The sequence below is a fragment of the Lynx canadensis genome, chromosome A1, assembly GCF_007474595.2.
Source record: "Lynx canadensis isolate LIC74 chromosome A1, mLynCan4.pri.v2, whole genome shotgun sequence".
Taxonomy (NCBI): Eukaryota; Metazoa; Chordata; class Mammalia; order Carnivora; family Felidae; genus Lynx; species Lynx canadensis.
In genome coordinates, this window is record NC_044303.2 from 226,164,219 (window position 1) to 226,308,397 (window position 144,179).

At 43.7% G+C, this 144,179-nt stretch overlaps 1 protein-coding gene across 1 annotated transcript; it reads right to left on the minus strand.

The window, feature by feature from the left end:
- Nucleotides 1-27,857: 27,857 nt before the first annotated feature.
- Nucleotides 27,858-83,833, minus strand: BASP1 (brain abundant membrane attached signal protein 1). Its single transcript, XM_030332207.1, has 2 exons — nucleotides 83,645-83,833; nucleotides 27,858-29,445 (listed from the first exon to the last, which is right to left on the minus strand). Exon 2 carries the CDS (start codon nucleotides 29,434-29,436, stop codon nucleotides 28,771-28,773), a length of 666 nt encoding a protein of 221 aa, XP_030188067.1. The 5' UTR covers nucleotides 29,437-29,445; nucleotides 83,645-83,833; the 3' UTR covers nucleotides 27,858-28,770.
- Between the last annotated feature and the right edge of the window lie 60,346 nt (nucleotides 83,834-144,179).

The window sequence follows — 144,179 nt, forward strand, 5'->3', positions numbered from 1 at the left end:
GCAGCAGGTAGATCTGTTCCCTCAGTCCAGGGAAAGATTTCATTAAAAACAGCTTGCATTGTATAAACGTAAATGAATAGCACTTCCTTCAGAGTTGATTTGCGTTAGCACGGAAGCATGAAATAAAATATTCATGGTGCCTTTTGTGCAGGCAACACGCATGAGCTTTTAATCAAACACGCTGTAGGACAGGGAACCCCTGAGTTCAAACACGGATCATTGGGCCCTACTCCGGAATTTCTGAGCCCAAAGGACTGGGATGAATCTGACCATACGCATTTCTCACTTGGAGAATTTCAAGTTTAGATCATTTTTACATGTCACAAAATAGTATTCACATTTTTTAACCATCTAAAAATATAAAAACCATTCTTTGCCCACCAGCCATGCAATATTAGGCAACAGACCAAACGTGGCCCATGCAAGGACCATAGTTTGCAGACTTTTGACTTAGAGCATTGATTTTCAGACTTGAATACTATCAAAATCACCTGGGGGAGCTGAAAATACTTCATCTAATAGGAGAATTGGCACAAAACCCAGTAGGTAAAAACGACACAAGCAACCAAGTCTTCCACGTTAATTGATTTAAAGTCCTCCTGGGAATTGGTTTCTCTCAGAGGTAACCTGACGCCTTTCCTAAGGAACTACCCCAATTCTGACTGTTTCACACCAGTACGTGCACCGCCTTCAAATGGCAATGTCAACCTCGAGTGCTGCTGGTCGCCAGTCGGCTTCTCATTCCCCACCTCAACTCAACTGCCACAGCTGTTTGCTAGGAATTCTCCTGCCTTTCCATCTACAAGGTTCTTAAAAAACACAATTAGAACAAACACGACTCCTTGAAGGTGGGTTTGTTTTGCTTTGGTGAGGTTTGGGGCGGGTTGTCTTACAGTCTCCTGTTTCCTGAGCCATCCTGATTTCTGCTCGGTGTCATTCAGGTGACAATATTTGCTACTCTGGGATCTTTCAGTGGTGCTTCTGGAAGTTTGGTTTCAGAAGTCACATAGGTGACAAAACATTGGATCCCTACCCCGTCCTTATATGTGCCGTTCAGTCTCTGACTCAGTTTCTAGGGGTAAGCATCGTCTTGTCAACCTCCCAAATAGATGTGGTGAAGTCTTCTGGATCAGTCCAATTCATCAGTTCATTGTTAGGGTATATTCAACCCAGCCAGCTGGTATCCTTATTGCCTTTACGACTCGGTGATATGCAAAATGCTTCTTAGTTAAATATTTTACCTTAGACTATTTCAGATTTATCACTAGTCCAAGGCCCCTGTTACAATCCGTCAGCAACATCTTGCGTGTCTGTGCAACTAAATAAACACGTACTTTATGCTAATACAGGGTCAACTTAATGGACTGCCACCCATCAGCCATCTGTGCTGGATTGCCATCATTCTTCCTGACATCCATGAATTACAACTCAGCCAAGGGTTCTAGCAATAAATCCAAGAGGTGATTTTTCCATATTTTATTGCCCATAAATTTTATGAAAAAGAAAATTGAGGCCTGGAGAATTTAACTAATTAGCACAATGGAACCATAGTTGCAAGAATTACAACCCAGTTCTGCTTATTTGATTAAAGTAAAGATCCAGATCAAATATTCAGCCAGAGTCCCCCCACCCCCACCCCGAACAGGGAGGAGTGGAAATATATTATAGACTTGGAAAGAGGGGGAAAAATTATACATATATGCATGTATCTGTATACACATGTATATAGATATACATATTTATGTATATATATAATGTAGTATAATATATTTCATATTTAATTATAAATAGTATGAACCAAAATATAAGAAAAGAAAAAATTGAAATGTGGTAAAAAATAATCATGCATATTTCAAGGAATACAGGAAAAGGAAAGAAATTACATTCTGTATGAGAATGCGGCAGAAATGTTCCCTAAAAGGAGGAAAAACTAAGAGTAAGAAATTAGCCATATATTGGTCACATTTACACAATGACCTTTAGACTTTTAAAAATTCAACCCCATTTTTTGTTTTCACCGCAAGACGGTATGTGTCCCAGAGTACGTACTCGATAAATGTTTGTTGAATTAAATTTAAATTAGTTTGGCAACATAATTTCTTTTTCATAGTGCTCCGAAGGAAAAATCATTAAATGGATTTTTTTTTTAATCCTGCCTTTCATAAACATCTCTATAGTGCTGTCCCAGTTGAGGATTTTTCTGTTTTGCTTCTTGTCCTCGCTAACTCCCTTCTCTGCTCTCATATTAAAATTCCAAGGTAGAGAGACCTGTCAAGTCCCTACTATCAAATCTCAAAGAATTCAGCAAACAGGCTAAGTGTCGAAGCTAACTGGTTTCTTTAAGGAGTCAGCTGAACCCTAACTTTGGCTGTCCTTGTTCCATGTTAACTACCGCAGGCAGAGAGAACAGAATTTTTGTGTGGGTTTCAATTCTCTGTTTGTGTTTGTCTAGAGTTTGCAAATACCTTTCACGTTATTATAAAGAAGAGAAGTTTGGGGAGGACTTTAGAACTCCAGTTGGAAATCAATGTAATCAGATCTTTCGCTGCTAGTAGGCTTCAAGATTCATTTAAGATCCTATCAACCTTTAGAATTGTTTCTAATGCAGTCTTCAATTTCCATGAAGAGTTTACATCAGTAAAGTCCAACTGCATAAACTCGCCACTTTTCCAAATAAAGGTTGTGGTCTCAAAAGGCTTAGAATATATCTTAGAATTCATACTCGCCTACAATTCATAAAATTATACTGAGCAACAGAATTTCACATTTGCAAAAGATTTCCTTTATCCTTCTTATTCTTTAGACGTGTCACATGATCAGGTTAGGGGGAGGGTAGCTAACCAGATAACTTTCCCATCTAGGGTGATTTCCCATTTATTTAAATGCGTAGCACTCTTTTCCTTTGCTACACATATGTGCATTATAATTAAAGCTTAGGATGGGTCGGAAAGGCCATCTGGTCCCACCTTCTAAATTTTCTGATGAGAAAACTGAGGCCTAGAGAGATTGAAATCCTCTCCTGAGGGAAGGAAAATTCGAGCCAGAATTAGAAACAAAATCTAATGACCCCCAGATGATTCTTCCCTCCACTATAACGTCATATCATTTTTCTGCACCGTCTTTTAACTTCTTGTTTACCTGTGTCTCATCTTGCCAACTGGACTGTCTTTAGTTTAGTTCCTACACTATTCAGTCAGCATCATCCCTGTTCAAGGCATTGTCCTAGATGTGGAAGAAGATAAATTACACCTGCCCTTCCCGTCCCCACCCCCCCCCCAACTGTTATTCTCCTATGGTGATTAACAATGAAGAAAATCAGGACTGGATACTGATGTTTGTTCATTCACCAAAAGGGTATTGAACACCGGCCCTTACCAGGCACCGTTTTAGGTACAACGGTGAATTGAAATAATCAATTTCCTGCTCTCGTAGCGATTATATTTAATTGGGAGGAGAGGCAGAAAAATGAACAAATAAATATATCATTGGTGAAAAGTGCTATAAAGACAAACACGGGAAAAGGAACAAAAAATAACGGGGACACCGTTACAGATGGGCCGGAAAGGTCTTGCTAATAAAGTGACCTTTGAACCAAGACCTGAACTAAGTGAGACCAGCTCAGCTGCTGGGCCATTTCCACTGGGCCCATTCAGACGTGCTGCAAGTTGGGAATGAAAAAGTGTGAGTATAGGATTCTAGAAAATGAGACCCCTTTGATTTGGTGCTAGGTTCGGTCTTTTTAAATTACTGTTGCTGAGATGAGATTCACATAACACAGAACGAGCTATGAAACGTGTACGCTTGGTATTTAGTACACTTGACCGGTGTGCACTTGACCGGGGTTTAGTACATTCACGATGTTGTGCCACCACGCCCCCCCATCTCTGAAACACTGTCATCTCCCCGGAAGGAAACCCCGTACTTGGTAGCCGTCACTCTCCATTTCTACCAGCCCCCGGTAACCACCGACCTGCTTTGTGTTTCTATAAATGTGATCTATGCTGGGTATTTCATACAAATGGAATCATGTAGCATGTGAAACCTTGTGTTTTGGGCTTCTTTCACTTAGCATGCTATCCAAGTTCATCCGCGTTGGGACTGTGTTCGTTCCTAGCACGTCATTTGTTTCATGGCTGAATAATATTCCGCTGCTTGTATAAAGCCCTTTTGGTGGATTCAACCCTAGGTCACCATTGGGCTGTTGCCACCTTTGACAGTTGTGAGGAACACTTCTGTGAAAATCGGTGTAAACAGGTGTTTGAGGACCTGTTTTCAAATTTCTTCTTTTTAATCTCCCTTCTTCATCCATTCCTGAAGCCATTCCTGAGCAAAGTCATGCTCAGAACTTTGAAAAATGTTTACAATGAATGACTCCGCAGTGATAAAAGGCTAAATATATTTTGACCCCCTCAGTGACGGCCCGGCACAGAAGAAACCCTCTCAATAAATAGCAGTTGTGGGGCGCCTGGGTGGCTCAGTCGGTTGAGCGTCCGACTTCGGCTCAGGTCACGATCTCGCGCTCCGTGAGTTCGAGCCCCGCGTCGGGCTCTGTGCTGACAGCTCAGAGCCTGGAGCCCGCTTCCGATTCTGTGTCTCCCTCTCTCTGCCCCTTCCCCACTCAGGCTCGGTCTCTCTCTGTCAAAAATAAATAAAAACCTCAGAAAAAAATAAATAGCAGTAGTTATTATTATTATTATTATTATTATTAATAAAAACAACACAGTGCTAAATAGCACAGGGTTGAATGTAAACTCCGTAGAGAATTATTCCAATCTGGGCAGGGGTGAGTTGGGGAGGAGATCTAACCTGCCCCTACAACTCTTCATCCACCTCAGACACTTCCCAGTGATTGGAGAAATCGGCTGGAATTTTTCTCAGCATTCACGTAGTTTATCTGCCATCCTATGAAATATTCCCAAGTCGCCAGGGGACTTGCTCTGGGTTTTGCCCTGAAGTTACACAAACTCTGTGGTGAAAAGCAAATGGAATGAGGTGGTTGTGTTTCTCCTTGTGTAACTTGGCTTCCACTGAATCTCTGATTTATTTACTTAACACAGAACTGCTGACATCATTGCCTGAAACAATATCAAGCAGGTCTGATCCCAACTCGTTTGCACCCAAAGTCAACACTATTTACATGAATTGTGACAACAAAAATTCCATTTTTATCCAGAGCCAAATTACCTGCTCAAATAATCACTCGAAGATCATTTGAAGTCTTTGGATTTTCAAGATGCGCTGAGCTGGAATTTAGGAGACCTTGAGATATCCCTAGTCTTTCTGCGACTTGTTTTGTGACTTCAAAGGATACACCACTGGCAAAACTCTGCTGCCCCATCACATTAAGGTTATTTTCTCTGACCCTGTGTATCTCATTAAAAGTTGCAAGACTTACCCTGTATTTGCGTTTACTGAATCTGGTCACTTCGGTCAAAATGGTTGTGCGTTGTACAAGTGACCGCTTAACTAAGACCATATTTCAACTTCTGATATCAGTTCTGCCTTCTTGTTTTAAATCTCAGCTAAAGGATCCCCTTCATGTGTTACAACATTAATCAGGTGGGTGAAAGCGTTTCCATAACTAGGCTAACTGCCATTTGCAGTTCACGGCCAATGCTAATTTAACGTCCTCGTGGAAGTGACAGTTTTAAGAAAGACGTGTCTTCCTTCAGCAAACAAAACAGTTCTCTTCACAATAAACGAGATCCTGTTCACATATTTGCACTTAGGGCTCCTTCACCGACAGAATCAAATTCTGGTTTTAGTCGCTGTGTCGTCGTCCCCCTTCTCAATGCATCAGATTACAAAGGGAAGCTTTCTGAAAATTCTCCACAAGTGTTGAAAAAGAAGGACAGCGACAAGGGGCCTCTGCTCGCTCGGAGCCGAGGGGCCCCAGTGAGTTAGCATCACAGCTTAGGCCAAACTCCAAACAAAATAAATACCATTATAAGTGAAATTTACCTACAGGAAACACATTTCCCAACCTTGAGAATTTGTTGCCATTGACTCAGTAAACTGTACCCTGCGGACCAGCAGAAGGTCTCCGAGACACCGAGTCCCTGATGCTACCATTTTCACCTTCCAACTAGAAGGTCTTCAGGAGCCAGGATTTGTACCTCTGGTGCCCGGCGATTGTTGTTGTGTTTCTGAATAAATATGGAAACGAGTAGGGGCTCGCTTCACGCTGGCTGCTGAGCAAATAACGCTCAATAAATTTCCCTTCCTGGAACTTGAAAACTCAAGGAACGAGCAGTGACGGTATTGTCGACACCATCAGAAGTATTTTAATCCTTTGTTTGCAATTATTGAAAAGGTTATTCTGGAAAACAAACGAACAAACAATAATTTTGTACGAAAGCGCCATTTTCATTTAGGCTCCGGAAGCGGTGTCTATGGTCAAAAAGGTTGGCGGTGCCTCGAGAGGGGAACAGTAAATAAATGATACACGGTGTTCTCTAAAAACAGTCCGACATGGGGGGCGCCTGGGTGGCTCAGTCGGTTGAGCGTCCGACTTCGGCTCAGGTCATGATCTTGCCGTTTGTGAGTTCGAGCCCCGCATCGGGCTCTGTGCTGATGGCTCAGAGCCTGGAGCCTGCTTCCGATTCTGTGTCTCCCTCTCTCTCTGCCCCTTCCCTGCTCATGCTCTGTCTCTCTCTGTCTCAAAAATAAATAAAAACATTAAGAAAAAAAAATTTTTTTAATTAAAAAAAAAAAAACAAAACAGTTCGACATGCCCTGAGAAAGCATGACTTCCAGAACATACTGTTAAGTGTAAACTAAGTGTAATGAGTATCAGCCTGCACAGTATTAAGCCGTGTCCCCCGGGGTGTGGACATCTCAAGCAAGGGAGGAAGGTTTGTATTGTCACAGCTACGCCTCACTGGAATCCACGGTGGATTGTCTGCCCCACCCTCCAGCCCAGCGAGGGAACAGGGCTGTGAACATCTCGATGGAGTCCTCCAGGAGCAGTTGTCTGCGAGATTCTGGGCCTTGTCCCCGTGATGACAACTTCTACATGGGAGGATCCCCCAAAGAGTATGTTCTTCCAGGGAACAGTTTACTCCAGGTAGATCCCTAGAGTCATAACAAAAGAGGACTCCTCTGCGACAAGACCTAGCTGCAGACAAACAGCTCAGAGTTTTCAGACTAAGCAGAGAAAAATTCCGGGTACAAGGGCGCCCGGGTGGCTCAGTCGGTTAAGCGACAGACTGTTGATTTCGGCTCAGGTCATGATGTCACAGTTCGTGAGCTTGAGGCCCCGGTTAAGCGACAGACTGTTGATTTCGGCTCAGGTCATGATGTCACAGTTCGTGAGCTTGAGGCCCCGCGTCGGGCTTTGTACTGACAGCGTGGAGCCTGCTTGGGATTCTCTTTCTCTCTCTCTCTCAAAGTAAATAAATAAATTTGATTTGTTAAAAAAAAAAAACAAAACCAAAAGTAAGTGTGCAACAGACTTCAGAGAAACCCAGGAGCAGTGGCAGAAGTGAGGGCCACAGAAGTGGGGGGGGGGGTCTCAGAAGCCGGATCTTAGTATTTAAGAAGCGGCTGTGCCAGTGGGGATGTCAGCGCAGTGGCTCAAGCCACCAACTGGCTGCTCAGCTAAGATCTCAGCAAATTTGCCACAGGGCAATGGTGGGTTCTTTGAAATACCCGGAGCTGCAAGGCTGGTGTAGATGTGGAGATTGAAGCCTGAGAGGAGTCCGAGGAGATGCCACGAGGCTTTGTCTGCAGCGAGCAAGAGCCTCCCTGGGGACGACCAGGGACTGGCCAGGTGCCAGGCAATGGGACTCTTTGCTGCCCACAGTCACGGAGGTGATGGGAGTCTTCAGGATCACCCGGGGGGTGGATATCTGAGGAATGAGGTGTTTGGGTTTCCTCCTCTTCCCTCAACTAGATTTGGCACAAAGCAACATGAAGGTGATGAAGGCTTCCAGAATAAAATCAGCCTGAGAACGGCATTGCCCAAGGCTACATTGGGGGAACTCGAAGGATGTATCAGAGAGGATAAAGGGCATTATTAGCAACAAGCTGACTATGTGACCATCCCAGTGTTTATCGAAGGCAAGAACTTGGCAAGGGGATTCATGTGAGAGACCGAGAGATTCATGTTTACTGACAGAAACTGTTGCTAGAACAAATAAACATATCAAGAAATTTCTCATGACTGATACAATCCATTCTTTCCCATTTCCATGATTTGATGAAAGTGCATGATGGTTGTACTATACATGTGACCATAATTACATTTTATTTCATCTGAATTCTATTCCTACCATCCTAAATTTGCCCCAGGCCACCCTTTAGTAGTTTAGAGAGGTTTAGGACCACTCAAGAATATTCACTAGAGCTTTCTTTTGTTCTGTGATGAATTCAAGCTTTTAAGAATAAATTATATATAAGTTTTCTTTCCCTTAATATGCCATTTATAACTAAAGAGTATATATAATCCATTTGGGAAATATATTGCTATCCAGACTTATATTATTTTAATATACTAGTATTATATAATCTATTATATTATATTATTATATATTATATATATTTATATGTTATATTGTACATATAATGTTAATGTATGTATACATTATACATATACATATAATATACATATAATGTATATAATATATAATGTACATATAATGTATATAATATACATATACATATAATGTATACATATATGTTATGTTATACATATAATATGTATAACTTATACATATTATATATGTATAGTATACTATACTATAGTATAATAGTATAATATAATATAGTATAGTATTCCTATATAATATATAGAAATATATTGCTGTCAATGTAGAAATATATTGTTTTAATATACTATTCTAATATATAATATAATATAACAAACTATTATAATATGCAATACTATTATATTAATAATATAGTATATTACATATACTGTGTAATATTATGCTATATTATATTATGTATATTATTATAACATATTACATTACATGACACTATATTATATTATGTATATTATTATAACATATTATATTATATTATATTATATTATAATGTTAAAATTGTACTCTAGTTTGAGGTGGTGTCTTAATACACATCTTCGTCCTTAATACATATCTTACTAGATGCAGGTCGGGCACGGGGGAGACCCAGAGATAGAGTGGATTTCAAAAATCAATAAGGTTGACATGATAGACTCAAATCTATGGGTGAGATTGGTCCCACAAACTGTTACATTTATCCCACACATTTCTAAATATTACATTAAGTGACACGTAACATTTCAGAAAGCTCCCATAAAAACCCAAAATGAGAGCTTCTTTTGAGAAAAATTCTGGAAACTCTGAGCCCACGTTCTCTCACGGCAACCATCGACATGAGCTGAGGAGCAGACGACCCTCGAACAATTTGCCAGTCTCCACTTGGCCCTACACAGCTCTACAGACCCCTGAGTTTGCAACCTCCAGGTTCCCCATTCCTGAGTTTGGAATCTCTGGGCTAGAGGACAAAGCAGCGTTAGGGAGCAAGGAAAGGTGAGGGACAGGGCAGCAGCCATGTTGGGGGGGGGGGGGCATTGAGAATGAGAGTCAAAAGTTCTGTATACCATACACAAACGTTGTGTGAGCACATGATTGCACAGTTTAGTATGACACGAGAATGTTCTGCCCAGTGTAAAAGACTGGTTGGGGCTTTGCCCTGACATCTGTAGACGTAAAGAACAAAAAAAGAGGGGAGGTAGGCACTCCTCATAACAACATAACCAAGGAAAACATCAAGTGTCTTGTGTGTAAAATGAAAAGAAACTGACCCATGAATGACCTTGAGCATAATTTAAGCTTTTCTGTATGATTTGGTCATCTTTATGCGCCTCGGACGCTGCGTACCGTAGTGTAGGATGCTTTCACATGTTCTTGAGAAATATTGGCAGAGATGTTTTAGAGTCACTTTTAATTCTTCTGCTTTTATCACTTCAATATACTTCTTTTACTTTTTTTATGGAGGTACAATTGACAGGCAACATTATGTTAGTTTCAGGCGTACAACATAATGACTCAACATTTGTCTATGTTGTGAAGTGATCACCACAAGACGACTAGTTAACATCTGTCACCAGACATAACTACAGAATTTTTTTCTTGTGATGATAACTGGCATATTTTTTAAATTTTTTTACATTTTTTTTTTGAGAGAGAGAGAGTGCGCATGTGAGTGGGGGAGGGGAAGAGAGAGAAAGAGAATCTCAAGCAGGTTCCACACTCAGCACAAAGCCCTACATAGGGCTCAATCCCACGAACCCTGAGATCATGACCTCAGCCGAAATCAAGAGTCAGATGCTTTACCAACTGAGCCACCCAGGTGCCCCATACCTATATTTAATTGGGGAAAGAAAAGGAGTTCCCAACACCCGTGGTGCCAAGGGGGCACCAAAACAAACCAAAACAAAACGCAAACTGTCACTGCTGGTAATGTGCATAAGCGTGGCCACCGAAGAGCTTCACTTTGTCACTGTTTATGATTTTAGCTCCAAATATCTACTCACACGGGATGTTTCCCCCAGTTTACGAGTGATCCAAGATACACGTATTTTTCTCAATAGCTAGAGAATTTATAATAAAAGCAACTTCGGAAGGTCCAATCTCATCTCCATTCTTAGTTCTATCCTGGTGTTACGGAAAAAATGTAAGTTGGTTCTTCCAGAAACGACCATTAATATAGCAATAATTCTCACACTCTGTGATCTCAGGAGAACAGAAAGTGATGGTAACAAAGTCACTCTTCTTACACTGCACTGATGTCAACCGCCCCTTTCATACGGTCACTGATGCTACATGATTAGTGCCCATTTCTTTAGCGTGTCCACCTACCTCTCTGCACCTATACACCTGTAACATACATACACAGACATGCTCACCGCTGTCGGTCACGTGTTTGCCCACATGTAAACTGAATCTAAATTCGAAGTCAGACTCTGCAATGCCCCAGCCCAATTTTTCTTTTCTTTTTCTATCCCTAATAGATGAGACGTATCAACTTCACCCTGATCTGAACTCATTATCTATAAACAACAGCCCCTCCCAAACCACATTCATACTTCTCTAGGAACGCTGCCCTTTTAGAGGTCTGATTAACTAGACAAACAGGAACTCCGGCCGTATTTCCAACATGAAAAATAGCCGTTTGTTTGAAATTATGTGCTTTTTCCTTCCTAGTGAAAACTGGATATAACTTATGATGACCAAGGCATAATCCCTCAAGGCAATAACTGAGAAACGTTTTTCTTATTCTGAAAAACCTCACCCTGAAATTTCTTCTTTTGAAAAATCTAGCCATCTTGAACACAGATATGCATGCAGAAGTAAGCCAGGCATTATTGTGGAAAAATCCGGATTATTAAATCAGAAAGTGTCCCCGACTTTGTATTCATGGAGCCAGCTGCTTGCTGAGGACTCACCACGCGTGTTTCTGCCCAGTAGTCATTGCTTCGCCCTTGCAATAATGCACACAAGAGAAAAAAATCACTCTCGAATAAAATGGCAATCAGTCAAGGACAAGTAAGGCTTTAAGACAGATTTGAACTAAAGACACTACACATAAATCCACAAAAAGCCAACAATATCGAAATATGTGGATGCTGTCAAACACCCGTTTGAGACTGAGATTTCTCTTCAATAATAATAATAATAATAAATAGCGGGTATGGAAGCAGCAATTACGAAGGACCTGGCACTATTAACCCCATTAATCCCCACAGGAACCTCCCAGGGCAGATGCTATTACCATCCCCATTTTACAGATGAGGTCAAGGGTAAGTAACTCAACCAGGATTATGAACAGTCAGCGTCAGAACCGCACCTCGAACCCGACAAGTGAAACCCCGGGGTCTGTCACCCGCCCCCTGCACATCTGCTTTCACAAGCAAGAGAAATAAATCTTGTCTTTTCACCCGATGGCATGGCTTTTTGGAAGGACTTGGCAATATTAAACTATGGGAGGCATGTAGTACCTTTTTTTTTTTTTTTTTTTTTTTTAATTTTTTTTTCAACGTTTATTTATTTTTGGGACAGAGAGAGACAGAGCATGAACGGGGGAGGGACAGAGAGAGAGGGAGACACAGAATCGGAAACAGGCTCCAGGCTCCGAGCCATCAGCCCAGAGCCCGACGCGGGGCTCGAACTCCCGGACCGCGAGATCGTGACCTGGCTGAAGTCGGACGCTTAACCGACTGCGCCACCCAGGCGCCCCTGTAGTACCTTTCTTAAAAACACTTCCGGTCTTATGTCCCTGGCTTTAGGTTTTGTGTTCAGGCAAGCTTTCCTCCTCTGGTATGTAAGCGCGTGAGCTGAGTATCTAGGACAGGCCTTATCATCAGGCAAAAAGGACAGTCTTCCCCTCGGTGGGATGCGGGAGGTCCACTTTCCAAAAATATCCCTCCCGGCTACTGATCACACTGCCTAAAACTGCATCCCCAGAAAACGTGTGGAAATGGCCACACAGCGACAGTGTAATGTGAGCGTGTCTTCAACGTATTTTCTTCCATCCCAGTGATTCTGTAGCCAAGGGCATCGGGGGGATGATGGGACGCCGTTGCGGCAGTGACAGGTCATGGGTGGTGTTTCAATCGCCACCCCCTCCCCCCCTGGTAAGGGGGGAATTTCCATCTCAGAGTGATGCAGGGGGCCAAGCGCATGACGCACAGCACTGAACAGATGACATCCACGGTATTAGTCGCGCATGCACGCAGCCCCGGGGAAGGAGGGCATCTCCCACGCAGGGCACACAGGAGTTGCTCCTGGGAGCAGAGTGAACACGCAGAGGCTGTGCGAGGCTGGTTTTGTAGTAACAAGGGGGTGAGGTGGCTCTCCCTCCTCCCCCTGTAACAGGATGTGATGGGCTTATTTGAATATATCCGTGGACTGGCGGGGAACAGAAGCCTGCCACGCGGAGACAAGCAGGGCCACGATAATGGCACTGACTGTCCCGTGCGCCTTGTACACGGGAACGGAGAGGGGAGGGAGGGAAACATGTTGTCGGGCCCTTCCAGACACTCCCAATTTCCCCCAGATGTGGAGGCAACACATAATACCGGCCTTGATTTTAAACCTTACACCCCAGATGGACAAGTAGGGAGGGCGATGGAAGAAGGAGGAGAAAAAGTGGAGAGTTTAGGGCCTTGAAATGGCAAGACCAGGTGATTTGAAGAGTGGACTGGAGGCAAACCTTAGGGAAGACCTCTCAATGGCTTTCCATTTGGACAGTGAAATTAAGCTTCCGTTTTAAACAAATATTTCCCGGTAGAAATACATAAATCAGTGAGCAAATTTGAGGAAAACACGGAGTCAACAAGCCCAGGTGTCCTATGAACGCAGCAAAATTATGACGTTTATATGTGAGTGACTGAAAGAGCACTTTGAATTTTTTTTTTTTTTTTCAACGTTTCTTTATTTTTGGGACAGAGAGAGACAGAGCATGAACGGGGGAGGGGCAGAGAGAGAGGGAGACACAGAATCGGAGACAGGCTCCAGGCTCCGAGCCGTCAGCCCAGAGCCCGACGCGGGGCTCGAACCCCCGGACCGCGAGATCGTGACCTGGCTGAAGTCGGACGCTTAACCGACTGCGCCACCCAGGCGCCCCTGAAAGAGCACTTTGAATCAGAGACGTTTTCAATCCATGTGTGTATGCAAACATATACATTTATTGCGTCCGTGTATATCCTGATCAATCTCAAATCTCCTGAAGCCCGACAGGATAGCCTTTTTTTAAAAAAACTGAAAATACCTTAAAATGTCTGTTCTTTATTTTTTGTGGGCTACGCTGTTAATTCACAAAGATAGTACCAAGATCAAATCTCTGTTTCACAAAAGAATGCTTTTCCCTGAGAATTAGCATAGTAGATGATCGAACATATTCACTCTACGGTCGCGTCTAGAAATGTAACAGTGTGGGAAAATAATAGGCTTTATGCCTCACGGTAAGGGGGAGTCTGTGGCTCAGGAGTCTGAGGCCCCGTCCAGAGATTAAAGAGCTCTTCCCCCAAAACTTTCTGTAACCCCTTCCTCTCGAGATTTCGGCCCCTCGTTCTTCTATTGGGTGACACCATCATCACACGATTAGAAACACCCAGATAATCCCGCCTTGGCGCCCACATTTCGTCTCAGGACTTTGTCGGGTAAAGCCAGGTGTACGGTGGTGAAAAGGTTAGTCTGGATCAAGGGGGCCCAGCAACAGGCTCGCCCCTTACTGTGAGGAACGCCCAGACTCTTGCCAAAGATAGAGCCGAGACTGGCAGCAAAACCCAGCGTTCAGAGGATTTGGCAAATTTCAACCAGTCTAGACAAGTAGGCAGTGTTAAGATGTACAGGACGGAATAAAAATAACAGGGACGTCTCTATAGGTACGAGGGGCAGGCGAATCTAGATGACCAGCGAAATTCAGAAATTCTACAGACAGCCTCTGCAGAGATTTTTAGGAAGCTGGTGTCGGCTGCTGGCTGAGGTCGTGCCCCTGGCACTGGCCTCAACCACGGGACTCCCAGTCTGCGAGAGGACCGCCGAGATCTAGGTAGAGTCTCGGTTCTGGAGGAGCACGGCTTGAGAGGGCATAGGTTCTGGAATGTGCTGCTGATCCTCTACCCCAGTGGGTCCGTGGGGGAGCTCGGCCTCAGGACCAAGGCCACAGAGCAATTATTAACCTCAGTGTTGAGCTAAGGCTTCCTAAGCCCCCAGAGGGGACTGAGGTCGCGAAATGGCCCCCTAGCCTGGAGGCAAATACCAGGCTTAGCGTGGAAGTGAAGCAATACTGTTGAACATTTCGCAATTTAAGCCTAGAAATCATTCAGATATAGACAACGAAGCACAAAGCCTAGGAATATTTTTTTTTAAGTATCAGACTGGAAGAAATCAGATACACGCCTATGACATATATTTGCAGAGATAGACACTCTCCAACTGGAGAGAATAACGCTAATTATTTGAAGTCCTGTAAGACCTCGCTACTCAATGTGTGGAGCAAAGGCCAGCAGCATGGACGTCTCTTGGAATCTTTTTAGAAAATGCAGGGGCGCCTGGGTGGCGCAGTCGGTTAGGCGGCCGACTTCAGCCAGGTCACGATCTCGCGGTCCGGGAGTTCGAGCCCCGCGTCGGGCTCTGGGCCGACGGCTCGGAGCCCGGAGCCTGCTTCCGATTCTGTGTCTCCCTCTCTCTCTGCCCCTCCCCCGTTCATGCTCTGTCTCTCTCTGTCCCCAAAAATAAATAAACGTTGAAAAAAAAAAAAAATTAAAAAAAAAAAAAAAAAAAAAAGACAATGCAGTGCCTTTGCCCCGGTCCAGACCTACTGAATCACAGAATCCGCAATTTAACAAGAGCTCCAGGCAAATCATTCGCATATGAGGTTTGGGAAACATTCTGAGATATATACTAATGTGTTCCTCTTTTCAGTATCCGATAACGAAAATTTAGGGGCACCTGGATGGCTTGGTCAGTTGAGTGTCTGACTCTTGATTTCAGCTCAGGTCATGATACCAGCGTTGTGGGATCAAGCCCCCAGTTGGGCTCTGCACTGAGCCCGAAGCCTGCTTAAGATTTCTCTCTCTCCCTCTACCCCCCCTTGCTTTCACGAATGCACATGCCCTCTCTCCCTCTAAAATGAACTAAAAACAAATAATAATGATGAACATTTAGAAAATTACATTTCGTAGGCAGAAAATTCTCCATCAGAGTTACTGCAAGTTATCCTTAAATATACTTCTTCATTGGTGAAGTTAAATATGCTAAGAAACCACGTCCTATCTCCACCCTCCACCTCTACCATTTCAAAAAGGCAAAAAGTGTTTTATACTCAGCAAACCTATTATCAGAGACCCAAGGAATGGTACATGTTGCAAGAGTGCACGTGTTCCCACATGTTCAGGAAACCCCCAGAAGGTCTGGGCGGAAGTTGAAAGCTTGAGCATCTACGGCAAATGCGTATATGGCCGCGTGTTTTGCTACATAAGTCACAAAGTTTATTTATTATTTATTATTTCTTTATTGTGAGAGAGAGAGAGAGAGAGAGAGAAAGCACGAGCAGGGGAGGGGCAGAGAGGGATGGAGAGAGAGAATCCCAAGCAGACTCTGTGCTGTCAGTGCAGAGCCTGACACAGGGCTCAATCTCATGAACCGCGAGCTCGTGACCTGAGTCGAAATCAAGAGTCAGATGCTTAACCAACTGAACCACCCAGGCACTCCAAAGATCTTTGATTTCTGACCTTGTCTACTGACTGAGAGCTCAGGTGGGTTATCAGCTTCTTCCTCATTTGATCTGCTAGTTCTCAGTTGGGATGCTCTTTTCTGGCCCCTGTCAGTTTTCGGGCGTCTGCCCTATCTACAACTGTGGCCTCAGGACCCTGGCCTTCCCACATCCTCAGCGATAACGCAAGACTCTCTTCTAACACTTCCATAAATTCAAATGGTCTCCAGGAACAAGGCAGATATAAAAAAGGAGCTCAGGGGTGACTGGGTGGCGCAGTCGGTTAAGCGTCCGACTTCAGCCAGGTCACGATCTCGCGGTCCGGGAGTTCGAGCCCCGCGTCGGGCTCTGGGCTGATGGCTCGGAGCCTGGAGCCTGTTTCCGATTCTGTGTCTCCCTCTCTCTCTGCCCCTCCCCCGTTCATGCTCTGTCTCTCTCTGTCCCAAAAATAAATAAACGTTGAAAAAAGGAACTCAATTTCAAATTACCGTTAGGCTCCACTCACCAAAACTGTGACTCATGAGCAACATTTTGGCCTCCTCTTGCCTTTGAAAGTGGTGATGGGTTAGAGCCGGCATGAAATCTCTCCTGAGCATGAATTTGCTCTTGCTTTAGAGAATCAGGAGATGGAAAAAATTGGAAGAATTTGATTCGAGTACCAGGAGGCCCTTGTATGAGTGAACCTGAGCTATGGAGTATGGATGGTTAGGCAGCCAACAAAGTGGTGGGCTTTAAAAAAAAAGTAACCAAGATTTCATCTAGCAACTGAAAGTTGTAGACCACTGATCTAGGCGTTTCCTTGAAGACCGCTATTATAAGACAGTATCAATCAAGCTAAGTAACATGACCAGCCAGAATTTTTCCTTAAAACCAGATGCCAGGTTAAATGAAGAAACTACCAACACGGGTGTTTTGTTGCATGAAATAATCTACGTACTTTACAACCGTATACAGGTTGTTTTCACCGTATTAAAAAATTTGATCATTGAACACGCTGGAGTAGAATAGCAGGATTTTTTAGAATGCAACATAAGTGAAGCATCTTTTGGTATGACTTAGGTAAATGAAGAATAGTAAGGATTTGTGTTCTAATTATGTCTAATTATGTCTAATTATGTCTAATTATCGACATATAATGGAGACATAGGTATTTGCTCAGGTATAGCATGCTAGTGCCTGCTATAACTGATGGCAATTATGAACACATTTTTTTCCATTAAGGAAAAAAAGATAACACGGTTCATGAAAAGAAGATCTCTAAGAGAATCATGTGTGTTTCCACTGGAAGTTTACTAAATCACTATGCACATCATATAAAAAAAAAGATAATATTTATGTTACTTTAGGGGCTTTGCCAGAATAAGCTTACTCTCTACTTAATAACTTTAAGGTATTAACTTTAACTTAATAACGTTAACGGACTGATTGTAGACTTGGTATGTAAATTCCTAGTGCCTTGTTTTAACAAATGATAAAGCTATCCAATAATTATTAGTTGTCTTTAGAGAGACCTAGAGAATTAGGTAAGAAAACACCAGCTCCTCTAACCAGCCTATAGCAGCTCACTCAACAACCTCCTATGGGACCTTCAGGAAAAGGCTGAAACTCAGATTCTGAAACAGATGTCAAATTTCCAGAACTCACGAAGAAACCAACAATCAATTACTTGGTCCAAAGAATATTAAGCAAATAAAGGCCTTTCTTTTTGCTTTTGTTTTCTCCAAATTTAAACGGAAAGCCAGTATTTTTGGCGAGATCGCTCTGAGGACATCGGTTCAATTACTCCCCGATCCCATGTGAAGACTATTGGGGATCCGCTGGAATCTGTTCAGAGATAGGGAGCTTAGTGATTCAATTCCACTGAGCATCTCCATAAAATAATAATGCTTGGCTTGAATCTGTGATTCGCAGATGTTTTTCATTTATGATATTTGAATTAGGACAAGCATTTACATCCTTCCTTTTCCAAATGCGATTTACATTTTAAATTCGTTAATAAGATAATAAATTACATTGCTACCAAATACAGTGTTGGCCATATTAATTGAGAGACTCAAAACTGGCCAGGCATGACACCGTTTCAGTGGTTCCAGGACGATCTTCCCTAGTAATACTATCCTGCCCACCCAAAGTCACCTGACTCTCCCCCTAATAACTATTTCTCCTCTGCCTGACCATTTATCTGAAATGGGACAATTGAGAGTCATTTTTACTTAAAAACTTCGTCTCATTTTAAAAGGCAAATAGGTCTGAGAGAGGACGTTCGAAGTCATATCATGTAAATCATTTACATCTCGACAAATATTCTTAAGATGCTTACTAAGTGTGAGGCAACATTCAAAGCGCTAGAGACAAGGAAAGGGGAAGGAATGTCCCTGCCCTCAAGTTACTCAGTCTAGTGGGGAAGAATCACATGCCCGTGAGTCAATGTAATGTAAGTTGATGTTGGCTATGAAGGAGCTGTCTGCCAGAAACAAAGGGACCTCATGAGTTGTTACACTCCAGTCTTCTTGAGTCAGAAATGCTTCAGAATGACTGACAGCTGGAGAATAAGTAGAAACCTACAGACACTGAGTGATAGGGGGTGGTGAAGGCAAGAAACACACGGAGGCAGGGACTGCGAAGGAACAGAAATCTAGGCACATTTAAGGACAGAACGGTGAAAACAGGTGAATTTAAAGAAGTCCAGTAAACCTGGAGTTTTGGGAACATTTTGAGAAATAGGAAGAGACATAATGGCACATTTTCTTTGATCCCTTAGTAGGTTCCAGGTCCTGTGCTTTAGATCCGTTATGTCACTTGATCTCGGTGACAACCCCATGAGTTAGGTGACGTTATTATTCCCATTTTACAGATAAGGAGGATATAGCACTAAGAAGTTAAGTAGCTTGCCCAAGGTCGCTGTGCTCATAAAGTCTCAGAGACAAGCTTCAAACCTGGGGGTCTGCCAGCATCTTCTAAATGTAGGTTGCAAGAGAGGGAGGGTCGAGAAGCATAAAGCCATCGGAGGTCTTCAGAGAGATTGCAGGTGATCAGAAGAGTGTGCCGAGCCCAGGTGCAAAGAAGTTCACCCACCTGTGCTTTATTTGAAGTCTAACCTACAAGGTCGAGTCAAAGTGAGGGATAACTTAGAGCAAATGAAGCGCTCCCTCCTTTCTGCTCATTTGGGCAGCATCTACTTCCAAAAAGGCACCACCCAGAGCTATTCAGGAGCAGAGTTAATCGCCTCCCTACCCATGGCTTGGAAGGACTTCACCCCACGTCTTATGAAACAAAACCTATGGCCATTAGGGCCAGAACTCACTGTCCTCAAAGGGAATGATAGAGCCTAATCACTATCTCACATCTCCGGTCATCAGTCAACACCCAACTGTCAGCTATCATGGGCCCTCTCTTGCTTCAACACCATCACTCTCAGAATGCATTCTGCTTCCTTGCCCCAGACTTTGCTTGCCTTCCCCCACCCACCTCCCAAGCTCTGCCGTTACACGCCCTGGAATCACAGCATCATAGCAAGAAGGTTCCTTTTTACTCTCACCCCTCGTCTTGGGGCACCCCTTCCATGTCCTTGCCTTAACTGAAGCATCTGAGCACATGATATGGTGTATCCACAGAATGAATGTGAAGACCAAAGCAGACTTAATCCATAACAGATGCTTTTGCTTCCAAAGATAAATTGATCATAAAAATCAGGGGAAGGGGAAGGACGAAATTGCCCCAGTCGTGACTGTCCCTTGTTCCAGAGGGAAATGCAAATCCTCGTGGTACGCCCATTCAATGAGCACTTACGTACTAGGCACGGCACTAAACATGACCTTCAACTCTCACCACAAGCCCCTGAGACAGGAATATTCTCTGGGTCTCGGATGACCATTCCGAGACTCCAAAAAGTTAAAGTTGTCCCCAGGTCACAGAGCCACCTGAGTATAGGGTTGGGACTCCAATGACTTCACCTGCCATGACTTCGTGCTACATTTTGCTGCGTAGTTTAGGTAGGACCATCAGGCCAGAGCTTAAGACCCTAGCCTTTTTAAGGAATAGAAGTATATCACGGATGTTCATGGAGTACATCACGAGCCAGTTTTTTCTAGGTCTTATTGAAAATAGTCACACCAACTCCATTGTTGTTTATTATTTCCTTTTTTTTTTTTTTTTCCCAAGGAGGCAAGTAAGCCTCACTATGTCAAGGGCGTTACTCAAGATGAGAGTATAATCCACAAACCCCAGACTTTTTTTTTTTTTTTAATTTTTTTTAACGTTTTATTTATTTTTGAGACAGAGAGAGACAGAGCATGAACGGGGGAGGGGCAGAGAGAGAGGGAGACACAGAATCGGAAGCAGGCTCCAGGCTCCGAGCCATCAGCCCAGAGCCCGACGCGGGGCTCGAACTCCCGGACCGCGAGATCGTGACCTGGCTGAAGTCGGACGCTTAACCGACTGAGCCACCCAGGCGCCCCCACAAACTCCAGACTTTAACCCAGTGTCTTTACAATCGTGTGACAATTACACTATCAAAGCGAAGCCCCAAAGAAGGGCTTTACAAAACTCTCCCTGTCCTTCCACCTTCCATCAGAACTGCTGAATCAAAGTCATGGCTGGCGGCCTGGGATGTTTGTATTTCAACATCCAAGAAGATATTACGTAGCCAGGTTGTATGGCATTTAGGAGCCACAGCCCCGCCCTCCCGGTCGGAGTTTCTGGTGGTGAGACATTCAAGATGCTCTTTTAATAAGCATTCTGGGGCGCCTGGGTGGCGCAGTCGGTTAAGCGTCCGACTTCAGCCAGGTCACGATCTCGCGGTCCGGGAGTTCGAGCCCCGCGTCGGGCTCTGGGCTGATGGCTCAGAGCCTGGAGCCTGTTTCCGATTCTGTGTCTCCCTCTCTCTCTGCCCCTCCCCCGTTCATGCTCTGTCTCTCTCTGTCCCAAAAATAAATAAACGTTGAAAAAAAAAAATTTAATAAGCATTCTACATCAAAAACTATTTCGAATTATCTTGGATCCTGAACATAGCTTCCTATCCTTCCCGGATCCAGATAAATGGAGGTGGGGAGGAGGCGAGTAAAAGACAGGTAAGTTCCAAGTAAACTATCTGTCTTCCTGAACACATGAATAAGAAGGGTTATGCAGAGTCGGAAGGAAGTGTATTTAAGAACTACACACTTAAAGGAAGGTGGAGGGGGACAAAATGGGTGAAGGGGAGTAAGAGGTACAGGCTTCCCGTTTGGGAATGAATGAAGCACAAAAGAGAACTACACATTTAAGATGTACGTAATTTTTATAGTTCTGGTCCAGTATGAGCATTTACGTCAAGGGAAGGAAATAAGGAGGGAAAGAGGCAGGGAAGGAGCGAGGGAGGGAAGACGGGGACATCATCACTTTAGAATTTAATTAGCTGGGCAAAAAAAAAAAAAAGGTAGAAACCTTGACGGGAAAGACAAAATGCGGAGGAAACAGAATAAGGAAGAGAGGACACAAAAGAGACAAAGTCATAATGAGGTTCGGACTAGCATCTGAAATGTAACCAGCTCTTTTTCTGATGTATTCTAATTAGCTTGTCTTCGACTTGCGTTATTTGGGGTTTTGTTGCTTTTACGGGTGTGTGTTTTATTTTGAAGGCACAGGCTTTGCTCTGAATGTCAAGGCAATTTCAGCTCCTGCAGGAGAAGGCAGCTGAATAGGTAGCAAGCAAAATATAGTCTCCATTATACTCAGCTGAAAAAAAAAAAAAAAAAGGAAAAGAAAAAGAAAGAAAGAAAAAGAACCCTCCGGGGAATTTGCATACTAGTCAGACTTTGGTGGCTGCAGTGGGTGGTTCCGGCTGAGAGGCAGCTCTATTCTTAGATGTCTGAGCAAGAGGATGGAACTCGGTCACTGCTGCTATAGGACCTTTAGTTAGTTCCTTTAATGGGGTACACCTGTCAGGTCAAATTTCCCCAAATTGCGTAAAAGACGATTGTAATCAGATATGTCATCCTGTTTTTTTATGGTGAATCTCAAAACAGGGCTGTTTCTGTCGGTAAGGTACTAAAGCTGTGGCCTTTCCCTTTCCTTAATGAGTGTGTTTTTTTTTTTTTAAGGAGGAAGAATTTTTTTTTTTTATTTTCCTCCCCATTCTTTTTGCCAATAAAAGTTTATTACAAGTGAATATATTTTCCTCAAGGTAAAAAAAAATAAATAAATAAATAAATAAATAAGATGCCTTTTTCCTTTCAGTAACAACATGATGGGGCTGGCTTTCCGGTTGTGTGACCCTTAAATACAATCTAAGCAACATGAAGGATTAATTTATTCTGTCCTAAGGCAAGTCTTTGGTGCCTACTCCAGCACATTTTGTACTTCGATACATTTGTAGCTTAAAAGCCCCAAAGAGGGGCGCCTGGGTGGCCCAGGCGGTTGAGCATCCGACTTCGGCTCAGGTCATGATCTCACGGTCCGTGAGTTCGAGCCCCGCGTCGGGCTCTGTGCTGACAGCTCGGAGCCTGGAGCCTGCTTCAGCTTCTGTGTCTCCTTCTCTCTCTCTGCCCCTCCCCCGCTCATGCTCTGTCTCTCAAAAATAAATAAATGTTAAAAAAATTAAAAAAAAAAAAAAAAAACAGCCCAAAAGACAGTGAGGCTTCCAATAATAAGCCTTTCCTACCAGGGATGGGAGCTCAGTCTTTAAAAATTTTTTTTAAAAATTTATCAGAATATTTATGTAAGTGTTATAAAATAGATTTCTTTAGTTTTAAATTCTTTTAATGTTTATTTATTTATTTTCGAGAGACACAGAGCACAAGTGGGGGAGGGACAGAGAGAGAGGGGGACAGAATCCAAAGCAGGCTCCAGGCTCTGAGCTGGCAGCACAGAGCCCAACACAGGGTTCGAACCCATGAACTCTGAGATCATGACTTGAGCCGAAATCAGATGCTTAACTGACTGAGCCACCCAGGCTCCCCAAAAATAGATTTCTTTTTTATGTTTTCATTTACGTTTCCACACCCACGGCTTCAGGAAAGCCTGCAGCCTAACACGCTTTGCTTTCATTATCTGGAACTCTGACTCAGAATTAGGAAAAGATGAGAAGTTCCCCAAACAGCACTTTTATTGAGGCCCCTTTACCCACACTCTCTTAAATCCTGGGCCATCTAAGCAAAAACATATGTGAAGAGAGCAAATGAGCACATTCTCTAAATGATTCTAAATGGGTGCCCAAGGCTTCATCGTTTTGTCATTTGACAATTGAACACGTTGAATTAGCTCCTGGGGGAGCTAAAACAAAAGACTTGGATCCATTATATGAGGCCCAATTAATTTATAAATGAGTGATATTAAAAGCGAACTTTCTGGACTCAGAGAGCAGCTCAGGAGAAACATAAAACCGCCCTTTACAGGGAGAAAAATGAGGAACACGTGTGATATTTGGACCTTAAAAAATCTGAAGGTCAAGTGTCCATGAGATGGAGATAGATGATATTGGTGTTTGATGGATTGTTTCAGTGTGCACAGTCACACTGAGTGTTCTTTTTAAAGATTCTAGTTGTTTTTCGAAAAGATACTCTGGGAATTTACTTAAGTATGTATATGAACAGAAGAATACAGATGGAGAAAGAAAATTACTCTTCATAAAATGAGGACTGAGAAAGACTCAGAAATGTATGAAAACAATGGTTTCAGAAGGTGGCTCAGTTGGTTGAAGGTCAGACTCAGGCTCAGGTCTTGATCTCCGGGTCCGTGAGTTCGAGCCCCGCGTCGGGCTCTGGGCTGACGGCTCAGAGCCTGGGGCCCGCTTCGGATTCTGTGTCTGCCTCTCTCTCTGCCCCTCCCCAACTCATGCTCTGTCTCTCTCTGTCTTTCAAAAATAAATAAAGGTTAAAAAAATTTAAAAATACATAAAAAATAAAACAATGGTTTCTGGGACTTTGAGATTTCATACATTATTAAGAAAAATCTCTATCATTAAGAGGGCATGAAACATACAGGCTCTGGGTAAGGAATAGTTTTTGTTGTTATTGTTGTTTTTAAACCAAAGGCATGTGTCTTCACGAAAAACTCCCTGCGTGGCCCTTTTCACTTTTCCATTAGCAGAGAGGGTAAAAGATAAAAATAAATCAATAATAATAATAACACCCTGGCTAAATAGCAGTGCCTGAACTAAATGCTTAAAATATTTACTTGGCAGACCAAAAACAGTGTCAGCCATAAATGAAGCAAATCTTGTCTCCTTTTATGAGGATGCATATAAGAGCTCATGTGACTAACATCACAACTGGTTAGTGATAGCATTTTTTGGTATATTCTTAAAATTATCTTCTGAGCATTCAGCTTTCAATATTGAGGAAATTAGTTACAAAGTAACGATCAAAATTACCCCACGGTTACTCTCAAAAAGCAGAATAGAAATCAAAAGAATGAAGATTAACCTCATCAATTTTGAGACAAGTTCGTCACCAAAATAGTAAATTTTACAAACAGCAAATTTTTCCCCATAAAATCTGAGTCCCCACTTGACTCAAACCGGCTGTGTGCCACAGCCTTCTATCTGTAAAGGAGTGTCCCAAAGCCAACTCTGACAGTGGACATTAAGCGGTACGTTGGGTGAATCCTTCAAGGAAGATAGGGTGTTTCATTATGCCTTGATGTTTCATGTGATGAAGATTAAGGATTTCGGATGCCCTATGAAAACAAACTTTGTGTAGCTGCTGGCACTTCCCAACTTACCCAGTTCAGGCAGCTGAATGTCTAGATCTTGCCAGCACCCAAGTTGACCACCAATTCCCTGTTGTACGCTAGACCCTGGGTCTTGACCCCACTGAAAGATAGGGGACTGTCCAAGAATGGGGAATGGTGTTCCTGTATCATGACCATGTGTGACCTCTGCCTCAATGGGCAGTCCCAGGCTGAAGACGGTCTTCTAGGGCTGAGGCCAGGTAGGGCCACCCCGGGATGCCTGGGCTCCCCAGCTCTTGGGATTTGGCTCCGTTCCCATCCTGCAGAGTCAGTGTCAGCTACTAAATAGGACCTTCCGGGTGGAGGGACATAGCTGGTAACCTCGGACTAGTTCATTTTGGTTCCTGTGTTTCCTCTTTGCAGTATGCACATAGGTCCCCAACAGGTATTAGACCCTGGAACCCTTCGTTCTTCAGAGGAGATGCTGTACTCACGGGAGCTAGCGGGCCAAGTAGGTGGTGAGGTCCGAACAGTGCTGACTTGACTGCGAAGCACAGCCTGGGTATTGCATTCCCTTCATTTTATATTGTTCACGAGGAGGGAACAATCTAGGTTAATCCGAATTTAACATGGATTGCCCAATTGTTCCCTTCCTGGCTGGGCCAAATACTCCCACACATACGACACTTTCTGCTGAATATCTGATTTCAGACTACATCTTAGGTTTTCTTAAGAATGGTAAAATTTGATGTCCTGAGCCATAGTTAGGTTAAAAGTCGGATTTAAATATTTTGGTGAGCACATTCATGATGGTCTTTAATTGCCTGAACACAGTTTGAGTAGAGTCAGAAAAGAGGAAAAAAAAATGCATACTTGGTTCAGATTTTAATTCTTCTATACGTTACCAACACATCTAAGTGTAAGAAAACTGAGAAAAAATGTCTTAGTTTCACTTATCCCTGAACAGTGATTTATTGTAATAAACACTAATTCAGGAGGCTGATTTGATTATTCTAATCACCAAAAAACCTAGCGAATTTTTTAATTAAAAAAGGGGATGAAGAGACAGTGAATATATATAACATATTGCTTCCACCGATGACATTTATCTGTAAGAAATGCACAGTATTTAATATTAGTAACCGTATAAATGTCCCCCAAGGTTCACTGAATCTGTGATCTCCCCACCACCCCCTACCAACCTGTCCCCAAGCTATTTTATATATGCCCGGACACCTTGTAACAACCTGGGCATTCCTCTGCTTTTTTTCCTACCTAAAAGAGTTGCTTGGTGGTTAAGGTGTTTACGTCTTTCTTGTATGCTGTGCTCTCAAGCATTAAGAATTCAAATTCATTTCACTATAGAAACAAGAACCAAAAGTCCCCAAAGGCGATCATAGGCATGAATTGAACCCAAGAGGTATAATATTTGCCCAGTATTCGGTTTCACCATTTCTTCTTCCAGAATTATCCTCTGACAACATCTTAGGTGTGGTACACACGACAGATCACTCAGAAGTTAACTGGGGCCAATTTCTTTAACCCGCAGGGACAGCACCAGGTTCGTCTGTATCTGCTGTATCCCTTAAGTCTCTTTGAGAATTAATAATCCCAGTGTACTGGCCCTTCACAAGTCCCATAGAAATTTTTCTATGGTAGGGTGTGAAATCATATTTGTAACTCTGATTAATTACCACCCAATGCCACTCCTTGCCAAAACCTGTTGTTTAACTGATTCAATCATGAGAAATCTTTTTGTGGCTAGGGTTAAGTTCATTTTTAAGGGTTTTACATCTGAGATTTAGCTTCTAGAATCCAGTTGGAAAAGACCCAAATTACTACCAAGAGATTCAAGAGACAATTCCTTATTTTGTGTTACAGATGGATGAGCACACTCTAAAAGTCACTGCTTCTGCCAGTTCTCCAAGCCTTTCCCCATCTACAGAATATATGGAATCAGAGCAAGCTTTGGGGGAGAAATCAAGGATGAAGTTGACGTCACATACGTTGGCGGGTATCTATCCATCCTATAACATTATTACCAGGCATATACACAAATTACTAAATATTTCCGAAGTGACAAGGGTCTTTCCTTAGAGATCATAAAGACTTCACCCTCTTGTAGGTAACACAGGGAGACCTGGAGGTTAAGAGACTGAAAAGTCATACAAGACATTAGTGGCAAAACCAACAGAGGAATCCGGTCACCATGAACTCCTGTTCCACACTTGGCTTTCACAGAGCTGCTATCTCACTGCCTCCTCACAGCCCTTGGGTCCTCTGTCCAGGCTTTGTCATGAATATGATAAGTAAAGGGCTAAAACAATATGATCATCAGTGTTTTCACAACGTACATAATATATGATATTTTTCCATAGGATCTTCTAATTCTCTTTCCCAGCCTTCAAGATCAACTCTGCTTACTGCTTCTTGTTTTATTCAAAAATACTTGTTCTGGGGGCAGTTGGGTGGCTCTGTCAGTTGACTGTCCATCCCTTGATTTGGGCTCAGGTCACGATCTCATGGTTTGTGGGATGGAGCCCCGAGTCGTGCTCTGCGCTGACAGCGTGGAGTCTGCTTGGGATTCTGTCTCTCCCTCCCTCTCCGCCCCTCCCCTGTTCACGCTCTGTCTCTCAAAATAAATAAACTTTATATATATATATATATATATATATATATTGATAAATAAACTTAATAAACTATATATATATATATATATATATATATATATATATATACCTTTGTTCTAAGTAAATTAATAACACCCCATGTTATAAGGTATATATCCAGAGTCACTTTTTAGTTTAGCCTCTCCAAGATAATTTAGTGACACTGATCCACCAGCTAATTTTTTAAACAGATAATGTTCGCCAAAGTGAGAACATACCGCTTTATACTTCTACCCAAATACCTCCAGGAAAATGCCCAAGAGAGCGCTCTCTTCTCTACTGAGGTAATAACCAAGGAGGAAGGGGCCATAAAAGAAAACCAACAGTCCTCATTACTTCTTTTTAATTGTTTAACTTTATTACTGTTGCACCATTTATACAATTACATATAATTTCAATGCATCCATTGTACATTTTTTTTGTGTTTTTTTTTTTATTTTTATTTTTTTTTTCCATTTTCCAATGAGCGGTGTGTTGGTGCCTGTGACACAGAATGGAAGAGAAACCAGAACTGCAATGAACGCAGACTTTTTTTTTTTTTTTTTTTTCATTTCCACTGACCAATAAACAGAACTACAGGTGCACCCAACCACGGACATGCATTAACTCGTCATGAGAAATCTAGGGAGGCTAAGTAGGATGAGAGAATGTTTGTTACTCCCAAAAATACCTGGGGAGGAAGAATGGAGTCTTGGCATCGAGATACTTGTGGACAGGCTAAGAGGGCTGTCTGAAAGTTGGCATTCATCCACAACATTAAAAAAATATCAAAATAAGAAAAGCTGTAAATTAAAAAGAAAAACACAGAAAATACTGCTTTCCGAAAGATCTGATTGCCTTGGCCTAGGCCCTGTGGGCAGAATCAAACGCATCACTCCCAACCCCCTTGCAGAAGACAAGATACTCGGATCTTAGCGGCGGAGTGCCTGTGACAGCAGTTCAGGTACAAAAATTGTACTGTACTTTCAGACATTGATCTTTAAAATCCAGGACTGATTGGTAAAGTTGACTGAAGGTATATTAGATATTTCCCCACAAAAATACTATTTGGATTCTCCCCACCCCCTCCCTCCCTCGATGGGACAACATCCTTTTTTTTTTTTTTCTTTAATCTTGGGCAATACATATCATTACTTCGGATTTGAAACGAGTTAGTATAGGAGAGAGAGAGAGACAGAGAGAGAGAGAGAGACACAGAGAGAGAGAGACAGGCGGTGGAAGCAGACTCGGTTTCCATAGGCTGTCCTTGTTATTCCTTGACTGCTACGGTTTGCTCGGAGCTGGCGGGCGCCTCGGCCGCCTTGACCTCGTCCGCGGGGGCTGCGGGGGCCTGGGCCTTGGCCGTGGAACTGGGTGCTTCCGTGGCTGCGGGGCTCTCCTTGGACGACGGCGCAGCCTCGGTGCTGCTGGGTTTTGAGTCTGAAGCCGGGGCCCCGTCACTTTTCGTCTCCTGCGCGGCAGGAGCTGCGGGAGCCTCAGTCTTGGTGGGTTCCCCGGCCTCCTTGCCCTTGTCGTCGGCCTTGGCCTCCGCGGGCGCCTCGGGCTCCGCGGCCTTGGGGGCGTCGCCGGCCGCGGCCGCGGGCTCGGGCTCGGCGGCCTTAGGGGGCTCGGGCTTGCCCTCGGCCGCCGCCTCCGTCTGCTCGGGCTCCGCCTTCGGGGCGTCTTCCTTGGCCGCGGCCGTGTCTTTGTCGCCTTCCTTGTCTTCGGGCTTGCCGGCCGCGTCCTGGCCATCCTTGTCCGGCTTCTCCTCCTTGCCCTCCTTCACCTCTGTGGTCTCGGCGGCCGCCTGGGCCTCGTTCTCCTTCGGGGTTCCCTCCTCTTCGGTGCCAGCACCCTCGGCCTTCTTGTCTTTGTCCTTGGCCTTCTCATCATTCACATTGTACCCCTTCTTCTTCTTGCTCAGCTTGCCTCCCATCTTGGAGTTCTGTAACACAGCACAACAGGACACAACACAGAAGCGTTACTGGTGGCTCCGGAGGGAACGGCTTTGCCCACCTCTCCACCCCTGACCTGGCAGGCTGAAATCCTAACCCCGTGCCGAGACGATGGCACTAGGAGGTGGTGCCTCTGGGAAGCGATTACGACCCGAAGGTGGGGCCCTCGCGGGTGGGACTGCAGACGGGACCCCCACGTGGCTCCCCAGCCTTTTGCCCACGTGAGGAGCAGCCAGGGGACCGATCACGACCAGTCAGAAGCGGGCTTTCCCTTCAACCCACCTGCCTGCACCCCCACCTGGGACTTCCCAGCCTGCACAACTCTGAGAAAGAACCTTCTATTTACGAGCCACCGGGTCTGACTGTTTAGCAGACAGCATGGACCAAGATGCTTCTCAGTAGGAAAACTAAAAGAAGCTTCCGTTTACAAAGGAAACAGCTCCGGACGCTACTGAACTGTGCACTTTATTCCTTCTTAAGTTTATTTATTTATTTTGAGAGAGACAGTGAGAGCGTGAACAGTGGAGGGGCAGAGAGAGAGGGAGAGGGAAAATCCCTCGCCGTCAGGGCAGAGCCCAGCCCCGTCTGGAGCTCACCCACGAACCATGAGATCGTGACCTGAGCCAGATGAAAAGTCCCACACTTAACCGCCTGACCCCCCCCCCCCCCGCCGCAAGCGCCCCAGAACTGTACCCTTTAAGACAGGTTACTGCAGTCAATTTCATATTTTGCCACAGTTAAAAATGACAAAAAAGTGAATCTGAAAAAGAGCCCATTTAGAGAGCATCTGGTTGCAGCAAGTAGAGGAAATAATAAACTGAGATCAAAGAATACGTGATGAAACGCTAAGCGTGTCCATCGAAAAGAGAAGGGGCGCAGTATTTGTTTCTTGTCTGCTTTCCGACGCCCAACGCAAACACTAGTGAACGTTTGTGTACAAAATGGCAGAGGCGGCCAATTTATCTTATTTTAATTTCTTTCTAACGTGTATTCATCATTGAGAGACAGAGAGACACAGAATCGGAAGCAGGCTCCAGGCTCTGAGCTGGCAGCACAGAGCCGGACCTGGGGCTCGACCTCCAGCTCACAAACCGGGAGATCGTGACCTGAGCCGAAGTCGGACCCTTAACCGACTGAACCACCCGGGCGCCCCCAGAGGCAGCCATTTTAGATCCATAGTGCAGCCCAGAAGAGGCTCCATAATCTTAAAATACTTGCCAGAGAAATGGCACAGCTGTAATCAAGCACAAATGACAAATTCCTAGAAAAGAATCTCAAACTACCAACTCTTCTCCAACTTAGCTATTCAGCTATATGCTCATATCGGCACACACATCTCCAAAGACAAGCAGCATGTGGCCTTTCTGGTTATAGAGCCAGACCGGTTAAAGGAAAACTACCACCCAAGAAATGAAAAGCCTACCTAGTGTCTCTAATTATATTTACTTTGTCAGTTGTTCCAGACTTGTATTCATTGCTTTTCCAGGTATTTTTGGCTTACGTACTTCCACAGCAATATGAAAATGGCCTTCATTATCAATTATCATAATCAATAACCTGATTAGAATTCCAACTAACTCAATGGTCATTAACAGGCTTTTTCACTCTGAGTGAAGTCCCCAACTTCCTAGAGGCTTTTGATTCTGGCCTCAGAAACTGTGATTGTATTTGAACCCTCAATTTTTCTTCCGTAGTACGAAAGCAAATCCAAATAAATAATAAATTATAAATTTATAAATAATAAATTCAGTCTAGAACCATTGCCAGAAATAAGCGGGCATGCTATGTTTTCCAAGTGCATGTTTATGCCATCATGTATCAGTGGGAACCCACTGACCTGTTGCTCTTTAGAGGAAATTTGGTTGCTTTTCCTTCATGAAGCATGGAGCAGATTGAATGTCCATGTATTCTTCAGTCCTCACCATTAAGGAAAGTCCAGGAGAGAGAAGGCCTTGCCCTGGGCACCGGCGGAGGCAGAATTAGAACGTTCTTGTTGCCCAGTCACTTTTTTTTTTTTTTTTTTTTTTGTCATTAATGTCATCCATTTAGAACAGAAAATTTTATTCCTTACACTTCTTGGAATCGTAATTCATGACCATGAAATAATCTACATTTATCTTATTTAAAAGCAGGGTGTTGGGTAGGAGAGTGCTATGCTTTGGTCAAAATTCGTCTCTGCTCGTTTCCACTCTATATGTGAATTCCCTGTCTGGAATGCATTTAATGGCTGAAGGAGGAAAACAGCAATAAGCTGAAAGATGACTAAAATAATGTTCCTAGTCTGAAGGAAGGCCTTTATTATGTTATGAAAGAAAGAATCTATCTTATGTAGCTTTAAAAAAAAAAAAAAGAATGGCTTTTGGTCATGATCCACTTCGGATATCCAATGGACTCTATTCGACTTAATTTTTGGTTATTTCTCCCTCAGAAGTGGGGGCAAACATATAGGGTAAAAATACAATTAAACCCACTCTAATCTCCTAAACAACCACAAAGCAATAAGCGAAAACATAAAGAGATAAGTTGGACCAGTGTCTTAAGTTGTCGTTTACAACTCTTTCATTGAGTTCTCAATTAGCCAGTATGCGGGAATGTCAAAATAATTTCAGCTCTGCTATTTCAAGATATATTCTGGTTCATGAGGTTAGAGCTAAGAAACAGAAAACCTGACAGGCCTGCCTTTTCTATATATTCTCCAATTCTATCATAGAAACCTATACGCCAATTTAGAAGTCACGGAATAGAAGACGAAGTGTAAATGTGGTGTGCATTCCGCCCATACCATAGGGGTGCCTCTTTTTGACATACACAGCATGAAATTCTATATAGCTATCCCCAGAGGCTTAAAGCTATGTTGGTCTACAAACCTAAAATCTGTGTTACTAAAATTGGTTTTCTGAAACACAGGGCCACTTTCTATTCTTTAAACCCAGCTGTGATTCATTTCTGGGCAGGAAATGAATGTACATAATCAAGTTGTAAGAAAGTCTCCAACCCTATTTGTTTTTTCAAACACAAAGTTAATAAATGCCCCTACATTTGGCTAATTTTCTTACATTAGTTATAGTGGGGTATCAGAGGGAGGCTTCTAGAATCCACCAGAACCCTGGAAAAGCAGGGAAGTCTGGTTATTTCCCAAGACCACAGGGGTGAAAACCTTGCACATACCGAGGGGTAAATTAAAATTACAATTTAAAATCTAACGGTTTCCTGCGTGTCGAGCACAATCCTAATCCTAAACACATTACGAGATTATTTTATTTAACCTTCTCAATAGTACCACAATGTAGTAAGTATCCCGTTAGCATCCTCTTACCCATATGGAAATTCTAACTAACGGAGGTCATGGGGCAGGACTAGAAGAAAAAGCCAAATCCAGCATGTAAGGTGAGAAGGTACCATCCAAGAGGTCAGAGGGAAGTTCATGAGCAAGCTTCCCACAGGACAGAGCTCATCTCAGGAATGTTACCCACCCTGGGTCACAAGGTTGGTGCCGACGTGGGGTGACTCAGAACTCAAGATGTTGTCAAGATAATGATGAAATTCTGAACTTCAGATACCCTCTGCCCATAAACTTTTCATCACCCCATTTGTCAGTGGGGCTTTGTATCAGTATCCTTAAAAAAATAAGGAGAGCAGTGGGTATGCGTTTTAATTACTTCTCTCATAGTTTTACTTCTAATTTTGAGAGAAATTAGTTGGTGTAGCAAGTTGTGAGTTGAAACATCTAAGTTAAAAAAAAAAAAAGCAGTTAAAATCAAAAATCAGCAGCAAATAATCCCCCCTGGAAATGATTTAAACCTCAATCTGAGCTACAGTGAAGGCTAAGCCTACCTTCGAATTTCTCCACATCTGGAACATTCACTAGCCGTTAAAAACTCAGACCAACGCTGATGCACTGAACTGACCTCATAGTGTGGATACAATAACCAGACACTTAAGTTGATCTCTTACCAGAGTTGTCCTTTAAAATTACAAGACCAATTCGATGTCACCGGGGCCAAAACTACACAGTAACGGCTTCAACGTGGCATAGAAAATAACTAGCGGTCAACAACAACCGAAGAGACTGCACTGTGTTAAATCTGGAAAATCCTGTACCAGAATTATTTCACGGAGTGCCCGAGTGTTGCATCATGGGTGACTCCTAAGATGTTGCTAATGAATCCCAACTCCTCAGCACACCTGCCCTGAATCCTTGCAAGTCACTTAACCTCATTGTCCTTCCATTTCCTCTACAGAAAAAAAAAAAAAAAAAAAAAAAAGTCAACCTTAGGGGAATTTCGTGCGAAGCATCGGTATAACGTTTGACATTTCATGGGCCTGCAAGAAACGTTAAATTCCCCTCCCCGTCATTTAATTTTGCGATTCCTAGCTAGGTCTGTGCTTGTAAACCCCACGAGAACAGTAGAACACGGGCTCCACACACACAGGCACAGTAATCAAAAGACGATTTAACAATATTTTGAAATGTCACCAAGAAGATTTTCGCTATGTGAGTTTCAAGCTTGCTCTTGCCGACCGGGTGGATGCGGAAAAGAAGTTGGTACACCTATCTGTTTTCATCATGTTGCTGAGAGTAAATTCGTCTACTCTTTGGATGTGAATGTTCTATGCACCTAAGATTCTCAAGAGGTTACAGGTCTTTTTAAAAAGATCAACAGTCTGTGATAGCAAGAAATTATTTTCTAGACAGAAGTAAAAATTATAGACCGGTCACCAAATCTAATGACTCCTAATTTGAGCTGGGTACCAGAGCGACCACGGAAGAAATATTATTTCATCTTCCTACCATCTCTTCATCATTTGTTCCAAGGAAACAAGGGGAAATTCCGTTTCAGTCATCGGGATGAAGGCAGAACCCAAATTCTGCAGTTAAAATTCATTTATTGCCTATAATACACGTGGAAGGCCAAAAACTTGATCGACGCCTTAGCGCAGCTAATAAGCTAAACAAATTGCTTAGGAGGGAAGGTCACACTGTCAAATGCCCCCTTTTTTCCCAGCATTCTGTGGAGGACTTTTTTTCTTTTACCAAGTACCAACGCGTTCATACTTTTAAGGTCCGAACATGGTGTTTTAAATCTCCCACAGCTGTCCTGTGGCTTACTCCCCTAATAAAAGCAAACCTCTCTCTAGTTAATTAATCCCACGTGGCTATAAATAAATATTCCAGAGAATTCGAGTTCTGCTTGTTGGTGAAAAGAGGAGAGAAAGGGTCACTCTAGCACGGTTTGCTGATCAAAGCGACTGACACGTTTCTTTGTTGGCAGCTAATGACTTTTCCTAATAAATGACCGTGTATACTCATGAACTTTCATGAAAATTCCAAAGGTGTGTTTCTCTAACGTCTTCAAGCGGATGAAGGCACGTGAAAGAACAACTCCCTAGCTAGGCAGGCAAGGTAAGATGATGGGTTCAGGCCTCAGAAATAGGTACATGAAGTAAAGTAATAAACGGCCTAAAAATTAGATTTTAATTCTTTCTCCAAACATCCTGTTGAATCTTGAAGCTGACAAGCCTTTTTTTTATATAAAACAAAATCCTGCTTACAAGCTCATGTTCAGCTATGAAGCTGAAGACTATACGTATCTATAAAGAAATGTGACCCCATATATCGCCACTATAGCAAACCTTAAAAAAATGACTCTGACTCTTGACAGCTTAAATTTCACATAAAAAAAAATTGTTTGGGGGATTAAGGGCAAGAAATAATTTGAAAGGTTATGTTGTAGTCAACATACTCTAATAGAGATGATCTCCCCTACAAGGTTCTCCCAAGTCTTTGTTCCTTTCACTCCAGAGAGCCTATCAAGGAACATGGAAGATGCTTCTTAGCCATTCAAATCACCTAAGTCATGTTTATTTTGTACACACAACCCTCAGGGGACACCGGGTCAAAATCACCTCTGTACAGAGCTGAATTATCACTTAATTTCATTATGTAACAATTCTTACAAACGCTAATATGATCAGCGCATCCAGAACTTTCCTGATGGGCACTTACATTTTTTTCTTACCTTAAAACAAACCAATCCACCATCAGCACAGCCTCCTAGCCTCCTGAATTAAAATCTGGTCTTTCATTTTGAGACAATGAAGGCAGAAGGGCCGAGGACAAAATGTCACTTAGAAAAAGGTTAAGTAAATTATAAATCTTTTAAGACACGTCAAAAACAAGCCCCCTCGCACTCAGTATGAAAGTTTGCTAAAAATGGCAAGCATGCAGAGTGCTGGTCCCAGCTGTCAATAATTTGCTTAAGAGTCTGAGCAAATCACCTTCCCCTCTGGGTCTCAAATTTCCTATTCAGTAAAATGAAGATATTTAAAGTTCGTGCTCTTGGTGGGGAAGGTGGAAATGTGTGCATATATTTTATGAAGGCTTATGACACTAACAAAATGCTATGTGTGTGAAAAATGGGTTACGATCAGTGCTATGGTCGGAATGTTTGTGTCCTCCCCAAAATTCGTAAGGTGAAAGCTCATCTCTGAGGTGACAGTATTAGGAAGCAGGACCTTTGGGAGGTCCTGGGCATGGAGCCTTCATGAATGGGATAGGTGCCCTTATAAGAGACCCCACAGAGCGCTTCAGCCCCTCCCACCACATGAGGACAGAGGAAGAAGTCGGCACTAGGCCCCAGAGCCCAATTATGCTACACCCTGACCTTGGAATTTTATTGCCTCTAGCACCGTGAGAAATAAATTCCTGTTGTTTATAAGTCACCCAGTCTATGATACTTTCTTATAGCAGCTTGAACAGATGAAAGCCATCAGTAAAGCTCTATATTCCTGCTAATTATTATCATAAAAACTTACACACCATCTTGCACCCTGAAGATTGACATCCAGTTGGTTTCCTGCTATAGTTGGATTTCTTTGTAGATATAATTAATGTACGATAAATGTTCAGTACCTTCAACACACGTGAAACTTGTTAAAAGTTAGAAATAAAAACTTACAAAACAACATCCAAGTATTGACCAAAAAACATTTTCTGAGGTTTTCAATTACACTTAGGATATGTTTTCAGAATAGTGCGTCAGCTCCGTAAGTAATGAGTGGGGGCAGAACTGAACCCTGAAAACACTTCAGATGAAGACGTAACTGTCAGAAAAATTACGCTTCGTTAGTTTTGCTCATGCAGAACTATTTCATCGCGTTGTGTTTATAGAAGACGCTCAGTTGTTTCCCTTGACCTACTTTTGATGGGTCATCTACCAACCCTTGGTGGTCCTGCTGGCCAAGACGTGCCCTATGCCAAACTCTAAGAAGAAGCACTTTCTAGAAACAATCAAACGCTAACCATCTCCCCTTTTATGCAATGCTAAAAATATTTTAAAACTATCTTTTCAATAGAATTTAAGTCAATCTATGGAAGATCCATCACAGACCCCTGAAGCTAACATGACTTGCAGTTGAGTGTTGGTTGAGGAAAACCATGTGGTAAGACTTCTTAGGTTCAATTTGCTAGAACAATATATCCACCTAAAACTCAAAAGCAAAAGTCAGTGACTTAAATAGAACAATAGTGACATAAAAGGATTACTAAGCCTCAGAAGCCAAATTAAAACAATTTCCTTGTCCCATCCTATATCCTGTGAGAATCATTTAAATATATAAGTCAAGGGCTCCTGGCTGGCTCAGTTGGTAGAGCATGGACTCTTGATCTCAGGGTCTTGAGTTCAAGTCCCATGATGGGTATAGAGTTTGCTTAAATAAATTATATATATATATTATATACATATATATATTATATACATATATTATATATATGTGATACATATGTGATATATATATGTGATATAATATATATACATATATTATATATGTGATAATAATATATTACGTATATTAAATTTATATAAATATACATATATATATTTAAATTCAGTTAGTTATGGAAGACTATTTAAGTAACCAGTTTCCTGCATATAAAAAAAAGCATTTATAAAACAGAAACTTGCACCAGGTGGAAATTATTCTCTTGCCACCACCATGGGAAAAAAAGTAACTTGAATTTTATGGAAAAGGGTAGAATTCTTGAGACAGAATAAATATTAAGATAGTCCAGTACCACAAAAGTGGTCTGAATATTGCTAAAGTTGAAGGTTGTAGCTGAGGACTCATTCTCTTTTCCTTCAGACTTGAGAAGTCTGAACACACAAACACTTACAATCACTTACACCACTTACTTTGGGTAGAACCATTTTTGTTTTGTGTTTGAGCACAGAAATATGGGATATTTCTTTCAAGGAAAAAAAAATTCAATTTGTTTATAAAGGTCTGTATTTTTTCTGAATTTTCTTATGTGTTCAGAACCTCATTAAACAGTTTTATCTAAGAAATCTCTCATGAATTGTTTTTTTTATTTTTTTAATGTTTTTATTATTATTATTATTATTTTTTGAGACAGAGAGAGACAGAGCATGCGCAGGGGAGGGGCAGAGCGAGAGGGAGACAGAGAATCAGAAGCAGGCTCCAGGCTCTGAGCTGTCAGCACGGAGCCTGACACGGGGCTCGAACTCACGGACTGTGAGATCATGACCTGAGCCGAAGTCGGACGCTTAACCGACTGAGCCACCCAGGCACCCCAGGTGTTGTTTTGTTTTGTTTTGTTTTGTTAATCAAGCAGGAATTCATTTCTACATTTACTGTCAGGGACAAATTACACAAAACAAAATTAGGACGCATCAACTTTTTACAAAGCTACAGAAAGCAACATTTTACAAGACTTTGTGGCGAGTTTGTAAGTTGAGAAAGAGTTCAGGCCAGTTACAGGTTTTAAATGCCAACTTTGCTTTGGGAGGTCATGGTCAGCACGAGGTCATGGTGACTTGAAAACAGTAAGGGCAAAGATTCACTATGTTCACATAAAAGAGAGAGCAAGGGCAAGAGTGAGGAGAACGAGATCAATGAGAGGAAGTTTCTTATAATCAAGTCTCTCCACCCTCGCTCTACCACTTCTTCTGAAAATCTACTCCTCCATCGGATCCAATCTTTATCTGCATCTTTTTTACTCATGGAAACTGCAGCCAGCTTTTCTAGCAAGATGCCTTCCGGGCACCCAAGAATGAGAGTATCTAGCAGTGTAAGGTTTCTACTTGGACTCCACGGTGAGTGGCATTTTGAATCAGGGAGCCCATGAAAATAGTTTCTCTGTTCTCCAGTGCTCAGAAAGGGGCTCAGTTTGGGTGCGTGGAGCCCTTGAGCTGACTTGCTGCTCAGTCCTCTCCATAGACAGAAGACATTCTCCCTCTTCTAGAACTGAGGCTCTCAAATCCTCTGGCTCCTACCACACAAAAACACAAGCCCTGACCCCCTGCCTCTGGTTTTAGTAAAAAAAAAAAACAAAAACAAAAAACAAAAAACTAGCAATGTTTTAAAACATAGGAAGGCACAGCCCTAGTTACCTGGATAGAATCTAATCGATATTTTCGCCATTATGGAAGTTGTTCCTATAGTAACCGTAGGGTTTCTGGGAGCTCTCATTTACCCTTTCCTTTCTTCAGACCCTGAAATAAAACACTTACTAAAGAGTCTGGTTGGGTGCAGATGAGAGAGGAAAGGAGAAATGTTGGATCAAAAGGGGTTCTGAGTAAGAGAAGCAAACAAGCACTGTCATGACCGACTTTGAGATTTCAGTCCTTTGAGGCCACCGATTTTCGCTCGTCCCCCACTCCCTCCAAATAGCTTTCAAGAACCCGTCTGTATCTTGGTAGCGAGCCAAATTACTGGCAATTAAGTATTAGTATTTATCTTAGCCCACGTATTGAATTTTAGATGTCTCGATTTGCACAGGGCCACCCCTTACAATTGTCGAATCTTCGTTTCAGTAATCCTCGGTTGGTCAGTATCCATTAGTGTCGCCCCAGTCTTTGGAACAAAACTGCAAGCCCCAGTTACAGCAGTGTGGCTCTTCAGAAAATGCAGCCTTGCATAATGACATAGTTTCCAGGCATTCGCTACCCCCAAACCCCGGGGGATTACATGCACTGTATTCTCTCTCCAATCACTACATACTCCACAATGTCACACACTTGCATTTCTTACTAATATGTTCACGTTTTTGTCACTACGTCAGTGAACACCACCACAAGTCTGTGACAAGGAAAATCACTGGTATACTTAACTGGTATATACAACCAGACCACACCAAACCAAAAAAAAAAAAAAAGACTAATATAGAATTTCTCCCATATGATCTAAAAGTTACTATATTTACAACTTCACATGCTATTCCTATTTATGTCTTCTTTCTCTGTGCTAATAATATCTAGGCACCTCCTATACAGGACGTACAAAGGTCCCATCCATTGCCAAGATTTTTATTCTGAAAACGCAAATCTGGATTAATTAACCATTTCATCTCCAACCAGGAGAACCGAGTTTTTAAGGATGACATCAACCAGATTACAATGAGGATGACTCCACGCACGTAGCAAAACGCAACATGAATGAATATGCCACGGCAGGTGTCACAGGCTGGGGCGTTATTCCCGATTTGATTGCTGCTTCATGACATGATCAAGACCAACTAGAGTCTCCTTTTGATTCTGTTTCCATTTCAGAATCAGAAGAAAATACATCTGCTTCACACAAATGCTGAGAACGAATCAGTGCTTCCTGACACGGCTAAATGTGTGGCCAGAGTATATTAACTGTACTCTTGAACAAGTAATTATCACTCTGAATTCAGGGCTGCAAAGCTCCCACAGGTTTATAAGCAAAGCAATCCATGATTGATTTTAAGGTAACCTGCAAAGTTAGAACTCATGAATTGTATCTGCAGACAAACTCTTCACCAGACCAACTGGGTTTATAATTACTGTGGCCTAAAAAAATACCCAAGTTCCTGGTTAGCTGAAGCAAATATTAGGGTAAGAGAAAAGGGGGCGAAATTACCTTTAAGAAAGAATTTACAAGAGCACCGGGGTGGCTTAGTCGGTTAAGCATCAAGACTCCATGATTTCAGCTCAGGTCATGATCTCCCTGTTCCAGAAGGGGCCTCACACTGGGGCAGAGCCTGCTTGGGATTCTCTCTCTCTCCCTCCCTCCCCACTGCTCATGTGTGTGTGCGCGCACGCTCTCTCTCTCTCTCTCTCTCTCAAAATAAATAAATAAACATTAAAGAAAAAGAATTTATAAAAGAATGAAGAAACAGGACATATTCAAAAACTATATTCAATAAGAACAGATATGCCCCAATATGCAGTGGGGCGCCTGGGTGGCTCAGTTGGTTGAGCATCCGACTTTGGCTCAGGTCATGATCTCCCAGTTCATAGGTTCAAGCCTCGCATGGGGCTCTCTGCTGTCAGCACAGGGCCCGCGTCGGATCTTCTGTCCCCGCCTCTCTCTGCCCCTCCCCTGCTCACACTTTCTCTCTCAAAAATAAATAAAACATTAACAACAACAACAAAAAAAAACTTACAAAAGAATCCAACATGCAGAGTGGCCTCGAGAACTTCAAATGTTCAGAAATTATTCTAGAAGAGACTTAATCTTCATAAGAAAAGAATTGTTTTGAGGTGGGTTCAAGTAGGAGCCATGCACAGAGACAAGTGAACCAAAAAACCTCCTCTCGTCTAGCAGGAGAGAGATGACATACAGAGACAATTAAAATGAGAGTAAGCTGAGTAAGCTAAGTGTTACAAGAGGGTGAAAAACCATACTTTTCCCAGAAGAGATAACCTTTAGTTGGAGTAAGGGCATCAGGAAAGTTTGATAGAGGAGATGGGGTCTGAGATAGTAGAAATATCAAAAGTATTTATACACATAGTACTTACTCTTACTGTATATTGACTCATTAACTGTCTCATCAATCCTATGGAGAAAGAATTATTATTACTACCCCCACTTTGCCCTGAGGAAACCAAGGCATGTTGTGGGTCAATAGCTCACCTAAGATCGTAGAACTATTCCTCTGGAGGTGTTGGTGTGAACCCAAGCACGCTGGCACTTACATGAGGTCTCGACCATCATGATAACCTCCCCGGACAGATAGCTACACTATCTATAGATGAAGACAGGAAAGCAGAAAGTCCAGTTAAGATTGTAAGAAAACCCTCTTGACATTGAGGAGATAGGTGAGGATGTATTTACCTGGAGGGAGGGATGATGGAATATAAATCTATAAGGCTGTCTAATAGAATGTTTGTATTCAAATGGCAGAAAGTAGAAAAGCAGCTCTTAGAGGAGTCGCAAAGGGGAAAAAAGTATATGTCTCAGAAGGCAAAGGAAGAGAGGGTTTCAGGAAGCAGTTTGGCGGGTCTGCGTACTGCTGCAAAAAGGCCAAGAGGGAAATTGTGTGACTCGATCTGGGGATAAGTTGCCCACTACTGACTCTGGAGTGACTCGGGTGGAGGAATGAAGATATAGGTCTCTCGGGAAGGGCTCACAGAGCGCAAGAGGAGCCAGGAGAGATATCCACAATGGTCAACAGAAAAGAGCGTTGCTACAGTAAAGGCAAAAGCCAAGACAAGAACTTGGAATGTTGTCAAGACAGAGTTTCTAAGGGTTTGGAAGAAGAGAAGATACATATGGGAAGAGAGGAAGAGACAAAGAAGGAAGAAAGAAATGAAAGGAGAAACAGGAAGGAGAAATCACTGATTATTCAAGGTTCCGGAAGACTCACTCAGAAAGTAAGTCAAAATTGGGCTCGGTAAAGCTTACTTACTATACAGATGGGGAGGGAGAGAAAGGAGTGAGGGCAAGTCCAAGGCCAGTGGAGTGCCCAGACTCAGCATCCACATCCCTCTCTTTCAAGTGAACAGGGTCAACTCCAACTTATTCCGGAACAAAGATTCACTAGGATCTCAACAGGATCTCTCTGCAGGGCAGGTTAACTCATAAGCATTTGAAATAGTTGTTTACCTTTTAGTATTCCAGGTCTTTATTTTTCTAGTTATTTACCGTATCACTTAGCTTCTTTCATATTACAACACTTAGGATTTCTCAAGCACACAGAGAAAAAAGGACAACCATTTCCTCAATTAAAGTGTTAAAGGATGAATACAGTGACCAATAAACCTGGAGAGGTCTTATCGGGAAACAATTTGATGTGCCCAAGTTAAAGCAAATAGGTTCATCACATTATATATAAAAGGCTTGGAAATAAGGGAAGGCACATTTGGTCTCTAGACCCTTATTCTCAATGTAAATATAAAAAGGGCATTCAATCTTAAGAACTACTTTGCTACACTTACTCTTTCCTGATCATGCAATCTGGTCTTGATCTTTAATAAGCCATCCATCTGTCTCATCCTTGCTTAGCCCTTTTATATTCTGTTGTATTGTGCAGGGAGCTTTAACAGTAACACAGATCTAGTCTTACTGGAGCATTGACCTAAAGCCCTTCTTCAAATTTCTTCAACACGTATCTGAAACCTCAAGAACAAAGGTTTTGTTCTACGGTTGTGAATCCACGATGGGTGCTCCATAAACATGGCAGGCTTACTCCACACTGAGAAATGCAATTTTCAAATTATAAACGTATAAAATGAAAGAACCAGGAGTATAAATTTGGTTACATAAGCTCAGCTGTTACACAGCAGTAGAAATAAGTATGCTAAATTACAACCGAAATCCCCATTCCATTAAATGAGACATGGCCAAGTTCCAGAGATCATCCACGGTGGCGAATCTACAGCATTAGGGCCCATCACGTAATTAAAGAGGAGAACGCACAAATCACTGCGAGACTTTTGAAGTTACTAAATGCATATTGTAGAAACCAATTTTTCAAAGTATATCTCCAGTTGGCTCTACAACTTTTAACCATACAACTGAATTTATGTGCTGCTATAAATATGACAGAGGACATTACGCATGGCTTTGAATAGGAGGTTGACCGAATGCAGACCTTATGCAGAGGGTTTTTTTTTTCCCCTCCCGTTTAAAACATCCTGCCACACGCAGCAGACCATCAGAAAACATGTATTATTCATTCTCATCAATAGCCTAATATGCTTTCTTTCAGAGTCTGCTGTGCATTTGCATCATTATTTATGTGCACTTAAGGAGTGGTCCTTTCAAGAGTCTTGGCTGCAACATTCTAACATTTGACTCCATATGAATCACCTGTTCTTTTCGCCAATAAAGCTAGTAAGTGAACCACAACCAACCCACGAAAGGCAAGCTAAGATCACTCCTGAACCACTCCTCCCGTCCACTACCGACCTGGGAAACTAATATGTCCTATGACTGCCACTAACTGAAAGCTCTCAAGACAGAATTAAACAAAGCCCAGGGAAAAACAAAACAGAACAGAACAAAACAAAACAACAACTTCCAGAAGCTGAGATATTCTGGGGGCTTACTGGTCAACTAGACAGATCATCCTAGGCTTGGAGCCGTAACAGATGCGCTCAATGTAGTCCCCTGGACAAAGTCTGACTAGTAGCCAGGGAGAAGGGAGGAGACCCGGCGGTGCAGGGAAAAACCACAGTTTTATTTCCAGTGTTTTCTATATCTAATCACGAAGGGCTGGTTCACACGTTTTATGACCACTTAAAATTGCCACATATTGACATTTTAATGTACCTTTTTGTTCTGACACCAATAGTAAATGTAGTGGTATTTCCAGTCCTGCTGCTATTTCATAGTTTAATCATTTTCAAAGAAAACCATTATATATATTTTGAGAGAGTGTGTGTGTGCCCGCACGTGAGCGGGGCAGAGAGGGAGACACAGAATCTGAAGCAGGCTTCAGGCTCCCAGCTGTCAGCACAGAGCCCGACATGGAGCTTGAACTCACGAGCCACAAGATCGCGACCTGAGCCAAAATGGGATGCTCAACCAACGAAGCCAGGCAGGCGCCCCTACAGGTCCTTGATTTTTAAGCAAAGAATTTGCCCTTTTTTCCCCCCCTTGGTGCTATGCTTAGCGCAAAACAAAGAAGCGTTTAGGAAACATGGGCTGAATTAAGGAAGAATACATTGAATCCACAGGCAAACAGTAAAAGCTGTCTCTTTTCAAGAGGCTACTGCAATGGTGAGCTTAAATAACACAAGGTCACCTCTAATGTCACTCGTAATGCGGCCCCCTACTCTTACAAGTGGAGTAGATCTCTCAAGATTTCCCATCCAAGCATTCCCTCTCCACACTTGCCTTCTTCAAGTTTGAGTCTCCTGGCCACTTAATGAGCCATTGAATAATAAGAAAACATTGAAAGTCTGAGTCCCAGAGTGCTGTGAGATTGCAAAACATAACTGAGGGGTATTTGTTCCCAACCGGGAACTCCGAAAGCAAGACTACGTCTTTTATCTCCACACCCGCTATGGTAAAAATTCAATCCATATCTCCTCGCGGAATGAATGAATAGGAACGATTTCTAGTTGAAGCAAATGGAATTCAGTACCAACTTGCCCCTCATGTCGACGTCATTCAAAATCTTTTTATTTGGTGAAATTTAAAAACAACATGTCAAATAAAAGTAGTGAAATTTGAGAACAGCGGAATCACGCCAGGACCTTGTTAATGATGCAGACCAAGGGGTCTTTTTCCATATTCACTTTAGCGTGGGTCCTAAGAATCGTATTTCTTAAGAAGCTAACGTGGTAGAAGTGAAGCCAGTGGCTCAGGGGACACTCACTGAGGAGTTTGCGGCCACACGGGAGTCGGCTAATGGTTTTGCCTCATCTATAAAAACTGAAACACGAAAATTCCAAAGACCAGTATGATTATTGGTAGCCATGAAGCAGAAAACGGGCATAGAAGAACACCTAGCTGGGTCTAACCCCGAGGTAAGGGGGGACAGAACAGGGTGGCGTCAGCCCCAATAAAATCTCGTCACCTACGGGGCCATCTTTGAGTTCTCTTTGCTGTCAGAATCACAAATACATTAGCATTATCGCGACTTCTCTCCCTCCCAGAACCTCTCCAGCAGCCATATCCCCCCCCCCACCTCCCTACCCCCCTGCTCTCCCCCCTAGCCCCATCACTAGTGCCACCGTTTAGCCACAGAAGGGGCACCACGCGAGCAGTCTGCAGAGAAGAGGAAGGTTCCAGACCGAAGAGCAGTGTTATCAGCTGCAGAGAAGCCCCCTGCCCCCTGCACCTACATCAGGCCTTAGGCGGTCCTTTGTTACTGCAGCAACTTTTCACACTGGGGGGACACACAGTAGGGCTCTGTAAACTCCCTTCTTACAGAACCAAAGCTTCAATTGTTGCTCTGGGTTTACAGCTCTCCCTGAGACAATATGCTTTTCCGGGAGCATCCATTTTATAGAATTAGACAACAGATTTTCCTCTTCTACTTCAAATGGAGCTTTGACGGCTGGCCAGTGAGTTTTGAGCCCCCATCCAATACACCCTGTGGGGAGAAAGCACTTGGGCAATGGGGTCAGCAGGCCAAGTTCGGCTGTGTGAACTTGGGCGGGGAAGTTCACCTCAGCAAACTCGGTCTCACCTACAAAAGAAAAAAAAGTGGGGGGGGGGTGGGTAGGAGCGAGGTTGTTAATAGCATTAACTGCAGTACTGGCACGAGAGAGCAAAGTTCAGCTCATGACACACAGTAGGTATTCAGGAAATTTTCATTCACCTTTCTTTACCTCGTGAAAGAGAACACCACAGGCCCAAAATGGAGTCATGTATGCTAGGCCACGTCACCAAACCAGGGCTCAAGACCTAACCTACCTGCAGCTTCCACCTCCCCTTAGAAATGGAGGCTTACCCGGGCCGGTAAGGAATTTTCTCATCCGTGCTAATGAAGTAATCTGTCACATGGGCCCCCTCTATGCCCCTAAGGAAGATGAAGTCATCCACAGAATAGGAGCCCTTCTCTGCCCACTAAAGGAAGAGGACCTTGCCTGAAACAATCCTTTCTTTTCTTTTGCTAGTGACATCCTTGCCCTACCGGCCTTCCTACAAAAACCTTCCATTTTGTACAATTCCTGGGAGCTCCCCTCTACTGGCTAGATGGGACACTGCCTGATTCACAAATGGGTTGATAAAGCCAATTAGATCTCTAAACTTTACTCGATTAGATTTGTGTTTAACAACCTGAAACCTTTTCTCAGCCCTGTTAGGTAATTGGTGGTGACCTTGAATTTCAAGATTAGGTAAAATAGAGGGGGAATAAATCACTGTGTTCAAAACAGGCAAACAAATGGAAATTGATTCAGTTATGATCAAAAACAATCATTTTCCTTCACATTTAAATCCTAGACTAAAGCCTGCAATACTCATCATATAATGAGTAGGTTTTAAGAGCAAGTGAATGTTACTAAATGTGCAAAATCTTACAATGATAAGAACAGACGCCTCGTGTTGAGAAAAGATGAATGCCAACAGGGAACACCAAATGACTAAGGGAGCCCAGTACGTACGGGAGAAGGTGCCAGAAAAAAAAAAAAAAAATCAAACGGGAGAATGTGTCTTAAAATGTGCTTGAAAGCAACTTTGGGAAAGAGTATTTTCCAACTACATATCCACCTCCCTTGTTTTAGGTAGATCGGGAGGTTGTGGCAAAGGGCCATGCATAATACTCAGTTTTGCCCATCTTACCTGTTTGGAGTTCAGTAAAAGTTTTAAAATGGAAATATCAATAGTCCCTTTTCCTAGGAATATTTTATTTTCCATGTATAAAATAATACATTCAAACACAGAGTACAAGAAAGAGTTACCAGAAATCTTTCCTTGCTGTTAGTATAAAATTCAGGCAAGAAGTCGGCCATTTCTCTGTTTTGTTTTTTTTTTTTCTATAGGCTTAGAAAAAGCAAGTTAAGAAAATAGATTACCCAAATCCGTGATCCAAGTTTTCTTGGAATCAGGGAGCCACCAGGGAACAAGACATTGGATTCCAAACCACACGAATATCATCACACTTGGGACTCGCCTGCTGACCAAGTGCTAAATATCAACCCAGCACGTGAACTTAAAACCAAGCACCTATTTAATGCCTCAGCAGTGTCTCTCTTGAGGGGTTCAAGCCATGCAAAACTCACCCCACTCTCCTTAGAAAAGGAACTAACACCATTAATTGCACATGATCGCGTGAACTGGAATCAACAATGTTCTGTTCAACTTGGGTTTCAATCTCATTATGGCTGACGTGGAGAACAAAGGTAAAAGAAATGTAGAACAATTAAACTTCCTTACAACTTGCAACTTACAGCCCATTGACAAGGACTTGGGACCGGCAGAGTGACCTTCCTGCAGGAACTCAGGTGCCTCGAGGTTACCACTTGGTAAGGGCAAAGGGCAACCTTAGCTTGACATGAGCCTGACCTCCAGGATCCTGTACGGTTTCTTTAACATAATCCCATTTGGAAGCTTCCTTTATCTCTAACCCCTCAAGATATATGATGGCAACTGGCCCACTGATACACATCTGAAGTGTCTCATGACTAAAGTTTTACTAGGCAATAGTAAGTGACTCCTCAAGGTCCTGGAACAAATCCCCTAGAGACCTAAACTATCCCTAACCCCTTCCTTCCCAGCTTAAAAGTGTATAATCAGTCACTCCTCACAACTTTTTCCGCCCACGGGTCCTGTCCCCATGCTTTAACATCACCTTTGTGGCACTGAAGACATCTCAAGAATTCTTTCCTGTTTGCTCCCAGACCCCCAACATTTCACATCAATGGTCACTACTAGAGATTTACGTTAAACAAGCCACTTTTTAATTCTCCGAGGCTTGGTCATTTTGTTTGTGCTCTTAAGTGACTATCACTGTATCTCTTAGGTCTATAATTTTTGGTCTTTGCACAGATGTACAATAATCATGTGTGGATTGGATTAGATTGTATTGAGGACTCAAATCCACTTCCACGTTTCTTTTGGAAACGCCACAAATGTCCAGGCACTGTCCCTGGTTGCCTCGGAACTCCCATCCATAGGTCCGTCAAAGTCTAGACCCCAGGAAGATTACACCTTGTCAATTGGTCAAAGGCAGCAAGCAGATAAATAGTAGCTCGGGGGGGGGGGGGGGCTGGATTCTGACAGTGTGGCTTAGGCAATTTTAACAAGTACACTACAATAAAAAGTCAATTATTTGGCAAGAGTTAGAGGAGAAAATACATAGTCAGTGGCCCACATCTTTCCTAATGAGTCTTTCTAGGCTCTCCTAGGGATGTCTTTCAAAGTTCTGGTGCACCATCTGAGATGCAGAACAGGGCGGGTTGTTAAGGCAAGGGTGGGAAGTCAGGCTGCTGTCAGACAACTGATGATTCACTCAGTCTGACACAATTCCTTCTGATGAACAGACCAAGGATCCTATCTACACTCAACCCAAGTCTCCCATGTGGGTGTCTGGAGTTCCCCGTCTATAAGCCTACTCTCTTCTGGAGGACGGTGCTAAACAGAATGCACCATTGGCAGTGTGAGTCTTAAGCAATCTTTAGTTTTGACAGATGTGTTTGAGGAGAGGTGTAATGTCTTAATGAGAAAGTCAAAGGCACACATATTGTCCACTTCAAACAGAAGGTGGGGATGATAGAGAAGACGTATTTAACGTGACAAAATCGACCCGATTTCACAAGCTGGCAAAACTCAGCCTCGGTCAAGATTCTGAGAGTTCCACTACTCCTTCCTGTCACCAACCTTGCAGCCCCACAACTTCTGAACCTGTAACACAGAGGGCAGCGGGTTACAAGTCACATTTCCTGACTGACACAAGGCATGGGCGTGGGGTGAGGGATTAGAAAACACAGAGCAGCCTTGCACTGCCACGGTAAGTCACCAGGTTCCAGGTGACTGTTAGGTATAAGGAGAATACAGAAGAAACGCTGGGAAGGGAATATTCACCTCTGACTCACGAGTCGGTTTCAATGGAGAAAATCCCAGCAGACTTACAAAAGTATTAAGTGGGCAGATTAGTTTACTATGTCAAGAACGCGAGACCAAAAATTGATTCAGTTGAATCACAGGGAAAGAGAATCTTTGTTAGGATGGCTTCCCCTAGCCCTGGTGACCGGACACTTGTCCCTCACATCTCTGGACCTGCAACGTTCTTCTGTAAAACAAAGGGACTGAGCCAATTCGTCTCTAACACGTGAGACGTCTAAGACACTAATTCGGTAAATACCAAGAGAGAAAAAATTTTCGTGTCCAGAATTACCGATGTGTTTAGAGCAATGGGTCCAAATAAATAAACGTGTAAGTAGGAGCACTGCAGGTTACAATAAATTACTATGTACAACTTAAAAAAAAAAAAAATCAAAGCTATGCCGTCAGTCAGTTGGAAGAGAGTGAATTAAAATTTCCTAAGACCACCCATAAAAGAGGGGGGGCACCCATTAAAATAAAGGCCAGTTGTCAGAACACCGTTACTTTTTTTTAATGTCAACTGATGGACCGGTCAACGTGGCATATATGAAACAAAGACATCCGGCATAGATGGTGTGTTAAGCTTCATCCTCTCCACTTTTATATTGGAACTCTCATCTAATTTAAGCCTAAAATGTCTTAGGAATCAGTACCAGGCACGCCATATAGGAGAAAGTCATGATTCTGGATCACGTGACTCACACTCTGTGACAACTCGAATGTGGGATTTGCAATTCTTCATCAAATGAAACTCGGAGAAATAATTGTAGTTCTTCAAAACTGTCACTGAGCTCTTCACTATTCACTGAAGATTCATGGCAATGAACGCCCATTGAATTGAATGTTTTTATCAAATTACTTCATTTAACTGATTCACACAGATTTATTCCACTTGTAATGTAACTCTGAAAAGTAGACTATGCTGAGATCCAAACCATCCTCTATGGCAGGCACGACGGACTCTTTATTTAGAATTAGCGGAACTTGACTGTGATGTGTGATTACAGCGGACTCTCGGGATTCCCCAAACCCAGCCTTTCCGCTCCTCCAGTCACCGCAACTTTAGGAGAACTTTCGCACAAGGAGAAAATATTTTCTTTCCTATAAGTCATGAAGAGAGCCAAAGGTCAAACAGATACATAATAGCACTCAAAGGCAATGAGCGTGCAGGTGCTCAAGGTGTATCCTGAACCACGCAATGCCTGCGATGAAAAGGAACACACAAAAGGTGAATTACAATTATCTTAGCAAACATTTGCTCTGTCTCTTACAAATCAATGAGAACCAACAGCTAGAAAGAACAGAGAATCTGCTTATGACTCTCCTACAAATTAATTACGCTCACTGGTCATAATCGGCACTTATTTGCACACAAAATACTAAAGTCCTCTTGGTGTGTTCTTCTAGAAGAGATTGCCCTTAAAATCATCTAGTTGAAATTACTAAAAACTCTCCACTGCAGGACAAATACAGATTTGAACAGATTGTAAAACCACCAACAAGCCAATTCCACCTTACAAAGCTTTTTCCATGATAGCTGTGTACGTCGGCATTATACAAAGAAAAAAACACTAGATGAAGCAACTAAGTTGAAGGATTTTTCTGTTCCTTGAAGACTCCTGAGGTGGTCTTCTTACCGCCCGGGAGTAAAATGCATGCAAATCTGCCAACAGTGTGAGGACCCACGACTCCTCTCATCTACAGATTCCAGTCTATACCAGTGTGGCTATCAGGATACACCCTGATGGTGATCAGAGCAACTCAGAAGTCTGTTTGGTGGTCAAGGTCCTCTGTGACTTAGGGGTTGACGTGGAAGCGACAGATGACATTGAGACATTTGGAAGGACCTTGGTAACTCAGAATCCCATCAAGACTACACACAGGAAAATAAAATAGAGAACAAAACGGGGACTCCAATTTCACCCTTTTCATTTGTCCTCTCAGAACGGTCATCACACTTAGAAAAGATCGTTCTAGAGATAAGGTCAAGTTTAAGAACAAAATCAGCTACGTATTTTTCGAGTTCTGGAAACAAAGGGGAATAATTCACTACTTTCACAATTTTGTCAGATGATTTTACTTGCGGGCTTAAAAGCGGAAATTCTAGGGGCGCCTGGGTGGCTCAGTCGGTTAAGCGTCCCACTTCGGCTCAGGTCATGATCTCATGGCTCGTGAGTTCGAGCCCCGCGTCGGGCTCTGTGCTGACAGCTCAGAGCCTGGAGCCTGTTTCAGATTCTGTGTCTCCCTCTCTCTCTGACCCTCCCCCGTTCATGCTCGCTCTCTCTCTGTCTCAAAAATAAATAAACGTTAAAAAAAAAAATTTTTTAAAAAAAGGAGAAATTCTAAAATTCACCTTTCTTCTAGAGCAGGGGCCAGCAAATGGGGCCACCCCCTTGCTTTTTCAAATAAAGTTTCATTAGAACACAGCCATGCCCATGGAGGAGGGCACTTGTTGGGATGAGCACTGGGTGTTGTATAGAAGTCAATTTGGCAATAAATTATATTAAAGAAAGAAAGATAAAAATAAAGAGACCTTCCATTTCTCACACATGACAAAAAGAAGAGTAGGAAATAAGGTGTTGGAAGCCGATGGTGTCAGATCTAAAGAGGACCCTTTAATGCTCATGCTATCGCCATGCTGGACGGGTTAGGGACTTCTGACTAGTCGCTTAGTCTTGAAGGGCCAAAGTCTTCTAATTTTCAAAATAAAGATGGTATATCCTCATCTGGCGGCCGCATCCGGCGGTTTTTTGTTTGGTTATTTTTGTTCGTTCATTTTAAAAATGCCAATGATCTACTTCGCATGGATAACATTAAGACAAACTATAAAGTTATATAGAATAAAGTTATATATATGTATACATAAATGGCTATTTTCAACACGAAAAACAAACAAACACAGCCATGCCCATTCATTGTCGCACCCCCTCTGTTTTCAGGCGGCAAAAGCAGACTTGAGTAGTGGTGACAGAAATCACACAGCCGGCAGAGCCTAAAATGTTTGCTCTCTGGTCCCTTGAGGAAAAGTTGGCAGATTCCGGTCTAATCTAGTCTTAGATGAACATATTTAGCCAGTGCGAACAAGATAGTCCTTTTTTTTTTTTTTTAATTTTTAAATTTTGTTTTTAATTTTTCAGAAATTAAAAAAAAAATTTTTTTTAATTCTTTGAGAGCAAAGGGACTTGGGTTGTTAGCAACAGCACAGCTCTTACCAAGTCAAAATCTCCTGACAAGTCAACTTCTCAGGAGTCAGGGTACTGAGGCACAAAATCCAGAGCAGAACCAATAAATGCGCTTGGTTTCCAAGCCAGGGATCTAATCCCTTTCTGCCCCATGGCATGGAGTGAACTGCCGAGCCTCGGCAAGCCTGCTTTTCATAAGCGTAAAATGGGGATAATAACACCTTGATGTGAGAAAAGATTTATTCAGAGGATCTTTTAATGATGAAATGAGACAACAAGGACCTCAGTGCTTTTCTTGAGCTGGTGGCATAGTCTTGTGTGCCCTTCAGATTATATCACACCTAGCCTTTTCTGAAGTTAAAATGTTCATCTTTGTGATGCGTCCATTATATCAAACAACAGTCCAATGGTAAAAATGAAGCTAAAATAAAAACACACCTATTGCTTCCCTCTAATTTCCCACACACCTTTCTCACCTTTAAGCCTCAACCTAAGTTTCTCTCTTCTGTCCGTGACTTCCTTCAAATGTTCACGGAGGCATCACCTTTAGTCCTCGTCAACTCAGCTGTCTTGCTTTTCCTGAGAGATTCACCCACGTGCACAGTCTCAAGAGCCTTCTGGAATGCTAAGGTTCCTTTGTCTAGTGTCTACAGCTTACCGACTATTATTTCCTGAGCTACAGACTCGAGCACGCTGTGGTATACCACTGACCCAACACGGACATCCCTTGAGTACTTCAAACTCAAGATTTCCCCAAGTGAGCTCCTTACCACCTTTCCCACCTACCTGAATCTACTCTTTTTCTGTGTTCCCATCCAAGAGACTAAAACCATCCACCCACCCCCACTGCCACGGCAGAAATATGGGGGTTTTGTGGACCAACGCACACGACCACTATCACAACCCCTCTGGTATCCAATTACTTGTGTCCTTCTCCTATGTAAAATAAGTTCAACTCCTCTACTAAGTGCTGGCAAACAAAATATGATCTAAAAAGTGTTGTACGTGCTTCTGAAGAAAGAGAGCTTGGCATTCCGGCCGCCATTTTGAACCACGAGGGCACAAATCAACACTGAGAATGGCAGCTGAAAGACAGGACCCTGGTATCTTGAAAACACCACCGAACTACCACATCAGCCCTGGAGCCCATCGTTGGAATTTTATGTAAAAGAAAATTAAACTTCTCTCTCATTTAAGCCATTATAATTTTAAATTTTCTGTTCTATCTATGCAAAAAAAAAAAAAAAATCTAATTCTAAGAGTAAATTTCTCAAACCCATTCCTTAAGTGCCAAAAATTCAGGTTAAAAATATCTCAACACATTTGGCAATAAATTATTCATAAGACTCCCTCCTCCCCATGACCATCTCTTAAACACATACATTTCTTAACAATTAGTGGTCAGAGTCTGGAATCACCCGAAAATAGCAAGCCTGCTCAATGAATTCACTGTGGAAAATAAATAGTAACAAAAATTAGGTTGATTCTTAATACTTACTGTAAAGTCAGTGCAGCTAAAAACAGACAAGTGAATCAAAAATACATCTCCTATAAAATACAAAGTTTCTATACAGAACAAAGTGACTTTTTATAGTCAAGTGGAACAAAAACCATCACATGGAAATTGGTGTATTTTAGTATGGATGGACCAAAGCACACCAGCAAGGGTCTTAGCAATAAGTAAAAGTAAAAGAGAACCCTAAAAAAACACATGCAAATGAGAAGCCTTAGGGATGGTCCAAAAAGAAAAAAAAAAAAAAAAAAGAGAGAGAGAGCTCAAGTTGTGGGTTTCAGAAAAATTAAGGAAATAGGAAGGCACAAAGCCGGCAAAGAGACAGACATGTTAGCATGGGGGAAAAAAAGAGCCATTTATAGAAAACATGAGAAAGTCTACCCTGAAGGTTTAAAAAGGTGAAGCAGCTGTGTGTCAAGTGATTTTTAAGTAGGGGTTAAAAAAAATGCTGGTGGGGGATGGGGAGGTGGGGGACAGCGAGGGGCGCCTGGGTGGCTCAGTCAGTTAAGCGTCCGGACTCTTGATTTGGGCTCAGGTCGTGATCTCACGGTTGTGGGATTGAGCCCACACCTGACTCCCAGCTCTTCTGGCTCCCAGCTCGGAGCCTGCTTAGGATTCCCTCTCTGGCCCTCCCCCCCAACTCTCATTCTCAAAACAAAGAAAGAAACACAAAAGAAAATGCTGGCAACTGCCTTACCACTGACCGAACAGGACTGAAAAGGTCTCATGGATCTAGTGACTGAATTTGGCTTTTCAAATTCCAGGCCGATTAATCACATCTATCTAGACTTTGGCCAGTGCCGCAGCTCAGGGGGGGAGCAACCATGCAAAAGACCCCCAACACCGCAACCCAAGGAGATTAAAACTCCGACTTTCGGCCAGGCACACAGTCAGAGAGGAGCTTCTTACCTTTGGATTTGCTTCCGGCTAGAAAACCAGGCTTTGCCAGAGGGACGGCCGTGCCTCACCCAGGTCAGACCCACCCACCAGGAGGTTAGGCAATGCAAGGCCAGCGACGAGGACAGGCCCTGCGGACGTGGGACAAAGGTGTCAGCTCTCAAAGGCCCTGTAAAGTCTGCAAGGTTGAGATCTCAAGGAAAGAAAAATAAAGCCTCCAAAATTCAAAAAGTCCTCCAGAGTTTAACGAATAAGTACGTAACTATTGCTATAAACCGAATGCTGATGCACCCCACCAAATTCCTATGTTGGAACCGAACCCTCAGTATGACAGTGTGCAGGGGCAGGGCCTTTGTGAGGTACGTGGGTGTTGGGTCATGCGGGGGAAGCCTTGATGAAGGGAATCAGTGCTCTTTGCCAACAGGCCCCAGAGAGTCCCCCCCCCCCCCACCGTGGGAGACGATGGTAAGAACACAGTCCCCTACCAACCAGGAAGAGGGCTCTCACCAGACACCCCATCTGTTGGTACCTTGATCCTGGACTTCCCCAGCGTCAAGCTGAGTGAAATTAATATTTAGTGTTTAAGCCACTCACTCTAGGGTATTTTGTTAGGGCTGCCTGAACAGGCAAAGACAAATGTTCACAGTAATAGTTACGCCATCAAGCCTCCACAGATCGACACACACAGATTTATAGTTAATGCAAAGCGTATTTAATTTGAGGGGTGAACATGTTTAAAGTTTCATACGATGTGGTATAGGCCCTCCGTAATTAAGAGATGCTGGGACTTGTGCAATGGTGGTGTGTGATTAGAAAAAAAGGTAATCGAGGAGCCCTAACACCGTACATAAAAGCACTTTGAAAGCTATAAACAAAAGCACAATTGCAACGCGGCGTGTATTTTTATCAAGACGGGAGGGTGTTGAGCCATCCAGTGCCCCCTTGTTTAATGGTAGGCAACCATAAACACGCTCGTTGTAGGAAGCCATGCCGTACTATGGGCTGGAAGTAGCTCACGTCCCACAGTGGAAAACACATTGCCTCCTTCCTTCTGAGTTTGAAAGGACACCTCAGTGACAGAGCTTGGTCAACGTCTCAGCTTGGTTTTATTCATCCTCAAGTGTACGCAATGAGAATGTTCAGCCAGAGAATAAACATCGCACTGTCCGTGCGGTAACGATCACACAAACACCACCATATCCCACGGTCACATTCAACTGCCTCCGGAGCAGATATTGTTTAACGATTCCGCTTACGTGACCCTTCCCCCCATGTAGATTCACACCGCGGGAGGCCTCTATAGAATTAATGCCACAGATGCACCGAAGTTCAACGCTTTGTCGCCTTATCACACACAGCAACAGCACATGATAAAAAAAAAATAATAATAACAATAAGCTTTTAATTTAAGTATGGTATGGCTGGGGTGCCTGGGTGATTCAGGCGGTTGGGCATCCAACTCTTGATTTTGGCTCAGGTCATGACCTCACAGTCATGAGATCGAGCCCCCAGTTGGGCTCTGCACTGAGTGTGGACCCTGCCTGGGATTTTCTCTCTCTCTCTCTCTCTCCCTCTGCACTCCCCCCATCCCCACTTGCACACACACTCTCTCTCAAAAGAAATAGGTAAGTAAAATATGGCATCCTTGTTTTCACTTCAACGGATTCAGTTCACAACAGAGGCTGCTCTCATAGGCACAATCATCGGTCATTGTCTCCAGGTAACAAACATGAGATCCGAACGTGGTCTTTTCATCCCACGAGTTTTCAAACAGTGGCTAAATTTGTGTGTGTCTCAGAGAGACTGTTGCATATATAGCTGAGGTGACAATTCTAGCCCTAGGACTGCACACAACCATCTAAAAGATATTTACCAGAATATTATTTTTATTTATTTTTAGTGAGTTCAACATCCAAGGTGGCGTTTAAACTCATGACCCCAAGATCAAGACTCATGTGCTCTACTGACTGAGCCAGCCAGGCGCCCCATATTTACCAGAATATCAACCAGCATGAAACCATCCGTTCACTCCCCCAGGTCTGGAATGTCTCAGATCGGTTTGAACAGAAATAATCACAAGCAACTGAGAACAAGACACAGACAGACCCATGACCCCGGGGTACTAGCCAGCCCATGCCTAAGAAAGCTCCACGGTGGCCCAGATGCAGAGATTCACAATTTCTCTGATCACTAATGCCCTTGCCCCAGGAAACAGTGGGGCACTGTTAAAGAGACCACAAAAATGCTAAATATTTTCCAAATCCTCTGCAGCACATTTATCCCTTGATTCTTTTAACACAAAGTCTACCAATTCTTTTAAGTTAAATCTGGGACATATGACGTGTCAGAGGATTTAGACAGCCATTCTCACATACTCCGTTCCTGCCGCTGTCTTATACGGAAAGAGATACAATTTCTTAAAATTGGCTGAGGAGTTATTCCACCAAAGGCCAGCTTAAGTGCTGGGCCAGGAACTTTAGAGGCCACATCAAAGTTGATTCCCAACCACAGGTACCCTTTGAAGAAGGAACACTCCAGATAAGAGTTACAACTGACAAACCAAAGTATATGGAACACACATCCAGTGGGCAGTCCGGTATTCAACGGACTTCTTCCATCGTTGAATTGAAGACACAGTAACATTTAGGTTTTTTAATCCTCTGCACCAAATAAAAACATTATCGTCACTCAGCCATATGTACGAAGTCAGGATCCACATCTTTTTAGAGTGCCAGTGGACTCTATTCAGTCCGAGGGGCTCTGGGTCAAACAAAGCCTCTCAGATTCATGTTCAGAACTTTAATCCGAGGAAAAACCCAACACTCACTGAAATGACTTTCATAAGGTGATACAAGACGACTGATAGAAGATTAGGTGCTTCTCCTCAACGGTCACAGCCAGAGTTCAGATCTCCAGAGATCCAGACGGAGCAAGAATGCAATGTTGAAAAAGATCTCTCATGGAAGGGTTTGTAAAGCAAATTGGGGAAATGGCCAATTGGGGAATGAGGCCCCTCTTTCTCACTGGCCCCCTACTGCCATCACGGGGGCTCAGTTTTCATCCTAGTTTTCAGGGTTGTCGTGGCCCCTGTGATCTAGAATTTCCAGCTTCCCAAAGGTCTTTTATGGGGAGGGCTCTATTCTTGTCAACACAATGGAGAACGTCCTCTGAAGAGCTGAAGCCAATTTTCAAAGCTGGGACAAGTTGTGGCCATCATTTCTGGCTGAAAGACCCTCTCCAAATACCTTTGAGTACAATGGGACTCTACTATGAAGCCATCTCCAAGAATTCTAGAAAGATTTTAGAAAACCTGTATCCCCTTCCTTTTTTAGACTCTTCCTGACATTTATTTCTCTATCCACACATTTCACTGATACAATTCAACCTATCCTAATTCACTACACTTCCCAGTTTTACGTTTTGACTCTACGAAAGCAAATACACAAGCTTGAGCATCATACGCCCATCACTCTGAATCCTGACGCTTCCAAATAATCCATCCTGATGCTGGCTGAGCTACCCTACACAATTAATTTCTCTCCTTTTTTTCCTTCCCTCGCCCTTTTCTTCATTTTTGTCTTTCCCACCCCAGCAAGTTTTCTCTGTGTTTTTCTAATAGTAAAGACTGAGGAGATTCTCTACGTAGAGAGAGAAAGAAAAAGAAAAAAGTGATGTAACTTTCTGTGCAGTGCCTAGTAATTTCTAGAAGCCTATAAAATTACAGTTTTTTTATCATTAATCTCAGAATTTCAGACATTAAATCGCTGAGGTGAGAATGTTTACCAAAACAATGGAATTACTCATAGAGGCAAAGTGGTATTTATAGATTTGTATAGATGTATACACAAAACATCATATATCTAGCATTTAGATGTAACACTTATGCAATGTCTCTTAACAATGAGAATAGAATAGGGAGGCCAGACGGTATTAATGGAAAAACTCCAGGGAGAAGAAATAGCAGCAACAATGACAAAAGACACTTTATCTTCAAAGTGACAGCAAAACACAATGTTTTGAAAACTAACGTTTAACTGTAAAATAACTTTAGCATTTTTTAAATATTAAATGTGAAAAAACCTTAACAAAATGTATCTGATAGCCACCACAGGGGAAAATGTCTTATTTCAACATTGGCACTTAAGTATGTTTGAAAAAACCGTAATTAAGGTACCTTCAATGTACTTCAGCGCAAAAATATATTCAATGACGCATTTCCACTAAGCTGTACTTAGGTTAAAATCTCACCTTAGGATCTGACGGTGCATTCGATCGTAGTGTCTGTGTGGGTAACTCGGAGTCCTTCTACCTTGACCTCCCACCTCCCTAAAATAGGGGTTGAAGAGGCAAGTCCCAGGATTCAATGTCAGACCCCCGCATGGCAAGAGTTACTAACTACAACACAGGTCCCCAGGTATTCGTGGATAATGTACTCCCAAGCGAGAATGTGTTCTCCCAACATGATGACACTCTTACATTTTATTCACATTGGAAGCTCAGGACAATTTTCACCTATACACACAAAGCAAACAGTAGCGACAACTCTACCAAATGCGGTCTGAAGTTAAAGCAGATGACTCATAAGCATAAATCCAATGATATATTATCATGAATTAAATTACTAGTTAAACACACACACACACACACACACACGATGATGGACCAACCTTTCACCTAATTATTCTGTCCTGCAGACCCTGGGAATGTGTAATGTACATATTCTCAATCTTTTTTAATGTTGATTTATTTTTGAGAGAGAGAGAGAGAGACAGAGAGACAGAGAGACAGAGTGTGAGTGGGGGAGGGGCAGAAAGAGAGGGAGACACAGAACCGCAAGCAGGCTCCAGGCTCCGAGCTGTCAGCACAGAGCCTGACGCGGGGCTCGAACCCACAAGCTGTGAGATCATGACCTGAGCCGAAGTTGGACGCTTAACTGACTGAGTCACCCAGGCGCCCCAGTAATGTACATATTCTTATCAAGAAGGCATATATTGGCAATATTTAACATGTAGATTCCCACAGAATAGGAAGCGATATTCTACTATTTGACAACCTAAAATATCAATTAGAAATCTTGAACCCTGTTTTCACAGTTTATGGTGTCAATATATATTTGCAAAGAACGAACTCTAGCTGATTTCACATCGTCCCCAGCACATACTGCACTGGAGAATAGGTTTCTGATGAGCGTTTTGGCAAGAGCTCTACTGCTTGGTTTTGGGTTGGCGGTAGATGACTATTCCTTGAAGAGATACAAGGTGCAGGACGCTGGAAACAGAGCCGGGCACAGAACGCCTGGGGGCTGGTAGCACAAAGCTGCCATAAGGCAATAAGGGAGATAGTTAAGAGTTACAGAGTCACAAGCAAAATAATTACAATTTGTCAAAAACGCTCTAAGGAAATGAAGATCTAGATAAGACAGGGAAGGGAATGATGGAAAAGACCACCCCTTCCTTCTTTTTTCTTTTTTTTAGTTTTTTAAAATATAATTTATTGTCAAATTGGCCTCCATACCACACCAGGGCTCATCCCAACAAGTGCCCTCCTCCCTGCCCACACTCACTTTCCCCTCTCCCTCACCCCCATCTGCCCTTACTTAGTTTGTTCTCAGTCCTTAGGAGTCTCTTAGGGTTTGCCTCCCTCCTTCTCTGTAACTTTTTATTTTATTTTCTATTTTTTAAAATTTACAGCCAAATTAGTTAGCATCTAGTGCAACGACGATTTCAGGAGCAGATTCCTTAGTGCCCCTCACCCATTTAGCCCATCCCCCCCTCCCCCAACCCCTCCAGCAACCCTCAGTTTGTTCTCCATATTTAAGAGTCTCTTCTGTTTTGTCCCCCTCCCTGGTTTTATATTATTTTTGCTTCCCTTCCCTTATGTTCATCTGTTTTGTCTCTCAAAGTCCTCATAGGAGTGAAGTCATGATTTTTGTCTTTCTCTGACTGACGAATTTCGCTCAGCATCATACCCTCCCAGTTCCGTCCACGTAGTTGCAAATGGCAAGATTTCATTCTTTTTGATTGCCGAGTAACGCTCCGTTGTATACATATACCACATCTTCTTTATCCATTCATCCATCCGTGGACATCTGGGCTCTTTCCATACTTTGGCTACTGTTGATCGTGCCGCTGTAAACATGGGGGTGCACGTGTCCCTTCGAAACAGCACACCCGGGTCCCGTGGATAAATGCCTGGTGGTGCCATTGCTGGGTCATAGGGTAGTTCCAGTTTTAGTTTTTTGAGACACCTCCATCCGGTTTTCCAGAGCGGCTGCACCAGCTCGCATTCCCACCACCCCTTCCTTCTTCGGGTGTGTTCCCTGCCCGGCTGATCCTTACAATAACGAGAAGCAGACCTCCTTCATGTCGAATTAGACACAAAAGGAATGGAAGCTAAGAAGGTTGGAGGAACTGGATCCAGCCAATGTGGACATAAATAAGGTGTGAAACGAGGATTTAAGTCCAGGTGCGTCTATCATGACACCCTTTCACGATGCAGTCACAGGGACCAGGGGAGGGGGTGCCTGGGACACCAGCGGCCCGCAGGGGGTTCACAGGCACGGCGACGGCTGCTCCACTTCCGGGATAAACCTACGCGAGCCTCGGAATCTAGCTCATTGCCACCGACGGCAGCTAACGTACAGCACTTACTTAAAGGAGTCACATTAAAGTTACCCAAATCGAGGGGCGCCTGGGTGGCGCAGTCGGTTGGGCGTCCGACTTCAGCTCAGGTCACGATCTCGCGGTCCGGGAGTTCGAGCCCCGCGTCGGGCTCTGGGCGGATGGCTCGGAGCCCGGAGCCTGTTTCCGATTCTGTGTCTCCCTCTCTCTCTCTGCCCCTCCCCCGTTCATGCTCTGTCTCTCTCTGTCCCAAAAATAAATAAACGTTGAAAAAAAAAATTTTTTTAAAGTTACCCAAATCGGAAGCAGCAAAGTAAGTTTTTCTACCGACTAGGAAAGCACGGAATATAGACCAAGGAGGGCGAAGTCACACTGGCCGCATGATCTCTTACTTATTTCTCTGTGTCAAAATTCCATCATTTGTACAATGGGATGACAACAGTACCTCCCTCGTTAGGTTGCTCTATCTTAGAATGTCAGTCTTTGTGAGGCTTGGCACATGGCACCTCCTGTGTTCCGTAGACCAAAAGGCTTCATTTTATTATACTGTAATCAAAAGAGATTATAAAATGTTGCAAAATAACCGCTGAAAAAAATGAATCGTGGGGCGCCTGGCTGGCTCAGTTGGTTAAGCATCCGACTTTGGCTCAGGTCAGATCTCACGGGTCGTGGGTTCGAGCCCTGCCTCAGAGCCTGGAGCCTGCGTCGGATTCCGTGTCTCCCACTCTCTCCGCCCCTCGCCCGCTCTGGTTACCAGTAAAACGGATTCCGAACAAGTACCAATTCACGGATTCAGGGGGAACCCAGACTAAAACAGTTTTGTCTCCCTGATTGAAGCTTGTATTTTCAACCGTAAAAGGACATTATAAGATGCAAATATGCCACACATATCTGCAATCCTAACAGGGCCCTAATGAGGATCAGCCTTGTGTCGCAAGGCCTTGGAAGGGAGACAAATGAAGCTATAATTTAGATGGATAGCCTGGGCTGTCTGGACATGCCCTTCGGGACACCAACACCCATCCCAAGAGGCGAGTGGGGTCAACAGCTATCACCAAACATACGGCCTTCTGTTACATGTACCAACGCTGACCTATCTATGTGGACCCTGAATTTGGTGGCTTCAAAAATCGTTTATCAAGAGAAAATGAGAAGACTTATCATGCATGCCATACCTTCTTCCGGAAAGAGCTAAAGGCAATGTGTGATATTCAGACAAGTATCGATGGGTTACCCGGGTAAGGGGTTGCATGGTTTTATCCACCAACACATTTGTATATTCTGTTGGATGAAGCCAACTTCATTGGCTTCTTTAAAAAAAAAAAAAAAAATTTTTTTTTAAGTTTATTTTTGAAGAGAGAATGGGCACAACTGGGGTAAGGGCAGAGAGAGAGGGAGAGAGAGAGAATCCCAAGCAGGCTCCACAACGTCAGTTACGGCACCCGACGCAGGGCTCAAATGGACAAACCGTGCGATCATGACCTGAGCTGAAACCAAAAGTCAGACACTTAACTGACTGAGCCACCCAGGTTCCCCTTCCTCGGCTTCTTCTATGGCTAAAGGAGCAAGCACTAAACCCAATCCTCCTTTCCTAGGCATTTATCAGAACTGGACAGTCCTCATTTCAGCGGAAACATACTTAAAAGTTTACCAAAGATAACCGAAGTCGAACAGAAAGCTGGTGATGAAGAGCTTACGCTCCAACAGAAATTTCCACATACTCCTCGAGAAGTCACTGTCACAGCAATATTTGAATGCAGTTCATAACGAGTCATGTTTCCATCGCAATATCGTGTATGCCACACTTCAGATATTCATCAGAAATGGCAAACAGTTCCTGGTGCTAGAAAAGAGGATGACAAACTGGAGACAGTGTGAGGCAGGCAGAGAGATGGCAGGGACGAAGAGGAAAAGGTGAGCCGAGGTCGGATAGGAAATGGCTGTGACTCCCCTCCAGCACATTCCGAGGAGACCACGTGGGGGCCAGGCAGGCATTTTTAACTCCTCGCTTTCAAGGGTGCCACAGAAACCCCTGACCACAGAGCATCAAATGCTCAACACAGAATCTTAAGAGGTTTCTGCGCACCGTTCTGAAGCCCGACATCCATGGCCATTAACACCTAACTACACGTTTCATCAAATAAACATCAAATTATTCCCAAGATAAACATCGGTAGGTGTTAGTTGAAAGGGAAAGATGGGAGGCTCCAGCGTCTTCAGTTGCTTTGAAGTTTTATTTTGGCTTCCATAAAAACCTGGATAGCCAGCTAGGTAAATCGAGTTGGTTGAAAACAGTGATCGCTTTTCCTGTATAAGAAAGTTGGAACATGGAGAAGAACCAAGATTTTATGGAGATTTTATGGAGAAGGAAAAGTCCAGTGCTGTCATTTAAAAAAAAAAAAAAAAAAAAAGATTTCAATAAAGAGAAAAAAGAAAGGCACCTAGACCATAGAATAGGTATAATCACAAAAAAACTTTAAGTCAAAAACCAAATAAAGTGTCAACGGAAGCACCCAACTGCAAAGACAAGGACCCCCCACAAATAAGCATTTACGTAACTAAACAGTCTCTTCTCACACACACATCGTGTTGTGCACGGGTTTGGAGACACGCATGCTGACTTTAGAAAGTAACACGAGGGGACACCTAGCAAGAGTTAAGTGACAGAATCCTCACTGAAATACTTCCTTCCCCCAGGTCCACACCTGTGACGTCCGCAAGTTCAACCACAGGCTTCGGCAGTTTTCCTTCTCCATAACGAAAGCTATCCAAGTCACCAATGTTAAGACCTTTAGTTTTAATTCAGAAAACCCTTCCAGATGAGCTCACGGAAGGCTCTTCATGTCCGTAATCAGACAGCCTTATCAGTCTTTATTACAACACTTCTGATGCAGAATACTTGGCTGTTTACTGCAGTGTGGGCTGGAAGATTCCATGAACAAACTTTCAAGGTACACAGAAAAATTTCAGCTTTTGAAAATTTCAGGGGAACTACACGTAACACAGCAGTTTTTCTGATTCACAGAATTGTGATTTATTTATATCAAGACGGGGTGTTACGGATTTTTCTTAGAATATGATCTAATTAAAAGTATGCATTATTCACCACATTTGAACTACTACTCAACTTTTACATATCAGAGTCTGTGAAGACTTAATATAAATCTTTAATTTCTATTATTAATTTTTTTTAATAATGACATGAAAATTAAACTTGTAAGACAGAATCTATTTCAGAGTATATTCAGGAGTCATAATAAGTCATTTTTGCTTTTCTTCCCCAAGGCAGAATAATCCCGAGGATTAATACATTGATTCACATGGAGGAAATACTCTGGACCACCTACTGTCTGAAGCTCTAGGAAAACCACAAGTAAGCAGACAGGGCTCCCACGTCCTGTGAAGTTAAGAAATAATCATTTGTCAATCAGCCATTAGAGATTACAAGGTAGTAAAAATCAGACTGGAAACTAAAGGCTCGAGGAATGAGAAAATAATTGGTTACCAACCTTGCCCTACGTTTGTTAAGATATTAAAAAAAAAAAAATCATGTTCAAGAGTCTCAGCTCCTTCTGTAAACTATTGGCAACTTAGGAGTCAAGAGAAAGCAACACATTAGGGCAAAAGGGCCTAGATATGGAGGGAAATATTCTTATAACAAAACATTAACGGAAAAATGATCTGATATGAACAGCACTGCAAACTTACCCAATCCACGAAGAAACTCTGGAAATTAACATTTTCCAAAGTAGATGTTATCAAAACAAAAGGTTTTCTTTGTGTAGAGATACCCCTTTTCATCATATGCCACATGTAATTTCAGAGTCATTTTCAATGCGGTTCCCCCCCCCCCCAACTTGTGTTCCTAGAGATCACATCTCTCTCTGGAACGAAGGACAAACAGCACTTATACTCTGGATTCAAGAAGTTAACATCACCAGGATACAGATTTGCTGGGTCCTACAAACCAGCGTGAGTTTTTCTTAGAATCTTGAATGCGGGAGCAACAGCAATCCTTCCCTCATTCTCTCAAGAGGACTATCCTGTCCCTGCTGCAAGGCTGGCAGGAGAGGGCACCAGCTGGGGACATTTCCCCAAGAGGTCCTTCAGTGACCGTATGCTAGAGATATAAAGTATATTCTTCCTGTGTTTTAAGAACTATTTTTGGAAGGCTTTTCCTTCCACTTCTAATCCTTAAAGCACTTTGTTTTTGATGGGAATGTAAGATATCTAAACGTCTTCTCTATCTGGTAATTAAGACCTTTAAATGAAACAAAATCAATCCCGAAATTCATATTCTCAAAAGTGATATTCACATAACTCGTTAAATGGTAACCAATTGACCCCGGAATATCTCACATGGCGTGGTCAGGTGAAGGAGGTGGGTCAAGTGACATACAGTAGGACAGAGAAAGGACAGAAGTAATGACCGAGGGGTGCCTGGGTGGCTCAGTCAGGTTAAGCGTCCGACTTTTGATTTTGGCTCAGGACATGATCCCAGGGCTCATGGGTTCAAGGCCCACATTGGGCTGTGCTGACAGCACATTCTCATTCTCTCTCTCTCCCTCTCTCTCTCTCTCTCTCATAAATAAATAAATAAATAAATAAATAAATAAATATTAAAAAAAAAGTAATGATTCATCCGTGTAGTTAATTTAATGGCTATCTTCTGGCCAGTGTCTCTACCCCCCACATCTACAGACCAACACTTGTCTCATTCTAATTACTGGTGCACCTCTTTGCCTTCATCAACCGTGAGCTCCTTAAAGGAAGGAAACCGGTCTTTGCATCTCCCAGCTCATCCAATAAACAAACATTAATCCTGCAAGAGTTTAATGTGGTTTTGCCTTTTCCCACGTTGCATTTGACAGAGCAGAAAAATCCCACACGGGCTGCTCATCTGGACTGCCGTTAAAAAGCTTGGTCTTGGGGCGCCTGGGTGGCTCAGTCGGTTGAGTGTCCGGCCTCCACTCAGGTCCCGGTCTCACGGTTTGGGAGTTCGAGCCCCACGTTGGGCTCTGTGCCCGGAGCCTGCTCCGGATTCTGTGTGTGTGTCTCTCTCTCCTTCTGCCCCTCCCCCACTCCTGCTGTCTCTGTCTCTGTCTCTCTCTCTCTCCTCCAAAAATAAACAGCCATTAAAAAAAAAATTAAATAAAGGATAAATTCATCGCAAAAGCAATAGCTATATCTTTTAGCTGCATTGTTTTTTGTCTTTTTTTTTTTACTTCTGGCTGCAAATATGTGAGGCTACATCATGTGCATCTGCCCCAGTAACATATTTATAAAACAGAAATAGGACAATCTTCACAACTGACGAGGGGGAGGCGAGGCCTATACCCACAACAGCAGAAGACTGAGGGCCACATGCACGTTCCCTGGAGTTCAAAGACTTGATGGAATCCAAACATCTACAGCACTACTGCTGACTTCCTTCACGCGGGTCACATCAGAGGGTTTAAGAAAAAATACAGGATGAAAAATATCATCTAGTAAACTGCTTGGAAATACACATCAAAAGGCGTATCGATCATCCAGTCTGTGTCGTAAATTCCTGCCCCACCATCCCTACCATGTCATTCCAGCTAATTACATATTCCAAGGACAGAACCTGCAACCTGGCCTGGGCTTCCCAAGAGAACGTGAAGTTAGGGAGACTTAACAGTGTGCATCAGATAAAAAAGTACCCGCAAAGAGTTGGCCCTGCTCTTTCTGGTCTGCTAACCGATCTAAATCAAACTGGCTCGACCCTATGAGCTAGAGCTGTCCTCTCCCTTTCCCTGATGGCTGGCTCCTTTAGATGGATAAGGAGGGCCGTTCTGTACGCAGGGGTGAGGGGCGTTATGGGGAGGAGCTCACAGCTGCAGACAATGCTGCTGGCCGATCCATAACCTGAATTTATTTAAAATAAGGGGCGCCTGGGTGGCGCAGTCGGTTAAGCGTCCGACTTCAGCCAGGTCACGATCTCGCGGTCCGTGAGTTCGAGCCCCGCGTCGGGCTCTGTGCTGACGGCTCAGAGCCTGGAGCCTGTTTCCGATTCTGTGTCTCCCTCTCTCTCTGCCCCTCCCCCGTTCATGCTCTGCCTCTCTCTGTCCCAAAAATAAATAAATGTTGAAAAAAAAATTTTTTTAAAAATGAGACCATTTTCGGGGCGCCTGGGTGGCTCAGTGGGTTAAGCATCCGACTCTGGATTTCAGCTCAGGTCATGATCTCAGGGTCATGGGATCCAGCCCTGGGATGGGCTCCCCACTGAGCTTGGCACTTGCTTCTGATTCTTTCTTTCTCTCTCTCTCTCTCCCTCCCTCCCCCCTCTCTGCCCCTCCGCTGCATGCATACGAGCTCGCGCCCTCTCTCTCTCTCAAAAACAGAAGTTTAAAATGAGATGATTTCAAGATGAAATATTGATCTCATAGTATAAGTAGCAAGTGTTTAGGGTGTAAATCATGTAGGTGATACGTCTCCTCTCCCAGCTCAGCTCACAAATGTAGGCAAGAAAGATGGTCATCAACTCAACGGTAACTACACTTTTAATATGTTAGAAAACTATTACAATAAAAATTTTGCAAGTAAAATATCAATACCTAGGAACATTTTTAGAAGGAGCAAGTTGTATTGTCAGATAGTTTCCTGAAACCCTGCATCATTGTTCCCTAAATACGGTTTGCTTTGGAAATTCATTTCGCGTCGTTATAAAAAACTACAAACATTGTCTTTTAATTTAGTGAGAATCCCATGAAGAAGAGTCAGTTTTAGGAAACTAGACACAGATCCGTGAGAGATCTCAGACTTGACAGGAGGGTTTTTAACTCTCTAACCATCTCAGTTCAAAGTAAAGCATGACGCTCAGGGAGGAGACAGTGACAGTTGAACGCTGGCCATCGAGGAGTGTATGAAATGAGGAGAGAGGGGGAGTGAATCACAAATGCTGTCTTAATTGTGTACCCCCAACCCCTAAAGGAAACACTATGATTTTGGCTAAAGGTTCTTTGCCAGCTGGTTCCTGGACGTGAAGGTAAAATAAATTAACATTCTGGCATATGCCTTATGGCCCTGAAACATGCCCGTCTGTGCATCCGGCCCTTTACTGGACCACAGGTTCTGAGCTAGAAACTGACATCCAATGATGAATGGAAGCAAGTTCCTGGCTTGGCAGAATGCACGCGTTAGAATGAGTGGTTACAGCACAGAACCAGGGCTAAACTCATTTTTATTTGTTATCATCAACTAATGTGTAAAGATTTAAAACTGCACGCTCCTCTGGGGGCCTAACACATGACACTTCCCAAAGGCGGTTATGAAAATGGATTAGTCAAGCTGTTCAATAATGATGGATCCACTGCAAACCCTCGATATTCAGTGACTTGGAGGAAGGGATGAGAAATGTACCTGTAATGAGCCCCAGCTTCCACTCACTGTGGTTTATTTCTGAAAAGACTCCATAACAGAATACTATTTGTTTCCCACAAATAACACAGTTTCATTCTTCCTCGGAGGCTCTACCTAGGGAGGAAGCTTAGATGCATAAGCCATTAGTACTAATTATTCGTAATGTCTCAGGGCTTTAGAACAATTACTACTAAAGTTACTGCCTGGAAACAGAATAATTACACTAATTGGAGTTCATCAGATATTCATCTTCATAGTAAGCACAACAGATGAGGGGAAATTTACAGTGTCCATAAATGGAAGTCATTTCAACTACCAAAGGTGATTTTCAGAAGACACGGGCCCTCCATATAATATACGGTAAGCAACCTCGTCCACTGCACAAATGCGGAGGGCTAGGTTATGTATCAGAACTGTCACAGAGCACTGGTATGGGTCAACAAAACCAGTACACTCCCGCCTTCTGGTCTTTTCGTCGAGAGGGGTGGAAACATGAAATAATGCCCTCAGTTTTGATAAATGCAAAAATACAAAAACGCTAAGGGCTGCAAGAGGTGTGGGGACAGACAGGAAAGGCATCTCTGTGAAAGTGGTAACTGAAGACTACTTGGACGGTGGGAGAAAGTATATTCCAGGCAAAAGGAACAGCAGGCCAGGGCCTGCACACAGCACTAAGAGAACGGAAAGGCGGGCCATGTGGCTGGAGAACAGAGGGTAGGTGAGAGAGGACGAAGGAGTGTAAACAGAAAACTAGTGCAGGAACTTGCAGATCAGTAGGATTTTCATATTTTATTGTCGGTGGACCAGAAAATCATGATATAAAGTCTTAGGCAGAGGGATGTCATGCTCAGATATACAAGAGTATTAGGGCAGTAATCAAGGAGAGGGATAGAAGCTTCTATGAGGTTCATGGCTTAGAGTAGAGGGCGATGAACATAGTGAGATAACGATAAGGTACACCAGTCACCAGAAAGAGCCTAGTTTTCCAGAATGAGTGGAAAAAGGTGATGCTGACCAAGAAAGTGAGCCACTAAATGCGAACCGTGGACATTAGCTTGAAAATAAATGTTGCATAGGGACACCTGCGTGGCTCAGTTGGTTAAGTGGCCAACTTCGGCTCAGGTCATGATCTCGCAGTCCGTGAGTTCGAGCCCTGCATCAGGCTCTGTGTTGACAGCTCAGAATCTGGAGCCTGCTTCTGTTTCTGTGTCTCCCTCTCTCTCTGCCTCTCCCCCATTCGCACTCTGTCTCTCTCTCTCTGCCTTTCAAAAATGAATCAATGTTAAAAAAAATTAAAAAAAAAAAGAAAATAGATGTTGCATAAATTAAAGAGTTAAAATTAAAAATTCTATTACTTACAGCAATTTTATGCAGAAAGTAATTTACCACTTATAATCCTTTATAAAAATATTAAATAGTACCAACTCTCAATTATTTTAGGACCTGTGGTTTATCTGGTGTAGTAAAACTGAATTGTTATACTCAATTTAGTGGTGGATCAACGAGGTGATATTTTATTGCTGCCGTTAACACAACATGACGTGACCTGAAAGTTGAAACAGAAAAAGCAGTAGTTGAACTACTTGATGGGACACCCTCAAAAGTTGCAAAATTGGTTTTTTAGAAAGAGTCTCTCAAAAGCGTTAAGCATAGGCATATACCCACATGCACATGTGCTGAAAATGCCCCTCAAGAAAATCCCTTAAGTATCACTACTTGTTTTGTTGCTTGGAGAGACCCCGAAATGTATTAGGCTTGATGTCTGCAGTCATCAAAGACATCATATGATTCCTGACACTTGCTACTTTCCACTCCCCAGCGTCCCACTATAAGGCAAACTTTCCAGCAAAACTCAAATGGCCCCGCCCACACTTGCCTTTGTTAAAACTCCCATCTCCTAACGTCTCCATCCATCAAAACCTGCCCCTTGGTGACACTGTGTGTGGTGAATTCCTACCAATAAGCCTTGATGCTAGTGGAGGATTTTCAACTAGCCTAGGCATCCCATCTACTCTTTCGTCTAGAACAAGGTCTCTGCCATTGCCACTGTTGGTAGATTTTATAAAGGGGGGGGGGGGGGGGGATCATGGGAGGGGCAGAGGGAGAGAGAATCCCAACCAGGCTCCGTGCTCAGCCTGGAGCCTGATGAGGAGCTTGATCCCACAATGCTGGGCTCAGGACCTGAGCCAAAATCGAGAGTTGGATGCTCAACTGACACCCAGGCGCCCTCAGGATTGGCAGATTTTAAAGAGGGCCTCCCCAAAATAACTCCATCTTCACCTACTCGACAGTAGCTAGTTCTTCACATCGTACTCACTAAGTGAATCTTTCTCTCACTCCCTTTGTTCACTGTCTGGTGATATTTGGGTATGTGGCTACCCAAGTGGGAAAGCCTTCGGGCAGAGGGAAAGAAGGAGAATATAATGCTAGAATGAAAACCGGGCTTCACCACGTATCGATGCTTACTGGTTGACGGCAACCGCCTAGAGACTGTGTTGAGAGGGATTCCAAGGCCTCTCGTACCCGTGTCCGTCATGAGTACAACAGAGGGAACAGTACCTGCACGCACTCTTGGCCATCCCCCGTACAAGGGAGCCACAGAAACCTGACTCTGGATCTCATACAAGGTTTGATTGTTTCCAGTGATGCGAATCCTGGGGAAATTAACTTCTCTGCATCTCATATCAAATGGAGGCACTTATGTTTGCCCCACGTGGATTGGTGGGGACCAAGCCAGGGGCTCAAATACCATTGATTCTCTCCACTCTCTTCTTGGGGGCAGGGACAAGTGAAAAACCTTTTCGCCCAGGACTTTCCAAAGTTCACTATAAACCACCTTTCCTAATATCAAGCATGAGTTGTTAGGGGTTGAGTTGTGTTCCCACAAAATGCACACGTTGAAGCCCTAACCTCCAGTACCTGAAAATGTGACTATGTTCGGAGACGGGGCCCTTAAAGGGGTCATTATATGAAAATGAGGCCATTAGGGTGGACCTTGTGCTTACAGATCAGGAAGAGACGTCAGGGATGGCTGTGTGCACAGATACGAGACCACATGAGGACACAGCAAGAAGGTGGCTGGCTATCTGCAAGCCAAGGAGAGACTTCAGAAGTAACCAAACATGCCAACACCTTGGTCTTATCCTTCGAGCCTCCATAGTTACGAGAAAATCAATTTCTGTTGTGAAAGCCATGTAGTCTGTGGTATTGTGTAATGGCAGCCCGAGCAGACCAAGACGGGAACAAGGCATTGGTGTCTTCCACCGCTTCTATTACTACATATTTGTTTCCCCACCTGTCCTGTCCCTTCTCTTCCTCCTCTCGTGCACTATTTCCCTCCCCCCAACACTAGGAGGAAGCAGCGGGGCTCAATGACAAGAGGTCATTGACTGTTGACCTACAAGACAGTTTCGCGTACTTTTTGTACAAGGGGAATCCAGACGCTCCTAGAAACAGAAGGGAGTGGTGTTCCCCTCTCTCCAACCAGAAACATGGCTGCCAAACGACCGTACAAAAACTCCAAGTATAGTCATCGCCTCCTTTTCGGAAGCATTTTACAAACTTCAAGATTTAACAAGTTAACGCCACTGCCCACAAATGCCACCCCCACGCCCTCAAGATTGGACTGTTTAACTAGGTAGGGAGATAGTTCGATATGTTCTCAGAATCAGATTTAGATGCAAATGCCAATTAAACCTCGCACTGACCACTGTGCCTTCCGGTGTTCTAAAACATTTGTGTCAGCAGTTGGGTCATTTCTCTGCCAGGTAAACTATGCAAACAGTGGCTAACATGCCAGGGCCTGCTGGGTTTGCCACGCTCCGTGCAGCTAATGCGAACACTGTCTAAATGCCCTAAGGGTTTGGGTTGGGTTTTACAGATCTATCTCCCCCAGGTTACACCCTCTTCCAATAGGAATCATGCCCTGCTCAAAACTGGCTTGAGCTTTTTTGACTCCCCTTAGAAACAGCAGCAACATTTTTTGCAATATTACATCATTCTGGACTCCTTTGCCCTTTATCTGAGATTCTTGGCTACCTCACTAGGCAGAAAGCCCAGCCAATGGGGATCAATACAGGCAAGGGGACTGCAAATAGTAGCTCCTGGACTGAAGAAGGCAAGTTAAAGGGGAGGCACGAGTCCATTTGTCCTAATTGGCCAACCGCTCCCTTGAACGATTACCTGTTCTCCTTAACCCTGTTGTAGTATTTGTTGCTAGAAGCAAGGATACAGTCCGAGACTGTGTTACTATTCGTTGCACTAAAGTTCAAAGTGCACCAAAGTGATAGTTTGTAAGCAGGAAGGGCTCATCAACAGGGTTGTTTCGGTGACTGAGGGGGGGCAATGTGAAGCCTACTGACATTTAGATACACTTTTTTTTAAAAACATCACCTTTTGTTACATCCCCTGCACCCAGAATTAGTAGAAAGTTGAATGTAAGATCTTAGCAATATTCAAGAGAACTCTTTTCCCACTGAGTTTATTCCACTTAAACCTACCACTCCTACCTTAGTGAAATCATGGGTTATAATTCCACTGTATAGTTACTTCTCTCTTCGTGGTGGCCAGTTGGGGTCTCCTAAGATGACCACCCACCCAGGAGACGTTAGGACAGATGAAATCAAACCTAAGCTCTCTGCCTGGTGGAAACAAAACTAGTTAGAATCAAAAGGGTGAAAGGGAATGGAGCGAGCCATTAATGTTTTTGACTCTTGCACCCACGAGACCTTCAATGAGACTTTCCGTTCATTAGTCAGCCATTAGATTGGATGAGGGAGAAGAAGAACATTCAGATGTGAGTCACATGAAGAAACACACACCTGGGAAACCATTCCTAATCACGTATTAACAACCTGGTGGTGAATATTGCTACAAACACCTGTTACTATTTGTCTGAAAACCAAACACTGGAAATTCTAGAACGAGGTTTCCAAAGTCCAGTTGGGTGAGCCCTGGGAATTCAAGTCTTGAGGTCTCAACAAAAGATCACCAGGGTTACTGAGGAAACCCTGGGTGCTACAGTAAACCTCCAGTCAACAGGGTGTTATTCACTGGGGTTAGGTGATCACAAGAAGCCCCAGGAGCTATTGTCACCACCAACTGCTGAGATTCTTTCTTTTTTTCCTCAGGAAAATGAGTCATTCAGAGATTTCAGACCACCTTACTTAACCATATTATGTCTTTAGTAAATTCCCAAGTGGTCACATCACCTTATCCTACCTTCCTGAGGAAATAAATACAGGATAAAGGAGGAAATAAAGTGATCTCCCCCCTTCCCACCTACAGATCACGGATTTCTCTAGATTGTTCTTTCCCGGAATCATCTCAAATATGCCTGAGACAAATACAGACGCTGTTATTCTGTACTGACACAGCTGAGAACATAGGTAAAGGTCAAAGACAGCAAACATTCCTCCAGCCCCTACTGTTTTCAGGACAAGCTCAGAGAAGCTTATGACAGTACAAAGACACGAGACCTTTCTTCTAAATATCCTTAAGAAATAGTGATGTTCTTACAGTTGCTACCTGGTTGCTGTTGCTTTCCTTTTTGATACATTATTTCCCCCAATTAGATTTGTTACCGCTTAACTTGGCTGTTGAATTAGTCTCTGTGGTAATGGTGGTTTAAAGACCTGTCAACAGGTAATCAAAATCACTTTGCCAAGCAATCCAGGAAACTTGTAATTTAGAAAGCTCAACCAGGAAAGGCTGTTCTCTACCATCTATCTCTTCATAACCTTCAAGAAGAAATTTTAATTTGGATTTATTTGAGGACCAGGTTTCTGACCTACAGGACTATAAGAATTAAAAGCCGTCTAAAAACTGTGAAGTCACTTATTTACTGCAGGCTTCCCTGGAGAAATATAAACTCATCAGACTCATTCTCCACTTACTGAAATGTCCAAATAGATCACTTTAAATATGAAATGAAAACCGTATCTCGCCAAAACTAAGCTCACCGGCTTCTCCGCGTGCAAACGCACATACAGCATTTACACTGCTCAAATAAGTTTTCAAGTCTGGCCAAAGTGTTTTCACAACCTCAGTACTTAATTACATTCCACTTTTAATGACTGCTGCAGAAACTTGCCGCGCTTTGAAATCCTCTAAATCGGCCCAAACACTGTTAATGGCGATTGTAAAGAAAAAAGATGAAACCTCCTGCTTTATGCAGCTCTCAAACCAATAAGCCAGATAACACTAGTAATCAGCACGAAGGCTGCTGTCCATCCGTTCTCTACAGCACTGCTCACTGGAGCTTCCAAGAGACTCCTGAGTGAGTCTTGCTTGACTGTTCCACTCACTCTGCAGCCCCCAAATTAGTGCAGAGCCAACTGGATTTCTTCTCAAAGGAAACAAAATACCCCCAACCCTGCACCACTGCTCATTTCAGGAGGAAAACGCAGATACGACACCAACATTTCATTTTATGAGTAAAGTTATTTTAATGCATGCCATAAATGCTTTGGCATGTGAAGGAAGTCACGTCCTATAATGCAAGAAGAGAGAGAAGTTGAGGGGGAAAGATGGCACGTAGAGAAAGCAGGTGGTACCTGAAGACAAGGGGCTCACGTGGTCTGTCGAAGGCGGAAGAGGTTCCTTCTGCAGAGGAGGGGAGAGAGGGCAGCAGCGAGAGACATACAGGATGCAGAGTACATTTTCACAAAATGGTACCAGGTTAAAAGAATGGCAGGAATTTAAGTTGCAGACATTGAGTAAGAGTTTGACTCAATTCCACACAAGGGAGAGGCGGCAGGAGTGAGGCTTTATTGGGAAATAACCTGGTTTTCCACTCAGCCACTAACCAGCTCATGAGACCTTGAGTAAGCCACTGACTTTTCTAAGATCCTCTCGAGTTCCAAAATAAGTGTTTTTGGTCATGAGCTTTCAAACCTTCTGTTGGAATGACACAAGTTATTTACAGAAGACTGAGGTTGTGGTTAGGATGGTATTTAAAAGCAGCCACCAATTTTCTGTAAATGAATCCTGCCTGGAGGCAGAACGAAAATGGGTTGGCAACGTTAGGACTTTAGTTTGTCTCTAATCAGGCAACCAACAACATAGCAGGAAGGGGGTCGAGTAGCATCGCTGATTAGTACCACGAAGGTAGGATTACAGGTAAGGCATCTGAGTGATTACTTTCACTTGTGAAGTGCAAGGAGGAAAGTGAAGGGGCCAACCAAAGCCACATTCATTCAGAGTCCTCATTAGGGGTAGTTGCCATCCCCCTCCCCCTCCTCCCCCCTCCTCCCCCTTCCCCACCCCCTCGAAAAGGATGGCTTGAGGATATCAGTCCATATTCACTAGGATAAGAAGCACTTCTAATCTATAGGTCGCTTAAGGTATTACTGATTAAAACATTTATTCCACATTGTATCTCTATGATAAGCAACTTTTCATTGAAGAACTTAGTACAACTCTCTCTGTATGAACACTGAAGATCTTAATATGTTAGAAGGCTACCCATGTTATCCCATGTCCATTGGACATAAGATAAAATGGCCAAGGCTTATGGGAAATACAGTGTAGTGCTGGACAGAACAGGGCCATCAGACATGGATCTGGAATATAGGACTTCCTATTAGCTCTACAATCTTTTCTCTTTTTTAATGTTTATTTATTTTTGAGAGAGAGCATGAGTGGGAGAGAGGGGAGAGAGGGGGACAGAGGATCCGAAGCGGGCCCCGCACTGACAGCAGAGAGCCCTATTCAGGGCTCGAACTCATGAACTGTGACATACGACCGGCACCGAAAATCGGGTGTTCAACCGACTGAGCCACCCAGGCGTCCCTAGCTCTGCAATCTTATGTGTATTATTCAACCCTCCATTTTTCATTTATTCATAGGCAAAATGCATCCTACAGTTTGTTTGAGGGGATAAAATTCAGTTAGAGTGTAGGATGTACAAGAAATATTCACAAGTGTCCAATCTCATCCTGTAGCGTCTCTAGATTAAACCAAAACAAATCAAAACAAGACTTCACAGAGGCAAGTTTTCAAAAGCTACAACACCCATATCCAAAACCTCTTGGTAAAGTAAAATATAATTTCCCTCCTAAATCCGTAAGGTTCAAAAAGCTGTTAAAAAAAAAAAAAAAAAAAAAAAAAAAAAGCTATTTAGAAAAGGATTTAACCAAAATGGAAATGACTTTACCTTCACCCAACAGCAAAACTCAGTCTCCAGAAGGTAAAACACAAATCACCTTGGGCAGATCTTTGAATTAAATGCCTAAAAGGTTCAAACTGAATCTAGGACCGACCCCTCAAACCCAAATATCTGAAACTCCAAAGAACTTCCTTTTTTGTTTTTAAGAAGCCAGGCTGACTAAGGTGTCTACGGGGATAATTACATAATTCAGTCAACAGGTAACAATACCTTTACAGTCCCGCATAATTGAAGCTTCGGTTTTACTCCTGGCAACGGGGTGGTGGGGATGTGGTTAAGTGTATACCTTAGAATTTTAAATATCGAGATTGGTTTATACTAATCTTAGTACCAATGATTAAGACGCTCCTTTCAACTGCAAACGAAGGCGTCTTGATTCAGGACACAACAAAACCGCGTGCTTTCAGGAATCTGAATGAATTATGTCTATTCCCCAGGTGATACAGTTTTGCCCTGATCTGAACATATCTAAACAGTAAGCCTTTCTTTGAAGGTCTCTGAAATCCCAAGGACTTTCTCCCCCCCCCCCCCCATTTTAATACCAGTTGTGGAGGCTGGGGTTGTGCTGATTTACCCACTCTGGGCTTTTGAAACCAGTTAAGCGTCCTGGCAACATGTTCAAGGTATCATAGCTATACCTGGAGGATGTTTCTAAACCACGTAGTTCTGTGTTCTACCAACTCCTGTCCAAGGCGCCACCGTCAGCTTGTTTTGCGATGATGGCCTCTTTGAAACAAGCGTGTAAGTCGCTGACACAGAGCATGAAGTAAAGAAAGCTGGTTCTTTCACCACTTTATGGTGAATGTGCTTTACAAAGACTTGCAGAAGCGCGTCGGTGGCTGAGTTGGTTAAGTGCCCGACTCTTGATTTCAGCGCAGGTCATGACCTCACAGTTCCTGAGTTCGAGCCACGCTGGGGCTGTGCAATGACAGTATGGAGACTGCTTGAGATTCTCTCTCTCTGTCTCTCTCTCTCTCTCTCTCACTGCCTTCCTCCCCGACTCGTGCTATCTAAATAAATAAATAAAACGGATTTTAAAAAAAGACATGCAGAATATGTGAGGCCGTGTTGTAAGTGTCTGACAATTTCACTTAATCCTTACAAAAACTCTAGATGTAATCCCCATTTTAGAGATTGAGGCACAGAAGCGAAGCAATTTGCCAAAGGCCACACAGCTCGTAAAACGGTTGAGACAAGATTCTTCAGCCAGGGAATCTGGCCCCGAAGTCCAATTCTACCACACCTAGCCCTCCAAATCATGCTTTTCTAAATACCACAGTCCCTACACAAGGTACAAACAATGGCTGAAATCTATTTATTTCAAAGAGAAGTTTAAAAAACACACCAATGAAACCCAGTCCTCTCTAAAATGAAGGGAAAAAGTCAATTCAGAAACAAGTTCACAAAATGTTTAAGTGATAAGAAGGAAATACTGCGTAAATGCTTTGCCTGCCCCACTAAACACCATTTTTCTCTATTATCTTGAGAGGTTTCCTTATGCCCTGGGCCCCTGTTTGTGCTTGCAGATGGTTTCTATTTCTAAATCTCTAAAGCTTTCAGGAATTTATTCCTAGACTTTGAAACCTGCCCACTTGCAAACCTCCCCTCACCAACGGCCTTGGCACGTCAAAAAACTCTCTACTGCCTTTGGAAAGCCTGATTTTTAAAGCTATTTAAGTTCTCAGGTTGCAGAAGAAGGAAAAGGCACTATGAGTCTCTCTGTCCATGCCACCCCATTCCCGACTTCCAGAGGGAAAGACAGAATGCGGTTTAATCAATGTCAAGGCTTGTGTCTTCTCATATTTACACTTTAACTGTATCCTGGTAAGAATTTGATTCTATGTGGTCACCTCTTACTCTTGATAAGGTTCGCTGGACAATCTTCTCATAGGACACTTACCTAGATGTCTGTCTTTAATAGTGGTGTAGGGAATGGTATTTAGCAAAAAAACTTCCTTTGGCTGGCTGGGAGCTTCCGTGGGTTTTAGAACTACCCCTCTATTTTCTCAAAAGAATTTAAATGCCACCTCTTGAGTTATATAAGCAACTATGGGAAATTCAATGAGTGTGGCTACCCTGGCTTAATTCAATCCACTTTGGGGCAAATTCCCAGGGTCTCATTAAATCTCAAATATGTACATGTATGAAGACAGTAGTTGGGAATTACGATATTTGAGCAACTTTGAAATTGAAATATCCAATTTCTAACTGAATACACTGAACCCCTCAGGTCTTGATTAATCAGCACGGAACAAAAATACAGCTCAATATACAGAAATTAATTAGGGATGTCAATCACATGGACTGTGTTGCAACTGCAGACTGAGAGGTCAAGAAGCCACAAAGAGCCAGCCACCGTGCCTGTGCGCTTTTTAGACTTACGTGTGGTCCTTATTGTGGCAAGAAAAATAAGAATTATCATCCCAATTTTACAATTGAAGAAAGTGAAATTCAGAGAGGCTTGAATAATTTGCCCACAGTGGTTTAACCAGTGTCTAGAGATTTTTCAAACCCAGTTACTTTCCGCTGTGTCTTAGGAAGCCTCCCCCAAATGCACTATTTTCTCTTAATAAATAAATAAATAAATAAATAAATAAATAACTAACAATTGTGACTATTCACAACCTCAAAGCTATCTCCTGATTATGTATCTACCATAATTAAGCCAAAGAGTAAAGTTCACGTTGTATGGGGTTATCTAAAGAACTGGGATAAATGGAAAGGATCCAGTTGAGTCGAGAAAACTTGATGAGAGATTCTGCACCCAATTTCCCAAGAACTTCAACTTGTCTATACACTCAGTGTTCCCTTAGCAGTTACCTGGCTTCCAGTTCACCAGCTAAAACGATCATGAAGAAGATGTTAACCTTTTGATAAAGAAAGTGTAAAATGAGCAGGTCAGCTACATGGAAGAAAGAGGAAGGCCCAAGCGAATCAGAGCATTTCTTTCAACAGAACCAGACACCAAAAGCAATTACTTCTGACACACAATAGTTGACAGGCCTTTGGGGGATGTTTTTCAAAACCAAATTGTACAAGAGATCAGAAAAAGAAGCCAGAACAAGTTTACAAATCCTTTATTTAGTAAGCATTGTTTATTACAACTTTTAATGTTCACTAATGCTCCATGTGAGTTCGTAAGCCTGTAAATGAACATCTCAATTTAAGATGTTCAATTCAATTCATTGGTTTTACCCTGCTAGGCACTGGGAATGGGCTTCTTCAGACACTAGCTAGGCTCCCCCTTTCACCTACGTATTTAGAAAGACCAAAAATGGATCATTTTCCAAACGTCAGTATGAAGCACTGTACAATAACTAAACTAGTTTAGTTTCATTTAATAAGATTTTATTTTATAGCACGCGTACATATATATACATATGTGTATATGTGTGTGTGTGTATATGCATATACACATGTGCATATACAGGACACCGCAATTGCTTTAAAAATTAGGTTTGGATTTTGCAAGTTTTTGCAAAACGACAGTGAATAACACAGGCATCCATTTTACAGTGACCAAATCTCCCCCAAACGTAGTGAGTTTTTCATACTCTACTTATCGTGACTGTGGAATAAAAATGGTTTTTAAATTGTTCTTAATGTGAATTTGTTTTCAAAAACACAAAAGCCAAAGAGAACACATCACATCTTAGACTATAACATGGTTTGTTCTAGCAAATCCAGTAAGATTAGAAAGATGCCTCCAAGGACAGAGTGGAAGCCCTCAGGGCTCTCGCAGTGGACATTCAAATTAGGGTGACCCAGCAGGAGAGAAGGTTCTCCCCAGCATGCCATAATGAGAGGATGAGCAAAGTTAAAGACAAAAATGCCACTGTCTGCTATGGTTATTGTTGGCGCATTTTGTCCAAAGGCCCATTAGCTCCTTTTCTCCACCTGCTAAGGACTGTCAAAAAAACTAGCCGGATAAAAGAATAAGGTAACTGATTATTTTTTCAAATTCAGCTTAAAAATGATCTCACTGGAAAACCCATGACTCACTGAATTGGGGGCATACTGGAATACACTTGCTATCAAATCCCATCTGTATTCTAACTCACCTCTCCCTCAAAAGCATAACCTTAAGGAAAAAAGAAAAGGAAGAAAAAAAAAAAAAAGATAGCCCTCTAAACCATAATAAGCTGCTCAATACTAAAGACTAGAGACAGTACCAGCCCTATCAAGTACACACCCTCATCTATTAAACGTGGTCAATATCAATATCCTTTTATTAAAAGGAACAAAAGAGAAGACTTCCATTTTCCTGCCACATGCTGTCCTATCAGGGTGTACTAAGAATACTTAAACATAAATTCTTTTAAGTATAACGGGCTATTGCGAAAATACAGTATTTAGCTATTTTATATCCATAAGTCACTTTTTGGATGGTAGAATAAAGAAGCCCAAAAAGAAATCTAAATGACCATAATCTGGTTGTTACATCATTGTTAAGAAAATCGGCACCAAAGGTATATGTATCATGGCTTCTGCTGGAAATTGACCAAAAAAAAAAAAAAAAAAAAAAAAGGAAGCATTATGAATTCAATCGACCATCTTCACCCCTGCAGCCCCAGTAGCCTTCTTCCTTCTTCCTGCCCTATCAGTGATCTGCATCTCTGTGGGGTTGGCCTTTTGGGGTCCCTAGTAAAACAATGAGGCAGGAATCAAGAGAAAACACAGGGTTAGGATTCTGACAAGGTAACCATTTTCTCTGCCTTGGGTTTTGTAGGCCATCTTGTTCCTATAAACGCCAGAATGTCTTAATTTCTCCCAAGTAGTGACACTAGGGGCAGATAGCCACTGTTAGTTTTGAGGCCAATGTCCCTTAATGAAAGGACCAGGAGCAAAAATCTGTCAAATGGTTAATTGATGCAAATCGAGGGCCACCATCACTGCGGTGCAATATGTTGCAGAAAAGAGAACAATGGACAGTACTAGAAAGGAAAAGAGCAGTATTCGGTCATTAAAATATTTAATCCACAGTTTGCTCTCATCACCAAGGATAATCTTTACTTTTCGTCAACTGAGATCGCTAAGAAAGCAAAAGATGAAAGATAACCTGGAAAAGAAGAAACATACACACAGAGGGGATAAAAGAAAAACTGTCATTTGGGTCCAAGGATTTCACGCAACATTTAGGGCAAACGCCTTTGTTCCTCGGCTTCGGAAGGGAGTGGGTGGGTGGGTGATGGAGAGATCAGATGGGGCTGCCGGGGCCCTCCACACCCTGCTCTCCGGCGCATGCGCGAGGCCAAGACAAAGGAATAGGTAATTACAGTCCCGATTCATTCATTTTGCCCGCAGTACCAAGGATCTGCTAGCCCTGGCTGGAATCCCGGGGAGGCCGATCCACACCCCTACAGCAAAACGACCACCTCGATGCTACTGTTGGATTTTAACCCGCGAGGTAGTGGCCTCGAGGGAGATCGAGGTGTGTCAACCCCGTTCAAAGGCACTAAAATTGCACCCCTGAGCGCTGTGCTGATTTCAGCAGGGTGAAAATTACACAGGCACAGGCTGTCCAAGGAGTTCGTTTCAAGGCGGAAATGTCTCTGGGGAAGCAGATAAGGAGCTCAGCCGAGCATTCGATGAATATTCATGAAAGAATGCGGTTTGTAGCCGCGCGCTGTGTGTGCGGTCGCATCCAGGGACTCCGCATTTTTTTTTTTATTTGTCGGGGGAGGGGGAGGGGGGGCGTGGGGACGGAGACAGGAACCGGGCGTCGGGTTTCAGCGTTAGCGCTTTCGGCAAGACCTGCTGAACCCCAAACCTTGGCTCACAGCGGAGCCGGGCCGTGGGGGGACCGCGCGCTGTCAGGTCCGCGCTCACACTCTCCCGGCCCGGGCCGCGAGGGTGGAGGCGAGGCGCCCCGGGCATCTCTGCACCGAAGCCTCGCAAAAAAATAAAATGCTCCGAGATGGCCCACAGGTTAGCGGGAAGGCAGTTCGGCCACGTCCGAGGCGGGGGGGGGGGGGGGGAGGCTTTGATCCGCTCAGAGGTGCTTCGGCGGGCACGTTGTCGTGTGAACCTCGCATTCCTTGGCCACCGCAGGCCAGGATTCAGGAGTCCCCCGGGGTCAAGGAAACCCATTTGCTGAACCAAAGAGCCACCTCCTTCCTTGGGATCACACCAGATCCCCGTGTTCTTTCTCCCCCTACTCCCGCCCCACCCCACCCCCACCCTCCATCTCTCGCTGCTGCGCCCCTCTCTCCCAGCGCTCCCTCCCGGGCTGCGACTGGTTCCGATGACAGATACGCTCCCTTCCGCCCCACAAAACCGTCTCCTCGGGACTCGGTGCGTTTAAAGGGTTTCCCATTCGGCAATTTCCTCCTTCACGAGCAGCTGGCTCCCGCTCGCTACCCACCCCGCATCTCCCGTCTACCAGACTCGCCACCCCCGCACCTTCCCACCCCGCGAGAGGCTGAAGCCACCCACTTCGGGGGGCCCCCCCATCACCCCACATCCCCGAAGTGCGACGGGAACCTCGCGGAGGGTCCCCCGCGCTGGGCGCCGTCTAACGAGGCCCGCGGCGCCCCACGCCCCCGGCCGCGGCGCCGAGAGAACAAAGGGCCTCGAGGTGGGGCGGGGGCGAACGGAGGCCCCCGGGCTGCCGGCGCCCCGGGTCCGCGGGGGCGGCGGGGCCGCCGGGGCGCGCCTCCTTACCGGCTCTGGGTGCCTGTGCCGGCCCTGGGTGAGCGCGGTGCCGCCGAGGGGCCCGGGTCGCAGGCGTCGTCCGGCCGGTGCCTGGCCGCTGGCGGAGGCTCTCTCCCCGGCTCGACGGCGGAGCCCGGAGCGAGGAGCGAGTTGGAGCGCTGCCGCCGCCGCCGTCGCCGCTGCCGCTACTGCCGCCGCCGCCGCCGCTGCAGCCTCTGCATTTCTCGCGCTCGCGCTCCCCCTCCCCTTCCTGCCCAGCGCCCTCCCCCGGCGCGTCCGCCCGCCCAGCCTCCCTCCTCCCGCGTACCCCGCCCGCCTCCCTCCCCTCCCTTCCCCTCCATCCCGGGCCCCGCCCGCCTCCCCTCACCTCCCCTCCACCCCGTCCCCTCCCCGCGTCCCGGTGGTCCCCTTTCCCCTTCTCCTCCCCTCCATCCCGCTGTCCCTCCTGCCAGTCTCCATCTGCCCTGCACGCGGGCTTCCCACTCCCTCCCCACCTCCCTCACCCTACCCTACCCTCCTCTCCTTTGCCGCGCCCCCCCCCAACTACCACACCCCGCGCCGCCTCCCCTCCCCCGCCGCGCCGGGGCTGTCTGCGGGCACCTCTCTCTCTCTCTTCTCCTCTTTTCTCTCTCTCTGTCTCTCTCGGTCCTTTGGAATGGGTGGATAGGAAGTGCTCGGCCTCTCGCTCAGACTTCAGGGGCTGCGTGGCGGTGGTGAATGACGCCCCCTGCCACCTGCTACCCTTCTCAGCACCCCAATCCCGCTCGCGCGCGACGTCCGCCTGGGATTCCGATACCTGGACGGGCAGTGAGGTTGGGGGTGACCTGCCGAACCCCCTCAGCCCATCGAGACAGAGGTCCTCGGGGTTGAGGGAGGCTGCCAACGGCAGGCAAGTCCGGGCGGCGCCCCCCGAGGACCAGGCGCGCTGGGCGAGGCGGCTCCTTCGCACGCTGGGCTGAGCCCGGAGCTCCGCGGCTGGGGACTAGCGACGCCGCCGAGGTCCGCCTTGGGGGGGTTGGGCAGCGTCGTCCCTGCGACCGTGCTCTCGGGACTTGGGAGAGGAAGGAGAAAGGACAAGAGCCCGAGGGAAGGAACCGTCGGTGTTTCATGTCTGTTCTTTAAAAGAGGCAACCAGTTCTCGGCAAGACTGGGTTAGCCGAGGCAACCGGTGCAGTGCTGCCTAGAAGCGCACAGGTCAAAGCCACGGCCAAGCCGTGTCGGGGTGCCCTGAGGCACCGCCACTTTCACACCGGGACATAAAATAACCACCAGCGTGGGGAGGTATGCCCACCTTGCTTCTCTGTTGGCCAGAAGCAAATGCAAAACATAACGGGACAACGCTTACAACCGCAGCTCTTTCATTAGACAAAAGCCAATTTTACCTTCCCGCAACCATCCGAACCTTTGGAACTTTTATTTGCGGCATTTTGGCGCCCTCTGGCTGTGCTCGGATTGCTTTCACGTTTGCCCACCTCCAGGTAGAGCGAAGGATGGAGCTGGGAGTTGTCCTTGAGGGTGGATCTGCCCTCCTGACCCGTGCCTAGATTTGGGGGTTGGGTTGTCCTCCAAAATCGAGGCGACGAAATGCAACCGTATCTTCAAAGGGAGGACGCCAAAGGCAAGTGCATCTGCATTCGACTGGGGAAAGGTAAGTCCGGGTAACAGGGAAAAAACTTGTTAGAACTTCACTATATTTAAATTAAGCAGAGTGTCAATGTCAACCCAATACTATAGGTCGCTAGAGGCTATGCAGGTAACCGCTAGACGACCGTACTGCACAGGTAGTTACGGTTCATGCGCGGCCACGACAGATAAAACGCGTGCAAGCTGGAAATGTTCGCATTTTAACCAAAGGGCGTAAGAAAAAGTGGCAATTTTGTTTCTATGTGGTTTTTTTTTCCTTGCTTTCCTTTTTTTTCTTTTTCTTTTCTTTTTTTTTTTTCTTGCCATTGAAGTGAAATAGCAAAGAAGTAACTATAGTTCAAGAACGGGGTGGAGCGGATTACAACTAGGGTTGCCTCCAAAGCATTTTATATATTTGAACATTTATGTTCAATAATTGAGTATGTTCAACCTATGCCCCTTATTCCGGAACATCATCTATGAGGCCGTATGCAGGGTTTCTCAACCTCCTGTTTGAGATGGGTAATTTTTTGTTTTGGATAGGGGCAGGGCTGTCCTGTGCTCTGTTGGATGTTTAGCATTATTGCTGGCGTCTACCTACTAGTTACCAGTAGTGAGTGCACACACACACACACACACACACACACACACACACCCTCTACCACCACCACCAACATACCATCAGTTGTGACAACCAAAAATGTCTCCAGATGTCTCCAAATGTCCCCTGGGAGGCAAAAGTCACTCCAGGTTGAAAACTGTGTGGCCATGGAATTTCAAGTCCTCTTAAGCAAGCCTCTAAGTTTTCACTTTATCGAATCCGATGAGCATTTGCAATTTTACACTCAAGGCATTTGCTGAATGTATTTGTCAAGACATCTGAATAGTTATTTCATTAACATTCAGTTTTTTTTTTTTTAATTTTTTTTTTTTTTTCAACGTTTATTTATTTTTGGGACAGAGAGAGACAGAGCATGAACGGGGGAGGGGCAGAGAGAGAGGGAGACACAGCATGGGAAACAGGCTCCAGGCTCTGAGCCATCAGCCCAGAGCCCGACGCGGGGCTCGAACTCACGGACCGCGAGATCGTGACCTGGCTGAAGTCGGACGCTTAACCGACTGCGCCACCCAGGCGCCCCAACATTCAGTTTTAACTCTGTGATCTTTCAGACATGTAAATAAGTCATCTGAAAATTAGTAAATATACGTTCCTATTGTGTTTGCGTGAGAGGCCTCTGAATGTTACCTTCTTTCTGTTTTCTCTTTTTCCAATGTTTCCCAAAATAGACAATGCAGAAAATAACATTGGTTACCGTCAGTGCTTCTAGCTAAATTTTCATGATGGGAAAAAACAAGCCTTTCCAAGGTGCAATTGGAGAAAAGATCACAGCTTGCCATAGAAATGGGAGGCAAAGGGGCACCTGGGTGGCTCAGTGGGTTAAGCATCTGACTCTTGAATTAAGCTCAGATCATGATCTCACTGTACATGGGATGGAGCCCCGAGTCGGGCTCTGTGCTGACGAGTAGAGCCTGCTTGGGATTCTCTCTCCCTCTCCCTCTGTCCCTCCTCCCCTTGCGCATGCTGTCTCTCAAAATAAATAAATACACATTAAAAGAAAAAAAAAGAAATAGGCAAAAACGTACGCCAGTGAGACTTTGGGTCTCCTCAATTTTGTCTTCCATTAAATCCAATTTGTTGATGTTTTTAGTTTGATTTTTAGTTGTTCATCTACCATCTGAACATTTTTAGGGTGCGTGCGCTTGAAAACGTTTTCAAAACACACGCTTCAGGAAGCCCTGGAGTTTAGAAAACTATTGTGGATGTCACTCGCTGCTTCGATTATAAACGAATGGATTTGGAGGCATATGTTAAAAGCACATTTTATGACAAATTTAATTACCTGCCAGCATTACGCTCGTGAAAACCAGCTTTACTCTCCAAATGGAGTGAATATCTTTTTAATAAACAAAGCTGAACTTCCCGGGGTTGTAAAATGAATCCTAGTGTCGTTTTCAATTGCCTGCATAATTTGCTTCAGTGAAGCATCGCCTGCATCATGAAATTACTCATCCAAAAGATAAATTATTCAGCGATGACTGATTTTTCCTAAAAGACTTACCAAGGAATTGCTTGCAGTGTAATGGACACATTGCCACCGAAATTACTAGTCCGTTTCCAAGAGCCTCAATGCGAGCTCAGCTTTTTCAACTGTATCTAGTGTGTCAGTTGAGGCATCTCCGATTGATTAGTATACAGACCTCATCTCACCTCCAAACCTCACCCACAGCTCCTCGCCCTGGACCCCCAAATCTCCACCTCCCCAGGCCTGACATCGGCCTCGCTTCCCCTTCCTTTTCTCTGGAATAGTAAAAAGGATTCAGATCCCAAATACGATGTGAACCAAGATGAGTGAAGCAAAAGCATGCTGACAGCCAGGCCTGTCACACCAGCCGCCTTTGCTTGACATCTTTTTGGCTAGCTCCTGTCCAAGGCCACGTGTTAACCCAGAGCCTTGGAGGAGAACCACGCGGAGAATTTGATAAATTCAGCTCTACTCATTAAGCTATTGAACGGATAACCAAATTGCGGCAGGTGTTCACAAGGCCTGATCTACAAATTCCAAGCCAAAGGCCAGACAGAGCCAGATCCCATATGACATATGAAAGTGTACAGCTTCCCCCCACCCTGAAGTATATTTGTGACTTAAAAAAAAAAAAATGAATGCTTATTTATTTTTGAGAGAGAGAGAGAGAGAGAGCACAAGCCGGGGAGGGCAGAGAGAGAGGAATCCGAAGCAGGCTCCAGGCTCCGAGCTGTCAGCACCGATCCCGAAGGCGGAGCTCGAACTCACAAACTGTGAGATCGTGACCCGAGCTGGAGTCGGACGCTTAACCCACCGAGCCACCCAGGCGCCCCAGTGTCGTTATGATTTTCGATCAAAGGAAAATATTGAAATCGGTACATTGATTTTGTCTTTCTCCCTGCCTCACTTCCCCCACCCTGTGATTATCACCACCTCAGCATTCACAGATCCAAGTGAAAAGACTTCCTTTGTTCCAATCGGTGGCTCTCAGGCAGGTGCTCTTTGACTTCCCAGAGCACAGCCTGCAACATCTAGAGACATTTGGGGAAAGAAGATAGAAGTGGGGTGGGGGGGAGTGCTGCTGGCATCTAATGGGTAAAAATGAGCATTGCTGCTAAGCATCCTGCAGCACACTCAGAACAGCCCTGCAGTCAGCAATTATCCAGTCTAAAATGCCCATAATAATGAGGTTGAGAAACCTTGGTGTAAAAGCGCATGAAGTCGGAAAAGATGTGTTTTGAGAGCACGTGCTGCCAGGGGAACTGCCTCTTGCCGTGTGTGTGGTTCAGGGTGTCTCGCAGGCAGTGGGTCTGGAGCTGTAAAATTCTGCTCTTAGCAGGGGCCCTGAGCCCTTCACCGACCCCCTTCCTTGACTATGACATGAGTCTGAGCGGTGACTTCAAGAGCGGCGCCAAAGATTGACATCAGGGATTTTTGAATTCCACCCTCTGTTACTACCTGCCGAGTAACTGGAAGAGAAACAGCTTAGCCTCACTTCCCAATTTCAGTTTCCTCTTTGTGTCCTGTAAAACGATAGCCGGGAAACCTGAGCAACCCTGGATGTGCTAACAAAGCATGGGACTCCAAGTGGAAGGAGCAAGCCGGCCTCGGCAAGACGCTAGGAACATGTTTGCCCAGGAGAAAAAGCAGGGCAAAACAACAACAACAACAAAAAACAATCTCATGCTCTGCCTGAACAGTTCCCCTTTTCAACTCCCTTCTCCCTTTCTTTCACTGTAATTTCCGCACCTCCCCGCCCCCCGCCACATTGGCCCCCAAATACTTTTCTACTCACCAGCATTTTCTATTAAGGAAATACATCAAACCAACGATAAAGGGTGTGTGCCTCACTCACCAGCGAGGGCTTTTTCTAGCCGGTCCCTACCCCTTTCTATAGCCTTGAGGCCTGGGATTAACCACAGGGACCTCAAGTCTTAGGAAAACAGTTCTTAATTCTTTGGCTGCCCTTCCGCCCAAATCGCCTGTTAAACCCTTCAAAGAACAGGTTGCTTTTAAATGACATAAAGAATGTCGTAGAACAATTATTCGCATGGCTCCACTTTTGAATAAATGAGACTGAAGAGGTTCTGGTGTTAAATAACACGAGCTTGAAGTCTCGCCCATTCCTTGTTGCTACCTGCCTTTACTCTCAGATCAGCCCCTACTGGTAATTAAAATATTTTTGCTTTAACTCCGAAGCCAGGAATGGTGCCCAAAATAAATTGCTAAGTGCAACAGTAAATTGCCAAACAGAATGCAGAGGACGAACATTTTTTTGTTATAAATTAATTAAGGGATGCTGCTTCCCCTGCCTCTCCAAGCACAAATGCTGTCCAAATTCCAATATCTAGCCAACTCTGCTCTTTGGATACACACCCTAAGACCCCCAAATAGACGCCATGACCCTCCTGTGTCTCAAGCCCAGGAATCTCCTACTCAGATAAGGTCAGCTCCATGTCAGAAAGAATGATTTCAGAGCCAGAGTATTTGGCACAAAGCATCATGATCCCCATCTGAAAGCATCCAAAAGGACTTGGAACAAAAAAGGAAATTTCATTGTAGTCGAAATATTCATTTGATCAAAACCGAACACAAGGAAGGGTGTGAAAGATGCCAAGAACTACTTCTCAGGTGCCAAAGCCAGTTGCTGACTAGCACCTGTGGGGTTGTGCATTATGGTAGAAATAAATATATGGGGAAATGTCCACGGGGTTTTAGCCCAGACTGTTACCAGTGGCTGTCACCGGGAATTGGTGTCATTCCAGAGGTGGGGTGGAGGGCTGCTTGGCTCTCTGACACCATATTATCAAGTTCTATGTTGAATGAATATTTTTGCAATGACCGCTCATTATTTTGGGACTCAGAATATATAATTTTGACCAGTGCTCGAGAGACCTGTTCTGGGCTAAGACATCACCACTTGGAGACTGCCTTCCCATCAGCTTTCCTGCTGTATGCTTTTTAACCCCATACTTCTGCTGCTTGAATCTTCCTGTTTCTTACCTTTACTTTGGTGGCCTAATTGACATGAAGCATGTGCCCTGGCACATTCTTAATAGCCCTGGCACCCCGCTTTCAGCTGCTGGACCAGGTGTCTGGGCGACCTCACCCCAGCCCACCTCTAGAGCAAAAAACCCCCCTCCCCAGCTTTTGAGGTGATTGTAGAAAGACGTTCGCCTATAGTTCGCCTCCACTATGCCATCCACATATTAACTTACTTTGGGAGTTGATGGACCGATGATCACACGCAAAGCTCTGTTTTCTATATAATGTGTTTTCCTAAATGTCTTCCTTGGTATATCTGAGTGATTTTCTACTCAACGGCATTGCTGCGGATTCAAAAATCACCTTACGCATCATATCTTCTACTGGAGACCAGTTCTCTTCCTTTCTGTTTTTTATTCCCAATAATGCTGCGGTGACAGCTTTCAACACATGGTTCTCATATTTTGAAGTATTTTCCCAATTTACATTTCTAGAAATGGGATCCATCAATCACTGTTATGCTGATGTTTATGGTTTTGCCCTCCACATCCACGAGATTAAACAAAATCAGTGCAACCAAAATAAACTAAGAGAACTCGTTTCCCCAGAGATTCCGACCCCAACACATTCTACAACTTCTCAGAGGTGCCAATGTCTTTTTTTTTTTTTTTAATTTTTTTTTTTCAACGTTTATTTATTTTTGGGACAGAGAGAGACAGAGCATGAACGGGGGAGGGGCAGAGAGAGAGGGAGACACAGAACCGGAAACAGGCTCCAGGCTCTGAGCCATCAGCCCAGAGCCCGACGCGGGGCTCGAACTCACGGACCGCGAGATCGTGACCTGGCTGAAGTCGGACGCTTAACCGACTGCGCCACCCAGGCGCCCCAAGGTGCCAATGTCTTTAAGTTGCATATATTTAATTACGGACCGGATCAGACTTTTTTTTTTTTCTAGTGCTGATTCACTGTATGGGTTTCACTTGATGTCACAGTCTGTCTCCTATGAAAAAGGGTTAATATCAATTCTACTGACTAAAGTCTTCTGTTCATCCCTTTGTCACTTTTTAATGGGAAAGTTGGTTCCATTCTTCGACGTTCTCTTCGAACCTGTTGAACTCTGCGGGACTAGCGCGGGCAGCACATCTTAGTGGCTCTGCAGACAAGCTTGATTTTTAGATACTAATGGTTTCAAGTCCCAACTGCCTCTGCTTTCTGGGTTTTAGCACAGATCTTCATCTCTTTTAGCCTTAGTCTTTTCATCTGGGAAATGGAAATATTTCCAGTTGCACTGGGTTGTGCTGAAGTTTATACAATTTTTTATTAATGTTTATTTTTTAATGTTTATTTATTATTATTTTTAATATGAAATTTATTATTTTAATGTTTTTAATGTTTATTTTTTAATGTTTATTTATTTATTATTATTTTTAATATGAAATTTCTTGTCAAATTGGTTTCCAGACAACACCCAGTGCTCATCCCAACAGGTGCCCTCCTCAATGCCCATCACCCACTTTCCCCTCCCTCCCATCCCCCGAGAATAAATAAACCGAGAATAAATAAATAAATAATAAATAAAAATAAACCGAGAATAAATCCTCGGTTTATTCTCAGTGTTTAAGAGTCTTTTATGGTTTGCCTCCCTTCCTCTCTAACTTTTTTGTTTTCCCCTTCCCCTCCACTGTGGACTTCCGTTAAGTTTCTCAGGATCCACATAGGAGTGAAAACATATGGTATCTGTCTTTCTCTGGCTGACTTACTTCACTTAGCATAACACTCTCCAGTTCCATCCCCATGGCGACAAAAGGCCAGACTGCATTCTTTCTCATCGCCAAGTAGTATTCCATTGCATATACAAACCACAACTTCTTTATACAAGAGACTTTAAATCCCTCAGGCAGTTCATAAAACACACTCAGAAAAATGTGTTCTAAAGGGGCTGATTTTATAGCGCCACCAAGAGAGCCATCAAGGAAGGGATAAAAAACAGGAGTCAACAGGATGGGAGGGCACACGTCACTGGAATGGGAAAACCTGTGGCACACGGTCTGTCGCTTCGTTTGCACGAGAAATTTAGCTCGAAGCTTCCTGGCAGCCAAGAAAAGAAGGTCAAGACGCCATGAACTATTAACTCTCCTCTAATAAAGGAAAGGTTTCCAGGGTGTGCGGAGCGACGGATCTTCCTAGCAAACGTTTCAGAGGAATGGATTGATGTATATCCCGCGACAGAAAGGCTCGTGGATTGTGTAAAGGACAATCTTGCAATAACGACGTTTACTGGAAACACAGACATTTTCTCATGAGGTCATTTATGACGTCAACCAGCAAACGCCACGAGCCATCAAATCCTAATTCTGGAAAGGAAGCTCGTGAGTTTTACAATTCATATCATACTTCTGGATCTGGAAAGCTATTATAATTATACAGCGATTTTACGAGAAGGGAAAAATAAGGTGGTGCAGGCAGACCATTTGGGCTGGAGCCTAGAGTGAGATTTTTCCGCGTGGGCGGCGCCAGGAGGGAAGCAGCGGACGCCTTTCCGTGGTCCGCGTAGACTGTCCCCCGGGGAAAGAAGGCCTACTGAAAACACACGGCCACCCCTCCCCCAGACTCTGCCGCAACCTCTTCCGCGGAGTCTGAAGCAGAGGTTTTGAACACGGAGACCCTAGAGTCCCAGGGGATTGGGGGACAGCCATCACGCAATTCTTCACCCCTCTCTCTAGCTGCTTCTGCATTTCGGTGTGAACTTTAAACACACACTGCGGCGCCAAAATTGACTTCTCCCGTATTGCATTGCCAGAAAAGTAATAAATATTTATATTCTGGGGCGCCTGGGTGGCTCAGTCAGCTAAGCGTCATACTCTTGGTCTGGGCTCAGGTCATGATCTCGCGGTCTGTGGGTTCGAGCCCCGCATCGGGCTCTGTGCTGACCGCTCAGAGCCTGGAGCGTGTTTCCGATTCTGTGTCTCCCTCTCTCTCTGACCCTCCCCTGCTCATGCTCGGCCTCTCTCTGTCTCAAAAATAAATAAACATTAAAAAAATAAAAATAAAAAAATAAATACAACCAAGAAATATTTATATTCTAAGGTTTCATCTTCCTTTTTTAGACTTAGCTTGTATTTTGACCCAGGCAAAGGGGTCTCCCATGTCCGCCAAAGGGGGCGCCTTGGGATTCTGGCAGAGGATGTGCCACATCTTGTTGGCAGCTGCTTAGAATGTGCTCAGGGGCCTGCAAGTGTCAACCAGAAGCCCCTGAGGCCAAAAGTGCTGAGGGTGGGAGGCGCAACCAAGAGATTTTTGAGAGCAGCTGTTCCCATCAACCAGCTGGATGGACTCTAAGCTTTAAAAACCGGCCCCGGCCCAGGGAAATAGTGGGAGATGCAGGCTGGAAGGGGGTGGGCCCGATGTCCCGCTGTGCAGGCCCCCCTTCCGGGATGGGACCAGCGGCAGAACCCAGCGGAGGGCGGAGAAACAGCCAACACAACCGTCCTCGGATTGGCCTAGACACATATAACTAGCGGTGTAAAAAATTTTAAATATGCCCCACAGCATCAATCTGCGTTTCATACTGTATTTCTTCAAGTTGTTATTAACTAATCATCTCAAAGTTATGGATACTTTTATAAGAGAAATTAAAGAGGAAGCTTAAACAAAGAGTTCCTGCCTTCGGAAACACACACTACAATGGAGAAACTTACAAGGTAAGGCAGGAATCTGCAAACTTTACTTCTGAAAGGGCCAAATAGTGACCATTTCAGGTGTTGCAAGCGGGGAGGCTTCTGTTGCCACCGCAGACCCCTGCCGTGGTCTCGGGACAGCAGCCATAATTTGAAAACAAACGGACATGGCTGTGTTCCAATAAAGCTTTATTTGTAAAACCACGTGGCAGGTCAGCTTTGACGGGGGGGGGGGGGGGGGGGGGGGCTGCAGTTCACCCACCCCTGCTAAATTCAAACCCCTAGGCTGTAGTAAAGTAAGTTTGAAGCTTCCTTTCAAAAATTCAAAAATTTCGCATGCATTCTTTTATTTGCCTTGAAATATTATTCGGGAGCAACGAATAAATAAATGCAAGCAACAAAAAGGCACGCTGAATTTTTTTTCTTCACACGCTGTATGCAGAGTTTCATGTGAATATTCTATATTCTCAAATCATTTATCTTTCTTTTTCACTATGATAAACTACATTCTTGAAATCCATTCGGATGTTTTTTTCATCGACTCAAAACATTTATGACCGACACATAAGGGGATGAAAATTTGCATTTAATCCTGATATCCATTAAAAGGGGCTTACAGTCTCTTCGGAGGCTTATTGTATTTAATTTCATTAACTTCACATTGATTGTCCCAGAAATTGAAATATAGCTTGACATATTTGCCAGTCTGGTCTGGAATTACCTCCTTGTGGGGAAGCAAAATGGGGGAAAGAAAGCGAATGCAGTCAGCCATCCAGCAGAGAAGGGAAATAATACATTTAAATGAAAATAAAATATTAAGCATAAAAAATACTGACTTAGTGCAGGACATTTTTCTGAAAGGAACGTTTTAAAATATTAAACAATAAAAAATAACTTTTCCTTCATGATACGAGATATCAGATGAACTCCAGTTAAATAAAATAGATGTAGGGGTGCCTGGGTGGCTCAGTCGGTTAAGCGTCCAACTTCGGCTCAGGTCATGATCTCGTGGTTCATGAGTTCAAGCCCCACGTCGGGCTCTGTGCTGACAGCTCAGAGCCTGGAGCCTGTTTCGGATTCTATGTTTTCCTCTCTCTCTGCCCCTCACCTGCTCATGCTCTGTCTCTCTCTCTCTTTCCCAAAAATAAATAGACATTTAAAAACAAGTAAAAAATAAAATAATAAAATAAAATAAAATAAAATAAAATAAAAGACAGATCCACTTTCACTTATCTGAGAATCACTCCTAGAGACTACAGTTTGCCATTTTGCGCCTGAGTTTAATTCTTGATTTATAATTAAATGTTGAGAACTGTTCAAAGTCTAGTTTAACTCTACCACGCAGCAACGTGTTGAGGTTCTGTCTTTTTAAATCATCCTTCACATTTAGAGCTGGAGGGAACCAAGTTGCCCAAGGATGTACAGTCAATGCCACGTCCTGCGTCCAGGATGGACATCACTAATAAGTCAATATCAATCAATCACAGAATTGTTTCCGGGGCCAAAACATTATTCGTAGTCCTATACCCAGATACCACTGCCAATTAGATCTCACCCCAAGGCTGACATGTAGCTTTCACTCCCAAGATAGTCCAATCCTGATTTTGCAAATTTGGAGACCATTAAAGGTTAACAAATCTTCCCACGTTCTAAACAAGATTCTCTTCAATGTAAAGCCCTTTCTGCTTCTGTTTTACGAATCCCCTATCACCCAGGGACCAGGGCGGGGTGGGCGTTGCCATGATGACAGTATGAATTCATACGCAAATTAATCATGTTTATCAGGCATCTACTAAATAAACTATCCTTAGTGCTGGGAATTCAGCCGTAAACAAGGCAGACAAGGTTCTCCTGGGCACCAGAGATAGAAACCAAACTTTTGAGAGCGTTACTGTGATGGGAAGCAGAGAAACGCAGCCTTAGCAGGAGAGAATTGGGGCTAAGAGAAGCCTTCTATTGGAAGCCATTGAACTTGGGTATATATACAGAAGGAGACATACAAGGGGAAGGCAGACTTTGAGAATGTAGGAGAAAAAGGGGGGAATGATAGATGCCAAGTCCCTGAGTCCTTGAGAAGCAAGGAAGAGCTGACCTTTATAGCAGCAGGGATGCGTGGCTCGCAGATAACATATAGGAAAGATGAGCTTTACACGTAGGTAGGATATTCTGTTAACACGTAATAAAGGTTGACCACAGGGGCGCCTGGGTGGCTCAGTCAATTAAGCATCTGACTCTTGATCTCAGCTCAGGTCATGATCTCATCGTTTGTGAGTTCGAGCCCTGCTTGGGATTCTCTCTTTCTCTCTCAAAATTAAAAAAAAAAAGAAAAGAAAAGAAAAGAAAAAGAAAAAAAAACCACCACCGCCAACACCAACAAAAAAATACATTTAAAAAAAGCCATCTAAAAATGAATAAATAAATAAAGGTTGACCACGTTTCCAAAGTTTAACTTATATACAATCCTTTGTATATAAGGATTATATGTACAATCCGTCTGCTCTAACACATAAAGTCCGGGAGGACGGGGATTCTTTTCCATCTCGTTCGCTGTTGTAAGCTCAGTACCCAGAACAGGGTTTGGTACACGTTAGGGGCTCAAAAATACTTACTAAGGGAAAAGGACTGCAGAGGGCTAGTGCTGCCGAGCCTGGTTTTCCAAATGACCACAAGGTGGCAGGCTCGTTCAGGAAAACAGTGTCACCTAGCTGGCTAACTTTTAGAGCAAAATAAAGGCTAACACCAGAGAAGTGGTGACTTTTTGAAGAACTTTCTAATAAACTGGAAAACAAATTATAGTGCTGGGATGTGTATGTACTAACTTCTCTTGTGACAGACAAGACTCGATGCAACCATAAGAAAGGAAATAAAATGCAAAGATTGGTTAACTACCCAAGAGTCTAAGACATGCTTCTGGTGGGGTGAAATTATTTCCCCTTCAAACAATAACACTTACTGCCTCTCCGCTATTTCTTGCCTTTGGCAAGTCTGAGTCACACAATGAAAGTAAAACACTAGAGGATCCCCAAGGTGAACCAGAAGACTCTTTGAGACCACCTAAGCTGTCTGAAATCTGAATTTTGGAACCTGAATATTTGTGCAAATAACATTAGATCGGCCCTTATGGAAAGAAATCTCTTGGTGTTACTCTTTGTGGTAATATCTTAACATTTTATTTTTCTTTCCCAACTACCCCCTGGAATGATATCATTCAAGTAAAATTTAATTCTTTTTCTGTTTATTTATTTATTTTTTTTAGAAACAACATCTTTTTTTTAAATTTTTTTCAATGTTTATTTATTTTTGAGAGGTAGAGAGAGACAGAGCATGAGCAGGGGAGGGGCAGAGAGAGAGGGAGACACAGAATCCGAACCAGGCTCCAGGCTCCGAGATGTCACCACAGAGCCCCACGTAGGGCTCGAACTCACGAATGGTGAGATCATGACCTGAGCTGAAGTCGGACGCTTAAGTGACTGAGCCACCCAGGTGCCCCCTTTCTCTGTTTAAAAAGTGGGATACGGGGTTCGATTCTGACATGTCTGCACAATTAAATCCTTGACATTGTGGGGGTTTTTCCGGTTTTGCTGATTTTGTTTTGTCTGTAGTAGATGGTATTATTCAAAATAGTTGCTGGCCTCCCTGGTAAAGGATTGCATTTCCTCACCCACTGATATCAGACAAGCCACATGATTTGAGATACCCCTCCATGAAATACAGTAAAATCTCCCTGACTCATGAAGGCCAGGCGCAATCACGTTTCTTGCTTTGGCCCCTGAATTGAGGAGAGAAGTAACAAGCATTGCTTCTAACCGGAAGTTTTAAGAACCAGCTCACGGTTCACCATCTCTCCTGCCCCTTCACCTGAGACCACCCACTTTTCACCCAACTGCTGCTGCACCGTTTGGACTCCTGTTGTGCAGCCTCATCATGGACCTGCTGTGTGGGTGAGGAGTAAATGTGTGTTGTCATAGGTCGTTGAGATCTGGGGGCTGTTTTTGCCTGCGGCACAACTTATGCAGCCTGAGTTGACTGACACGGTGTCTTATATGGAGGTTGTAAGAATAAGTGAACTAATACTTCTGTAATACTTAGTCCCATGGATGGCATATGTTAAGCAATGGAAAATATTAAGTTATTAATATAATTGATCTTCATTCATTCATTCATTTTACCTGCCAGGTTCACGATAAAACACATTCGGGCTTCATCTAATTTGCATTATAACATGTTGGCATCATTGAGAAGTTTAAGATGAGATTTAGAGTCCAGCAGAGAGGCTAAGATCTCTCCTACATGGAAAGCAATGGAACATATGGATGATTAAGTGCCATGCATGGGATGGCATTCAAACTCAAGAATATTTATTGAACAATTAGTGTTAATTTCCCTGACACCCTGCTCTGTCTTTTAGCCTCTATTACACCACAAGTACACATTTCCTCTACTGCTAAATACAACCAATGAAAGAAATTACTTAACCTAAAATATTCTAATTTTTGAGTTCCATTCCATTAAATAACTTTGGGCTCTCCACTTATGATAGTGAGCTCCTGGCGTCAAGGAAAAGAAAAGTGCTGGGGTGCCTGGGTGGCTCAATCCGACTTCAACTTAGGTCACAATCTCACAAGTTCGTGAGTTTGAGCTCTCCACAGGGCTCTCGCTGCTGTCAGCGTAGAGCCCACTTCAGATCCTCTGTCCCCCTGTCTACCCCTTCCCCACTTGCGCTCTCTCTCTCTTTCTCAAAAGTAAAACAAAAACAAAAACAAAACAAAACAAAAATCATTAAAAAAAAAAGAAAGGAAACTGCACACTTCCCCACATGTCTTGGGTCAGAGTAACAAAGCAAAGCCTCTTTAGTGCCGAATTAAGGTTATTTTTATATCCCCTTTATATCCCCTGAAAGAATACATTCTCATATCCCAAACAATACGAACTTCCGTTCATAATGGTGACAACTTAGCGGTCTTAATACAGTTTGGAATGGTTGCCAGGTAACAGCCAACTTCCTGAGTGATGTAGCTTCTGACCTGTAGTTCCTGCCGAGTCTCTCAACCCAGATCAAGCATCACAGACCCCACTCCATCAGACAATTCACAGCAAGACTTCTATTATTGGTCTCTTTAATTGAAAAGAAAATGGTTTAAAAATTGTTTTTATTGTTTATTTGTTTTTGAGAGAGAGAGGGAGACACAGAATCCGAAGCAGGCTCCAGGCTCCGAGCTGTCAGCACAGAGCCCAGCGTGGGGCTCAAACTCACGAACCATGAGATCATGACCTGAGCCTACGTCAGACACTTAACCGACTGAGCACCCAGGTGCCCCCAAAACAAAAATGGTTTTAAACTGTAATTCTTTCATGGGAAGTTTAAAAGCCAGTTTTCCCTATAGAACCTTCAAAACTCCAACACTTGGAGGTGGGATCTACTCAAAACTGAGGACAGGGTGGGAGATTGGTTTAACATTCTTATGTAGATGAATGTACTCCCAGATTCCCTCCCAATCATGCAATAGAGGCAGCTATCTCTATGCTTCCTGGTCCCTCCTCCCCCTTAACTAGAAATGTGCCCTAAAGAAACTGATTTCAAGAGGTGCCAGTGTAGTTGCTACTGATAACTACAGAGAGAGGGTGAGGGGCAGGCCTGAAAATAGAGGAATTATTACTGAAAGCTGGCCTTCAATAGAGATGATAGATGGCCTTTGGATGGTAGATTACCCAGCCCCTTTCCAAGACCCTCATGACCAAAGGTCACAGCCAGGAAAATCCTGCCCCCCAAATAAGAGATTGGCAACTTCTATGGGGAGCAGTGTCCCTAATGAAAAGTCAGTGGGCCCCTGGCCAAACTTTTGGTTTGACACCTATTATAAAGCCCACTTTTCCACAGTTCTGTCCATGTACACACAGCTTGCAAATCACTATTTGGTCGTAGTGATAAAAGGATAACCAAGGATAATCAGGTATTTAAGAAAACTTGCAACATGATTTGGAGACAGGTAGGAAGGACTCCAGAGAACATAGAGATGATGCAGGAAGAAATATGTGCGTGTGCTGCATGTACACTCAGAGCTATCAGGGAAGAAAGTTTAGTCATAAAATAAGAACAGAAAGGTAGATATGAAACAAGCATCAGAAAGCAAGAGAGATTTCTTGGGAATTAAAAATACGATAACCAAGATATAATTTCAACAGGTTAAAATATAACGGGAAAAATTCTAGAAAGTAAAATAAAAATGTCAAGAAATAGAAAATAGGAAAGAAAAGGAAAGACAGAGTTTCAAAATAAGAAGTCCAACATTTCTGAAATTCCAGAAACAAATCAGAAAGGAAGAAATTATCAGTGACATTATACAACACTTTCCCCACAACTGAGGATCACAAGCCTCCAAATTAAAAGGGTACACTGAATTCCTAGCAGGGTGAATGATAAGATCATAACAAACACACCATCTTGAAATACAGGAACCCCGGAGATAAAGAGAAGATAATGTATAATAATAAATTTTAATCTGTATAATATGATACATTTAAAATATATAAAAAAATGGTACAGTGAGAAGTCATTCTGCTTCCAACCTGTACACTTCAGTGCTCTAGCCCCTGCAACCCCTAGAGGTAACCACTATTCTGTGTGTGTTTTTTAAAGATTTTATTTTTAAGAAATCTCTACGCCCAACGTGGGACTCGAACTTACAACCCCCAGATCAAGAGTTGCATGCTATACCTACTGAGTCAGCCAGGGGTCCCCTTCTTCTGTGTGTTTTTTTTCTTTAATTTTATTTTTTAATTTGTATCCAAATTAGTTAGCATATAGTGCAACAATGATTTCAGGAGTAGGTAGAGTCCTTAATGCCCCCGACTCATTTAGCCCATCCCCCTTCCCACAACCCCTCCAGTAACCCTCTGTTTCTTCTCCATATTTAAGAGTCTCTTATGTTTTGTCCCCCTCCCTGTTTTCATATTATATTTGCTTCCCTTCCCTTGTGTTCATCTGTTCTGTGTCTTAAAGTCCTCATATGAGTGAAGTCATATGATATTTGTCTTTGACTAATTTCACTTAGCATAATACCCTCCAGTTCCATCCACGTAGTTGCAAATGGCAAGATTTCATTCTTTTTGACTGCTGAGTAATACTCCATTTTGTGTGTGTGTGTGTGTGTGTATCACATCTTCTTTATCCATTCATCCACCGATGGACATTTGGGCTCTTTCCATACTTTGGCTGTTGTTGATAGTGCTGCTGTAAACATGGGGGTGCATGTGTCCCTTTGAAACAGCACACCTGTATCCCTTGGATAAATACCTAGTAATGCAATTGCTGGGTCATAGGGTAGTTCTATTTTTTTATTTTTTGAGGAACCTCCACACTGTTTTCCAGAGTGGCTGCACCAGCTAGGATTTCCACCAGCAATGCAAAAGAGATCCTCTTTCTCCACATCCTCACCAACATCTGTTGTTGCCTGAGTTGTTAATGTTAGCCATTCTGACAGGTGTAAGGTGGTATCTCATTGTGGCTTTGATTTGTATTTCCCTGATGATGAGTGATATTGAGCATTTTTTCATGTGTCGGTTGGCCATCTGGATGTCTTCTTTGGAGAAGTGTCTATTCATGTCTTTTGCCCATTTCTTCACTGGATTATTTGTTTTTTGGGTGTTGAGTTTGATAAGTGCTTTATAGATTTTGGCTACTAACCCTTTATCTGTTATGTCGTTTGCAAATATCTTCTCCCATTCTGTCGATTGCCTTTTAATTTTGCTGATTGTTTCCTTTGCTGTGCAGAAGGTTTTTATTTTGATGAGATCCCAAAAGTTCATTTTTGCTTTTGTTTCCCTTGCCTCTGGACATGTATTGAGTAAGAAGTTGCTGAGGCCAAGATCAAAGAGCTTTTTGCTTGCTTTCTCCTCGAGGATTTTGATGGCTTCCTGTCTTACATTTAGGTCTTTAATCCATTTTGAGTTTATTTTTGTGTATGGTGTAAGAAAGTGATGCAGGTTTATTCTTCTACATGTCGCTGTCCAGTTTTCCCAGCACCACTTGCTGAAGAGATTGTCTTATTCCATTGGATATTCTTTCCTGTTTTGTCAAAGATTAGTTGGTCATACATTTGTGGGTCTATTTCTGGGTTATCTATTCTGTTCTATTGATCTGAGTGTCTGTTTCTGTGCCAAAAATTTTCAGACTTTTAAGGACCCCTTCAGAATGAGAGTTAAAACTCTCATTCTGGAGTGGGACATGGAATCCAAAAAGGAGGGTGTCTAACACAAGACAGTGTCAAAAGGAAGTCACAGAATAACAGCACTGCTGGATTCAGATATCCACTGACCCAGATTAGAGCAAGTGAACAAAATCTTTGGGAGGAAAGTCTCCCAGCAAAACTCGAATGGAAAGATTATAAGATACATTTGAGAATTTGGAAGACAATACTGACAGACACTTGGTTGTGATGTGAGAGCATTTGGAAATAAAACAAGTAGTTTCAGAGACAATAAAACAAATGAGAAAATGTGGCAACTTCAGGAAAAACAAGTTTGTAAAAAGAAATGAACTCATCTACTTAGTTGGCTCAGTGATAAACCATATTTAGATGGCCATACTAATGTAAATGATGGCTAACAACAAATTGTGACATATTAGGAAAACACAAAGATGAAGAGGGCGAGGGGAAGATAGGAGAAGAGCTATCAGAATGCCCTATTATATCCCAGAGCAGGAATTTACTAGATAATGTCTATAAGTGACAACTCAAGAACTGGAGAATGACCAATAAAATTTGGAAAAAATTTCTACAAGAACCAACTAAGAATTGAAAAGGAATGTCTGTAAAGAAAATGAAAATAGGGGTGCCTGGGTGGCTCCATTGGTTAAGCGTCCGACTTCAGCTCAGGTCATGATCTTACGGTCTGTGAGTTCGAGCCCCACGTCGGGCTCTGTGCTGACAGCTCAGAGCCTGGAGCCTGCTTCGGATTCTGTGTCTCCCTCTCTCTCTGACCCTCTCTCATTCATGCTGTGTCTCTCTCTGTCTCAAAAATAAATAAACATTAAAAAAAAAAAAGAAAATGAAAATAAAGATGGGAAGGAGTGAGTGAGAGAATGGTGTATTTCACACTAAATCTTTTTGTACTGATAGCATTTTAAATTATGTGCACTTACTTCTTTAATTAAAAAAAAGAAAGACTGATACAACACAGGTTCATCTTCAAGGAATCACCAATCCAGAGGCAGCAATAAGACCCAAGCATATAAAAATAAAACAATAATAGTGAGCATTTCAATAATAAAGTCAATGATAGACGATACCCTCAACAAGGCAATTTGTCTAATTGCCAAAAAACGATTTCTGGAGTCAGAGACAGGAATACTCACTGAAGCCTTGATATCGGAAGGGCAGACATTGTAGAAAGGTGAGGTCCGTCCTAGTTTTCTTGGAAAAGTAGAATTGTCTACTTGAACATGGGGAGGGCAGTCCAAGGACTCGTGAGAGGTAAAAAGTATGTGTGCTCATAGAGAATAGTGAACACTCTGTTGAGACCAAAGCCTGAGTGCATATACCCAGTTCGGGTCCCCTAGGAGCCATCCAACCATGAGACCAGGAAAGGCCAATGGAGACCAGGCTCTGGAGGGCATAGGAAAGCTGGCTAAAATATTTGGACTTTCTCTAAAGACACTGGTCCCCCATGGGATACACATCCACTCTGAAGGAGCACAAAATGAGAGGCGACAGAACACATGAAGTCTTCTCTTTGGTCAGTATTAACTATGCGAGTTGACACTGATGTTCTCACTCAGCCCGGATGCATGTCAGATGGCCCGTGAGTGTGTCGGTTTATCCCAAAGTGATGCGGGTGACGGGGGGGGGGGGGGGGGGGGGGTTCCTCCCCATTGCTTCGATGCCTGTTTGTTGTGTTTTGCAGCACAGATGGCTCGTGTTTTTTAACTTAATTAACCCTCAATAAAAGGACAAGCAGCTTAACAAGATTCCTGGAAAGAAACGGCATGTTGAACACCGTATTGATAAAGCAACACACACAAGCAGCCGACCCTGACAGCAGACACACCCACCCTTGAGCATACAGTAAAAGCAACAATAATCCAGTCGCCTGTGACAATAAGCTGGGCAAAAAGTTTTAAACGACCTGGAAGATGTATTGTCTCAAGGGTTTGTACTCACTAGTATTAAAGAGGAACCTCGCCCTAAATGCAAAACATGCCTCTGGACGGCAGCTAGTGGCAGAATTCAGCACCGTGATTAGCAAGAAATCTAAATATACTTTCTATTTCAGCTTCAACTCATCTTTTAAAAGTTTCTATGGTTGCGTATTTTGTCACATAGATATGGTTAGCCTGATAATATTTGCATGTTATTTATATGGCATGTTTACCCCCCACCTCCCTGCCCCGATTGTGTGTAAGATCCAAAGGGCTCTGAGCCCGCTGCTATGGATGATGGGACATTCATAAGGATTCGGGACCCTAGGATGCTGTGCTCAAAATTCTGCTGGAGGGAAAAGAATCATATGGGAAGGGATTCCATAAATATTTAGGAAACTGCAGGCATAAAGCAATAGGGAGCTAACTGAGAATAATCTACTAACCCTTGAACTGAAATGATGGAATAAACTTGAGAGATACTGCAAAGGGTCAAGAAAAGAGACAGACGGGCTGGTTTCATAAGAGAGGCCATTTGTCATTACGCCGGTTGCTAAATGTAGCCATCAACAGCATAAGGCACAAGAATTAATGCTAACTTTCCTAGTATATTGCCCCTTGTCCTTCCTTAGATGAATACATACAATTCTGCTTAAAACCTGTTTTCCGGGTCACACAGGGTTATGACCCTAGGAACACTTTCTTCGTGCTCTTACCCTGAGGGAATAATTTAAGGTTATTAACTTATTAATAACCTCCCTACTTAGTCCCTCCCTATTTTTAAGGGGCTTTCCCACTAATTAGATGTTTAAAGCATAAACATATGGACAATAATTAACACTTCCAAGGTGCTCAAAATGTTCCTGGTGTTGTTCTAAGAAATTGACACATATTCCCTCGCTTCACGCTCATCAAAAATTGGTACGACTATTAGACCCATTTCACAGATGGGGAGATCGAGGCCCAGAGAAGATATATAACTTTCTCACAATTAATTGCTAAAGCTGGCTTCCAACCCAGGGAGTCTAGCTCCAAACCCCATATTAGCTGCTACTAGAGTATAATTAGTGTAATTGCTCTAAAACACCTTCGCATGATTCATATTTTCTTTTGAGATGTCAAACCATTCAGTTCTGTAGGTTTTCCATGCTTTTGCTCCCGAACTAATTTATTTTCTGTTTACTAGTCGAGAAATAGACGCCTCCAATTCTAGACACAACCCATAAATTGACAAGTAAAATGCAGTGATTAGAATACACAAAATGCCTGGGATCCATGACCTAAGAGGGGTAGTAAAACATTGACAGATAGGAAATTACATTAAATGTAGGAATAATGGCTGGCTAGCACCATACAGGAAATGTGTCAAGTATTATCTTAGAATATTGGAGGCTATATGAGTTTTCTGCGGCTACCTTAACAGATGACCACAAGTTTGGTGGCTTAAAACAACAAATATTTATTCTTCCCCAGCTCTAGATGCCAGAGGTTCAAAACCAAGGCATCATTGTGGCCACAGTCTCTGGAGGCTCTGAGGGAGAATTCATTCGTCGCCTCTTCCAGTTTTGGGCAGCTGTCGCTTCTTTTTGGCATCTCTCCTGTTTGTGTCTCTTATAAGGACACTTGTCGTTGGATTTAGAACCCATTGGATTGGGGCGCCTGGGTGGCTCAGTCGGTTAAGCGTCCGACTTCGGCTCAGGTCATGATCTGACAGGTCCTTGGGTTCGAGCCCCGTGTCGGGCTCTGTACTGACAGCTCAGAGCCTGGAGCCTGCTTCGGATTCTGTGTCTCCCTCTCTCTCTGCCCCTCCCCTGCTCACGATCTGTCTCTCTCTGTCTCAAAAGTAAATAGAAACAATAAAAAAAAAAATTTAAAAAAAAGAACCCGTTGGATTAATTCAAGATGAGCTCCCTATCTCAAAATCCATAACTTAATGTATATACAGCGTCCCCTTTTCCAAATAAGGTAACAGTCACGTGTTCCGGGGATTAGAATGTGAACAAACCTTTTTCGAGAACCGTCATATGGCTCACCACAGAGATACCACCCAAAACCAACAAACTAAGTTAGTCAAAAGATATAACTAATTCAAAGGTTGGGAAGACAAGACAAGGCCAACTGAAAGACACACAGCAAATAAAAATATGAGCAAGAATGTGTGGGGTCTAGACTCTCAAAATGCACAAAATAGGAGAACACAAATCGTGGAAACGTGCAATGTCCATTTTGTATAGGATATTGTAGCCCCTTTGCAATAATACCTGCGAGAAAGGAACCAAATATGAAAAAAAAAATCAAACAATTAAATATTTGTAAAATAAATCCTTGAAAGAAGGGATAAAAAGTTGGAACGTGGACAGGACAAAGCCTGGAAGATAAAATCATCTGGCCCAGCAGCCAAAGGCTCTCAACAGAGTCTCTGGTGTTGGCTTTCCTTTGGCTCACAGGGTTCTAGCAAAGTTAAGGGTGTATCTCAGGGGGTTGGGATTATCACCGGTGTGAGATCATGTGTCTGGAGACCCCAGCCCATTCCCCCACCGATCCACGTTCAAGGTTACAGCATTGGATTGTGTGGAGCATACAGGGCAGTGTCGGCCTCTCCAAAGACAATTGGAGCAAATCTCTGCCTGTCTTTTGCCTCTTTCAGGTGAATTACTGACTTTGTAATAGGGAAGCAATCCACCTGTATGATTTTCGGCCTCTTCTGCCTCTGAACTGCTGAGTCGAAAGTTCCGTGAACTCCCTTTTCGCGAGTGAGCGTTGGAAGGCAGTGTCCCGGGATGTTTTGGAATCCTTCCTCCGAGGGCCTGAACGTGAGCACATTCCCATGTGTCTGGAAGGATTCACGCTGGTTCTGCGCCCGGCAATGCGTTTAGGTCCTGTGGTCCCCAAGACTCTGTGAGGTCTGACATTCTCCCGTCCCTCCACAGCAAGCAGAGGCCAGCAGGCAGCGAGTTCTGTGAGCCTCGAGGGCAGACTGTCCCTCGGAGTTAGTCTCTCCTCACTGCGACAATGGGTCCAGCGTCCCAATTTCAAAGAAATTTCAGTGTCATACCAACGGTGGCAACTTTCAGGGGCGAAGTATGCACGTCGTCCTCAATTTACGTCTTGTCTTTTGTATTAAATTATTTTTTCTTTTATGAACTGATGGAGATGGTCGTTAATTTTTAATGAATTTATCGTTGACGCCATTATCTGGAAGCTTCTTTTGTAATCAGCAGTCTCTTTTCAGCCTCCGTTTCACTCTGTGGCTTCTTTGTAAGATCTAAAGGTCTGGGAATCTCTGCAATAGCTTTCCCATCGCTTTGGAGAAGCCTTGAGAACTCTCCAAATCTGTGTCTCATACACAACAATCCTTACTGGAATCACCTGACTTTGCCACCCTGCAGTCTTCTGGGAAGCTACAAAGCAAGGAAGTGAGGCCAGGGCCTTCATCCCGTGTGGACCGGGATGACAAACGACGTACAGGGCAGTTGGACATCCTGGTCTTAGCTGAATTAACGGGGGATAAAGTCACAGGCAGGACATCTTTAGGCAGAGCAGTAAGAAAGTGGCCTTTACCTGGGGACCTGCTCTTTCCTCTCCCCTCCCCACTCCCCATGTGTCAGACTCTCGCTGAGTGAATTCATATTCTTATCCTGCTTTAAAAATTGTTTAGTCATGGGGCACCTGGGTGGCTGAGTCGGTTGGGCCTCCGACTTTGCTCAGGTCACGATCTCACGGTTCGTAAGTTCAAGTCCCACATCAGGCAGTCTGCTGTCAGCACAGAGCCCACTTTGGATCCTCTGTCCCCCTCTCTCTCTGCCCCTTCCCCACTCATGCTCTCTCTCTCTCTCTCTCTCTCTCTCAAAATAAATAAACGTTAACAAATAAATAAAAATAAAAACTTTCACAAGAATCTCAGTTTTAAAGCTTCACTATAGTTGCATTTTCAGCATTTTAGTTTTCTAGACGTATATCATGCTACCAACCACAGTTCAAAATCCCTGCTGTGTGGTAATTTCCTTCTGCGCTTATTTTATTACATCTTTCTTCTCTCTTCTCCCCTCCTTCCTGAAACGACAAAGAGGGAATGTGCAGAAAATGTCATGTGAACAATCTGAAGATTATGCATATACACAATTTGGTCATGTATTGCAGTGAGCTTTAGTTGGGGAAAAGAAACAAAAAACAAACAAAACAAAACAAAATCCGGACCCACCTCAGAGAACAATGAATTTGTTAAAATACATTCCTGGATTTCTGGGAAGTGATCAAACAGGAGAACCTTGTATGACATGGAAAATCCACTAGGGGGCACTGCAGTCAAAGCACACAGGAATGACCGCAAACCTTCAATCCACTTGGGGTAAACTCAGGTCGTTTCATTAATATTGCCCAAAGTGAATTGTTTTCACAAGATGAGAGGCCACTCTTTTTACTTTCGCTCGAAGGAAGAAAAAAATCATTTTCTGGTAGCAGAAGTCAAAAGGAGCTGACTGGGCGTCCAGAATTGGCCTTATACTGAGGTCAACATACACGTGTTCAGGAAACCTGAACCCGCATGAGAACGTGAACCAAGGAGGTCAGGCCAGAGATAACATTCGGGTCCAGGAGATGGCCTGCTGGCTCGTTCTGCTTGCTAAAATGTCCTCTGCCCTCCCCCCCCTACTCTCCCCTCACCCTACCCCTGCTGATTGTCATAGGCAAGAACATTTAGGTGTCTCAGAAGCTTTAAAATAAGATTCAGGAGGGGAAGGCATTTAATTTCATGATACATCTGATGTCACCAGCTGACTCCAGCTGAGCGAGGGATCTCCAGAGAGACATGGTTGCTGTGCCAGGAAGGTCAAAAGGGGGCCTTCTTTGTGGCTTTATCACATGGACAGAAGGAAGCATGGAGTAGAGGACAAGAGGCCAGCAATGCATGTTCTTATCCATTTTTAAAAAAAAACATTGATGGGGCACCCGGGTGGCTCAGTTGGTTAAGCGGCTGAGTCTTGATTTTGGCTCAAGTCGTTACCTCACTATTGTGAGATCGAGCCCCACAGTGGGGTTCCGTGCTAGGCATGTAGCTTGATTAAGATTCTCTCTCTCTCCCTCTCCCTCTCCCTCTGCTCCTCCCCAGCTTGTGCTGTCCCTCAAAAAAATTAATTGAAAAAAGAAATAAACATTTGAATTTTTCATTAAACTAACTCCATTTCTAAAAAGCATTTGGTTGATTTGCTAAACATACATTTCTTAGACTAAGAGTTGGAGGACTGAGGACAGTGGCGGCGGGCGGAGAGGGTACAAAGGGGGCCCCCGGGAATGAAAACTCAGCAAAGGCACCGTACGGATACTTACAGCACAGTTCAGGCCCCCATAGCGCTGTCCTGACTGAGCTCCCTGCCTGCCCTACAAGGCTACGAGTAAGAGACCTTACCCACACAAAGAACTTGCCAGCGGCCAGGTCACCGAGGGAAAATTATTATTATTTTTTTTTTTTACTTGGTCAGTGTTGCAGTTTGAATTGCGTTCCCCCCCAGATAGGCTGACGTCCAATCCCCCTACGTGTGAATGTGCCCTTGTTTGGAAAGGTCTTTGCAGGGGTGTTCAAGTGAAAATGGGATTCTGAGGGTGGGCCCTAATCCAGTATGTCTGTTGTCCTTAAAAGAAGAGGTGATTTCAACCCCTGGACACACCTGGGATGCCAGAGACTTTGACCGGGGTGATAGGTCAGCACGCCAAGGAACCCCCAGCATTGCCGACCGCCAACAGGAGAGAAGGATGGACCAGATTCCCCCACAGAGCCCTGTTCACACCCTGACTTCGGATTTCCAGTGTCCAGAATTGTGAGAAGATACAATACTGTTGTTTTAAACCACCCAGTCCGTGGCACTCTGTTACCGCATCTCTAGGGAATTATGTAATTATTTCTGGCCAAATTCAGAAATGGTAGGATAGGGGATTTCGGGAGTGGCAACGAGGAGATACTTAACTGACTAAGCATAAGGTTTTAAAGAATTACTCATTTTCCCTGTTGATCCTTATAATGGAAAAATTACGAAAATATAACCATAGAATAAACACGACCTTCCTACAAGACGAATGACATATACACGTCATGGCCCTTGTAGTCTGCAGGGGAAATACGCCACGTGGCCAAGGCTGAGGGGTCCCTGCTCGTGATCCAGAAAGACAAAGATATGATGGATAAGAAGGAAGTGACGGTGGCAGCAAAGAGCACAGGGAGAGCACGTGGGGCAGGAGGTTGTCAAAGTGCGACAGATACGCAGGGGACCTGTGTGTCCCAAGTTGAGGCAGTCAGGGGTCTCTGGTGGGGAACAGTTGTGTGGTTCTGAAGAACAGTGGTTTCCTCAAATGATGGTGGGATTTGGGAAGAACAAGCAAGTCAAATCCAATAATAGTTCCCAGTTACCAACTTATGCTGGAAACATGCCAATGCTGTTTATGGATCTGTTCATCTCCTTATGGCCCAATGCTATAAGAAATCCTTTACCCGCATCTTATAGAAGACCTAACGACCCTAGAAATATTCAATAACTTAGCCAAAGTCACGCCAATGAGAGAGCATAAGGCCAAAATTGGAATCCATGTCATTGGCTATTACAGCCAAGGTCCTAACACTATATAGGTACACATACACACACACTCACATTCACATTCAAACACATACACCCATGTCTTAACTGAATTGGAGAGGTGAGGGACAGCAGTCACCAGATCACATAAGAGACAGCAAGGCAGAAAGGGAGAGGAATCACAAAATGTCCAGGACTCAACAGAGAGGGCATATTGTTCAAAAGGAAGACCAATGGATTGCAAGTGACCATGGACCACTGGCATACTGCTGAATCCCCAACCCATGGGGAAAGTGGAAAACCAGATTAATCTGGAGAAAGCCATTTTTTAGCGAGGGTTAGCATCCTTTGAAGACTCTTGAGGACACAGAGGGGATCACCGACAATGGAACAAGGACCCCGCACAACCCAGTGGAAGGAGTCGGCGTTGGAACAGAAGAGGAGTCGGGAATCCATGGGAAAGACCCACAGAGCAATATGGTGCATGACTATGAAAAAGATACAGATTACCCGAGGGGCTGGAACTTGGGTGATCCCTGGAGACGACAGAATGACAGCCAGGATGGGACTCGCCAGCCTCCAGGACCCACAGAGGCCGGGGTTGTTTCTGTCCTCTGAGCTGCGAGGGCTGTGGTCAGCTGGTCGACACCCTCGGTAGAACAGCGACCTTTGGGACCACAGAGACGGTGGAGGACGAAGGAGTTCAGCTTCACCCGGCTGACTGCCCAGCACTGCCAGTCTCGCAGGAGAAGAATGAGCTGGTCTAGGAGGCTTCCTCTGACATGACGGAGGGAAGGTGAAATAATCTGCCTGATAGACATTCCTCTTTCCCACTGGAAAATCTGAAACAGAAAACAGTTTGCCCTGAGTGTGGCTGTACCTTCTGCTTGTCTGGAAGGGGTGGGAGAGGGACTCACTCAAAAGAGCAAGGCTTATAGTGTTTATGATGATGAAGAACACCCAAAACTGAAGCTCCATATTCTGGCCCCCAGGTAAAGTCGAAGACACGTGGCAGTCACGTGATGGATCTCAGGATTCCTGGTTACAGGCTCTGTTTCTAACCTGCTGGGCATAATTCTATTTGGAAATGGTCTCAACCAGCTGCAAACTGGACGCCATAGGCTTTCTCAACCGTCTTGCAACCCTGCCATCTCTGACCCCCCACCAGACCAGACCAGGGGGAAATAGCTTTTGAGTGTGGTTTTAAGATTCCAGGAAAACACTTAAAAAAAAAAAAATCTCCTTCGAAAATGCATTTGAACTAATGCTTTTCTGCTACTATTTAGCTCTCCTCGATGGCTCTTGCAAGCTGAGAACAGCCCAGAACTTCAGCCATGACAGTTGCCCCCACTCTTTCCTCTTCCTTCTCTCTCTCTCTCTCTCTCTGTTTTGTTTTTTTTGTTTGTTTGTTTGTTTGTTTGTTTTTATTAAGGAAAGTGTTAAATATGCACAACAGCATGGAGGGAAAGCAATGAAGCCCCATGTGTCCATCACCCAGCTTCAACAAATATCAGCTTCTTTGGGCCACTGTATTCATTAGACATGTTCCCAAAAACAATAATAATAAGGGGAAAATGCATTCAATGTCGCACACAAAATTTGGAGCACACTCCCCACTTCCTTCGTATTCCCTCCTACATTGGAAGCCAGACTGAGATAGTTCTCAGCACGAATGACCTACAATCTGTTTTTTGCAGACTCTCCCCAGATTCTGAATTTCAATTACATTTCAGGGATATCACTGGGTTATAGGAAGTAGGAGCCTCCTTAAAAAGGAATTTATCTCATTTTCACTCACTCTTCCAAATGCTACTCTAAAACAAAAGTGATGATTAACGCCAAGCTCACAATTCACTTGTTGGGGATTTAGCCACATTGAGCAAATTCCAGTAAGAAGCTTAAGGACTTGCCCAGCGAAAGCAATGGTGGGGTGGCGATGGGACCCAGGGAAGACACGTGGTGCAAACAACCCTGGATTTCCAAAAGCTGCAGTCAGGTCATGCAAATTCAGTTCCAGACCTGCTGCAACACGGCCCACCCAAGATCATTCTCGTGTGAGTCAACGGAGACTATTCTAGAGGGAGTCAGAACTGTCCACCACTCTTGAGGAAGGAAGAGACGGGCGTCTGTAAAAAGTTTCGCAAAAGTAGCTTGTGATTCCTCCCCTTCCCCCCTCTCTCCCATCTCTCCCTCCCTCCCTCCCTTCCTTTCTTTCTTCCCTCCCTGCTTTCCTCCATCCCTCCTTCTTTCTTTTTCTTTAATAAGAGCATATGCCTTATGAAGAAAAAGAGAACATATATCAATACTGGCAGCCGCACAGTCACTTGCCAGGATCTTCTGTTTTCTGTCAGCAGGGGAAAGGGAAAGGAAAAATATGAGCGGTGGGTACCAATAATGGCCCAAGGTCACGTTGTCTATCACCAGAGTCATCTGACACCTCCATTGTGGGATTTGATGAACTCAAATGATTGCCCCCCAAATACTGACAAAGTCTGTGAAAGAGCAAACAATACGTTTGGCATAAATAGATCAGGGCCCGACGTCTTGGCCAGAGGCATCTCCACGTCTACAGGTATTACTCCCAGACACAAAATGCTTAAGGCAGATACGTGTCTACCATGAACACAGTCCCACAGAGGAGGGCAGAGCTATTACACACACACACACACACACACACACACACGCTTACACAATACACAACAGAAATGAGGAGACCCATTTTCTTGGGGCTTAAATGCCCCGGTAGGCCCCTTGCCAAGAGTCAAACATTCTGGAATGGAAGAGTTTCCTCAAGGGCCCCAGAGATGGCCTTCATCCTCTTCAGACAACTTTCCCCATCCTTGACCCTTGCAAAAGAGATAGGGAAAAGAACACCCTCCAGAGTTGGTGGCCCGAGTTCCATCTCTGCTCCATCAGGGATGGGCAAGGACTTTAAGTTTTAGGACCTCATTTACTTCAGTTCTAACATGGGGAGGAAGGGGCCAGCTGGTTTCTGAAGGTGTAGAGGTCGCTCTTTAGTGAACTGTGAGCGACATGAACCACAAATACAGTTGGGCTCAGCACCCGCCAGTGTGGATTCAGACCTTAGCTCCACCCAAGCCGTGTGGCCACGGAAATGTCTCTTGATTTCTTTGGTAACTTAGAGGATTGCTTATGTCACAGGTTCTTGCGAGGACTGAATTCCTGAAACATATGTGAAGTTCGTGATTTGTGGACTATGTAAGGCTCGTACCCTGTCTCTAAAATGCTGTGACTTCAAACACCAAGGAATCTGGGAAGTTTGCCTCTCTGGACCACAACTAGATAATTTAGTCCAAGATATTTCTCGCCCTAACTTATTACTCATTGGAGCATAAGAAATACACAAAGCTGGGTCAGTACTGCTGGAAAATATTCATGAGATAGACCATATTGCACACTTCATGTCTTACGTGAGTTATTTTACATATTTTTTTGTCCTTATTTGTTCCAAGTCACTTAGACACAAAAGAAATGGTATAGGTTAAACCACGCTGGGAAAGTGAAGTCGTCACAAAGTTTATATTGCTAATGAAATTAAGGTTTCCAGCAGATCAAGAACAAATGACTGAGTTTAACAAAATATTTCCTTTGATCTTAAGATTTTTTTTTTTTTAACTTCAAAGAATAACCAGCAGGATCATGCAATACAAACCCCCTTCCCTGCAATGAGGGGCTCTTGGTCAAAGAACTTGCAAGGGTCTGCTTCAGAACTGTGGGTGGCCCTGACCCGGCCAGGGGAAAATAAGTGAACAGAAGATGTGGGGTTGAGGCTTGGTCCGCCATTTACCCACATCCCACGAGAAAGTCATTTGACCTCAGTCCCCATGCTCTCTTCTGTGAAACGAGACAGTAATACCTAACTCATTAACTCACAGGTTTGATACAAAGATAATGTGGGGTCTTTGGATTCACCAAATTCTAAAATTGGATTAAGAAACAAAACCCCAGAGGGATCCTACAGCAGTTTCCTTTCTTTTCCCGGGAGTACCTTTCCACCATTGTATGTCTTGTACTTAGTAGTAAGTAATAGGTTCTCCATCATTCTTTGCTGGATGAGTGAAGGGCCAGATGAAGACAATGGTGAGGGCTGGGCCCAGGGACTCTGGGGGACTTAGACTTGTTCTTCCCTCCTACTGGATCAGCCCATTCATTCTGCCACTGCAGCCATGGTTCAACTTAATTCTAGGTGTGGTGACAACAGCACAGAAGTGCTTAATTCTAGGTGTGGTGAACTAGCGGAGAGGGAGGGAGCGATGGAAAAGGTGGGGGAGAGAGAGGGGGCCACCCAGCAGCAACCAAGGAAGGATAGCTTTGGGGGTGGAGGGAGATTTCCTGTGACACCTGGGGATGGGGGGCCACTCTGTCCCCTATTCAATGTGTCACGTGCTGACATGGGCAAGTGATTTTCAGCATTATCCTCTTAAACCCATGTTTACTTCTGACTGGGTAGATGAACCATTCATATATCTCCAAGTTTCCGTCAGCCTGGAAGGACAAACACCTACTTACCAGTGATACAGCTTCAAGTCAGCCTGAATTCTTAGTCACAAAAGAGGGTTTGCAAGATGGGGAAACCCAGATGTTGACCCCATGATGAGGACATAATGAATAATTAGAATAAAACTTGAAGAATGTGCCTTGCAGCCTTTCATAGATGTTTTTCAAGCCTCCCTATTCTTGGAGCTTGTCATTCCCCTAATACCTTGGGACAAACTTTATCGATCAGAAACAGAAAATAAAGGGCAGAAGCCGAAAGACAGAACTTTGCTGTCAGCTCTAGGCTGGGGCAGGGACAGAGAGCCCTGTGGCATCTCCTTCTAGGTATTTCAACATCGGCGCCCCCATGCCTTAGACGGTGCTGGTTTCCTAATCCATGTCTGCTGTGACTCAGCCCTTGGTAGTGGAGTGACTCAGTAGGCTAGCACAGTCCAGTACTCTGGGTGGAGAAGACCCACTCAAAGATATGCCATTAGTTAGGATATTTGAGGCTACAAATCACAGGACACCCAAGCTAACGTGGCTTTAAGCATAAGGACTTGTGTCCATCTCATGTAACAAGAAGTCCAAAGGTTCTGGAACTAGGCAGCCGTGTCTGCAATGCTCTCGGTTCTAGCGAGGCGGGGTGGTGCGGTGACGAGGGGCACAGCCTCTGTCCTCAGTTTCCCTGGGTTCAAGTTTCAGCTTTGGTGCTATCCGGTGGTGGAATTTCTGGCAAGTTACTGCACTTCTCTGAGTCTCTGTTCCCACCTTTGTAGAATTGGAGAGAACAATAGTACATCCCCTTCAGGGTTGTTGTTAGCATTAAGTTAGTTAGTATATGTAAACTGCTTAGCCAGGGCCTGGCTCATAATAAGCACTGTATACATGTTAGTTACCACTTTCTTTATAGTTACATCATCCTCGCCTTTGCCGCCAACAGGCTTCCCAAGGCACCAAACTTCACGCTGCCCAAGACAACTTGCAGGATGGGAAGGAAAGTGTGGGGGCTGGACAGGGCAGGGCATGAAAAGGACATGAGCTTCCTACTAACTCTTTCCCTTTTAGCAGGAATAAAAGTCTTTCCCAAAGAGCTTCATCCTTTAACACCGGAGCCTGCGGGTCAGGACTGGGCCACATGGTGAGTGTGGCAATACCTGGCAAAGAGGACTGAATTGGCATGGGTTCGATTCTTTGCGCTATCTAACATGGTAGCCACTAGCCACGTGAAGGAATCTAGAGTTAAATTAAAATTGATGAAAATTGGCAATTCAGTTGTTCAGCCACACGGGCCACATTTCAAGTACTCAATAGCCAAAGCTACTGGTCTCCGTAACAGATACAGACCGTTTCCACCCCCACAGAAAGTTCTGTTGGACAGTGCTGGGACCAGAGTTTGTGTGTCGGGGACCAACTCTCCCTGGACAAAATCAAGGCTGTGTTCACAAGGAAGAAGTGGAGGTGGCTGTTGGGTTGATAATCAACAAGAAAGGAGGAACAGGAAGGAAGATCAGCACAGACGCTCATGAGATCGGAACTATGGGTGTGAGCGTGATAGCTAGGGAGGTTCAGGAAGCCTCACTGGACTTCAAGTTTACCACGCTGGCCTTTCTGCTCCCTGGGATCTCTTACACACAGGAGGACAGCCATTTGACTGTGGTAGAAATTGGAATTATCAGGAAGGATTTGTTAGACACCCCCCCCCCCATCACTGTAGTTTCAGTTGCTGAAAGACAAAAAAGAACCTCCAGGCTGCCTACATCCTGGACCCCAACCTAGCGTTACAACAGGGGTCTACAAATCACCATGCTAATCTTGGCTATTTTTGTGATTGTCACGTAGAATGGGATAATACCAACCATTTTCCACTTTATAGAATCACTGTGAGGCACAACAGATAATATGGCAAAGTCCCCAGGAAAATCCAACCACTCTACCTACAATAGGATCATTGCTGACTTGCTCTGGGGACTGGAGGAGCAATAAACATCCTCAGACCTCCTCTAACTGTTGGAGACAGTGTCATTTGACTGTAGCAGGAATGCAGCAAGAGAAATAATAATAACTAATGTGCACTTATGCTTAACTATATGCCAGGCATTTGCCTAAGGTCAGGAAGTGTCAGAATGAGATTCGTGCCCAGATATTACACTACCAAAGCCCAGGAGCTCTGCCACACTTCCTTTCCAGAACTCCGTATGACTAAGCTCTTGGGGGATCAGTTGGAGCAATGGTTCTCAAATTCCAACATGCAGCATTCAGAATCATTTGGAAAACTTGTTAAAACACAGATCTCCAGGTCAGCACTGGTTTGGAGCAGGTTCCTCCCATCAGCGCAAAAGAGCCAATTGTGGGCATCTTTTCCTAACTCTGTGTTCAATAACGTCACATCGGTAGCCTCAAATCAGTCATAGTGGGAGAATTTAAATCACAAGAATCAGCAAACTCTGGAGCATTTTTCCCCCCACTGGATAGCTAGTTGTACCTTTACCAGCACACCATTGGCTGGTCTCCATCCCCAGAGTCTCTAATACAGTAAATCTCGAATGGGGCCTGAGAATTTACATTTCTAACTAATTTCCAGGTGATACTGATTCTGTTGTCCAGGGACCACACTTTAAGAACTGCTTGGAAAAGCATTTCAGGGAGCCCTGAAATGGAGAACATACTCATATCCTAAGTCACCACTGGCAAGAAGAATGCTGATGGTCTCATCAAGGAACGTTGTCTGTAGATGATCCTGTATCACATTGGTACTAATAAGAGCTGCTGGTTACAGAGTGTTGACTGTAGGCAGCTATGTCTTAGTCATCTCATGCATGAATGCATTGGATCCTCCTAAAATGTTAGACAGCGTGTTGTAGTATTACAGTTGAGGCCAAAGCACAGAATATTCAAATGACTTGCTGAAGGTTGTACAGGGGGCTGGTAGAGTTGTTGAGGCAGCGACTTGGGCTTTGTGGCTCCAGAGCCCGTGACTTTAACCTCTAAACCACAAATCACAGAAGAGACCTGACTGTTGCTCTGCCAAATATAAATCTACTAACAGTTCCCTAAAAAGAAAGAAAGAAGAAAGAAAGAAAGAAAGAAAGAAAGAAAGAAAGAAAGAAAAGAAAAGAAAAGAAAAAGAAAGAAAAAAACAGCTTGAAAGAATAGACACACAAAGGGGAATTTGAATTTGTTTTTCCCAACTAGACTTTCCTGACTTAAAAGAAAATGGATAGACAGCAAAACTGAAAGGCAACTGACAGAATGGGAGAAGATATTTGTAAATAACATATCAGACAAAGGGTTAGTATCCAAAATCTACAAAGCACTTATCAAACTCAACACCCAAAAAACAAATAATCCAGTGAAGAAATGGGCAAAAGACACGAATAGACACTTCTCCAAAGAAGACATCCAGATGGCCAACCGACACATGAAAAAATGCTCCACATCATTCATCATCATGGAAATACAAATCAAAACCACACTGAGATACCACCTCACACCAATCAAAGTGGCTGACATTAACAACTCAGGCAACGGCAGATATTGGCGAGGGTGTGGACAAAGAGGATCTCTTTTACACTGTTGGTGGGAATGCAAACTGATGCAGCCACTCTGGAAATCAGTGTGGAGGTTCCTCAAAAAATTAAAAATAGAACTACCCAACAATTGCACTACTAGGTATTTATCCAAGGGATACAGGTGTGCTGTTTCAAAGGGACACATGCACCTCAATGTTTATAGCAACTCTACAACAATAACCAAAGTATGGAAAGAGCCCAAATGTCCATCGATGGATGAATGGATAAAGAAGATGTACACACAATGGAGTGTTACTTGGCAATCAAAAAGAATGAAATCTTTCCGTTTGCAACCACGTGGATGGAATTATGGTAAGCGAAATTAGTCGGTCAGAGAAAGAAAAATATCATATAACTTCACTCATATGATGACTTTAAGACACAGAACAGATGAACACAAGGGAAGGGAAGCAAAAATAATATAAAAACAGAGGAGACAGGGGCGCCTGGGTGGCGCAGTCGGTTAAGCGTCCGACTTCAGCCAGGTCACGATCTCGCGGTCCGTGAGTTCGAGCCCCGCGTCAGGCTCTGGGCTGATGGCTCAGAGCCTGGAGCCTGTTTCCGATTCTGTGTCTCCCTCTCTCTCTGCCCCTCCCCCGTTCATGCTCTGTCTCTCTCTGTCCCAAAAATAAATAAACGTTGAAAAAAAAAATTTAAAAAAATAAAAAAAAAAACAGAGGAGACAAAACATAAGAGACTCTTAAATTTAGAAAATAAACAGAGGGTTGCTGGAGGGATTGTAGGAGGGGGATGGGCTAAAGGGGGATGGGCTAAATGGGTAAGGGGCATTAAGGAATCTACTCCTGAAATCATTGTTGCACTGTATGCTAATTTGATGTAAATTAAAACAATAAATTAAATCTAAAAAAAAAAGAAAATGGATAGAGAAGTTTTCATTCCTCACATTGTCCTTCCACCAACATCATGTGCGGGCTGTACCCCCAGGTAATGAGAAAGTCATTCTCCTAGTTCAGGGGTCAAGAAAATTCTGTAAAGGACAGGAGAGTGAATACTTCAGGCTTGGCAGGCCATAGAGTTTCTGTTGCAGCTGCTCCGACTCTGCCCTTGTAGTTTGAAAGCAGCCATAGGAAGGATGTAAGAATGAGTTGACCGTCCCAATAAAAGTTTGCTTATACAGGCGCCTGGGTGGCTCAGTTGGTTGGGCGGCCGACTTGAGCTCAGGTCATGATCTCACAGTCAGTGGGTTTGAGCCCCGCGTCAGGCTCTTTGCTCACAGCTCAGAGCCTGGAGCCTGCTTCCAATTCTGTGTCTCCCTCTCTCTCTGCCCCTCCCCTGCTTGCTCTCTCTCTCACTCAAATAATAAACATTTAAAACAATTTTAAAAAAAGCCCTTTGCTTATTAAAAAAAAAAATGGGCATTGGGTCCTATTCAGGTATGCGCTGTAATTTTACGACCTGTCCTAAATTCATCTAGAAGTCACTCCTCGTTCCTAAATAAGTTGGAACTATACCTTCACTAAATTGAGCAGAATTTTACAAAATCAAAACAAAACAAAAAACAAGCAAACAAAAAACCACCAGTATAATAACTTGATAGATACCAATGGAAATATCCTCAGAAGACAATCTATTTCTCTGGTTCTGATTTGATTATAGAAGCTCTTCCTTGCTTTTAGATTATCATCATAGGCTCAGTGGGCTGGAAAATCATGCTACACAGATAAATGTCCACACATCCAAAGCCTAGCTTAGCTTTATTCATCTTGGTCAAGAGGGAAATGAGACAAATGGAGGAATATGACCTCATTTGACCACTTCGTATACGTTATGACTGGCTTGGAATCAATTTACGGTGTAGCTTATAAGTCAACAATATAGTCCTGCTTCTTAGAAGATAGGATGTTGATTCCATTTTATAATCCAACACCACTGCCCAGGAGTGTGGTGATGGTCTGTAAGGGATTTGAAAATAAGGTGTCCTAGATTCATCTTCTCCTTAACACTGAGATTGCCACCATCTTGGTAAATGCTTCCAAGATAGATAGAGCTGAACTACTGGCAAATAACGTGCAGATGTGACATTCGACCAGAGTAACAGATTATCTTCTGAGGAGATTTTCCATTGGTATTTATCAAGTTATTATTCAGATATACTGGTGGCTTTTTGTTTGCTTGCTTGTTTTTTGTTGTTGTTGTTTTGTTTCGTTTTTGTTATTTGTAGCATTCTGCCTAAATTTAATGAAGGTATAGTTTCAACTGGTTATTTAGGAAGAAGGAGTAACGTCCAGATGAATTTAGGACAGGTCATCAAATTACAGGACATAACTGAATAGGGCCCAATGCCTGTTTTTTTGTAAGTAATTTTTTCTTCCAGTCCCTAACCTGTTCTTCTTGCCTCCAGGCTTCGTTGCTTCTGATTAGTTTTCACGATGCACATCCTTAGTCCTTTTGCACTCATGAGCAAGAACCTCTCTGGACAACCATTGCATACTGACTTAAGGTCAAACTCCTCAGTCTAACATCCAGGACCTGGGATGACCTAGGCTCATTTTTCTCTCTCCCAGTGTATCTTAGCATATCCAGTTTCCATTCCCACATCATCATGTCTTAAGGAAGGAAGTTCCAAGGGCTTAGACAAGTGTTTCAACTAAAACAACAAAACCACATAGCCATGGGAGAACCACAGTCACGGCCAAGAGAAAGACAAAGCTGGAGGCAGCAAGAAAATCAAGAAATCAAAGAGGGGAACAAGAACAAAGCTTCAGAAATAAAGCAAGAGAATATGACATTTCCCCTTGTCTACGGTGTCTGATGCTTGGTGTCTGGACAGATCTGGGGCTGATGCCCTAGGTCCGTGCTTTCCAAACTCACTTTCCAGAATGTCCGAGTGCACATCTCAAGACCCAGGAAAAGGGCCAGGGAATCTTAAGTTTAATAAATATTTAGGATACTTCTTATGATTGTTCGAGTTGGTCAAATGCTGCTTCATGTTAAAATCACCTGCAGGCCACGTAGAGAAAGCACATGGGGAGGCCACATGGAGGTGCGCTGGCCGACAGCCCGGCTAAGATTCCAGCCAACAGCCAGGCTCAACTGCCAGGCATGCGTGTGAAGATACATCCAGATGACCCCAACCCCAGGCTCCAGGACACCCTGTTTGAGGCTCCAGACATTGTGGAACAGAGACAAGGCACCCCCGTCTTTCCCTGTCTGAATTCCTGACCAACAGAATCCAGAGTCCGATAAAAATGGTCTTTTTATTTTTTTCAAACGATCATCTGGAGAGCTTTTAAAAAATGCTGTAGCTTAGGTCCTGTCCCCAAGACATCCTGATTTTTTCAGTCTGGAGTAGGATCTGGTATTAATTTTCCCCCTACTTTTTGCCATAAAAATTTTGAATATCAAGAAGAGTTGAATAAATAATAAATGGAAATCTGTGGATTCATCACAATTGTGAATATTTTGCAATATGGTAGATAGATAGATAAATACATAATAGATAGATTGATAGACAGATAGATAGATAGAGCTGAACTATTGGAAAATAATGCGCAGACATGACATTTGACCTCTAAGTACTTAAGCATGGAACTATCCAAAAATAAGAGCGTTGTCTTACATAAACACAGTATCATTTTCATGTCTAAGACAATAACAATTCCTTAACATCCAGTCCATATTTAAATCTCCTCAGTGGGCTCAAAAATCTCGCCCTTTGCTTTTTTTTTAATAAGAACCCAATCAATTTCATACATTTCATTTGCATATTAAGATACTTTGGTCTACTGTTCTCCCTTTTAGTTATTTATTTCTTAAGTCAGACTGACTTTAAAACAACCAGGCCAGTGGTCTTGTGGAATCGTCTACAATATTCTGGTCTGAACGTCTCTTCTTGATGTCATTTCACTTATACGTGTCTATTCCCAGCAGGTTATAAACTGAAATCTGAGTCCATAGAAACTAGATTTGGACCAAACCTTTGGGACAAGTACAGTTCTTAAGAGATGTATGCTTTATATCACACGAGGTGGCGCACAATGTCAGGTTTTCATACTCTTAGTGATGCTGACTTTGAACCTTTGATTAAGGGCATGACCACCTTACCTCTCCATTAAAACACTTTTTACCACCTCTTTGCAATTAGCAATGAATCTGTGAGGTGATATCCAGGCACGTGAATGACCTGTTCTCCCAACAAAATTTCATCTAGTACTTTTAGCGTGCATTGATGCCCCTGGCCTGGATGAACTCTTCAGTTGAGAGTTGCAAAATGGTATTTTTTTTCCCATTTTTGTATTAAGGCATAATTCACATAGGATAAAAATTCATCTTTTTGAGGGGTGCCTGGGTGGCTCAGTCAATTGAGCGTCCGACTTCAGCTCAGGTCATGAACCCATGGTTTGTGGGTTCGAGCCCCGTGTTGGGCTCTGTGCTGACATCTCAGAGCCTGGAGGCTGCTTCTGATTCTGTGTCTCCCTCTCTCTCTGCCCTTCCCCTGCTCAAGCTCTGTCTCTCTCTGTCTCTCAAAAATAAATAAATGTAAAAAAAAAAAAAAAAACATTTAAAAAAATTCATCTTTTTTTTCTGTATAGTTTTGCAATTCTTGACAAGTGTATATACACTAATCTGTAACTACCACAATCATTAAGATAATAAATAGTTCCCCTGTCCCCCCACCACCACCAAATTCACCCACATCAAGGATTATGGTCAGCGCCTCCTCAACTGTATCTCTCGGTGCCCACTAATATATGCTTTGTCCCTTTAGATTTCCTTTTTCCAGAGTGTCATATACATGGGATCATACATTGTGTAGCTTTATTGGTGAGTGGGGGGAGGTGCAGAGAGAGACAGAATCCCAAGAAGGCCTTGCAGAGTCAGTGCAGAACCCAACGCAAGGTTCAAACTCAAGAAACTGTGAGATCATGACCTGAGCCAAAACCAAGAGTCGGATGCTTAACTGACTGAACCACCCAGGTGCCCCAAGGGTAGGATTTCTGAGCTATGTACTAACTGTATATGTAACTATATAAGAAACTGCCAAGTTCTTTTCCACAGTAGCCAGTACCCTCTTACATACCCCCCACAATGCAGGAGAGTCAAATGGTCCCTATTTAAGGACCGCCATTCTTTAAATTTCATGGGTGTTCTCCCATGGGGGGGGGGAAGCATTGTCTCATCCACTTGAGATGGATTACAGTTCTTATTATTGAAACAGAGTAAATGCTAATTATTTTCACGTAATTATCAATTTTCAGGGTAAAGGGCTCTGATAGTCACTTCCAGTGATGGCAAGTGAGGGTTTGTTTTTTTTTTCCTTCCTCTGTTTCTCTCCTCTCTTTCTTCTCCGTACTACGGACTTATGAATTTTTATTTTTTCCATAGTTTACATCAATACCATTTATCATTCTTTTTAATTCTCAAAGTGCCCCAAATTTGCCTAATGGGAATGCTGTCAAGTTGCTCTTAGGACCTTTTGATATGACTTCATTAATTTCAGATACTTCTTCACTTTCTGGAACGAGAAGATTCCCACTCTTACCTTGAACTTTCCTTGAACCAGGCCTGGAATCAGCCATTTCTCCAAGATGACTGGTTCCTTTAAGTGATCCTTAGAAACCACGTCGCAACAGCAGACATCTCATGGTTTTAAGTTCTTTCCATGGAAATACACACACACACACACACACACACACACACACACACTTTAAATCAAGAACTAAGATATATGCATGCATATAAATCATGAGTTCATACCAATATTTCCAATTAAAGTTTGATCTTCTTAACTTCTTTGACTTTTTAACTCGTGCCTTCTTTTTCTTACACCAGAAATCTTGATTCTTAATAAAATAAAAACTAATGAAATAAAACTAATAAAATAAAAACCAATTTGGTTTATCTCCTACTACAAATAAGATCGTGTCAAAATCACAATGCCCATATTACTACCACTAATAATAAAACTGCTGAAGGAAGTCTAAGACTGTTTTGCAGTTTCCTTCTGTCCTTACATATTTCCCATTAGGGATGTCCAGCCGGAGTACTCAGTTCAAAAATCTCTTGCAATAATTCTTTCTCTGTGTGATTATGTTTCTAACTCGGTGTACATTTAAGTGCATTTGTTCCCATTTGTTTTGAAATTTAGGGTCTGGCCTTCATACATTTTACAAGCTCTCCAGAAGATTCCAGCCACGGTTTGAGAGGCACTGACCTGATTGCTCTCTTCCCTCCTTCCCTCCCCTTGAAATGGCTTCTCTTCCATTTCCTTTTATTGAAACTCCATACTTTCTCTAAGGCTCACCTCCCCCATCCACAACCCTCCCCATGATCCCGTTAGTCCAAGAGTAACATCTCCTTCCTCTGGACTCCAACACCCTCAGACCATTCCCCATAGAATTTTAAATGTTCTACTCTGGGGGCGCCTGGGTGGGCTCAGTCATTTCAGCATCTGGCTTCGGCTCAGTTCATGATCTCATGGTTCATGGGATCAACCCCCAAGTCAGGCTCTGTGCTGACAGCTCGGAGCCTGGAGCCTGTTTCGGATTCTGTGTCTCCCTCGCTCTCTGTCCCTCCCCCGCTCAGGCTCTGTTTCTGTCTCAAAAATAAACAAACATAAAAAAAATTTTTAATGTTCTACTTTGTATTACAGTCCGTGTCAAAGATCTGCATACTTTTGCCGCAAGAGTCCAGATAGTAAATATTTCAGGCTCTGTAAGTCATTCACATCTCTGTCACTTACTGTTTTTCTTCTTTATAATTCGTCACGTTCTGAGGACGCACAGCTGACAAAAACAGTGGTACCTTGAGACTTCGCCCTTCAGTAGTTTGCCATCACCTTCCTATGTCATCTTGTCATTCGAGTGCCTTGGGGGCAGGAAAAGACGTACCTGTCCCTTACCGGCCCCACTTACAGCAGAGCACGTGGGAAGGGGCGCTCACCAAATATTTTCTAAATTCATGAATATCCGATATTGTGATATGGCTTACTGACAAGAACCCGTTATTAACCCAGAAAATTGAGGTATTCAGAATAAAAACACTACGTATAAACACAGAGCATCGGTCACAGACAGTAGCCTCTAGATGATAACACCCCACGTGTTCGGTCACTTGCCAAGCCTCCTTCGGTAGTACGTGGATGCTGACCACCATGGGTGTGAAAGTTCTTGGGACAGAGAGAAAGAGAGAGAGAGAGAGAGAGAGAGAGAGAGCGTTAATGGTTAGAAATGCACAGGAACAAACAAGAGAGCGGAGGTGAGAGTAATTAAACTTCCCTCCTCGTGACCAGAAGGTGGGTCCCAGTGCCTGTGACAATACTACCCCCTGCCCGGGAGAAGATGCCAACAAGATTGAGACGGGAGCTCTGGTTTCTCGGAGTCTGATTCCGTTTGCATGTGTGTCTGGAGGGAGGGAAAAGACCGCATCGTTCCTATCCATCTCGGAGGCGCTCTGAGTCTGTGAAGACTGAGGGAAACAGAGCAAGGCAGGATTACTGCTCTGGAGGTGTAAGCAAGGTGCTGATCTCCTCCTGGCCCACCTTCCTGTAACATCTCCCCGGTCTGCACCTTAGTGCAAGATGCTAATTTTCCTAGGAGGGAGGAAAAAATGGAAATGCTTTTTTATTTTTTTATTTCATTTTATTTTATTGTAATATGAAATGTATTGTCAAAGTGGTTTCCATACAACACCCAGTGCTCATCCCAACAGGTGCCCTCCTCAATGCCCATCACCCACCCCCCCCTTCCCCCCCACCCCAACCCTCAGTTTATTCTGTTTTTAAGAGTCTCTTATGGTTGGGAAATGCTTTTTTTTAATGCGTTTTCTTATGTTTCAGGAGGTTTACACTGAGACTAAATTTCCGCCTCTGATCAGAACCCTGGTGTCCGGGGTGATGTTACTTCCTACCGCTGGGATCTCCACCCTAAGCGACTCACATCTCACATTAAAGAGTAGATGGGGGCGGCTGTGGGGGGGGTCGGTCAGTTAAACATCCAACTCTTGGTTTCAGCTCAGGTCATGATCTTACAGTTCGTGAGACTGAGCCCCACCCTCGTCAGGCTCTGCGTTGCCAGCATAGAGCCTGCTTCGGATTCTCTCTCTCTGACTCTCCCCTGCTCTCTCTTTCTCTCTCTCAAAATAAATTAACAAATACATTTTTTTTTAAGTAGATGCCTTTGCGACTGCTGCCAAAGCATTTAAGAGCCCATTGGAAGCGTGGTTATTCTAAGAAAATTTATATCCATATGTAGTTGGGATGAAATTTATATCCATATGTGAAATCCATTCAAAACAAAGGTGCTTTAAAATAACACTGTTTGAAGTCAGGCTTTCGTGCCTCCCCTCGCCCTGCTATTTCTTAGGCCGTAGGTTGCCGTAAATTCAAAGGGCATTTAAACAAAACGGTTTCTCCGAATAGCCTCTACCTGGTCAAGAGTAGCTTGTGACAAAAGCTAGAGATAGTGCTGATGCCTTTAAAGCACAACCAAGCCAGGGGCGCCTGGGTGGCGCAGTCGGTTACGCGTCCGACTTCAGCCGGGTCACGATCTCGCGGTCCGGGAGTTCGAGCCCCGCGTCGGGCTCCGGGCTGACGGCTCGGAGCCCAGAGCCTGTTTCCGATTCTGTGTCTCCCTCTCTCTCTCTGCCCCTCCCCCGTTCATGCTCTGTCTCTCTCTCTGTCCCAAAAATAAATAAAAAACGTTGAAAAAAAAAATTAAAAAAAAAAAAAAAAAAAAAAAAGCACAACCAAGCCAAACATCTGAACTATTTCTGCCGCCTCTGAAAAATTAAGATGTAACACATGGGCGATATTTGTTGACATTTGTTATACTTTTGACGAACAATTAGTCTGCAAGACTATTAACAGGAAATTCCATTCGTGAGATAAGCAGCTGTTCGTGCAAAGCTTCATCCAGATCATGGGACCAAAATCTTCTTCATGCAGCTACTGTTTCCTGAATAGTCAGCATTCCTTACGTATCCATAAAGGAAATGCTTGGAAAATAACTTTTTCTGGCTAATTTTGACTGTTGCATTTTCGTTAAGGGGAAAATCACTTTGCTGTTCCATCTGGCTTCTTACACTGGCCGTTTGTAACATGTGAGCATTTAACGGTGTCCTGAATCACCATATACATTTCAAAGAGTAGGCATCGATTAGTGACCAAGTGCCGTCATTTCTAGGCTGTAACGAAGAATGACAAGGTCAGTCTTCACCCCGATTGCACGACATTCAACAGTGCATGATTATTTCGTTCTTGAAGCGAAAACCGACAGCCTGGCATCTCATGGGACACTCTCTTGTTCAAAAATACGTCTCTCTTCCATTTTCGAGCTACTAAAACACTGAACGTAAAATGCACACTGCAACATTTATTTAGTATCCCCCAAATTGCTAGGAATACGTGTCCAAAAGACCGAGAGGAAAATGAGTGGTAAATAACTAGTTAGGTTATGATGCCGTCACGGAAATGATGGCAGTTCTGTGTACATTCTAGAAAGGCAAGACATTCCTCACTGCGGGGCAAGAGTTTTATCAAGGATTCACTCACAAACCATCCATCAATCACCGAAACCTAAATACCATTCACATCTGCCTCTCCCTTTTTATCCCAACTGCCTCGCGTCCTCCTCTTTTCTCCCCCGTAATGGACAAAAAAGGAAACGCAGAAAGGCCTTGGGTTTATTTTAAAGTAAAAGCAGAAGACCATAATTTTATCCCCATCAGTAAAATATTTCCGAGCAGGCCTTCTCACTCTGTGCACGTTTATTTATAAACGACACACATGTACTACTTTGAAGTAGAGTATTAAATAGCAGCAGAGTTTAGCGTCTTTCTTTTTCCAGATTAAAGACTACCTCTGCACCCAGTTTGATTCTACTGTTTTCTTGCATACATTTTGAGGTACGAGCGTCCCCTGCAGATTGTGAGACCACTGCTCAAAAGGGCCTCCAGAGCAAACGTGCTGAAATAATACCAGATCACAATTACGACCCCATCTAACGTCCCGCAATCACGGTCTTTAGCTGTTACTTGAACATGAACCCAAGGCCCTTCCGGGTATTCTTTTCAGCCCATTAGGGCTTCGGCTCTGGTTATAAACAGGTATCTGCTCAGATAAACAGACCCCACACTTCCATCTCATCGACAGCCCCCGCCTCTCGAGCCCTTTGCTCCAGTCTTGCAGAATTTTTGGCGGCGAAGGAGTTAAGACAGAAAATGCACAGCCTACTCATGGTGGTTCTTGACCGCCAGATGCCACGCTGGTCTCCAGTGGAGAACACCCCTTAAGCCTGAACTGGCCAGAAGTCTGAACCACAACTTCCCAAGAGGATTAAGCGTCCTTCTTAGGGGTGCCTGGGTGGCTCAGTCAGTCAAGTGTTCAACTCTTGATTTCGGCTCAGGTCACGATCTCATGGGTTGTGTCTTCGGATTCCCGCTCTCCATCTCTCTCTCTGCCCCTCCCCTGCTCACGCTCTCTCACTGTCTCAAAATAAATAAATAAACTTAAAAAACAAAAAGCTGAAGTGGTTTTTTTTTTGTTTTTTTTTTAGCGAAGATGGTCAAAGAGCACAAACGTCCAGTTATCAGATAAAGAAGTTACGGGGATGTAACGTGCGGCACAGTGACTCGAGTCAACGGTACTGTGTTGTGTATTTGAAAGCTGATAAAAGAGGGAATCTTAAAAGCGCTCGTCAGAAAAGAAAAGAAAAAAATTACGCAGAAAAGAAAAAAAATCGTGACTATGTATGCTGATGAATACCAACTAAACTTACAGAGGTCATCATTTGGAATATGTACAAATATCAGATCGTTATGCTGTACACCTGAAATGAATACAATATTATATGTCAACTATATCTCTTATTTACTAGAAACAAATATAAAATGATAATAATAATGAAAAAAAGAAGTGTCCCTTTTAAAACTTTTTTAAATCCTGGAATGCGAGGTAAGTCCTGTTACATGACAAATAGGAAATGGGGCCGGGTACCTTCTAACTGGCTCCAACTTTGATAAGCTACAAATCCAAAAGGTAACCCAGATATGCACCCCAAGAGCCTCACGGCTCCACGTCATTCACATTAGTTCATAGAATCGACTTGGACTCGTCATCCCCAAGCCCCCTAGCCTAGCCACCGCTTCGGCAGTCAAGTTCCCCACCCGTGGGATCACCGTCAACCCTGCCTTCCATGCAGCAAACCCAACGCCTATGGTCGATGTGTCTGCCCATGTCCATTTACGAACACCTCCCCTCCCCAGAGAAGTCTCTTAAATCCAGCCCTTCTCCTCTGCCATTCATGAATCCAGGCCTCCAGCATTTCTCCCTGAGTAATTACAACGGTCTCTGGTTCGGTGCACTGACCTCCAGGGTCTCTGCTGACCAGTTATCTTCTTTAAAAACACAAAAAAGTCAGTTTATAACGTTTTTCTCAACTAAAAACTTTTTATTAAGTTTATTTATTTTGAGAGAGAGTGGACGCACATGAGTGTGGGAGGGGCAGAGAGAGAGAGAGAGAGAGGGAGAGAGAGAATCCCAAGGAGGCTCTGCACCATCAGTGTGCCAATGTGGGGCTCGAACACACAAACCCTGAGACCATGACCTGAGCTGAAACCAAGAGTTGGATGCTTAACCCACTGAGCCACCCAGGAGCCCCCAGTTAAAAACTTTTATTACTACTCTCAGTGAAGGCTTTCCCCCAAACCCTTTTGTTCACACACTTTCCTTGTCCTGATTTTAGTGACGGTTACATACACACATACGTTTAACAATCATGTGTTAAAACCCAGAGATCCGTACGCCAATAAAAAGTCGATTTTACTGCTTGTAAATTTAAAAATTAAATTTTAGAAAAGTATGAGAGAAAAACTAAAAATAAATCATTTTAATACGTTTGCCCACTCCCGATGGGATTACCTTTTATATCTTCTGAGCACATGCACACCGTTGGAGGATCACAGCATTGAATTCAGACGATTCAGATGGTCATTTCGGCTGCCTTTGAACAAACAGCAGGAAAATCCTCAAATCACTGGAGGTCCTTTTCCTCTCGTTTTGTAACAGCTACTCCTTCACTTGCATGGTACGGAAACATTAACAATAAATATGGATCGGTGTGTATAACCACTAAATCATAGAAGGCTATTTGTGTTATTCTTCTAGAACACATAATGGGTCTAAATTCACATTTGTGTTGGGGCACCTGGGTGGCTCAGTCGGTTAAGCGTCCGACTTGGGCTCAGGTCGTGATCTCACGGTTGGTGAGTTTGAGTCCCATGTCGGGCTCTGTGCTGACAGTTCGGAGCCTGGATCCTGCTTCGGATTCTGTGTCTCCCTCTCTCTCTGCCCCTCCCCTGCTCGCACTCTGTCTCTATCTCTCAAAACTAAATAAACATTGAAAAAAAAAAAAGAGAGAAAGAGACACTTAACTGACTAAGCCACCCAGGTGCCCCTAAAACTTTCCCTTTAATGCCGAGAACCCAGGAAAGTCTCCGAGACTTGTCACATCATGAGAAAGTATATCCTCATGACAGACAAGCGAGGGACCAAAGAAATTTTCCCTCTGGTCATCTCTCTGTTCTCTGAGTAGAGGTGCTGCGGTTAGGGGTGGAGAGGCTTCGGCTGCCTCCGGCTTGTTCTCTGTAGAAGGCCCTTGCAGAAAATTCTCCGCTACAGGTGAAACAAATAAAACTTTTAATTGAAACTTGTACCTTCAAATCTGCCACGAGCTCTCAGAAATTTGGGCCCAGCCTCTCCCTTCCCTTCCTTTCCCAGCCTTCCACCTCTAGGATCCTCTGCTCGGCCACACGGAGTGTTCCCTTCGCCCCTTATGCTCCCGGCCTGTAGAATGGGGAAGACCGGGGGGCGGGGTGGGGGGGGGGAATTCTCTTTCTTTCGCCCCTGATGACCCTGTTAAAGTCACCTCCTTCTGTGACAAGTTTCAAACACTTGCAGGCAGGGCTACTTACATCTTTTCCCAATTTTTCACAAAATGGTACAAATCTCTACAGCTTAGATGCGAACACTTCATCTGTTTCCATCAATATCAGATTAAGAAAATCCGCTATTCGCACATTGCTCTGAGGTTCACGCGGAGGGTGGAATCGCGTTTGTGTAAGAAAACACTAGATGCCCCGTAGGAGTAGAAGGTGACCCTGAGGGTGTAATTTAGAAGCAAATTACAGAAAAAAATAGTTAAGCCGCTCTGCCTAATTAGTGACAGAGAGCTGGGTGAATGGTATGAGCGAGGTGGGGGAGAGCCAAGAAGGGAGGCGGAGGAAGAGAGAAGAAAGGAGAAGGGAGGAGGAAGAATGGAATTGGAGCCGGAGGAAATGCTCAAGAAACATTCTGAAGGCTAGGGGAGTCTGTTATTCAATTTTAAATTAATTGCTCTATGGCTCTGCAATGTAACCTTCCTTGTCATCGACTCACCGGCAGAAATTTACCACATGCAGCCGCATCGTGTGCGTTGTATTTTAGTGGGAGGAGCAAATAATCAAGGGTTATGTCCCATGTGTGGGTTGAATCTAAGGAAAAGATCAAGGACCGGTTAGCGGTAAGACATAGAGTGGAGGACGAAAATTCAGCAGAAGCTAGAAGCTGAAAACATAAGCGGCTGGGAGTATGACACGAGGCATGTGCAGAAGTTCTGGAGACAGCGTTGAACTTCCCGTTGTCTGGCGGGAGGGAGTTTGAGCAAAGCTGCTGACCTTGATCTAAGAAGGCTGTGTGTGGGTAGCCCAGCTGATCCCTAACTCAGATCCACGACCCAGTGCATCTGGAATCTTTGATATTTGAGAGTAGAAACTCCTCGAGGACAGGAAAATACAATAGTCCTTTGCTCCAAGCAGAGCAAAGTGCCTGCTTCATAATGGGTGAGGAAGGACTAATGCATCACGATACAAATATGAACTAATTGCTAGGTACTGAAATGCCACTTGTCCTAGCTTGTGGTCTAAGACGCTGTAATTGCTAAACGATCATCTAAAGGCACTCCAGGTACTTATATTTATTATACAATAATATACACATTATATATTATACAATAATAATTATATATTATAATATATAATTATTATTATAATAATTATATTATATATTTTATTATTATATATTATATGTACATTGTATATTATATATTATATTATATATAATAATAATTATATATCATAATATATAATATAATTATTATAATAATTATATTACAGGGGCGCCTGGGTGGCTCAGTCGGTTAAGCGGCCGACTTCGGCTCAGGTCACGATCTCGCGGTCCGTGAGTTCGAGCCCCGCGTCGGGCTCTGGGCTGATGGCTCGGAGCCTGGAGCCTGCTTCCGATTCTGTGTCTCCCTCTCTCTCTGCCCCTCCCCCGTTCATGCTCTGTCTCTCTCTGTCTCAAAAATAAATAAAAAACGTTAAAAAAATTAAAAAAAAATAATAATTATATTACATATTATGCACTAATAATATCATGTTATTATATTTATATTGTTATATTTATTTTTCTCTGGGATTAAAGCACTCCACATTCTTTGGTGGTATCGAGCAGCATGCCAACCCCTTGAGGCCACTATCGGTCTTCAGTGTAATAATAATAAAGATTCTGAAGATGTTCAGGCCCCACGTTCCCGAAGATACTGGGTTCTATAGGAACTGTTAGGGGCCGAACTGTGTCGTCTTCCCCAGATTCACGCGTTGAGGTTCTAGCCCCCAGTACCTCAGAATGCAACAGTGTTTGGAGACAGGGTCCTTAAAGAGGTCATCCAAGTGACACAAGGTCATATGGCTGGGCCCCAATCCATCCTTACTGGTACCCTTACAAGAAGAGGAAATGAGGACACAGATGTGCACGTGCACAGAGGAGAAGCCATGCAAGGACATCTCGAAAAGGTAGGCATCTGCAAGCCAAGGGGAGAGAGAGGCCTCAGAAGAAAGCGGATGTGCCAACACCTTGATCTTGGACGTTCAGCTTCCAGAACCGTGAGAAAATAAATTTCTGTGGTTTACACCAGCCAGTCTGTGCTAGTTTTTTATGTCAGGCCTAGAAAACAAACTACAGGGACCATGTTTTCCAGACTAAAACTTAGGACACATGGCCTGACAAATACCAATGGTTTACAGTCAGCTGACCGGCTAGAATACCCTGTATTTGAAATCTAGCCACACCTCATCCATAGTGTTACTTCCAAATAGGGCTTAGCTTAATCCTAGAAAAACACTTTGACTCAGTTCTCTATAAAATCTTTTCAAAGGACGTTCAGTTGCGTCCGACGTTCAGCTGGAAAGCCACAGGGTCCCCATTCGGAAACTGAAGTTTTACCACCACGCATCATTTTGACGTCATTTAAAAACCAAACCAAATGCAAGTTAGAGAGAATTAAGGGCAGAAATCTGTGGGCTTTTTGTCCTCCACATGTGAGGTAGACTAAATTATTACACGGGCACCCTGTTCTATATTTAAGAGAGAGGAAATCCAAGACCACTGAATGCCTTCAAGAAGACAAATCCTCTAAGAAGGCAGCCTAGGCCAGCATTTGCAGACTCTTAGGCCGATAAGCTACATAATTAGAAAACACCTGGGGGGTGGGGATGGGAAGGAATTATTTTAAAGGAAATATCTTTTAAGATTGAAATCAAAGAATGAATTGGAATCTGGCCGTGGCTGTCGATGCCGTGCGTATTAAACACAATGCCTGTTTTCTCCCTTAGAGCTAGAATTAAAAAAAAAAAAAAAATCAAAGGTTTTAGTTTTTAATACATGCTACACAAAAATGCTAACATATATGTTGAAAAACCCGTTGGGGATCCAAAAAAAAAAAAAACATGAAGCCTGTGGAATCCTTGTCAAATACAAGCCAGGTGTGAATTTTGTTTTTTCCCTTTCTCCTTTTGCCAGAAAGCTTCAGACTCACAGACCTCACATTGTTAACTGTGCATTTCCATTTTCTCCACAGGTTAGAGAAATACAGCTGAGTAGAAAGGAAAATTAAATTATGACTATTACTGGAAGAAAGGCAATTACTTGACTCCTGGGGTAAGATGAAAAAGCGGAGCCAAATTGCAAAGTTACTTCATTCACAACAACCAGTGGAGAAAGTAAGAAAAAAGCAAAACAGCATAGCTAGAGAAAAATAAATTGTATCAACTGTCCATTAAAAAATGAGGAGGGAAAACCCATATTAAATCCTTGGAAAATGTTGCCTAGAAAAAGCTGTGTGTTTCCAAAGATGGGGAGGTGGCTGTTAGCCTCATATCCCCAGAACCATTACTGACACAAAAAGATGAGCAGGTCAAGGTCAGGAGAAAATCTCCGTTAAGTTCTCCCCCACTTTATTATTATTTTTTAAATGTTTTATTTATTTTTTTTTTAATTTTTTTTTTCAACGTTTATTTATTTTTGGGACAGAGAGAGACAGAGCATGAACGGGGTAGGGGCAGAGAGAGAGGGAGACACAGAATCGGAAATAGGCTGCAGGCTTTGAGCCATCAGCCCAGAGCCCGACGCGGGGCTCCAACTCGCGGACCGCGAGACCGTGACCTGGCTGAAGTCGGACGCTTAACCGACTGCGCCACCCAGGCGCCCCTAAAATGTTTATTTATTTTTGAAGGAGGGAGAGACAGACAGAGCAGGAACCGGGAAGGGGCAGAGAGAGAGGGAGACACAGAATCGGAAACAGGCTCCAGGCTCTGAGCCATCAGCCCAGAGCCTGACGCGGGGCTCGAACCCCGGACCGCGAGATCGTGACCTGGCTGAAGTCGGACGCTTAACCGACTGCGCCACCCAGGCGCCCCAATGTTTTATTTATTTTTGACTGAGAGAGAGAGAGAGAGAGAGAGCATGAGTAGAGGAGGGTCAGGGACAGAGCGGGACAGAGGATCCAAAGCAGGCTCTGGGCTCCGGGATCTGGGCTCTGAGCTCCCAGCTCCACGCTGACAGCAGTGAGCCCCCTGTAGGGCTCGAACTCACGAACTGTGACACTCAACAAACTGAGCCACCCAGGGGCCCTTTCCCCACTTTAAAGGGAAGCAGCCTAAGGGGGTAGCTATGTAGCCTAAGGGACAGGATTGGAATGTCTTCCTGAAATAGAAGTTTCAACCCATCTGCCCACTGACTCACCCACCAGGACTATTAAGGGAAAAGAGACTGTACATGAAAGCCCGTAATAGTCTCTATTAACAGCTAGGGGTTTCTAAGGATGAGGGACAAAAAGAGAAAAGAAATAAGACAAAATGCACGGCTTTTTTGTCAATTGAATAATTTTACAATTCGGTTCTACGTTGTCATCCTACCCCAGAAGTCAAATAATTGTGGGGGACGGGCACAAGGCTGCAACGAAGCCTCATTTAAAATCCTTGACCTCGCGGGCCACCCCGTGGCTGTCGGTTAAGTGTCTGACTCTTGGTTGTGGCTCAGATCACGGACACGCCAGCTTGCGAGTTCGAGCCCTGCGTGGGGCTCTGTGCTGACCGTGCAGAGAGCTTGGGATTCTCTGTCTCTCTGCCCCTCCCCCGCTGCCCTCTCTGTCTCTCTCTCAAAATAAATAAACTCAAAAAAATTAAAACAAATAAATAAATACAATCCTTAACCTCTCTTCCGATCAAAATTGCCATCACAATTTACGTTACATTTACAAAATTGCCATTTACAATTTACATTGCCTGGGTGACCATGGACAGGTTACTCAACATCTCTTAGCATCAGTTTCCTCATCTGTAAAATGAGAATTATTATGACAGCTACATATAAAGATAAAATGAGTTAATATACATAAAGCCCTTAGAAAAGTGCTGGGCATATAGTAAACACCGTACTAGTTTCGACTCTAATTATTATTGTTCCTTTTATTGCCGAAGTCCGTAAGCCTCCCTTCTCTTTTCCCTCTCGGCTAGGACAGGTGTGGGTGAGCCCATTAAGGACCAGAGATCGTCTAAGATACTGGTGATTTTTTTTTTTAATCAAAAGATTCAATACCGGGTTTAACGAAGCTCTCAGTCCACTGGGAGAGGAGGTGGGGGGCAAACATAAAAACACACGACCCGCCCAAGCCCCAGTGACTCCCCCAGCCTGTCCACAGCAGAGTAATCACAGCCCTCAGGAGCTATATCTGAGAGAGCCTGACTGCCAACACCGGCCCATCAGCTCTGTGAAGATACAGGAGAATCCCCACTCCTCTCTCAGTGGCCACTTGTGTTTTGGTCATTCTTAAATACTCTGTTTATGACCTTCCAGCTCTTCCTTCTCCAATGTCATGCATGAAAATCACCACCCTGAGCCAGCCCCTTCTTGTCATACCTCTTGCACAATTTGCCATTGGGGCAGGGTACATCAAAGCGCCACAAAACTCATCTCTTAAGCTCTTGCATTACAGACATAAGCCCCCTGACAACATGTACCCATGTTCTCGTCCTTCATTCCTCTTGAGTTAACGCAGCAATCCAACACATGTATATTTCACATCCTATGGTGTTCTTAATCTTTTTATTCCTTCTTCCCCATTCTTGTGATCCTTAAGAACAAAGAATGGAAAAACAGCTCAGAAGCAGCATCGTGATGTAAGACTGCGTTAATTGTGCCCCATTTTGTGAACAAAGCCCCAAAAGTTGTGCAGTCCACAACCTGAACAATCCCATGCAGCAGCTCCACCAGCATGAGTTCTAATGGAATGAGTCCGTGGCACCTGGGGAGCATGGTGCGCAGTGTTCAAGTGTAGTTGAGAAGGTCAAGGAAAGCTGTACAAAACAAGTAATTGACCTGGGCCTTGAAGCACGAGTAGGGGTTTTCTACTCTTCCAAAAGTCTGGGGAGGGTGTTGTAGGGAGAAGAGTGTGTGATAAGTCATGGAAGCATAAAACAGTGCAACATCCTATCACTGCAAGATTAGCAAGGGCCGGGGAGTGCCTACAGCTAGGAGATAACGGAAGCAATGTCTGGAGGTAAAGCTGAAGACATAATCACGTGGGGACTTTCATGCTATACCACTGCATCTGAGAGTATGGGGAACCTGGGGCGGGGAGGATCTAGGACCCATGTCCTTGGTTGTTGCAGAGAGCAAGATGGAGTCATTCATGCTAAGCAGGGGCCTGTGTCAAGCAATGACGCAAGCAGTTAAGAACACTTGCAGCCATGAGATATCGCCCAGACCAGCATCGGCTGACACCCCAGAACTGATAAGAAGCAGAAGCCGAGGAGGTCTGCCCAAGACTGAGGAAATCCCTTTAAAAAGGGAGGATTTTTACAGCAAACTGTCAGACTCTTCAGACACGTCCACTCTATGCCTGACCACTTAAAAAAGCCAGATGCCGCCAAAGGCTTTGCCGGATTGATCTCCCAACAGAACCGAGATCCTTCAGTGCATGAACATAACAGGCTGTAAGTGCCCAGAGCCGACCCGGACCGGACCGAGACCTGATTTCAACTGTGCCCCCACAGACTGACTTTGTGTTTGGTTCATTAACATCCTACCCACTCTGTTATCTTGTTTGTTGTGGGGTCTGTCTTATGTTCTGCTTTGTGCGCCCTGTAAAAAGCCAAGTTAATCACGTGGTGAAATGTCATTGAGTTTGGCATCCTGAACCTGCCTTATAATCATGTTAACCTTGCTTTATGACTGAACAAAGCTGACAGACACTGTGGAAAGACACAACTCGTGTGTGCCTTCACAGCATGTTATACATGATCAGATTTGTGCTTTAGAAAGACCACTAGAGCGGTGTAGAGCCCAGACTACAGTGGGGCTAGACTGATCTGAGCGATCATTCAAAAGGTCTCTTCCTAGTCTGAGAACAAAAGCTGAATGTCAATGCTAATGAATGCAGAGCTTCCAGAAACATTTAAGAAACACAAAAGACAAGACATGTTGACTAACTGAAATAGAGAGTGAGTGGATGGAGACTAGGATAGAACGAAAGATGGCACTTTGTACCAGTTTGAAAGTAGAAGGACAGCAGGTCTGAAAGGGTTGAAATAGGTTGAATTCAATGAACCCATGAGCTGTGTGGATAAATATATGAGTCACCAGTTGGAAATGTGGGTCTGGAGTTCAAGAGAGAGATTTGAGTTCTATTTCAAAGTCATGAGAGATGACAGCACATGAAAATGAAAAGTGGAGGGGCACCTAGGTGGCTCAGTTGGTTGGGTGTCCAACTCTTGATTTTGGCTCAGGTCATGATCTCATGGTTCATGGGATCGAGCCCTACATAGGGCTCTGTGCTGGCAGCACACAGAGGGAGATTCTCTCCCTCTCTCTCTGCCTTTCCCCCATTCTCTCTCTCCCTCTTTCTCTTTCTCTCTCGAAATAAATAAATAAACTTAAAAAAAATAGGAAGTGAAAATAGCTAGTGTGGGTTATTGTCCAGGGACTTGGTAAAGGAAAACAGACAAAATGCAAGTTTGAGGAGGGTTTTTTTTTTTTTTTCCTAATGGGGCTTGAAAATATTAGTGGATATGAGAGATTGAAGAATGAGAAACAGAGTATCACTGAAACCAGATCAGGAAGACCGTTGAAGAGCACAGTTGAAGGAGTCCATACAGAAGGGGGATTTCACTAAACAGTTCCTCCTCAGCAGCTGGGCAACAGAATAGGCATCATTCTTGTCCTCTTAGAGCTTAAAATCTACTGGGGTGGCAGGCATGAATCAAACACTTGTAGAAATCAATGTAAAACTTCAACTGTGATAGGTTCCCTGAAGATTTACAGGGTGCAGCAAGAGTTTATAATAAAAAGACTTGATCTACTAAGGTACCGGTGAAGCCTTCCTTGCCGAGGTAACACAAGTCAGACATACAGCTTGATGAAGAGATGTGACTCCAACCCACAAGTCAGAGTCAACTAAAGAAGAGACAAGAGGAGGATTCAGTATGTGCAAAGAACGCTGCAAAATTGGGGAGTATTTGAAGAGCCTGGATGAAAAGATAGGCAGTGTGGCAGAGCAGAGAGTGTGGGGTAGAGTGTGGTAAAAGATGGAGCTAGAGATGTAAGTAGGACCAGACCAAGTAGAACCTTGTAGGACATGTCTGGGAGGGCCATCTTAATTCATAAAAAACTAGGAAGCCATTGAAAAAAATTAAGGACAGCTGGGGGCACAGGTCATAATGATAACATTTGTATTTCACAAAGGTGACTTTAACTGTAGCCCAGAGAATGGGTGAGAGGTGTCAGGGGAGGACAAGGTAGACCCATTTCTGTAATCCTGGGAAGAAATGTCTACAGCTTGGGAAAGATGGTAGTGACAGAAATTGAGAGAGTAGATAATTTCAAAACATCTTTATGAAGTGAAATTCAATAAGATAAAGTCAAAGAGTGTTGAGGCTGCTTCATAGATTTCCAGTCTACACAGACTGGGTGGATGGGTGAAGTGAAGTACACTGGAAGTGGGCTGTGTTCGGAGGAACAATCATGAGTTTCACATAGATACAGTGATTTTTCATGTGTCTCTGAGGCATTCAAGAGTAGATACCAAGTAGACTGCTGGACATGTGGGCCTAGATCTTGAAGGACACGTCAAACTATAGAGTAGGCATCAGTAGACTAAGACTGTTGATGGCTAGAATATGGAGGACAAGATAGGCTGGGCCTAAGATGGCATCATGAGGAGCTCAAACCTTCAGTGGATAGATGGAAGATGGTGAAACTAAGAGAGGAAAGGAATGGCCAGAAAGATAAGAAGAAAACTAAGATTGATTCATGGTACAGAAAGTAGGCAGGTGAGACAGGTCCAGAAAGAGGAAATATTCAAGAATGTTGCTAAGAAGAAAGACAAGATTACAAATCTCTGTTGACACAGAGGTCAAGCAAAAACTGTCTCCATGTGGTAATGGAGCCAGAAATCACACTGGGGCAGGTTGAAGAATGAGCAGGAGAAGGACAAAATGGAGGCAGTAAATATAGACAGTTCCACCAAGGACTTGGGCTGAGTCATCGACTGGGAATGAAAGGGACAGAAGCGGAAAAGGTGCCTTGAGGAGAGAAGGGAAGTTTAGACCAGCAGCTGAGAGTTATTAAAGAGACAGATGGCTTCAAACCAGTAACAAAATAGGGGAGACAGACTTCCATTAATTTGAAGTGGCACCAGTTTGCCTGGGTGGGCAATTCTCTCTAGCTATCATAGTCTGAACTTAGTTGAGAAATACCAAATTGTGGTCAAAAAAGAAAAAGAACAAAGGAAAACAACAACACCAAGGAGACAATGAAGTTGAGACGCTTGAGAGAAAGAAGCTCAAATTGTCCCTGGAGCCCAGGCTCCATATGGAAGGAATTGTGGTTCTCAGGAGGCTGATCGTTTCGCTGAAAATGAATGAGTCCAGGGATTAGGGACCTCGGTAGAGAAGAAAGGCATGTTTAGGGGAAATGCCGCGGGTTCTTGGGAAGCAGAAGTGGTAGGTGAAGCAGATGTTCTCAGTGTCCCCCAGAATCTTTGCAACAATCCTGATTTCTATGCTCTCTACTCTGGCCAGGCCATTTGACTTGCTTTTGGCTCAGTGCCTTCTCAGGCTAGAAACACCAAGTCATTGATGTCCCCTGAAAGCAACCTCAGCCAAAGACTAATGGGAGTCAGTGAGTAACTACCCAGCTCCTTTACCTTTCCCCAGATGAGATAATTTCTTTCCCTTTCTTGTCCTTGTCTTCCAACTCTCCTGCTGGGAGTAACTCCCCGTAAGCGACTTGTGCTGGAATCTCTTTTCAGGGTCAGCTTCTTGTGAGACTAAACCCAAAACGGTAGGCTATTGCTGTCGAAGTTTTCAGAGGTGACACTGTTTGGGGGTAAAAGAGTGCAAGATATGCCAGTGAAAGAGGGTTGCCGGAATGCTGCAGAGGTGAATGCTATTGATTCTAAGACCAGAGAGGCTTAGAGGCCACCATGTTTGGGGTTATCTATGCGATGTCAAATTGTCATTGATAGCCACCTGGAAGAGACCCTGAACCAAGCACCATAGTTATCCATAATGTGGGAGAGAGGACGGAAGGCCAGAGATAACAGTGATCCATGGCAGCGTAGGGTAGGTTTTGGTAGATACCATGACCCAAAACAAAGAGGATTTTTAGCCAAAAGAAATGGACCAATTATCTAGGCACAGAAAAGGAGATGGAGGGCAACGTTGACCTTCTCTCCCAGATTCAAGATGCATAGACTGTAGGGGAAGGAGCAGTCCCCACTGGAGGGGACCTAATTCAAGGAAAACAGCGTCCGTGTGGGAGGATGACAGATTAGTCTACAACAGGTTGAAGAAATGGAGAAAGTCTGTACAATGGACAGGTTGGGAGGTTCCGGGTAGTACAAGACGGAATGAGTGAAAGAAGATGAACTTGAGAAGGCTATGATTTAGAAGGAGAAACATCAACTGGAGGTTGTACACTGTGAGCAGTGACTTGGAGTCAAACTCTCCAACCACCTTCCAAGGCTGGATCCTGGGAATCTGAGGCCCATGGTCACACAGCCCACATGAGTAGAACTGGAGAAACTGAACCAGACAGTCTGGCTCTTGAGGCCACTGGGCGCTATTCTGTGCTGTCCCTGAGGTTCGGGGCTCCAAGGACTCTCTCAAAGGCAGGGACAGGAATTTGTACTTGTATTACACAATACTTAAAAAAATAGGGCACAAAACATGATTGTGTGGGAATACACAACATAGCGAAACAATAAAAAATTACCATGCCCATGTTCTGGCACCATCATGGTCATCTTTTTCTTTTAAAAAGATTGAGGTCTTTTTTTACTGCCGTTTCTATCAAAGTAAACAGCATTAGCATCCGGCAGACTGACATTAAAAGGCTTATTATTATCTGTCCTGGATTCATTTTTAAAAGGAATCTGCTATGTAGCAATTTCTGGTTTAGTCCGTGTTCTTTGATGCGCTACAGAAGTTAGTGCAGAATAGCTTAATCTAATAATCTCCTGCCTAGAGGAGGTAAAGCTCTGGAGGGAAAATATGGGGTGAGTCATGTGGTGTGCCCTGTGAGGCCCGGCACACATTCCCCCCTTCCAGAATGAAAGCTTACTTCCTCAGCTTCTGTCAGTGCTGCAGGCCCCAAACCGGCCATGTGTCGTCCTCTGTGGGGACTGCTGCAGCCAGAAGGAGTTTCTCCACTCAAGGTTGCCTCTCCATCTTGAGATGTCCACATCTAGTGACAGATCTCAGGAATATAAAGGCCGAGCCCTTTGCCTCCAGACGAATCCACTTGGTAGCGCCACCTTGGTTTCAGAGCTCCTCAAGGGTCAGCCGAGGTCTTTGTCATCACAGCTCAACCTCCCTCACTTAATCTTGCCCCCCTCTCCCTCCCTTCTACAGGTGTCCATCTCAAAAACACTCCTTAATAAACATCCTGTATTTAATCTCCATCACAGAGTTCTGACGTAGTTCCTGCAAGAGTAAAACTTCCAGAAACCTGATGTGATACCCTGACACTGACTTGCAGAAAATATAACACCATTTGCTGGGTATTGAAAAGGGGAAGGCAAAGAGCTTGTGCTAACCCCCATGGACTTGGGACTGAATCCTCACCTTGTATTTTCTCAGGGAAAGAAATATCCCGGAGAATATCAAGATGAGACACGAGGAGAATTCATGGAATGAAGATTCAGGTGAGATAGGTTCTGGTCTCCATCCTGACAGGATAGACAACCTCATCTTCTTGGGCTTGATTTTACTCATCTAGTGGATGACCCAGAGCCACCTGGTTCATTTAATAAGGTAACCCTCGTCGCCATTTTTTGAGCAGATACCAGATTCTAACATCCTGAAATTCTAAGAGGTTGTACGTGCACTTCTCAGAAGACTGAAACACCAAATCAAATAGAACTATTTCAGGTGGAGAATTTAAAGAGATGTATTAAGGTATAAAATCCAGACTCTTATTGGCAGTCTCTGGTTTGTCAACAAATTGTGTTATAAATGTTTGTAATTCAAAATTAAGAGTGTGGAAGCAACTGGAAGCAAGAGTGTGAATGGAGGTGAATTCAGTTGAGTAAAACTAGATGTGTGTGTCAATCCCTAGGCCAGACCCCAGGGGTACCAGCTCTTGTTCCTTGAGAGGCTATGAGTTTGCAGTGGGAAATCTCATAGGTCAAAGCACAAAAGCCTACTCAACTCATATATGGTTCTAGATATCTCTAACCATTGTTTCCGACACCTGGTTTGTTACTTAGGAAAAAGCACATTCTTAATTAGGACTTAGGATATCAGAACCACATCTCTCTCCCACACTTGCAGCATCTTCTAGGTACTTCCAGAAAGTTTGCTTAATGGAAACCATTACCCAACATGTTTATTACTGTACAAGATAAAAAGGAGTAACCTTAGAATTATTTTCCAAATTATGATCAACAGTGTTAAAGAGGTGTTGCCCAAGGGTCCCATAGCAAAATAAGTTAGGGAAACAGAAAGTTATAGCAGGGGTGTTTGCTGGAGAACTACTTAAATGTCTCAGGATGTTATGTCTTTTATATCTTAA

What these genes read in the sequence shown, in the direction of transcription:
- BASP1 (XM_030332207.1), bottom strand. Translation starts at nt 29,436, where the DNA reads ATGGGAGGCAAGCTGAGCAAGAAGAAGAAGGGGTACAATGTGAATGAT.